The sequence below is a fragment of the Melanotaenia boesemani genome, chromosome 21 (assembly GCF_017639745.1).
Source record: "Melanotaenia boesemani isolate fMelBoe1 chromosome 21, fMelBoe1.pri, whole genome shotgun sequence".
Lineage (NCBI taxonomy): Eukaryota > Metazoa > Chordata > Actinopteri > Atheriniformes > Melanotaeniidae > Melanotaenia > Melanotaenia boesemani.
The window spans coordinates 29226961-29371139 of NC_055702.1; the positions used below are offsets into that span (position 1 = coordinate 29226961).

A 144179-nucleotide genomic window follows, 5' to 3' on the forward strand; every position below is an offset into this window, starting at 1 on the left:
TTAGTGGTTAGCAGAACATTGTTAGTAGTATATTACATTTTTAGTAGTATATTACATTGTTAGTAGTTAGTAGAACATTGTTAGTAGTACATTACATTGTTAGTAGTTAGTAGAACATTGTCAGTAGTATGTTACATTGTTAGGAGTTAGTATAACATTGTTAGTAGTATATTACATTGCTAGTAGTTAGTAGAACATTGTTAGTAGTATATTACATTGCTAGTAGTTAGTAGAACATTGTTAGTAATATATTACATTGCTAGTAGTTAGTAGTACATTGTTAGTAGTATAGTACATTGTTAGTAGTTAGTAGAACATTGTTAGTAGTTAGTATAACATTGTTAGTAGTATATTACATTGTTAGCAGTTAGTAAAAATTGTTAGTAGTATATTACATAGTTAGTAGTTAGTAGAACATTGTTAGTAGTATATTATATTGCTAGCAGTTAGTATAACATTGTTAGTAGTATATTACATTTTTAGTAGTATATTACATTGCTAGTAGTTAGTAGAACATTGTTAGTAATATATTACATTGCTAGTAGTTAGTAGAACATTGGTAGTAGTATAGTACATTGTTAGTAGTAAGTAGAACATTGTTAGTAGTTAGTATAACATTGTTAGTAGTATTTTACATTGTTAGTGGTTAGTAGTACATTGTTAGTAGTATATTACATTGCTAGCAGTTAGTAGAACATTGTTAGTCGTATATTACATTGCTAGCAGTTAGTATAACATTGATAGTAGTATATTACATTGTTAGTCGTTAGTAGAACACTGTTAGTAGTATATTACATTGTTAGTGGTATATTACATTGCTAGTAGTTAGTAGGACATTGTTAGTAGTATATTACATTTTTAGTAGTATATGACATTGATAGTAGTTAGTAGAACATTGTTAGTAGTATATTACATTGTAAGTAGTTAGTAGAACATTGTTCGTAGTATATTACATTGTTAGCAGTTAGTACAACATTGTTAGTAGTATATGACATTGTTAGTAGTTAGTAGAACATTGTTAGTAGTATATTATATTGCTAGCAGTTAGTATAACATTGTTAGTAGTATATTACATTTTTAGTAGTATATTACATTGCTAGTAGTTAGTAGAACATTGTTAGTAATATATTACATTGCTAGTAGTTAGTAGAACATTGGTAGTAGTATAGTACATTGTTAGTAGTAAGTAGAACATTGTTAGTAGTTAGTATAACATTGTTAGTAGTATATTACATTGTTAGTAGTTAGTAGTACATTGTTAGTAGTATATTACATTGTTAGCAGTTAGTAGAACATTGTTAGTAGTATATTACATAGTTAGTAGTTAGTAAAACATTTTAAGTAGTATATTACAAAGTTAGTAGTTAGCAGAACATTGTTAGTAGTATATTACATTTTTAGTAGTATATTACATTGTTAGTAGTTAGTAGAACATTGCTAGTAGTATATTACATTGTTAGTAGTTAGTAGAACATTGTTAGTAGTATGTTACATTGTTAGGAGTTAGTATAACATTGTTAGTAGTATATTACATTGTTAGTAGTTAGTAGAACATTGTTAGTAGTATATTACATTGCTAGTAGTTAGTAGAACATTGTTAGTAATATATTACATTGCTAGTAGTTAGTAGTACATTATTAGTAGTATAGTACATTGTTAGTAGTTAGTAGAACATTGTTAGTAGTTAGTATAACATTGTTAGTAGTATATTACATTGTTAGCAGTTAGTAGAAAATTGTTAGTAGTATATTACATAGTAGTTAGTAGAACATTTTAAGTAGTATATTACATAGGTAGTAGTTAGTAGAACATTGTTAGTAGTATATTACATTTTTAGTAGTATATTACATTGTTAGGAGTTAGTAGAACATTGTTAGTAGTATATTACATTGCTAGCAGTTAGTATAACATTGTTAGTAGTATATTACATTGTTAGTAGTTAGTAGTACATTGTTAGTTGTATATTACATTGCTAGCAATTAGTATAACATTGTTAGTAGTATATTACATTTTTAGTAGCATATTACATTGTTAGTAGTTAGTAGAACATTGTTAGTAGTATTTTACATTATTAGTAGTTAGTAGAACATTGTTAGTAGTATATTACATTGCTAGTAGTTGGTAGAACATTGTTAGTAGTATATTACATTGCTAGTAGTTGGTAGAACATTGTTAGTAGTATATTACATTGCTAGTCGTTAGTAGAACACTGTTAGTAGTATATTACATTGTTAGTGGTATATTACATTGCTAGTAGTTAGTAGGACATTGTTAGTAGTATATTACATTTTTAGTAGTATATGACATTGATAGTAGTTAGTAGAACATTGTTAGTAGTATATTACATTGTAAGTAGTTAGTAGAACATTGTTCGTAGTATATTACATTGTTAGCAGTTAGTACAACATTGTTAGTAGTATATGACATTGTTAGTAGTTAGTAGAACATTGTTAGTAGTATATTATATTGCTAGCAGTTAGTATAACATTGTTAGTAGTATATTACATTGCTAGTAGTTAGTAGAATATTGTTAGTAATATATTACATTGTTAGGAGTTAGTATAACATTGTTAGTAGTATTTTACATTGTTAGCAGTTAGTAGTACATTGTTAGTAGTATATTACATTGCTAGTAGTTAGTATAACATTGTTAGTAGTATATTACATTTTTAGTAGCATATTACATTGTTAGTAGTTAGTAGAACATTGTTAGTAGTATATTACATTGTTAGTAGTTAGTAGAACATTGTTAGTAGTATATTACAATGCTAGTAGTTAGTAGGACATTGTTAGTAGTATATTACATTGCTAGTAGTTAGTAGAACATTGTTAGTAATATGTTACATTGCTAGTAGTTAGTAGAACATTGTTAGTAGTATATGACATTGCTAGTAGTTAGTAGAACATTGTTAGTAGTATATTACATTGTTAGTAGTTAGTAGAACATTGTTAGTAGTTAGTAGAACATTGTTAGTAGTATATTACATTGTTAGTTGTTAGTAGAACATTGTTAGTAGTATATTACATTGTTAGTAGTTAGTAGAACATTTTTAGTAGTATCTTACATTGTTAGTAGTTAGTAGAACATTGTTAGTAGTTAGTAGAACATTGTTAGTAGTATATTACATTGTTAGTTGTTAGTAGAACATTGTTAGTAGTATATTACATTGTTAGTTGTTAGTAGAACATTGTTAGTAGTATATTACATTGTTAGTAGTTAGTAGAACATTGTTAGTAGTTAGTAGAACATTGTTAGTAGTATATTACATTGTTAGTTGTTAGTAGAACACTGTTAGTAGTATATTACATTGTTAGTAGTTAGTAGAACATTGTTAGTAGTTAGTAGAACATTGTTAGTAGTTAGTAGAACATTATTAGTAGTATATTACATTGTTAGTAGTTAGTATAACATTGTTAGTAGTATATTACATTGTTAGTGGTATATTACATTGCTAGTAGTTAGTATAACATTGTTAGTCGTTAGTATAACATTGTTAGTAGTATATTACATTGCTAGTAGTTAGTAGAACATTGTTAGTAGTATATTACAAAGTTAGTAGTTAGCAGAACATTGATAGTAGTATATTACATTTTTAGTAGTTAGTAGTACATTGTTAGTAGTAAAGTACATTGTTAGTAGTTAGTAGAACATTGTTAGTAGCTCGTATAACATTGTTAGTAGTATATTACATTGTTAGTAGTTAGTAGAAAATTGTTAGTAGTATATTAAATAGTTAGTAGTTAGTAGAACATTTTAAGTAGTATATTACATAGGTAGTAGTTAGTAGAACATTGTTAGTAGTATATTACATTTTTAGTAGTATATTACATTGTTAGTAGTTAGTAGAACATTGCTAGTAGTATATTACATTGTTAGTAGTTAGTAGAACATTGTTAGTAGTATGTTACATTGTTAGGAGTTAGTATAACATTGTTAGTAGTATATTACATTGTTAGTAGTTAGTAGAACATTGTTAGTAGTATATTACATTGCTAGTAGTTAGTAGAACATTGTTAGTAATATATTACATTGCTAGTAGTTAGTAGTACATTGTTAGTAGTATAGTACATTGTTAGTAGTTAGTAGAACATTGTTAGTAGTTAGTATAACATTGTTAGTAGTATATTACATTGTTAGCAGTTAGTAGAAAATTGTTAGTAGTATATTACATAGTTAGTAGTTAGTAGAACATTTTAAGTAGTATATTTCATAGGTAGTAGTTAGTAGAACATTGTTAGTAGTATATTACATTTTTAGTAGTATATTACATTGTTAGTAGTTAGTAGAGCATTGTTAGTAGTATATTACATTGCTAGCAGTTAGTATAACATTGTTAGTAGTATATTACATTGTTAGTAGTTAGTAGTACATTGTTAGTAGTATATTACATTGCTAGCAGTTAGTATAACATTGTTAGTAGTATATTACATTTTTAGTGGCATATTACATTGTTAGTAGTTAGTAGAACATTGTTAGTAGTATATTACATTATTAGTAGTTAGTAGAACATTGTTAGTAGTATATTACATTGCTAGTAGTTGGTAGAACATTGTTAGTAGTATATTACATTGCTAGTAGTTAGTAGAACATTGTTAGTAATATATTACATTGCTAGTAGTTAGTAGAACATTGGTAGTAGTATAGTACATTGTTAGTAGTTAGTAGAACATTGTTAGTAGTTAGTAGAACATTGTTAGTGGTATATTACATTGTTAGTAGTTAGTAGTACATTGTTAGTAGTATATTACATTGTTAGCAGTTAGTAGAACATTGTTAGTAGTATATTACATAGTTAGTAGTTAGTAGAACATTTTAAGTAGTATATTACAAAGTTAGTAGTTAGCAGACCATTGTTAGTAGTATATTACATTTTTAGTAGTTAGTAGAACATTGTTAGTAGTATATTACATTGCTAGTAGTTAGTAGAACATTGTTAGTAATGTATTACATTGCTAGTAGTTAGTAGTACATTGTTAGTAGTATAGTACATTGTTAGTAGTTAGTAGAACATTGTTAGTAGTTAGTATAACATTGTTAGTAGTATAGTACATTGTTAGTAGTTAGTAGAACACTGTTAGTAGTATATTACATTGTTAGTGATATATTACATTGCTAGTAGTTAGTGGGACATTGTTAGTAGTATATTACATTGCTAGTAGTTAGTAGAACATTGTTAGTAATATATTACATTGCTAGTAGTTAGTAGAACATTGTTAGTAGTATATGACATTGCTAGTAGTTAGGAGAACATTATTAGTAGTATATTACATTGTTAGTAGTTAGTATAACATTGTTAGTAGTATATTACATTGTTAGTGGTATATTACATTGCTAGTAGTTAGTATAACATTGTTAGTAGTTAGTATAACATTGTTAGTAGTATATTACATTGCTAGTAGTTAGTAGAACATTGTTAGTAGTATATTACAAAGTTAGTAGTTAGCAGAACATTGATAGTAGTATATTACATTTTTAGTAGTTAGTAGTACATTGTTAGTAGTATAGTACATTGTTAGTAGTTAGTAGAACATTGTTAGTAGTTAGTATAACATTGTTAGTAGTATATTACATTGTTAGTAGTTAGTAGTACATTGTTAGTAGTATATTACATTGTTAGCAGTTAGTAGAAAATTGTTAGTAGTATATTAAATAGTTAGTAGTTAGTAGAACATTTTAAGTAGTATATTACATAGGTAGTAGTTAGTAGAACATTGTTAGTAGTATATTACATTTTTAGTAGTATATTACATTGTTAGTAGTTAGTAGAACATTGTTAGTAGTATATTACATTGTTAGTAGTTAGTAGAACATTGTTAGTAGTATATTACATTGTTAGCAGTTAGTACAACATTGTTAGTAGTATATTACATGGTTAGTAGTTAGTAGAACATTGTTAGTCGTATATTACATTGCTAGCAGTTAGTATAACATTGTTAGTAGTATATTACATTGTTAGTAGTTAGTAGTACATTGTTAGTAGTTAGTAGAACATTGTTAGTAGTATTTTACTTTGTTAGTAGTTAGTAGTACATTGTTAGTAGTATATTACATTGTTAGTAGTTAGTAGAACATTGTTAGTAGTATATTACATTGTTAGCAGTTAGTTGAAAATTGTGAGTAGTATATTACATTGTTAGCAGTTAGTACAACATTGTTAGTAGTATATTACATTGCCAGCAGTTAGTATAACATTGTTAGTAGTATATTACATTTTTAGTAGTATATTACATTGTTAGTAGTTAGTAGAACACTGTTAGTAGTATATTACATTGTTAGTGGTATATTACATTGCTAGTAGTTAGTAGGACATTGTTAGTAGTATATTACATTGCTAGTACTTAGTAGAACATTGTTAGTAATATATTACATTGCTAGTAGTTAGTAGAACATTGTTAGTAGTATATTACATTGCTAGTAGTTAGTAGAACATTATTAGTAGTATATTACATTGTTAGTAGTATATTACATTGCTAGTAGTTAGTACAACATTGTTAGTAGTATATTACATTGCTAGTAGTTAGTGTAACATTGTTAGCAGTATATTGCATTGCTAGTAGTTAGTAGAACATTGTTAGTAGTATATTACAAAGTTAGTAGTTAGCAGAACATTGTTAGTAGTATATTACATTTTTAGTAGTAAATTACATTGTTAGTAGTTAGTAGAACATTGTTAGTCGTATATTACATTGTTAGTAGTTAGTAGAATATTGTTAGTAGTATGTTACATTGTTAGGAGTTAGTATAACATTGTTAGTAGTATATTACATTGTTAGTAGTTAGTAGAACATTGTTAGTAGTATATTACATTGCTAGTAGTTAGTGAACATTGTTAGTAATATATTACATTGCTAGTAGTTAGTAGTACATTGTTAGTAGTATAGTACATTGTTAGTAGTTAGTAGAACATTGTTAGTAGTTAGTATAACATTGTTAGTAGTATATGACATTGTTAGTAGTTAGTAGTACATTGTTAGTAGTATATTACATAGTTAGTAGTTAGTAGAACATTGTTAGTAGTATATTACATAGGTAGTAGTTAGTATAACATTGTTAGTAGTATATTACATTTTTAGTAGTATATGACATTGTTAGTAGTTAGTAGAACATTGTTAGTAGTATATTACATTGTTAGTAGTTAGTAGAACATTGTTAGTAGTATGTTACATTGTTAGCAGTTAGTAGAACATAGTTTGTAGTTAGTAGACCATTGTTAGTAGTATATTACATTATTAGTAGTTAGTAGTACATTGTTAGTAGTATATTACATTGTTAGTAGTTAGTAGTACAAAGTTAGTAGTTAGTAGAACATAGTTAGTAGTTAGTAGAACATTGTTAGTAGTTAGTAGAACATTGTTAGTAGTATATTACATTGTTAGTAGTTAGTAGAACATTGTTAGTAGTATATTACATTGTTAGTAGTTAGTAGAACATTGTTAGTAGTATATTACATTGCTAGTAGTCAGTAGAACATTGTTAGTAGTATATCACATTGTTAGTAGTTAGTAGAACATTGTTTGTAGTTAGTAGACCATTGTTAGTAGTATATTACATCATTAGTAGTTAGTAAAACATTGTTAGTAGTTAGTAGACCATTGTTAGTAGTATATTACATTGTTAGTAGTTAGTAGAAGATAGTTAGCAGTTAGTAAAGCAGTGTTAGTAGTTAGTAGAACATTGTTAAAGGTAGTTTAACATTGTGAAAACATAACTTTCCTATTTTATGCAGAAATAATTGCAGGCATTTTTATGTTTTCATGCATTTATTTAAGTTAATATTGATGCCAATTCAAATCAAATGTCCTTGTGATGGTAACCTGAAGACAAACTGAACAGCATTTTATGTCGCCAAATAAATACATTGGGATACAAACTGCTGGAGCCGTGGTTCTCAACCTTTTTTTAGCTTGGAACTCCATTTTGATATCACAAAACTCTGGTGACCCCAGACATTCAAAACACAATTTTACTTAGTTTTATCCCACATTTAGGCTACTTCATGTATGAAAATGTTGGTTAAAGTTGTTTTGAATTAAGTGTGGCGTATTATTTTATTTTATCTAGATGATTTGTTTTAGTACGTTTTAGTTCTTAGTTTGCATCCATGTGTAGCTGTCCAGGTGTTTTGTGTTAACTATAGTGCGCTTGCAGCTCCTAGATTAGCTCATACTTCTGTCTGCTTTAATTAAACTTGCAATCCAACTGAAAACCTAGTTGTCTGATCAGTAAAACGTATCTAAGCATAAATTCAACTTCACACACAATTCTACCAACAAGTGGCTACGGTGGCTGCTAAGAAGCTAGTAAGTTAGCCAGCGGTCGGTTTAACGTTGTTGGAACATTGCAGCCGGTGGTTTAAAGTCATGTTATAAACAGCCACCAAACTTTTAGTTATCTTACCACGATGTCTTTGTGGTGAATTGTGACGTGTCTCTTCAGGTTTGTTGTGTTTTTCCAGCTACATTTCCAGACCACGTTCCTTCCCTTTGACTAAAATCAAGCATAAGGTTTTTTCTCCACTTCAGTGTAGTGAAAATGGGTCCATATATCATGTATTCTCTTTCTCCTGGGCCCCATGCAAAGCATGGCCATTAATTTTGTCTGGTGAAAAATGTGTATTTTCATTAACGAAATTAAGACTACTGCCAGTCCAGGGGAACTGTCCCTGATGTCCACGCGATGCTGCAGAGGCGTGTCAGCCAAGACAGCCGTACAGCATCCAGAGCCATAAAGGCTGAATAATTAGGACTTTTTCCTTAAAAATAATTTAAAATGTTCTCATTTGCTGCGAGGGATAAAAGGAAGCTTCCCTATAAACAATCTGGCTCCTACATCAACAACATCTTTGTCACGTTTTTCTCCTTCAAATAAGAGTTCCGTGCCAGAATAACTTGGGTTCACCGTGTTGCTCTCTCCAACTTCCTGGTTCCTTAACCAATCATATGCTACTCCCCACGGTTGCCAAACAACAACAAGGCAGTGTTTGGTATTTTATGCCGGCAAAAGAGCAGCAGCGTGCAGGTATGGAAGCTAGCAAAAGAAACAGATCAGAAATAGTTTCAGAAAAACCTAAAAAGTCTCGGCATCCTGCTAAAAAAGCAAACAACCAAAAACGGAATAAAACGAGGATCAGTATTGGAGAATCTTTTGAAAGGTGGAGAAGTCTGAGCTGGCAAAGTTTCTCCTCCACAGGTAAACACCGGAATTTAGCTTAAATTAACCGAAAAGTTTATCTTGATTTACAAAGATTTTTGTCTAATTTATTTCACGGCATTCATTAAAGGAATGTGTGTGACTGTATGGATGTATTTGTGGAGTAAACTGGTGGCCTGTTTGTTTACAACAACAAATGTAATGATGTTTGGGCCAAATGAATACTGTTTGTCCTTATAAACTCATGAAATTACTATCAAATTAATTTATTAAGTGAGACTACGGGAAAACATTTGTTGATTAATGTAGCTTTTGTTTACACTCTATTTTATGCTAATGTAAATTAGTGTGTGAAATTAGCGCTAGCATTGAAAAGCATAGGAACTTACAGTGTGTGTGAATCATCTTCGCTCCTCATCATGATGTTTGCTGGCGCTATGTTCTCCGTCCTTCATAGACTGTATAAAAGAACCGTCACCTATTGTCATTTATGATTCGGAGGTAGAAATGGTTGAGAAATGTAAGTTTTTGGGTGTGACTCTCACAGCCTCCCATTCTCACTGTGCACAGTGTTGATGGAGCACTGCTTCCCCCTCCTGAGCCGCCGGATGGTGGACTAGAATCTCCTCGAAGCCGTCCGGAAGTCATTCTCCATGGCCTCTCCAAACTCCTCCCATGCCGAGTTTTTGCCTTAGTGACCGCCGAAGCTGCGTTCCTCTTAGTCTGCCAATACCCATCAGCTGCCTTTGGAGTCCCACAGGCCAAAAAGGCCCAATAGGACTCCTTCCTCAGCTTGGTAGAATCCTTTACTGCTGGTGTCTATCAACAATTTCAGGGGTTACCGCCATGACAGGCTCCAACGACCTTACGGCCACAGCTGCGGCTCGCCGCCTTGACAATAGAGGCACGGATCACAGCCCACTCGGACTCAATGTCCCCCACCTCACCATGACATGATTGAAGCTCTGCGGGAGATGGGAGTTGAAACTCTTTCTGACAGGGGACTGCACCAGACGTTCCCAGCAGACCTTCACAACACGCTTGGGTCTGCCAGGCCTGACCGGAATCCTCCCCCACCATCTGAGCCAACTCACCACCATGTGGTGATCAGTTGACAGCTCCGCCCCTCTCTTCACCCAAGTGTCCAGGACATGCGGCCGCAAGTCCGACGACACGACTACAAAGTCGATCATCGAACTGTGGCCTAGAGTGTCCTGGTGCCAAGTGCACATGTGGATACTCTTATGTCTGAACAAGGTGTTTGTTATGGACAGTCCATGACGAGCACAGAAGTCCAACAACAAAGCACCACTCAGATTTAGATTAGGGGGGCCGTTCCTCCCAATCACACCCCTCCAGGTCTCGCTGTCATTGCCCACGTGAGCATTGAAGTCCCCCAGCACACGACCCCTATGGCCCCCTCCTCCTTACGGGAGGTGGCCCATGTCACCCTTTCGGGCCTTTGCCCAACCGGGCCCCATGGACAAAGGCCCGGCCACCAAGCGCTCGCTTCCGTGCCCCACCTCCAGGCCTGGCTTAAGAGGGGGGCCCCAGTGAGGGCAACCTAGGTCCATGGTTTGTTGTCATCATAGAAGTGTTTTGAGCTGCGCTTCGTCTGGTCCCTCCCCTAGACACCTATTTGCCATGAATGATTCTACCAGGGGCATAAAGCCCCTGACAACATAGCCACTAGGATTGTCAGGACACGCAAACTCCTCCACCAAAATAAGGTGGCTGCTCAGGAAGGATCTTGTCAATTTTAAGTAAACAAAATAGTTTGATGGAGTTAAACCATCAATATTTATTTTTTATATCTTATTATATCTTTCTTTTCTGACATCATTGCTAAGAAAAAACATGAGATCTTACAAAGTGTATTTGTCTAATTTCTAGTCAAAATATCTCATCACACTTATCCATGCCATATAAGACAGAATCACCTGACCTGTAAAATTTCAGTAAGTTATAGGAACTTGTTTTGACAGTGTATCTTGAAGATCTTATGAAGTGAAATGGACTTGAAAACCTCGTTTTGAGTCATATCTCAGATGAAACAAACTTTTTTTGACACTTCTTTTAAGCCACTGTGTTATTTGGAAAAGATGAATAATCTTGTTTCAGGAAAAAGACTTAACTTGAATTAAGACATGAAATCTGCTTATTGAAAACAGCGAAACATGCCCAACTTACACATTGCACTTAAATGACTCTTACTTAAGTAGACTGTGATTTTATTACTCACATTTCCATCAAATTGTCCATAAAATCTGGAAAAAGAGGCAAAAGCAGGATTTACATTTCCTTCTCTGTTGGAAACTGTACTGTACAGAAACTATATTCAACTTTCTCTGTTCCTCAGAAGTCTCTAATGTTTATGGATAAAACCAGCACTCAATCTTAGATGGAAGATGAAGCAAGTCATGCTGTTTAGGTATAATATTTTTATCTGGAAACAGTTGCCTCCAGATGAGAAGAATTTTGATTACCCATGATTGAATAGTTTGATTTATAACAGAATTTTGATTATCTCTAACATCTTACTTATTTATGTGTAATCGTTTTCTCCAATCAAGTGTCAATGAGAAATGGCAGGATCGATAACAAAACCAGTGTAGCTGCCACATTTTCATTTCAATACATTTTCTGTGTATTTAATTTTTATTATGGTTGAGCGCCACCAGAAGGCGCTTTTCAAGCTGAGTAGAGGCTGAATATCTTTAGAAGAGTAAAGAAAGCATGATTAAAAGCAGGACATTAGGCCAAAAGTTTAAGGAATGGATAAAGAAGAAGAAGAAGAAAACCAAGGCTAATTTCTCTCTCGGTACTCAGCCAACGAGGTATTTTTGTCTGTTTATTTTGTAGGAGTTTCATTTGTTAATTGTGTATTTTCTTTTGAGCTAATTATTGTATTATCTGTTTTCACGGTGTGTTTATGAGACTAAATGAGGATGGACTCAATAAATTCATCAGTTGAGAAAGCCATTTGTGCTACCCTCTTGCCGCGGATATTGGATACCTATCAATCAAAAGGACACGCCCCTAATTATGCCGAATTTCAAGATTAAATAACATCCAAACAGATGAGTTAGAAAAAAATTCACCCCCCTCACAGTTGTCATGAAGGTAAACTTGACCTATTAGGACCATTCTACTGAATTGGGTCAAATTCCGAATCCGAATTTCATTAAAATTTGTATTCTATTTTATGAAAACTTCTACCAAATATCTGATCCACTATATCTAAGGGATACATATTTAGTAAAAGAACACTCAATTTTAATTTAATATTTTCAAACTGCCCCAAATTTTCTTGCTACCAAAATTAAATTTTTTATTCAGAATAAAAGTCTTATTTTTACTTTTGCATTTTTTGTTTAATCTTCCCCTGTACACTATTTTTTTAAAAACTTTATTTACAAGGTTTTTATATCCAAATTAATGTGAGTCAATATTTAAAAAATAAATAAATATTTTAGGATTTAATAAAATCTGCATATCATCTTTCTTTGTAAAATTTCTAAATTTGATTATATTGTGTTCAGAATTTTTTATAGATTAAATTAGACATACACCTAAACAATCATAATCATGAAATGTTTGCTGGTATTAAAATATATTTTATTTTTTACAAAATTACCTGTGTTTTCTGTAATAACACAATTCACGTTTTCACCATTAAAAGTTGTAATAGTATGGAGACAGGTCTCCCTGTTGTTATTGTTAATTGACTAAGCGAATGAATGAATGAATGAATGAATGAATGTTGTCAACCTTAACTTCAACCTCTGACACTTTTTTGTATACCTTTCCTCCCTCTTCTTTAATCTTTTGATCTTCAGCTTGCTCTTTCAGAGCCTTCACCTTGGTGTAGGTCCTGGTGTAGGTCCTGGTGTTTGCTCTGGTGTTGTCTCAGACATCGGCCTGTTGTTTGATCACTCTCTCTGGAGGTGCTGGGTGGTGTGGAAGCCCATAGAGAGCTCTGCCCATAGATGCTTCACATGAATGGAGCGATTTGGACATCAGACTTCTATGATGTAAAAAATGTGATGAAAGTAACGTGGAAAATTTGTGTAGAAAAAAAATGGCTCACAGCTGTGACTCGGTTACCATCGTGCATTTAAAAGAGCCGTTCAAAAGAATCAATTCTTTCATGAACGTCGCATCTCTAGAAGCCAGGCAAATTTTCTAAATCTCTCCCATATTTCCACAAATCTCCGGTGATCATGTTGTCTTTTCCTCCCTTGTGCCCTGAACCTTGTTTTCTCTCTATCTGATGGGTTTCAGCTTTCCTTCTTTTCGTTTCTGGTTTCTTTCTTTTTCCTTTTTAAAATATTCTTGGTATTTCATTGGGTCATTTCTTACTTGTTCACTGCACACTCTTAATCTATCTGCTCCCCGTTTCCTTTTTTGGTAGGGATTTTCATGTTTCATTTCTCCCTAGGAAAATACTAGATAAAACAGAAATAAAAATGCTCTATGTTTGAAAACTTAAAAGTATTCTTTGGGTAAAAATAATTGACAATAATTAATTTTGTCATTACCGAAACAATCTGGTCACAGCTGTAACTTTACTAAATTGTTATGGTAGTGACTGTTTTGGTAGCGACAATTTCAGCCAATTCTTAACAAAACTCAGCAATGCTAAGCTAAAAAACGGCTAGCAGTCACAGATTTGAAAAGATGCTCATAAACAAAAATTTAACATTTATTAATAAATACAAAAAAGTTAATGAGCAGCAGAAACGACATGTTCGGTAGTGACAGTCTTAAAAAAAACGCTTCAATTTTCAGGCTTTGAAACACAACTACTTAAAAATGGTCATACAAATCCTTAAAAACTGGTGTGCTCACCATGTGGCCATCAAAGAGAGGACGTATGTCTTTATTGTTGGTGGAAATTTGCTGTGTGTAGAACAACAACAGCTCCCCCTATGGGCCATAACTCAAATTGTTTCAATGGCGACGTGAAAACATGGGACAATATTTTTTATATATAATTCTTGAATGCACTGAAAAAACAAAAAATCAATTTGAATATATCAAGTTCCCTTTAAAATAAAACAAGAAGATCCATTTTTGACAAAAAAAACAAAAAAAACAAAACAAAAAAAACATTTAAATTAAATTTTCATAGTTGGACATTTGGGTGTTAGAGGTTGGGACAGCCACGTCCCAATACAAAGTCACATAAAGAGGAGGATATTTTATATATTTAATGCAATGCTATCTGAATTCATGCTTTAGTGTCACGGTTTTTGCCTGTATCCTGGATTTCCAAGCCGTCCCTGAAGGCATCCTTCCTTCAGTGCGCCTCTGATTGCTGATGCGCTCCACCTGTGCGGTGCGCTTTATATACCAGTGCTTGACAACAGTTCTCTGCCAGATCGTCTCGGTTTACCCTGCACGTTTCCAGCCATTATTGCCTGCCTGTCTGCCTGTGTTCTGACCTCCGACCCGTTTTCTGACCTGGAATACCTGATTCTGCCTGCCCCCTGTCTGGTAACTCTGCTGTCTGTTGTTTGGATCCTGCCCGTGTATTGACCCTTGGACTGTCTTATTGGATTTGATTATTGGATTTGGATTACTGGATTGTATGATTGGATACTGGATTTGGATACAGGATTTCGGATGTGGATGTGGATGTGGATTCGGATATATCCCTAACGCTACCTGTCCTCCTCTTTCTCTTCCCCAGAGGATTCAGTGGACCTCAGTAGGGATCTTAGGCCTGACTAACTGTTTTTCCCCTCAGCCTTTTGCCACCAACCTTGTCTCAACCCGTCACACAACACCACAGCCTCAGTGGACCTCTTACCACCCTCCCGGTACAGCGATCTCCCTGCGTCCTCCATCTCCTCGGCCGGCTAGTGGGCGACGTGACCAGACCCGGATTTCCTGAGCATTATTCAGTCCCTTACAATAAATCTATTTTCTTACCAACCCTCTGTCCTGATCTCTTTTGTGGTCCAGTTTGCTGAAACCGTTACACTTTAGAATTAAATAAATCATAATATGACATTATTAAACATCAATGGTCTGAATACATAATTGTTTTTAATGTGTATTATTTAGTATGGGACTGCAATTTTAACTAATTCGGTAGAATGGCTCATTAATCCTAAAATGGATTTTTGTACCAGGCTGTAAACATGTTTATTTCTGCTGTGAAGTTGGTCTTTTTAACATGGGAGTCTATGGGATTTGCTCTGTTTTGGAGCCAGCTTCACATTTCACCGCCGAACGTTGCAGCTTGTTTAAAACACATTTGATTTCACATGGGGCAACAACTAAAAGAAGTGCATGCATGACTGCTTGCAGGGTTCGATTGATTATATTAAAGTGGGGACATTGTGTTAATTTGCTTCTCCTGTTAATACCATATCTTATTTTTAGATAGTCTTACAGAAAGTCATTACTTGCCTTTTCAGTGTCATTACATTGCCTGTTATGACTTGCCACGGGGTCCTTTTAACAAACAAGTCTTCATTAAATTGTTCTTGCATGTCTTTAAACTGGCATTCACAGTGCCTGCATTTACTTTCCAGTCACAACCTGGACACCATCACACAGCTCAGTTAAGTCACGGTTAATCCTCTCAAATATCTCATCAATACCACAATACCTTTTGATTTTACCATGGCAAGTAACCGAATCGCAGCAAGTCTTAATCAGTATTTAGGGTTGTTGTTACCCAGGCACGGCGCCAGGATTTTTTTTCTCCTGGTGCTAATGAGGGACTTGACCAATACGTGGGGGTGCTAAGAAAATAACAGATTTCCATGACTTAGGTAACTTTATACATAGGTTATCGATTTTTTCAATAAAAGTGGCTAGGATACACAGCAATTTAACTGAATTAGCCAAAGAACATTCAGCAAAATAACCAGGCCTACAACGAGCCACAAAGCAACGGCAAAAATGTTTTCACGTGGAAAGGTGCAAGATTCAGCACCAGACAGCGACCATGTGATAAACAAGCAACACATACAGAATGCAACAAACGCATTTATTCTACATGCATAATTAATGAAATCAACTATGCATTGCTTTTATTGCCTCGGATCACAACATAACTTAAGAAATTAAACTGATTGCGAGATAAATTTAACATACTACACAGTGCAGGCGCAACGAGAAGTGCAAACAATTTGTATCTAATGATTCGGACCACCTCAGCCTAGCGTGAGTTTCAACAAAAAGTTTCCGCCCGCCCTCTGTCCCCTCTTAATCAGTGCACAGAAGAAACATGCAAGCGGAGAATCTCCGCAAACTGTTTTTAAACTAATACATTCCTTTATTATAATATTATATATAAATTCATAATTATATTTTTTATAATCTAATTTCTTGGGGGGGCTTAATGGGGCTACACAGATTTATCACGGGGCTGTAGCACCCCCTAGCCCCGGTGTGGCGCCGTGGATGTTGTTACCTAAGGTGTAATAAATCAAACCCAATTTGCTTTTGTTTGTTGCCAACATAAAGTCAGTGTGCAGGTACAGGCTGTTGGAACAGACTTCTATCAGCTGTTGAGGAGTCTGATGGCCGAGGGAAAGAAAGAGTTTCTGAGTCTAGTTGTCCTGGATCTCCTGCCTGAGGGGAGGAGAGTGGACAGTCCATGTTGGGAGTGGGTGGGGTCTCTGATGATGGACTCTGTGCTGGTAGATGCTCTGCAGAGAGGGCAGCAGTGTCCTGGTGACTGGGGCGCTGAAAAGAGGGGGTAAAGGGGAAGGATTCTTGGGGCCCAGAAGGACCCTCAATGCAATTGTAATACTAACAAAATTATCTAATACTCAATGATAAACTTACAAACATGGAAACATTTTAGTTACAATGCATTGGTATCACTAAGTTTCTTTGTTTTGGAAACATTTATAAACACCCCCTCTATATTTCCCTTAAATGGTTCAGTCCACCTGCTCCACCAGCTGCTCCACCAGCTGCTCCATCAGCACTACAGACAGCGAGTGGATGGTAAGACGGCAGGATGACTCAAAAATCTGTAAGAATAAAAAGAAAAACGCTGAGACTGGAGAGAGAACAGAGGGGTGGACAGTACGTCACCCAGTTCTTTCAGAGGCGAGGTGGTCGGTTAGTTCGTCTGATGGAAAGTTGTGGAACATCAGCTTGTTGTCTCTTCTAAACTTTGTCCATATAAGCTAGCTCACTTTACTTCATATTAGCTCAAATTCCTGAAGAAAACTCTGGATTTTATTCATTTAACTGTTTTAGTCAAATAATCAACGCAGGTAAACGATTAACAAGCTGCTAAGAGCAGCCGAAGCAGATGCTGCCAGAACCCCCTCCCCCCTCGAACACGCCCCCCTCCCCCCTCGAACACGCCCCCCTCCCTGCCCCACCTGAACCTGTCCAGGTGACCGTGAGGAAGGAGGTGAGCAGCTGAGTGTTGAATTAATAGATTGTTGTGGAGAAAAAACATTATATAATAGAAAAAATGGTTCTGAATTATTAATAGTAAATAAAAATAGTTTGTATTTATTTTAGACTGATGTGAATGGTTCTCAGCTGTCTCTGTAACGTAGGTCAGGTCAGTAGTTTGGACTCATCCTCCTGCTTTGCAGTAGGAACATTTCTAGTGCAGCAGACTGGGTGACGGCTTTCAATCCAACCAGAGAAATATTTACATTTTCTAGATATCAGAAGATTAACTAGCAACAAGCATATAGCATCATATATGTTTCCCCACTAATCTAAAGCTTCACCTGTGAGTCTACAGATCTGGAGATAAATTAGACTTCATGTGTTGCTACATGAGGGAGACGATGACGTGGAGGATTGGTAGTCAGATCAGTTTCCCTTCACATTGTGGGTGAAATCACTGAAAACACCTTTAAGTAAAACAAATAGTGGGAGGCCACCAGAAATAATGATGGTGATGCTGTTACACATGACATTACATAACTGGAGACACTATATAATAGAACAGCTGATAGAATAGAAAGCTGGACTTCAGGACTTGATAAGTGGTTTTCCAGGGAGAAAACTCCACGTTGGGCTCTTGGTGAAAAACGCTGAGCAAGGACAGTGATGGTGAATGAGACTGCAAGCATGACTCAGCAATAGTGCACCTTTACCTCTCCTTAATATCTTATTACACAAAGTTGTACCTTTTTAAAATGTGATTATTTAATTTTAAAGACGCTCCCAGCCGTTGTTTGGTTGTAAATCTCCACTGTGGTTTGCTTGTGACTGTTTTACATTCAGTTCATATAAAACAATAAACCATGTGAGGTCCTAGTTTCTGTTTCTGAGCCTCATTTATTTTACCATTTGCTTCTGATTTAGTGATAATAATGCTCACAATACAATAACTCCTAAAAACCAAGCGGCCATTTTGTTTTTGATGGTGTTTTAGCTGAGATTTGATTTGTTTCTCCACAGATTATAAATGCATTTCATTTTCATGGAAGAGGTTATTTTGTATTTAAATTTTGTATTTGTAATTTGTTTTGTAATTATCATGAGATAATTAATTGTTTAAGTATTTAAAAAAAAGATAGATAGGTTTTTAAATATAAAGTATCCGTCTTGCAGCAAATAACTAAATCTAAATAAATTTAATTTTATTTTCAGTGCTTCTCTACCAAGTTGCCTCACTGTCACGTTTTTCTTTTCCTTTCATTTCTTTTAATTTCTTTTCATGCTATTTTGATGGTCAAAATAGCATGAAAATTGATAATTGGATGCATTACACTATCAAAATTTTCAGGGCAGGGGGCAAAATCTCTAGCAGTGCCCCTGCCTGGGGATCCTGGACCAGTCTTCACCGCTCTCTGCAGGCGTTTGCGGTCCCTGGCGGTAGAGCTGCCGTACCACACGGTGAAGCAGCTGGTCAGGATGGACTCCTACCACAGCGGTGTCGTCCACAAACTTCAGGATGGTGTTGTCCTTTTGGGAGGCATGGGTGATCAGGGTGTGGAGGATGGGACTGAGGACACACCCTGTGGTGTGCCAGTGTTCGTGATGATGCTGGTTGAAGTCCTGTTCTCGATCCTGACAGACTGAGGCCTGCCAGTCAGTCCCAGGGAAAACAGTTTGTGGGTGAGCTGGTGGGGGATGACCGTATTGAAAGCTGAGCTGTAGTCAATAAAGAGCATCCTGATGTAGGAGTCTTCATCCTCCAGGTGTGAGAGGGAGATGTGCAGGGCTGCAGCAGTAGCGTCTGAGGTGGACCAGTTGGACCGGTAGCATACTGCAGGGGGTCCAGTGTGTGGTAGGCAGCTCAGAATGTGGGTCAGCACCACCCTCTCCGAGTACTTCATAATGATTCGAGTGAATTCTACTGGCCTGTAGTCATTCAGGCTGGGGGGCTCTTTTTGGAGAAGGGGGGCAATGGTAGTGGTCTTAAAGCAGGATGGCCTAGTTCTGGTTGAGGGAGCAGTTGAATATGGAGGTGAGCATGTCTGTCAGCTCGTTGGCACATGCTCTGAGGGCTTGTCCAGGGATGCTGTCTGGCCCTGCCACCTTGTGGGAGCTGATCCTCCTCAGAGCTTTGTTTACCTGGCCTGGTGAGACAACTGGTGAGGAGGAGGGGGTGTTGCTGTTCAGGAGTCTCATTTCTAAAGCTGGCGTATAGGAACAAAAACCGGCGTATGCTAATCATAGTCAACTTTTGGAATTCATAAAAACTAAACTTGACGGGAAAATGTTCCTACTTCCACGGCTACTCTGATCCAGGCGTACTTACAAAATCTGGGAAAACGGGAAACGGTGATGCCAACGGTCCAGAATAAAACCAAGGAAATGATGTGAAATGTGAGACATTTGTACACAATCCACTCTTACCTTCCACACCACATGTTAGATATTAAAGCTGTTTGCAGACATGAATAAAGACACATTCCATATTAATCCTCCTAAGAGCCACGCTCGGGAAAACCAGGATTTCCAGGAAAAAGGGAGATGATGTTAATAAGAAGTCATTGTGAAACAAAACTTCATGTTATAAAACCCATCCAGATAAATAAGGAGCCAGTCTGCTGCCAGCATGTAGCCGTCAGTGTGGAAAGTAGCTTTGGTCCTTCAGTCCAGCAGAGCGGGACCAGACTGGAGGCTGGAGGTCTAGAAGTGGTGTGGATTGGTATTCGGCCAAACTGCCAACAATCAGTAACATAGATTCTTACGACCCCACAGATAAGAAATGGAGCTCCGATGCTACATTACTACCTCCAACCTCATCGCTGGAAATAAGCTACCTCGTTTATGGTATCAGTGTTTACACCTATGAACAGTTCAGAAACTACAAATCTCTGGAAGCTCACCAACATTTCAGGAATGTCTGGGTGCAGATCTGTTCACACTTCCACCGCAGGACTGTACAACACAGTCTCACTGCAAAGGTAAGCTCACCTGCTGTTAGTGAAGTTATTAGTTCATTTCAATGTTTACTATCAGTAAACATTGAATAAACTGAAGTCAATGGTATTGGTTTCTATTTCTGTAAATGGATGGAGCAATTCCAGCAAAATAAAATACCAAAGGCGGGGGAGGTAATATCAGCAGTGTCTCAGTGAGGATGGACGTGGTGTCTTAATTCTGTGTGTTGGAAACCTAACGGTGACAATACACACTGAAAAGAATTAATTGGCTTTGGTGCTCGGGTGTTATGCCGTACAAACCAGCAGGCTGCTGAGGGGAGACTGGAAAACTGTGGGGGTTAACTAAAAATAGTAAATTAAAAGAGGTTTTGGAGGTTAAAAAATCTCCCCAGATTTCTCTGGTAATAAATAACGTAAGCAAGTAAGATAAAGGCATAAAAGGTTTGGGTGTTAGAAAACACTCGGTCTGGGTTTGGCAACCCCACTCGCTCTCAACGGGGCGCTAGGCACGCTGGGTTTGAGTCCCGGGGAATTGAGACACCCGCATTCTGTTAAAATTAAAAAATGGCTGAATCAACAGGTGAAGAGGGAAAGCCTGATTACTCAAAATGTTCACTGGATAAACGGTGGAAACCTATCAAAGGTCAGTCAAATAAGTTGAGATTGGCATGCGCAGGGTAAGCGGAGAGAGAGGGAAGAGAGAAAAAGAAAAAATAAAAGAGACAATAAGCACATCAATAAATAATGCTAATAATAATAATATAAAATAAGTGCAGTATAAAAATAATATAAAACGCAGAAAATAAGTAAATAAACAGAGAAGTGTGAGAGTGTGTGTGTGTGACTGGAGACTCTCATATTCCAAAGACGTGGACACTTCGAGGTGATAATGAAGCTCCGTTGAACAGCTGAAGTACATTGTTAGAAATCTTATAATTAAAATAGGTACCTTTATCAGTGTGAACTAAATTAGAAGGAGATGCTACGTTTATGCATGAAAAAGATCCAGATAAGGTAAAGAAGAAGAAATGAGAAAAAACTAAAGAAAAGAAAAATAAAACCAAGTTTCTCTAAAAAACTGAAACTTTGCTTGCAGTGAAGACACACACATAACTAAAAAATGACTTTTACGCTGTCGAACCTTCGAGAGAAAACACCTGCAACTTTTTTCAGAGACACATAGCTACACACATTCAGTGTGTAGTTTTAAAATATTATTTGTTGGCTTTAAAAGATTTGTTCACCACCTGTAAATAAATCATCAGAAGGAAGAGTGTTCAAAAATCCACATTTTTAAAAGAAGGCAAAAACACCAGAGATTGAGTAGAATTGACAATTTTTTGTTAAGCCAGTAATAAAAAGAGCAATACATATCTCTGTCAGAGGAGGCCTGTTAGCTTAGCTTCTGGTCCACGAAGTGTCGGGACCCTTTGGTTCAGCCAAAAGACCCGCCTACCTAAGTTATCCTCCTCATTTATACTGATACAAAGCATTGTGGCTATGTGCGTGCATGTGGTGTGCATTCATGTGAATGTGTATTTTGCAAGGTGGTCCCTCCTTCTTCCGGGAATTTTGATTCCTCCAGGTCCTTCGTCTGAGGTGCGTCAGAGCTGAAAGGAAAAAGATACTATGCTCTGCTTCACTATCTTTTTCTGCCTTTCTACTGACTCCCTTATACTTTTTCTCACAGTTTCACACAAAGGCTGCTTTTTAATAATTTCTGTGAGTTACTGTGAATTCCGTTCTGCTTGGAGTGAATAGATAAGTAAGGAGATACAACAATATTTACAACCACTCCCTACTGGCCATCCAGAACATTTTCAAGGTCCCTGTTATTTCCTCAGTATTGAACTCAGTAACCCTGTATGAGTTTGTGTCCTGTTTGTGAATGCATTATCTGTAAGCTGTGAAGGAATAATAACCACAATATAATAATGTAGCTCTATTAATTAAAAGCAGAACCTAATGAATGTTACTAAACTCTAAGGATAAAATGTAAATGAGTAAATGAATAATAATGTTTAAAAATATTTGCAACAAGTGGGATAACTACTAACCTACTAACTACTAACCCTATTTTTTACCTTTTTTCTTTCTCCCCCCTCTTTCCTGTCTCTGTTAGAAAACTCGCTCCAGAGCGAGAACATTCCAAATGGTGATGATTTCCTGCAGCGAACCAGAGACTTGTGTGCCTCGTGTGTGTAACTGATCAAAGAGTAAGCTATACTGTTCAACCGTTGAATATTCACCTTATTTCAGTTAATAATAGGTAGTTAGTGCTGTTCAAACCATAGTTGGTGTTCAAACTTTACGTGTAGTTTTAATATGGTCTAGTACATGTATATTTGCGTTTGGTGCGTTGTTGCACGTGAAAGAGACGTAGGACTTTATTTTTCCTGTACAGACGGGAGATTGCAGTGCGGCGTTATTCGCCTCAACCACTAGATGGCAGTGTTGTACTAAGTGAAGCTAGTCTAAGAAGCAGTTTAATGCCACCTGAAAACATGTTAACTGGTATTTAGCCACATGATCAAAGTTCAGCATGTAAATTTCTATTGTAATTAAGGTAATTACTCTTTTTTTTATTTGTATTACAGAACCACACACACAGACACACAAGAACAAAGTGGCTGTAATTATTATTTGTACCCATTGTGTTGCTGTGCTAAGCCTGAGTAAACACTGGACTGGATGAACCTGTTTAATCACCTTTCCTTGTGTTCTGACCGACACTCCAGGGACACCCCCACAACATCCCCCTTTACCATATAGTCCACTCTACGTCTTAACTATTTAACACTCTGTCTGAGCTGAGACACCTTGACCTGTAACTCTTCCAGGCTGCTGATTTGACTCAGCTCTTCAATTAGGAGAGTCAGCAGATAAAATTAAAAAAAAAAAAGAGAATGAAGATTACTACCATCTCCTCCGAACTAAGACTGAGACCCACCCCTACGTGCTCCACCTGATACTCGATTAGAGAGAAGAAACAAAGACAGTTGATCTCCTGCAAATATCACCAGACTTCCTCTGCTCCGAGTTTCAAAGAGACTGGAACCAGATGTTTGAAGGATGTGTGAACATCTGCTTTGGATGGTAGAACACCATCCTGCGTTTTATTCAGAGGACAAGACCAAAGCTCAAGGACAATCGGGACAAGAAACTGTGTGAGCTCTGCAGCCTAGCTCCATGGTGGCGTGGTCGCTGGACTCTGCAGGGGCGAACAGAGAGGTGGGTGCTGGGGGCCTGAGGTTGTAAGACCATCCAGTTCTACTGACCAAAGACAGAACACCCATGTGGTTGTCATGAATGCAGGAAAATTGACCTGCTCAGCTTTTCTGTGCAGAACAAGTGACGTGACTTTGACAAAGTTTCTGACCTGAAGACAGACGACGGATGTTGAATGAACTTTTCTTCCAGCAGGTTCTTCTCCAGGATGCTTCCACAAAGGCTGGTTGCTGTTTTATAACACTGCTAACGCTGATGCCATTAACAGCTACACACATTTATTTTCCTGGAAAGCAGGACTGATGACGGGGATCTGTCTACAGGAGGAGACGTCCACACTAAATCTCTTTTGTAAAATATGTGTGTGTGCAGTTTAAAATCAAACATGATTTCACCCTTATGACATTTGGGATAAACTTTTACAGGTGGAAAAAATTATCACCATGTACACATGTGCTTGTGCTATTCAATTAATGTTATCACACTACTGATGATGAATGTTTTCACAGAGGGGTGCAAAGCAGTCAACTTCAGGGTTCACTCATACAAGAATTTGAATGTTTTATGAATAATTTTATTCTTACCTGGGATAATGTAAAATATTTAAATAAAAAGAAAAACATAAATTTGTTGGTAAATTAAGTGAGTATGGGACCAGTTTTATCTGAGGAGATGATTGTTGGATCACAAAATGGGCCTCCCCACAGGAAGTAACACAGTGGCAACAAAGGGGAGCCCTCAAGGCAGGTGATGTGGAGAGGACCGGATGGGAGATCAGTCCTCCCTCCAGGAATCAGACAGAGGGTCTTAGCAGAAGCCCATGGAATAGGACACGTGGGGCAAAAACAGATAGAAATCTGCGTCATTGGTGGCATCCTTTCCTGTGTGATATGACAAAATACTTTGTAAAGAGCTGTCAGATATGCACACACTATGATCCCAAACCAACCATTAAACCAGAGAGATGTTTCCCCTGCATCCAGTACCAGGCTCAAAAGTAGTACTGGACTTCACAGACATGGGAGAATGGGTAAAAGGTTTCAGGTATTTGTTGGTATGTACAGATACCTATACTGGAAGGCCAGAGGCCTGGCCAGCCAAAGCAGAAGACAGCAAAAGTGTTTGGTGAACCATTATATTCCAAGGCATGGGTTCCTGAGAAAACCTGACAACGGTACACACTTCAAAAATAAAGATTTACAAGCTCTGGAGAAAATATGAGGGTTAAAACATGCCTTTGGGACAGTGTATCATCCGCAATCCCAGGGAAAAGTGGAAAGAATGAACCTTAACTTGAAACAGAAGCTGGCTAAAGTGTGTACCCAGACTGGCACCAACTGGGTGGATGCTCTGCCCATAGCCCTGATGAGTGTAAGAGCATTTGTGTACTCAGGCACAGGTTTTACCCCCTATGAGCTCCTCACAGGGCGGCAATTTCCAGGACCAAGTGCTGGGCTGAAACTGAAGCCCCAGCCACAGCTTCGGACCTTGCCTTTCCTGTTGTCTCAGCCCTGCTCAATCTCTGGATCAATTTGAATCACGTCTGGAAGGACAAGCTATCGCAGTGAGTCTCGCCTGCTTAAAACAGTTTTACATCATTCTGTTTTCTCCTGGACTTCCGTTTACTCACCAGTCCTGTCTTTTCACAGTCAGTCCTGTTGGGCCACAGGAAAACCTGTTTACCTGGCAAGAGGGTGACTGGGATTCGATACCAACCCTTACCCACAGTGGTTGCAGACCGAGCCACCGGACCTTACTTGGAGAAAATAATAAAAGCTTGTTCTTCCTGTATTCCCGACTCATTGTGTTGCATTTGGGTCCACAGTCTCCCCTTTACAGTTTTGTCTCATTTTCTTAATATATTTAAACTCTGAGCAGAAAGGATTCATGTACATTACAATGTTGTAAAAGAAACAACTTCATATTAATATTACATAACTCAGAAAAAGTTTTAAAAGCTCTAATAATCCGACCACATGTTCAAACAACATAATTACTGAAGCTAACATGTCAGTCTGGCATCAGCCCGTAAACCAGAACCTGTAATAATATAAACGTCCTTATAAATGAAGCTAAATAAAGCAAACGGGTGTAAACGGTTGTTGTTTGTCTGCCAGTGTGTCTACAGGTCCTCCCAGCACCTGACCGACTCTCCACTGAAGCTCTGGTCATCATGGAGGTCTACAGCCTGCAACATATAAAGAAAACCTCTGGATCTGCTTCATGGAGGTCTACGGCCTGCAGCAGATAAAGAAGACTTCTGGATCTGCTTCATGGAGGTCTACGGCCTGCAGCAGATAAAGAAGACTTCTGGATCTGCTTCATGGAGGTCTACGGCCTGCAGCAGATAAAGAAAACTTCTGGATCTGCTTCATGGAGGTCTACGGCCTGCAGCAGATAAAGAAAACTTCTGGATCTGCTTCATGGAGGTCTACGGCCTGCAGCAGATAAAGAAAACTTCTGGATCTGCTTCATGGAGGTCTACGGCCTGCAGCAGATAAAGAAACCTTCTGGATCTGCTCTCATTGGTCCTCTTGGTGACTAATTTACATAGTTTGCAGTTTTTAGCGCAATTGCTCGCTATTTTGTTTCAGTGTAGAAATTTCCATCAAAGATGTAAAATTCTCTCTCTACATGACTTGAAGATATTTCTCCACAGCTTCAGTGTTTTATTATATCACGTGTTCATATTCTGTATTTTATGTTATAAAATTTGATCTGTTTACTGTTGTGCTGCTACTGTTTATTCTGACTGAGAATTTCAATAAAAACTTAAATGAATAATAAAATGGTCAAGCTTCTCATCTGGTTAACAATCATGTTTCTATTCAGTGTTTACAAGTGAAGTTAGCCAGAGTGAATATAGCGACTTTAAAAAGCCAAATAAAGTTTATTCATTAACAAAAACTCTCCTGCTTGCCGTTATGAAAATGCCGACAGCAAACAGCATGAAGGGAGATGGTGGTGGAAGTGATGTCCTTACCTCACCGCCGCGACCGGCCGTCCGACACCTCAGTTACAACCTCAACCTGCTGTCCACAACCTCGTTTACAACGAGGAAACTTCTTTTCTACCTTTTATGTTGTGTGACTTAGTGTGGCGGTCTTTCACACAACACAAGACTCCCATTTTATCAAAGATTATAACGCAGCAAAGACCATAAACAGCTGTTTACAACAATGCAACACTAACTTTCTCATATAAGTTCTCTACAACTTTTTGTACTTTAGCCTAGTTAAACAACCTAATAATGTTGCAGACTGCTAAGGTTAAGTTATATACAAAAACTTGGCAATCTTATGAATGTATGTATAACTTTGTGACTTTACTGAATGTGATCCACATGTAATATGCTCGCTTTATTGATCAGTGTGCAAATATGTTAAGATAAAATACAAAAACCACCTAGCATGCTGTATTGTAGATGTAGATGTGTTAGGTTTTGGGGTTAGGAAAAGCCAAATGTCCCACCAGGAGGATGGGACATGTTATTTTAATTGTGTTATTCATTTACCTTTTTAACTGCATATTTTACCAGTTTGAGACCTTGGTTTTATGTTTTTATTGACACCCTCTGAAGCCAATCAACCCTTTTATTTAGCCCAATAATTTCTGGTGATATGTCTCCGGTACCAGCTCATACGCTTTTAATACCGTGGCTTTAACAGTACTATAATTTCCACAAGAGGGAGCACCGCTACAACCTCTTGGGCCTTTCCTGACAAACGACTCTGTACAAGGAGGCAAGTGTCCTGGTTTTAGTTCTGCTGGTGATAACTTTAAAAATGATAAATTTATGACTTACAGACTAACCAAAGAGAGAGCTGGTGCTTGTGCTTTGGTTATCCTCAAAGCTGCCACGCAGCAGTGTTTCTTGTTCCATGCCGTCCTAGAGCTGAGAGACGTCCATATTCAGATAAAAAATGTTCTATTTGTAAGCACTTCATTGTGGGAATGTAATATGTAATGTATGAGGATAGATCAGTATCAGAGACATTAAAGAAATGGGATCAGGTTGTTTTATACGATATATTATAAGAATATCCAAAGGCCCACTACCATAACTTTTCATCCTGATACCTGCATGACCGGGATTGTGGACCTCTGCTCTAAATGACCATCCCAAATTTCTTTCAGGATCTATAATTTGTAGGTGTAAATCTATCTCATAAAATCTGCTTTAAACAGAGCTGAACGATATGTTGAATGAGCCAAAGCAATTCATTTCTCTTCACCTGTCTACAGTAAATTTTAATCTAAATAATTTAATACATAAGCAATCTTCAGCTATATTTACCAAACAGATAGTGTTTGCAGGTATTTCGTTCAGCCTGGGTGTTTTAAAGTGTTTGAGGTTTAGAAAAGAGCTGCCAAATTTATTAAACTTGAAGTGTTGATGGATAATTTTGCTTTCAGAGTGCGAGGCGTTCAGGGGTGGAACACGTTAGGCATATATACATTTAGTATTTTAACAAATTTCCCATGGCATTTAAAACCCACCTTTTCTATTATTTTTAAGCTATACTGTCATATTTTTTCAGTTATTAAACATTTTAAGTTGCCACCACCTTTGTTAATCCGGTCAAAAGAGCACCCACCACAAACTGGTTGAAAATACTGAAATACAAAAGTTTATTTATTACAAATGTCCAATTTAAGACATCTGGGCCAAAAGGTCAGAAAGGTATCTTCAGCGGGCTGGGCAGCTTCTTCGCCGTCCCGTACACCAACACTGCAAACAAAAGAAGAAGGTCACACACCCTAAAAGAAGCACAGCACACAGGACTTTCTGCCCAGCACTGCACACTGGGGGATTCACTCTCACACCACCCCTGAAAGAGCCACTACAACCATAGGCACAGCAGAAAAACCACCATCTGGTCACCAGGGGGAAGCAATGCGCTGCCCAACCCATTTAGCTGCCTCTCTAAATGACTGCTGTCACAGACGTGGTCAATTAATTAATCTTAAAAAATAATCAAAGGACATTTGTCCAACATGTCCAACAAACAAAAAATAGGAGTATAAATAAAATAATTAGACTTATCCTCCACCAGTGATGACGAGACTGCCCTGTGGGGTCTAGATATTGGAATCCCCCACAGGACAGAAAGACGTCACAAACTCGTCACGTTGAACCACAGGAAGCAGAACCCATCAGCTGTGCAGGCTGGGTGTCACCTTACAGCTGCAGTCACCAGGATACTGGAGGGAGCTTAGCAACCCACCAGCAAGGCACTCACTAATCCCCAGTCCCTATAGCTGCCTACAGGCTCCCCTCTGTGGCAGTACTGAGGGACACTATTAACGTTACAAGACCATCTCAGTCACAGGGCTGAAAGATTTATTCGGATGTACTGAACTTCAAAATAAATCATATTTCCTTTATGGAATCAATATGCTTTTGATTTTTCAACACAGAAAAGGTTCATGAAGTTTTAATTTGTGTGTTGAACATTTTCTTTCCTCTGAAGTAAATCTGACTTTTAAACTGTAAATTGTTCGTACCACTCACTTAACCTACAACTTAGAAAAGTGCTTATTTAACTTGGTCATGAAATGGATGAAAACAGCAGTTTGGTTTGAGTTAAATATCAAAACCAGGAGAAGACAATGACAACACTTTCAACATTAAACTCCTGACCAAGATGACAAGCCTCCATTAGAATCAGTTTAAACTGATAGGACTTCATAAGTTTTACAGGCAGAAGAATAGATTGACAACAGGCAGGACAGCAGATGCTAAAGTTGTGGTTAAACTTGAGCACCACAGCAAAGTCTTTCTTTCTGATGGAGGGAGTGGAGTAAGACTCTGACCAGCGATCCACTGCTGAAACTTGGCAGGTGTAACAGATCTTGGAGGAAAAAAAAAATTACCATATTTTACTATATTTTCAATGAGTTCATGAATAATAATGAGTTTAAATTGGTTTTAAAGTAGGACTTCCTGTTTCGGGGCCATTGCGTTGACAACATCTGGACATGTAGATGTGGTCAGCATGGAACTGTAGAGAAACACCTGCAGCTTGGTGCAGATTGGATGTGTGTCAGAGATAATGGATTTAGTGCTTGACGGCACCTGGTCAATGTTTGACTAGCCGGGTTAATTATTATTATCATTATTATTATTATTATTATCATTATTATAATAATAATAATTGTTATTATTATTATTATTATTGCTTTCATTTTTAACGGTTTTTCTAAAATGATATTTTTAATCACCTACATATGTCCAGGTTCTGCTACGTATTGTATAGAATAATGGGACAGGTGTTGGTTTAAAGTTTATGAGACAAGTCCATATAAATCAACAAGGCCGTGTAAGCAGTCTCATAAGAAAGATATTGTTCTTCATTAATAGGAGTGGTCGTCTTTTCCATCTATACCTGGTGGGCCAGCCTCGCCTCAAAATGCCCAGTTCAGTTTTTTGTCCCAGTCCAGCCCTGCTGTGCACGTTTCTTCCAAACAAAGCAGTTTTTCTAGCTAATTGTAGCCTCTGTCCCACTAAGTCGCTGCTGGTTGTTACCTGGTGTTCTTACATGAACTCAGCCGGGCTAATGATCACTCGTCCTCAACATTTATTTTCCACAACAGTCCTTTAGTTTCAAACGAAGTCCCTTTATCTGAAACTGTTTTGGTTCTTCAAATTAACAACACCGGAGTCACAGAATGATTGAGCTTACATAAGCCCAGGCTACCATACTCCACAGGCAGAACACCACCCCTAAAGGTTGGGGGGAAACTTCAACGAAAACATGGCTCCTACAGCTTTTTCTTTCTTTCTTTTTTAGAGTTTGTACAGGGTCCTGACTAAGTCGGAAGTTGTAAATGTTCATTGTACATGATGCTTCAATAATTCAAATGAATTTCGGAATATTTCATGTCCATCAAACTGAAATATGAATGAAATAAAAACAACACATGACGTTCTTTTGAAATCATTTATTCCTTTACAATAACTCTGCAACAGAATGTTGTACTTTACTACAGTATACACACATCCCTCATCACAGAGCTGAGATCTGAGCACACACACACACACACACACACACACACACACACACACACACACACACACACACACACACACACTGTTGATCATGATCATGGAATATTATTGTAGATTCTGTACATTAAAATAATAGTTAACATGGTGCTGATGTGATGGAAATAATTTACTTCTGCATTTACAAAGTGGGTGTAGCCACATTTCTGTTACTTTCAGTCAGACCTGCTCATCTTCACCGACAGGTCTCCTCACCGCCCCGTCACATGAACACAGAGTGAAAAAGATGGGAAGCTGATTGTTACACAGCCTAACATGTCAGGTTCTCATGGACATGCTGCTACACCGCTGTGTGCCACTTTGACTTGGCTTAAAAATACAGAATTATGGACATTCATTGTTTATAAAAACAAGATCATCTGCACTTGTTTGCCTAGTAAAATAAACAAACAAACAAACAAAAAAAGAAAAACCACTGAGCTTCCAACAGTGCCGTAGCCACACATAAAGATTATCGGGCTGTTTCCCCTTAACTTGGTTAAGAAAACCTTCAGGGCTGCAGGGAAGTCTCCCTCCCTGACCCCCACATGAACCACTAAAATGAATTCTTTTCTTTTCTTCTTTTTATCCATGATTATTAAAAGAAATCTGTGTGCATTTTTGGACTTTAATAAAATGTTATTGTAGATCTGGTTCAGGTTTGTCATTGCAGGCTTCCAGCTTCCTGAATTCCTTCCTGATTTGTGCAGCACATTTAAAACTGTTCAGGTTCTGTCTTCACCCTGATGTATGTTTCAGGGTTCAGATGTGGAAGCTCTGAATCTGAGCTTGGTGGGAATCTGTCAGCGTGTTAAGCCAGGACTAATGTCCAGGTGGTGGGGGAAGAGAAGGCGTGTCCTGCTCTGAGAACCTACCGGTAAACATGACACGCTGGTCTGAATTATGATGTGATACAGAATATACACAGCAGGTCTGATTTCTTCCCTCACCCTGGTCTACCTACATGTCTCCTTCAGCCCTGACTTACAGGCCGGCTTGTCCATTTGCAAGCATGCAGTAATATGTTGATCTTACAAATTGAACCACATCTCTCCTGACATTAATGTAGAGATCTTCCATCCAGATGAAATGTCTGCAATGAAGTGAGCTGTCTGCTCCCACTCACCACCACCTTCCCTCATTTTCAGCCATGGGAGGATTTTTTCCAGCAACAACTGAAATGGTCAAATCTGGACCAAACTGTCTCCTAAATATCTGCACTTACATCTGCAATCCATGTAGCTTTCATGCACATGATGGTGGAACAAGCCTTCAACACTCTTCTGAAGGCTCATCTCTTCTTCTAACAACCCAACACTTCTGCCCTGGACTGTGCTGGAGCTTGAAAGCTGCCCCCTGTTGTAAGTCACTTTGGAGTGTAAGCTAAAGGACTGAATGTAAATATGATGCCCAGGAAAGAGAAAACCTTCATTGTTGAGGAATTACTTCTACAGCAACAGAAAATGTGCAAAACCTGAAGCAGTTGTGCTACTGAATGTCCCAGAAAATCCACTTTCATTTCAGCTGTTTAACAGCTTTATTGCTCCTCACGCTGCACACGTCCTTTTCCATGTTTCATTAGACTGTATCATGATAATATTAATCCCGGCAGAGCCGACGTCCAGGCTGGCTGGATGTGGATATCAGAAGTGTTACTGTGCTGAGCAGGACCATGACTGTATTAGATTCAAACATTGTGTAAGGCAACAGTTGAATGTGATCAAAGCAAACCAAGAAAAGAATGATGTAGCGTCCAGAGTGGCTCAGCCTCACATTCAGGTCCTTCTCAGGTTGGTGGTCCTTGACCTCTGACCTTTCCCGTCTTCGGATCATTGCTGGTGACCAGATTTAGGCAAACAAACTTGCCGAGTCCACTGAGTTACATCTTCATGCCGAGCTTGGCTTTCTGTAGAAAACACAGAGATGGATCACACACCTTCCACAACGCATCCATTCACATACACCGTTAATATTTTTATACACACTTCAAAACAAAGATGTCACCACCACCAAAATGCTGATTATATCTATGAAACATTTTAAAACTCATAGAGAACATTATATATATTTATATTTATATATTGTGGACACAGATCTCTGACGGTCTTCCTGGGATCTGTTAGAGCCTCTCTCCCAGTCAGGAGGTCGCAGCTTCCAGTACTCTGATTACACCTGACACGCCATTGTCTTGACTCCCGACATCTTCTCATCTTTCTCCTTCATTTCGTGGAATTTTCCAGCTTCTTATCATCCTTCTTCTAGATATCAAGGTCTCTAAAGCCATCACTGCTGCCTCCATCTATAGTTTATCCACCACCATGATGTCTGATTGGTTAGCCATCACCAGTTTCCCATTCTGGATCTGGAAGGTCCAGGATCCTTTTTTCTTTCTTGAATCTGGTGAGTCCACACTCACTACCGATGCTCGTGTCCATTCGTTTCCATCCACCTGATTGTGGTGCTCCATGTTTACCTCACCTCCTCCATCTTCCTTTGACCTGTCTACCAAACCAGCTGGTATCTGATGACTGACAGGACACATATGTTGGACTTTGTTCTTCTCATTCAGCTGACTTTTTTTTCTATGACAACATTGGGTTTGTAGGAATTCCACTCCATCGTGGGCTGATAGTGTTTGCAGAGCGTGACGTCAGAAATATCCGACTTTAAGTGAAGTCGTGTGAAGCAAGACATCTTGTTGATCTTAATTATGAAATATATTTGTGTCACATAGTTTTTCAGTCCACAGAGGTGTGTTTGGGCTCATTCTGCTGCAGTATATGTTTCCTCTTTGATTGGTGGTTAATCATACCATCAACCTAAACCTTCAGTCTCACCATGATTTGATGCTGAGGCTTAAACGCTGGTCATCAGCTATATTCTGTGTCTATGTGAGCCGTGGGAAGAGTTCTCAGAGCTTTAGCTCTTTCAGTTTCTTAAAGCAGCAGAAGACAGAGTAAACTTACGATGCCAGAAGCGTGTTTGGGTTTGACACTGTAGGAAGCTTTCTCTTTGGCCTGACGGAAAGACTCCTCTGCTGCCTTCAACCTGCAGAAAACATGTTCATGTGAATAAACCAAGGGATCTGCCTAATGGATGCTTGAGCTGCAATAGTCAAACATATTGAAGAATACTGTAGTTAAAAGAAGAAATGTAAAATAAAGAACGAAGGAAAGACAGGTGGTACATCTTTCTATACCTCTCCTTAAGAATAGCTTTGTTCTCTTTTTTCCACTGATCCTTGAAATCAGAGGAGAACTCGTGCCATATAGAAAAGAAGGTGTTTAGTGAAACCTCCTTCTCTCCGGCTTTGGGCTTCACTGAAAAGAACAGCGTGAGCTCGGAGAACCTGACAGGACAGAAGGACAGAGTCACATTTTCCTCCAGACAAGGTTTTAGGAAGAAAAACTGTAAATGTGTCCTCAGAGTTCAGTCACACAGATGCAGGAGGAGGTCTTACAGTTTGTGAGTGCTGCTGAGGTCGGCATCCAGGGTCTCCAGCTCACTCTTGGCTAAGAAAGGAGAAATAAATGAAAGTGTGAAAAGTACATATGAAATATATCACAGTACTTGTTTCCTGACAATCATTCCAATTAAAAAAAAAAACAAAAACAAATGTTGTGATATGAAGTCAAATTCTGGGTTTGACTAACACAGTGAACCGACTTCCTGGCTCCAAGACACCAGAATGACCTTTTAGACTCAAAAGAAATTTTGTATTAACTCTAACAATGTGAGCAGAAATAAACTGTCAACGTGATGTAAACTATTCTGCTCTGTATCAGTTACCATGCGCAAGGAAGTCCTCCATCTTGTCTTTGAAAGGCTGCAAGTTGTCCTCATCTGAGACTTTGCACACCTTTTCCACTTCTGATGTGCACGCTGATGAAATAAATCAAGGAATCAGAAAAAGATGCAGAGAGTTTTAAATGAAGGTTTGGATTACGGAAGATCTCCGGGTGACGAGTTACCTCTCAGATCCTTCCGGAGTCGAGTCAGATCCTTCTGAAAATCTTCAAACTTCATCTGTGAAGCCTGGAACAGGTCATGAGGCTCAGGGAGAGGATATACACTCGTCTCTTTACCAGCATCCTGATAATAGACACACACACACACACACACACACACATTATTTAACAATTAGTTTATATATATATAAATGAATCAACATCAAACATACATGCAGAGATTATACATGTACATATACTGTTTACAAAGTTTTCACTTCACAAAAATATATAAAAACTGTGGATGACAGACACAGTGAAACAGTGAACAGTGAAAGATATAAAACATATAAAAGAAGGATGATGGTGAAAGAAGAGGCAGAATAGGAGGAAATTTACCTCATCAAAGTTTTTGAGGTAGTAGGCAACGATGTAAGACAGAAGGCTTTTTACACTGTCCTACATGAGGAGATAAGAAAGACATGCAGATTTACGGAGAGGGGAAAGGCTCAGAGAAATATACATACAGGCACTTCCTTAGTGGGTTTATAGATGATCACATTTCAGCTGAATCAACACTCAGCAGGTTGGAGGTAAAGTTAGAGCCCCTCTGACCCCAAAGCGAACATGGTTAAAGACTTTTTATCGTCCCTGCTGCTAACTGGAGCACCTTCTGCTGTCTACAAGCACAACCTGGTGAGGACACTGCACCCAACAGGTGAACCATCATTTACTGTTCAGTGGTTCCCACCCTGGGGTCCCTGACCCCCTGAGGGGGTCCAAACAAAGCACTGAGTGTTGAAATGAACCCTTTCATGTATAGTTTCCACAACAATAGACACCTATTTAAAAGCTGTCTTTTAGTATATAATTAGGTCAGGATGGTGCATGTACATTAACAACTTCATTAGACATTAGGACATCCAATACGATACTCACTGTAGAACAAATAAATTTATCACAAATGTACATACATACATTGTAATTATCAAGTTTACAGGTAAACAGGTAAAAAAAATGAATTATTAACATATAATTTCATGAACATCCTTGTTGAAATGGAAAAATTAATCAAAGATAAAATATGATTAAGAAACAAAAACTCATTACTATCCAGGTCCGTAGAAGTAAAATTCTGCATGTGAAAACATTTTAAAAATTCATGCATATAAGTCCATGTCCACTCAAAGACAAGCTGAGGAGTATCTGCTTATGCTCTTATTATCTGGACGTCTCCTCCTGGCATTTTGGAGCCTAAAAACTTTAGGAACCATTTTCCAAAAGGAATAAACAGAAGTCATCAAACTCTGCTATATAACAATATTTTAGACCATATGTTCTTAGAAAAAAAAAACCTGCTGATCAAGACCACAGCTTGACCAGTTCTGGTCCAGGTCCTGTAGTTTAGTGAGGTCGGTTCTGGTCCATGTACTGTGGTTTAGTGAGGTAGGTTCTGGTCCAGGTCCTGTGGTTTAGTGAGGTCGGTTCTGGTCCATGTACTGTGGTTGAGTGAGGTCGGTTCTGGTCCATGTACTGTGGTTTAGTGAGGTAGGTTCTGGTCTAGGTCCTGTGGTTTAGTGAGGTCGGTTCTGGTCCATGTACTGTGGTTGAGTGAGGTAGGTTCTGGTCCAGGTCCTGTGGTTTAGTGAGGTCAGTTCTGGTCCATGTACTGTGGTTGAGTGAGGTCGGTTCTGGTCCAGGTCCTGTGGTTTAGTGAGGTCGGTTCTGGTCCATGTACCGTAGTTTAGTGAGGTAGGTTCTGGTCCATGTACTGTGGTTGAGTGAGGTCGGTTCTGGTCCAGGTCCTGTAGTTTAGTGAGGTCGGTTCTGGTCCAGGTCCTGTGGTTGAGTGAGGTCGGTTCTGGTCCAGGTCCTGTGGTTTAGTGAGGTCGGTTCTGGTCCATGTACCGTAGTTTAGTGAGGTAGGTTCTGGTCCATGTACTGTGGTTGAGTGAGGTCGGTTCTGGTCCATGTACCGTAGTTTAGTGAGGTAGGTTCTGGTTCATGTACTGTGGTTGAGTGAGGTCGGTTCTGGTCCAGGTCCTGTAGTTTAGTGAGGTAGGTTCTGGTCCAGGTCCTGTGGTTTAGTGAGGGTGGTTCTGGTCCATGTACCGTAGTTTAGTGAGGTAGGTTCTTGTCCATGTACTGTGGTTTAGTGAAGACAGTTCTGGTCCATGTACTGTGGTTGAGTGAGGTCGGTTCTGGTCCAGGTCCTGTGGTTTAGTGAGGTAGGTTCTGGTCCATGTACTGTGGTTGAGTGAGGTCGGTTCTGGTCCAGGTCCTGTGGTAGGTTCTGGTCCAGGTACTGTAGTTTAGTGAGGTAGGTTCTGGTCCAGGTCCTGTGGTTGAGTGAGGTCGGTTCTGGTCCAGGTCCTGTGGTTGAGTGAGGTAGGTTCTGGTCCAGGTCCTGTGGTTGAGTGAGGTTCAGGTCTAGACTCAGTCAGGATGTAGCAGAAGCAGATGATTAAAGTATAAAGTATTGCGGCTCCACAGTTTTTTGTAGTTGTGTAGTGTTCTCGCACAGTGTGTTGAAACGTTGACTAAACACCAAGTTAAACCGTGTTGAATGAAGACAGTCGTTTTAAGATTTATCATTTACTTCCACACTTCTCCATTACTGTTCAGTGAAAGCTGAAACAAACACAACACAAAGTACATTCAGTCTGTACTTTAACAAAGTATTTATCTGAATATTGGTATTAACATAAATTAACATTAATGTATGTTCTCACATCAGCAAAATGAAGCTGGTATCATGCAGTCAGGATTGGTCAAAAGAGAACTATGTAAACAGAAAATAAACAAATGCCTTAAAGGCATCACAAGTTGGAGATCTTCAAGAAAAATATGTACTGCTCTAGTTTATAACTTATGTCACGGTCTGGCCAACACAACAACCTCATGAAATCTGTTCTCCTTATAAAACTTGTCTCTGTCGTACATAAACACGTCCGACCTGCTGCAGGCTCCAGTCTGAACCTTTTCTGATCTCTAACCAGGATCCTTCCTTAATTTATTTATTTTTAACCAGTTCTGTCCACCATCATGACAGCAGAATGATGGTCTGGCTGCTGTATTGAGTTGAACAAATTTACTCTGCCAAGAGGAGCCTTTAGGACATGGGGTTCCCCTTGAATCTTAAATGTTTTTCTCCATCCATCCATTCTCTTACGCTTATCCGGTGTCGGGTTGTGGGGGCAGCTGCCTCAACGAATTTATGCTCACGTCAGTCAGTTACGACATAGGGGACGCTGGTGAGTTTGCTTTCACACTCGAGTGTAGAGGGAACGCGTTGTTTTGGTGTTGTGTTGCAGTTTCTCCTCCTAACCTGAAGGTGGCAGCAGGGGTGGTATCTGCCGGTAAATTCACCAGGTCAGAGTTCGCTTCAGTTCAGTAAGTATTTTCTGTTTTAAAACAACAATGGCGTCCAGTATGGTTCAGTGTCTCTTTTAGTTTGTGGAAGAAAACAAAGAAATACTTTGATCAGCCTCTCATCGACTTGATCCACTGGTTATTTTTTTTAAAAACGGTGGTTATCACACAAATTCAGTGAGAAGGTCCAGATATCCGGCAACACGTGATCCCAAACTGACCAATCACAAGGGAGAACCTCTGTGTAACCGTCTGCGAAGCAGGGGTGCACGTCAGGTCTGGGAAAGGTGTGTGTCGAGCCTCTGAGCAACACTGAGATCGTATCTCAGGTTATATCTTATCAGGCAGATGCGTGAGATATGTGAATTACTCCACTTGCGGCAGTGTCTCCTTCCCGACCTGGAGAGAGCACTCCACCCTTTTCCAGCTGAGGACCATGGTCTCGGATTTGGAGGTGCTGATTCTCATCCCAGCTGCTTCACGCTCGGCTGCAAATCGATCCAGTGAGAGCTGAAGATCATGGCTTGATGAAGCCAACAGAACCACATCATCCTCAAAGAGCAGAGACCCAATCCTGAGGCCACCGAACCGGATCCCCTCGACACCTCGGCTGTGCCTAGAAATTCTGTCCATAAAAGTTATGAACAGAATCTGAGACAAAGGACAGCCTTGGCAGAGTCCAACCCTCACTGAAAACGATTCTGATTTACTGCCAGCGATGTGGACCAAGCTCTGACACAGGGACTGGACAGCTTGTACAAGGGGGTCCTGGGGACAATATCGAATGCCTTCTCCAAGTCCACAAAGCACATGTAGACTGGTTGAGCGAACTCCCATGCCCCCTCCAAGACCCTGAAGAGGGTGTAGAACTGGTCCACTGTTCCACAACTGGGACGAAAACCACACTGCTCCTCCTCAATCTGAGGTTCGACTATCCGACGGACCCTCCTCTCCAGCACCCCTGAATAGACTTTACCGTGGAGGCTGAGGAGTGTGATCCCCCTGTACTTGGAGCACACCCTCCGGTCCCCCTTTCTGAAGAGGGGGACCACCACCCCATGTCTGCCAGTCCAGGGGAACTCTTCCTGATGTCGACAGGACGCCTATGGAACCGTTCAGTTCAGTTATACCCACCAGTTAAACTTTGTAATGCAACAAGTAATATCCCACATCTCACAGATCAGTCACTTGTTTCTGAAGTCGGGGAATTTTCTTTCTTTTTCCAAGTCAAGCTATAGAACTGCAGTGCTTGATGAGGTGGTGGCACATCGCCTTTCAAGTGCATCGGCAACACATTGGAACTTTACCAGTTGCACTGTTAACACGGTGCATGAACACAGTGAGTGAACACAAAGCTGATCTGGTGAAGTGAGTTCAGACTATCTGGGCTAAATTTGACGGCCCTACGAAGAGACTCTAGCGGCTGTATGAGAATGCTGGAAGATGATCCTTTCTGTTTTTCCCTGGCCCTCTTTGGACTTGCTGTTTCACCAGTTGCAGCTATGCATCTGTGCACTGTTACCCAAATGGTGATTTTCTTTCAATAGACTATATAGCCCTTAATGTTTAATGTTTATTTTATTAAAACAATTTATTTATCTGTAACATTTAAATAAATATGAAATTCTCAAATACAGTGACTGATAATTCAATACAGTCTTGTGCTTATATATCCTTTTAACCAATTTTCAGAAATTACTTTTGAAACTTGTGTAATTTTTCTTCATACTGTTGTTTTTGTAGTTGATGGGTAGGAACACATGGGACCTATACAGGAGCCACCCAAAAGAAATGGAAGACATTGGGAGAAGACAGGCAACACCCTTTGACTTTGGAGGTAAGCACTTGCAGCTGCCTCCTAGTGGATAGAAGAAATAACAACTTATCACCACACCTGCTATTTGAAATAGTGCTACTGACTGCAATGTACATTGTGATATGAATATACAGAGAAAGCCATATTGGCCCATTACACTATTATAGCTGTTCAGGAAAGGAAAGGAGAATTATAGCATGTTGTTTAAAATAAAATTTCAAAACATAATTACCTATTTTTAAATTACATGCCATGTCATTGGTATATGACGTCATTATGGGCCATGCCAGGGAGAGGTTTTTGTTCACCAAGCACCTGGTCAGTGCCACTCTGCTGCAAGGAGGCTTGTTCCCACAACACAACAAGAAGTTCCCAGATTCAGCTCTGAATACCACAGTGGAGGCCTATCCTTCACTGGACACGGCCAGACCTAAAACACAGCTGTCCCTGATCTACAGTGAGTCCCAGACTTGCAGTGGTGCACTGGCTCTCTTTCAGGTGTTGATGGAGAATAACCTTCAAGACACATTTACAGAAACTGTGAGTCTTCTCAACATCCTCATCATCGCACCAATGACAATGTCACAATCCGAGAGGTGCATCTCAACTTAAAAGAGGATAAAAAATTCATCTGTGAAACTGAAGATTAAGTATTTACTGTTAAATTGTAGTTGTTGTCTGACTGCTGATTTGAATTCTTATACTGGACTAGGCAGAGAACTGTATTGTCACATCAGACCCACCAATAAATATGTGTTAAGACTACATGTCTTAATGGTACTGCCTGTATAAATATAGGTTGAGCAAATCAATAAATATATCTAGACCATTAACAGCCAGACTGTCCACATGGAGCCATGCTGGTGACATGTGAGCAGAATGTGTCACTGAAATAAGTAGAGCCTTCTCCTAAAACACCCATTCAGCAGTTAATTAATCTCATATCTGAAAAAAGACTTCCTCAGACCTCACAGGTCTTTCACTCATGATTTAACGAGTAGTGGAAGGTCCAGAAGATGTATTCCTGGATCATTCCTAAACCTGTGTGGTGATTTTTACTACAGAATATTTTCTTTTATCCCCCTGAATCTTAAAGAAGATGATGGTCACTAAATATGCTACATTTACATGAACAATTCTTCCTCTATGTTTACATGGGCGATGGATAAAGTAAACCGATCAGTTGTGCGTTTTCACAGTTCACTACATTCGGTCGGAAGGATTCTGGCATGAATAATGTGGACTGAGAAGATGAAGATTTTATCAAATCTGATTTTAATGTTTGTGTGAACAACTAGTTTCGAGCCTTTCAATTGTCGAAATGGTCAATAATCCTAAAATCTTTCAGAGTTTCCATCTAAATCGTTGTACCAACCACAGTTCAGTTTTGTTTTAAATCTTTCTCCGGAAACTGCTCAGGTCCTTTAACCCCTATCTGGTTCATCCCCTACAGAAACCACCAGGATGACTATAGACATAATTATCTTCTCCTGTTGCTTGTAGATTCAGAATGGACACTGGATTGGATGAAAACTTCTCCATGTAATGGCGATATCTAATTATGGTCTTTGAGCTGGACCCTGAAGAAATGTACAACTCACCCACTTGAAACAAGATGTCAGCCACATGGAGCGTTACTAATTTATCGTGAAGTTTGAAGCTCGGCATGACCTACCCTGAATAAAAAAAAAACCTTTGTATTTATTGCTGCTTTGCTTTATTGTGAATCAAATCTGACCACCTCCACATAAAAAATGTGAATGTGGGGAGGGGTGGGGTGGCTTGGTTATTGAGTCTGTCAGATTAACTTAAAGCCCTGATTATGTTAGAGTGGTAGATAACATTTAAAAGGCGAACACATTCATCAGTCTTCTTACACTGCTCTTGACATCTTTGAGTTTGGGTAGAATGTCAAGGGTGAAGCCATCCGCTTGACCTCTGGTTCGATTTCCACCATTCATGAAATTCCCAAATGCGAGGACCAGACCTAGAATCTCCTTCACTGTCACAGAGTCCTGCAAGGCCTGAGGAGAAGAAGAGATGAAAGGTTTTCTTTAAACAAACCAAAGAGAGACAAAGAACAATCTAATGTTATCGGACTCCTTGCATATTTAAATAATAATAATAAAATAATACATGTTGTGCAGCTTTCCATAAACTCAAAGAATCTGTACAACAAGAAATCTTTCATAGAAAGTATTGTCACGTTTCAGCAGACTGGACCCAGTGAAAGTCAGAGACCCAAGGATTGGTGTAAAGAAAGTTTTATTGGCACAAGGGAATGTAGTCAAGATGAAAGGGTCTGGTTCCTTTCTGGCGGCTCGTCTGTGGACATATGAGAGCAGTGGCGAGCAGACAGAATTATCAGGGACAAGAATATGCTGAATGTGACCACGTACCAGAGGAGGTGAAGGAGTCCACACAACAGATTTCTCCGGGAGTGTGGACAGGAGCAGCCAGAGGAATTCCCACCGAGAAAGTGTCAAAGCAACTGAACCAGAGAAAGTTAGCATGGGGCAAGGTTGTCGGTTGATTGGTAAAAGCTCTAGGTTGAGCCTTCCAAAAGGTGATCCAGAGAGATCCTTTCATTGACAGTGGTTAGGTCCATAGTCCAATATCCAAATCCTGAAGACAATCCAAAGGTCAGAGTTCCAGAAAAATCCAAACGACAGAACAACAGAGTTACCAAACTAGGGGCAGGCAGAATCAGGAAATCCAGGCCAAATATGTCAGAGGTCAAAACAGGTCGGCAGGCAGAAGATCAGGGCTGGAAGCGTGCAGGGATAAACCAAGACAATCTGGCAGAGAGAGGCTGTCACACACAGGTACATAAAGAACACAGTGCAGGTGGAGCGCATCAGTAATCAGAGCAGACAATCAGAGTTGGAGGGAGAATGCCTTCAGGGACGGCTGGGAAATCTCAACCCCAGCCAAACCCCGTGACAGTACCCCCGGCCAAGGGTTGACTCAAGATGACCCACCAGGCTGAGCCGGATGACGACGGTGGAAACAGGACAAAAGAGCAGGATCCCCCACAAAACGAGTAGGAATCCAGGAGCACTCCTCAGGACCGTACCCCGCCCAATCCACAAGGTACTGGAGGGAATGACAGGCGGGGTTAACAAAGGATGCAGCGCACCGTATAGACAGGCCCACCACCAACGAGCAGGGTGGGCAGAGGGGGTCTGGAGGTGGGACCCAGCGGACAGGAGAAGACTGGCTTGACCCTGTACACGTGGAACATGGGATGGACACACAGAGTCCTAGGGAGACGGAGACGCACAGCCACCGGATTCACTACTTTGGTAATGGGAAACGGGCCCACGAACCGAGGGGCCAGTTTCCGATTCTCTATATGGAAAGGCAGATCTTTAGTGGCCAGCCAAACGCGCTGATCCACCTGGTAGGAAGGAGCCGCTGATCGCCAACGATTGGCAGCTGTCTGGTACCGCAGAGAAGTCCGCAGCAGCGCAACCAGAGTGCGTCTCCACATGCGATAACAGCAGCTGACTGCCACATGTGCAGAGGGAACCCAGACCTCCTCCTCCTGAGGCTCGAACAAAGGGGGTTGAAACCCATTCACAACTTGGAAGGGTGTGAGACCTGTGGCAGAAGAAGGCAGGGAATAATGTGCGTACTCCACCCAAGACAGGCTCTGGACCCAGGAAGACGGATTCTCAGAGCACAGACAACGGAGACCGGTCTCCAGCACCTGGTTGGCTCTGACTGACCATCCGACTGAGGGTGGAAACCAGACGAAAGACTGACATGAGACGACAGAATTCGGCCCAAAATCTAGAGGTGAACTGGGGTCCACAGTCGGAGACGATGTCCAGGGGAAGACTATGCAGCCTGAACACATAGATACATAACAGATCCGCCATCTCCTTGGCCGTGGGCAACTTAGGGAGAGCCACAAAGTGAGCCATCTTGGAGAACCTGTCTGCGATGGTCATGATTACAGTCTTGCCTTCAGAGGGAGGAAGCCCTGACACAAAGTCCATGGAAATGTGGGACCAGGGTCATCAAGGTATGGACAACAGATGCAGCAGACCAGCAGGACGCTGGTGTGAAGTCTTGGCTCGAGCACAGACTGGATAGGCTGCGACGAAGCTACAGACATCCCGGCGACAGGAAGGCCACCAGAACCTTTGGGACAGGAGGTGAAACGTGCGCGCAACTCCAGGGTGACAGGCCAGACGGGAGGAGTGACAGACAACCAGAGCCCTGGACCGCAGGTGAAGGGGCACAAATAATCCCCCGACGGGACAACCAGTGGGCACGATGGAACCAGACTGGGCCTGCCTGATCTCCGCCTCCAGCTGAATCCGGTTTACCCCCAGCCAGACTCGAGCGGGGAGGATGAAGTCCCAGTTGTCTCCTGTATCCTCCTCCGGATGAGTCACCTGTAGGGAGAAAGCATCAGGTTTAGTGTTCTTTGAACCAGGGCGATAAGCTAGAGTGAAGTTGAATCGATTGAAAAACAACCCCAAGCAGGCCTGTCGCAATGTTAGCCTCTTGGCAGACTTCAGGTATTCCAAGTTCTTATGGTCCGTCCAGACAGTGAAAGGTAAAGTGGCGCCCTCCAGCCAGTGGCACCATTCTTGAATAACTAATTTTACAGCCAGGAATTCTCAGTTGCCTATATCATAATTACGTTCAGCGGAGGACAAGGTTTTGGAAAAATAAGCACAGGGGTGTAACTTAGAGTCATCTGGGCTCCGCTGAGAGAGCACTGTGCCTACCCCGTAGTCAGAGGCATCCACTTCCACCAAGAACTGTCTGGTTGGATCAGGCATATGCAGGATAGGAGCAGAGGTGAACCGTTGTTTAAGCTGGTTAAAGGTGGACTCAGCGTCACTTGTCCAGATGTAAGGCTTCTTCACAGAGGTCAGCTGATGGAGTGGGGCGGCTAGAACACTAATCCTTTATGAACTTCCGGTAAAAATTGGCAAAACCCAGAAATCTTTGAAGCTGCTTATGGTTTTCGAGTGTGGGCCACTCCCGGTCTGCAGAAACTTTGGAGGGATCCATTTCAAAACCACCGGCTGAGATCACATAACCCAAGAAGGAGACAGAAGAGCTGTGAAAGTCACAATTCTCTGCTTTGACGTAGAGCTGATTCTACAAAAGACGCTGCAAAACAGTACGGACATGAAAAACGTGCTCATCCAGGTTTTGAGAAAAGATGAGGATGTCATCCAGATAAACAAAAACAAATGTATTCAGCATTTCCCGTAACACATCATTAACCAATGCCTGGAACAGAGCGGGAGTATTTGTCAATCCGAAAGGCATTACCAGATACTCATAGGGTCCGGTTGGAATGTTAAAAGCCGTCTTCCACTCGTCCCCCTCTCTGATGCGGACTAGGTGGTAGGCATTCCGTAGATCCAATTTCGTGAAAATGGTGGCTTTCTGTAAAAGATCTAGAGCAGTGGACATTAGACTTAATGGTGATATCATTTAAGCCCCGGTAGTCTATGCATGGCCGGAGCGTGCCGGTCTTTTTCTCCACAAAAAAGAAACCTGCCCCAGCTGGAGAGGAGGAAGGCCGGATGAGTTTAGCTGAGAGGGATTCTGAAATGTATTGTTCCATGGCTTTCTTTTCGGGAGCGGATAGTTAGTAAAGGCGGCCCCTGGGTGGCATCGTGCCAGGAAGGAGATTAATTGCACAATCGTAGGAGGTGGCTCGTGTCTTGTTGAAAACCTCCTTAAGGTCGTGGTACTGGGACGGAACTTGCGACAGACAGGGGTAACTTGCTTCCGTGACCTCCGCCGTCATGTTGCCTGTCAAGCGGAAAGAGCGAAGACATGTAGTCAGGCAGTTGACGCCCCAATTAATAATTTTGCCCTCCTGCCAATCGATATGAGGGTTATGAAGTCGGAGCCAGGTGATGCCAAAAATGAAGGGGGTCTGGGGTGAATCGATTACAAGGAAACTGATGGTCTCATGGTGACAGTTAACAAAAACAACCAGTACAGGTTATGTTCTCAAAGTAACTTTGTGCAACAGGTGGTCATCAATTGCTCGGACCTGCACAGGTTTCGACAGGAGGAGGAAAGGTAGTCCCAGTTGTTCAGCCACATGTCTGTCTATGAATTCTGTGTCAGACCCGAAATCAATGAAAATTGCTAGTGTGTGTTCCTGCGCTGCAGCTGTGACTTGAATGTGAAAAACAGGACGAGAGACAGATGAATCCAAAAGAGTTTGGCTCAGCAGTAAAAGGACCTTACTTTTACTGGACAGGACCGTATTACATGACCTGGTTGACCACAATATAAACAGAGCCCATTGGAAATCCTCCAGTCTCTTTCTGCCATGGTCAATTTAGAGCGACCGATCTGCATGGGTTCTGGGTGACTTGGAGATGCCGTAGCTACATAGGGTTTATTGGAGGCAGACTGTGTTGTGAGTTTGTTGGTGGATCTATATCTGCTCACCCCAACTTCTTTACCTGTCTCTCTGTCTTTCTCTGAGTCATTGGTCGATTCAAGCTGCGACATCAATGAGGGAATTGAGGTCTTTAGGAGGATCCCTCACAGCGAGCTCGTCTTTGATCTGGTCAGATAAACCTTGGTAGAATGCATCAAATAGAGCGGAAGCATTCCAGGTGCTGTCAGCAGCAATGGTACGGAATTCAATTACATAATCGGTCACTGACCTGCCAGCCTGGGAGAGGGAAAACAGATTCCTTGATGCTTCACGTTCAGGTCTTATAGTGTCGAAAACCCGATGTAGTTCCTCCGAGAAGCTTTTGAAGTTGGAAATCGCAGGAGAACCCCTCTCCCACTCTGCCGTACCCCATAGCTTTGCTTTCCCCGAAAGCAGGGAGACCACGTAGGCAACTTTAGCCCTTTCTGTGGGAAATGAGGAGGGTTGTAGTTCAAAATGTAACGAACGTGTCAGAAATGCCCAGCACTGACCTGGTTCTCCAGCGTATCTTTCCGGGGGTGCCATCCGTGGTTCATGACCCGGAGTTACTGCCGGAGGAGATATTGGCAAGCCGGTTTCTGTGGAGTCAGAACCGATTAATATGGCCAACTGCTTAGACACTTCCTTAACATCGGAGGCTAGCTCGTTTAAACCTGCCTCCTGCTGCAAAATGGCGTTTTCGACCCTAGCCTGCCAATCCTTAGGTTCTGATGGGTCCATAGTGCTGGCCAGAACGTACGGTCACGTTTCAGCAGACTGGACCCAGTGAAAGTCAGAGACCCAAGGATTGGTGTAAAGAAAGTTTTATTGGCACAAGGGAATGTAGTCAAGATGAAAGGGTCTGGTTCCTTTCTGGCGGCTCGTCTGTGGACGTATGAGAGCAGTGGTGAGCAGACAGAATTATCAGGGACAAAAATCTGCTGAATGTCACGTACCAGAGGAGGTGAAGGAGTCCACACAACAGATTTCTCCGGGAGTGTGGACAGGAGCAGCCAGAGGAATTCCCACCGAGAAAGTGTCAAAGCAACTGAACCAGAGAGAGTTAGCATGGGGCAAGGTTGTCGGTTGATTGGTAAAAGCTCTAGGTTGAGTTCCAGAAAAATCCAAACGACAGAACAACAGAGTTACCAAACTGGGGGCAGGCAGAATCAGGAAATCCAGGGACGGCTGGGAAATCTCAACCCCAGCCAAACCCCGTGACAAAATACACCTTCTTTGTGTTTTATGTATCAGAACATAATGATAACAAAACAAATCCTCTGGTCCTCAGCAACTAAGATGAGGTCAATCCAACCGCCGATAAACAGCAAAACATCATACATAACTCGTCCTTTACTGAAATCAAACCAAGAAGCAGTAATTTACTAAATTTTACTAAAAAGTTAATTCTCGTAACTGGTACCTCCTCCTCATACTGGTTTTCAGCTTGGTACCTCCTCCTCATGCCGGTCACCAGTCTGGTACCTCCTCCTCATGCCGGCCACCAGTCTGGTACTTCCTCCTCATACTGGTCTCCAGTCTGGTCCCACGCTACTGTGGATGGCATCCCATTGTTCACCCCGTATCCTTCATCAGTGTGGTTGTGTTGGTCTCTATTTTACCAACAGATGACCCAATACCAATAGATAGTGTTCAAGGAGGTTGAGGACCTTCCATCCTCTGGAAGTAGTCTTTGATAGACCTGCTCTGTGGGGACCAGCGTTGTTAATAATAATAATAATAATAATAATAATAATAATAATAATAATAATAATAATAAATAAATAAATAAATAAATAAATAAATAAATAATTTTATTGTTATTACATTAAATATTACAACAAAATCTTTAAAAGCTCTTCACTACACACTCTCCACACACAACCACAAATGTGCACAGGTAGACATCTTTATAATGGCGTTGGTCAGGTGCATGGGTGAGCAGTCCCAGGTGTAGAGGGAGTACAGGGCAGGGCTGAGCACAAGTGTCAGGACAGGGGAGGTATGGTGACTAAGTCTCACTGTTTGTGAGTGATTTTTCAGAATGTTCTTGATCTACAGACTCAGACGTTCATGAAGGCCCAGGTCCCAACAGTATTAAAAGCAGAGCCAAAATCCATGAATACAAGCCTTACATATACTCCCTTCTCCTCCACATGGGACATCGCAATGTGGAGAGCAGAGTTTAAGGCATCCTCTGTGGATCTATTTGTCCTGTAGGCATACTGATGCTGGTCCAAGATGGGAGTCTACAGATGCCCCAAGAAGCATGCACCAGGGAGAGATTAAAAATGTCCTAAAATCTCTGTGAGCTGGTGAGAAATTGCCTGAGAAGCCTGCCTGGAATCTTATCAGGACCTGCTGCTTTTTTAACATGAACTGATTTCTGGACACGTTCAACCTCGTATGTCTGTAGGGTGAATGTGTCATCAGCCTTGTTTGGTTTGTATGGTACAACATCATCTGATGGTCTCTCAGACATGGCAAAGATGTTATTTATCTCCTCTAGCAGGGATGTGTTGTTCCCTGCAGGCGGCTCTCTGCTGCTCCCAGAGTTTGTTTTGTGCTGGATGCCCTGCCATACACGTGCAGTGTCCCCAGTCGAGAAGTAGCCCTCGATCCTCTGTCTGTAGGCCCCCATGGCCATTTTAATGCTTTTCCAGAGGTTGAGTCTGGCCAAGCTGTACTGCTTCCAGTCCAGAGCTGGACCTCTTTTGTCATCCATGGTTTTCTATTTGGAAAGACATGGACCTGCATGTCAATGGTAATGATGTTGACTCAGCTCCTGGCTATCTCCATTGGAATCTGGTGATTATGTAGCAGCGTGTCCTTAACAGGCAGTTGTACTGCAATTTGTATGATCTGCACAAGTGAAGTTCCTGAAGTACAATCAAGACCACAATCAAACATATTGTGGTCTTGATTGTGGTCTTGAATGATACCCAAAGCGCTTTACATTATACACCACATTCACACACACATTCACGGAGGCTGCCATGCAAGGCTCATCTCAGGGACACCTCGACATGAGCTCGACAAGGATCGAACTGGCAACCCTCAGGCTACAAGATGACCACTCTACCCACTGAGCCACGCTGCCCCTGAAGAATTCGGTCTCACTTCTGAACATAATGTTCCTTCTCATGTTCAGGTTCCAGTACACATGTTGCAGATAACAGTGCAGGTACTAGTCCTGAAGGTGAAGGCTTCACACAACAGTCCCAGCTAAAGATTAAACACCCAGATGCTTTTCTGTGCATCACTGGAGATTTCAATCGAGTCACACTGGACTGAACTTTCCACCAGTATGTTGATTGCACCACAAGGGACAGTTAAGGCCCATTTATGCTAGACACAGAGGGCGTTGGTTATGCACATAATTTGGTCCATTTTTAGGGAGCTCAGCTATCCATCGCTTGACGCAGAAGATGGAGCAATACCACCGGAAATCATGGGGGCAGTGTTAAGTTAACACTAACCGATAAAAGGAACAAGCCAGAGAAGAATACACAGGAAGATGATGCAGAACCACCAAATATAAAGCACCCGAAGAAGTAGAAGTCAGACGAAGAAGAAGAAGTTGAGAGAAACTGCATCTTCTTTGTGGTTTTCTTCTTTTGTTGTTTTTGGATGGTTGTAAACTATTTTAAACATTACATGCATCTACATGCAGTTGGTGCATTAATGCCACCAACCAGGGTCAAAATGCAGAAGTGAACTCTGAACTCAGCACTGCCGACTTGTGGATGAACTAACGTAGTACCCATGGAAACGTAAAAGATGCATGGAAGTATTAGGGCGGCGACGTATGACGAAACTGTCTTCTGCATCAAGCATAAATAGGCCTTAACACTGCAGCAGCCTACACAGCTTCCCCCTCCCCCCCTGCTGGGAAGATCAGACCACAACCTGGTGTGGTTGGTTCCTGTGGTACAAAGGATGCCTGGCTCCACTAAAGCTATGTCCACACGGCACCAAAGCCAGTTCAGGTGTGAAAATAGTGTGAAAACTAGGAGGAAGGCTCCACCAATCACATAAAACCGCCGCTGTAGTACATACTACAAGGCTGTGGGGGCGCTACAATGATTGGAGAGCTAGAACAAGACGTAGCCCATGCGCAGATAATGACATATCTGCTTGCTCCCGTTGTTGATGGTACAGCAGCACTGTGTTGTAAAAGCAACAAGCCCAGGATCTTCAGCAACCTGAAGCATCTTCTCAATGAGACGAAGTGAGCCTTCAGGTCAGGAGATCGGGAAGAGTTAAAGAGGATTCAGAGGGAACTCAAGGTGGGGCTGAGGAGGTGTAATTAGGCCTACAGGAAGAAGCTGGAAGACTCCCTCCTGCAGAACACTACCAGAGACCTGTGGGCCGGGATGAAGAACAGCGGCTTTAACACCAAAGGCCCGCAGCAGCAGGATACCAGCCTGGACAGAGTCAATGAGCTGAATGTGTTTTTCAGTAGATTCAGCTCTGGATCCCCTGCTGCCCCCCACACTGCCTTCACACCTCCTCAGCTATCTCATCACATTAAACTTTAACCACCACCCCCCAGCACACCACAGCCCCCAGAAAGCCTCCTCCACTCCCCCATCCACAGCTCTACAAGTTCCCACCTTCCCCCCAGCACTGCCACCACCCCTTCCCCCCAGCACCAACACTGGCAGTACCTCCACCCAACATTCACCCAAACCCATGACTATGACACCTGTTACCATGTCCACCATCTCCTGGGTCACCAACTGTCTGACAGACAGGCCTCAGCTTGTTCGGCTGGGGAACTTCCTGTCTGATGTGGCGGTCGGTGACATGGGAGTACCTCAGGGGACGGTCCTGTCACCACTCTTCTTCACCCTGTACACGTCTGACTTTAAATACATCTCTGACTCGTTCCATCTACAGAAATACTCTGACAAATCTGCGGTGGTTGGATGGATCAGAAGTGGGCAGGAGGAGGAATAGAGGGAGCTGCTGAACAACTTTGTGGACTGGAGGATCAACACAGATGCTGTGTACAGGAAGGGGAGGACTCTCCTTCCTGAGGAAGCTCAGATCCTTTAATGTCTGCAGCAAACTGCTGGAGATGTTCTTCCAGTCTATGGTGGCCAGCGCCATCATGTATGCTACTGATGCTGGGGGAGCAGCATCAGCACCAGGATCAATAAACTAATACATAAGGCTGTTAAGATCATTGGACACAACCTGGAGACAAAGACAAGAGGTCCCTGAACCAACTGATCTCCATCATGGATAATTCCTCACATCCACTACACAGTAAACACGATGCAGTGGAGGGGAGGACCCAGATGCAGGCTTAAGAAGGCAGGAGGCCAGGCAGGAAGCAGAAAATAACACAGAACTAACATAACCCTAAATAAAAGAAACCAAGAACCTAAACCATGAACTTTACAAAAACCAAGAACACAAACCAAAACCCTGACAGTATCTATCTATCTATCTATCTATCTATCTATCTATCTATCTATCTATCTATCTATCTATCTATCTATCTATCTATCTATCTATCTATCTATCTATCTATCTATCTATCTATCTATAACATGTTACAGAAGAGAGGGATAAAGGAGGCTAAAAAAAAAAAACTAAGCAGACAGCTGCATCCTCATCAGAGTCTCTGCTCCAACATCCAGGTTTCATCGTCCATTTGGTTTCTCAAGTTGTTTCCTTCTGGGATCTGATGTGCTGAATATGTAGCTGCTGCTTCTTCTAAATCAGCTTAAATCCTGACCCACAAACTGTGTTGAAGGACAGAAAAACCAGCATCCTGTGCTGTGTTGTCTCGCTTACCTTGGACACCCTCTGCAGTGTGTCTAGTTTCCTGGTGATAGATGACACACACTCAGAGAAGCTGGACTGAAACAGGGCGCAGAAGACTCTTCCAGAAAAGTTTGGGATCAGGGAGAGCTGGTAGAGAAACCTGCAACACCAGACATGAAGACTTGTTTCAGTCGTCGCATGAATCAGTATAAATTCTGAAATCAGTGAGTCCAACCAGGTAAAGATGTTCAGCTGTAATCTGATAAGGTGGATTATAACTGGACATCAGTGCAGTATGAACCTCCATAACAGCTCAGATTTCACATGATTTCACTTCACAATAAAACTTTCTTTTTTTTTTTTTTTTTTTTAGCTTGATGAAAACTAAGGACCGACTCAATTTTAGATGGACCTCACTTGGATCCTTCTCTCCTCAACTGGACTCTACTCTCCTCACCCAGGCCTGATAACTTCCAGAAACACCTAAGACAAAAAGGTAAAGCCTTGCACATCCATCTGAGACAGACAGGCGCGATCTTCCAGAACCATCTGAGGCAAAAAGGTGAGAACTTCCAGAACTAGCTAAGACAGTCAGGTAAGAACTTTATGAACCACCTTAGACAAATGTGAGAACTACCCAAACCACTTTAGACAGACAGGTCAAAACTTCCAGAACCATTTGAGACAGACAGGTGAGAATTTCCAGCATGATGCTGGGAATGACGCTGGGAATGATGCTGGGGATGATGCTGGGAATGACACTGGGAATGACGGTGGGAATGATGCTGGGAATGACGCTGGGAATGATGCTGGGAATGATGCTGGGGATGATGCTGGGAATGACACTGGGAATGACGCTGGGAATGATGCTGGGAATGATGCTGGGGATGATGCTGGGAATGACACTGGGAATGACACTGGGAATGATGCTGGGAATGATGCTGGGAATGACGCTGAGGATGATGCTGGGAATGACACTGGGAATGAAGCTGGGAATGAAGCTGGGAATGATGCTGGAAATGACGCTGGGAATGATGCTCGGAATGATGCTGGGAATGAAGCTGGGAATGAAGCTGGGAATGAAGCTGGGAATGACACTGGGAATGACGCTGGGAATGACGCTGGGAATGATGCTGGGAATGATGCTGGGAATGACGCTAGGAATGACACTGGGAATAATGCTGGGAATGACGCTGGGAATGACGCTGGGGATGATGCTGGGAATGATGCTGGGAATGACGCTGGGAATGACGCTGGGAATGATGCTGGGAATGATGCTGGGAATGACGCTGGGAATCTGTGTGTCTGCTTTATTTCACCAGACCATTTCAAATCAGAGGTGGAAGTTTGTTGGGTTCTGTCAGGCTCTTTGCTCCTCCAGCTGCTCACACATTTATTTTCTTTCTACCAGAGATCTCTCTGATCCAGATCATCTCTCTTTTCTCTCTGCAGTTTATTTATTTATTTATTGTGTTGCAGCTGCCAAGAACAAACATTTTGGTTGCTGAGAGTATACGGTTGGGCCCTCGGGTTGCAGCTCTGTCATTATAGCCAGGAGGCTATAGTAACAGATCCGCTAAGATCCAACACTGCATTTTGGTGCATTTATTAATAACAGCACAGAGCTATCACAGCGCGGTAAGGATGGATGGAAAAACAAAAATTAGCAACTGAAACAGATAAAGAATAATTATGAATGAATGAGTGAGTACCGTTCAACAAAATTATGGCTACTACCCAACCCTGACTCTCATCTGTGTCACAGGTGGGTGCACACCTCTACACACTTCCTTACATGCACACACGCACTTCCACATGAATCACCACTTCTGCAACACACACACAAAAACACACTTAAGCGCACTGTGCATCTAATCTCCTACACACCAGTCCCTATTTATTAGTTCTCACATTATAATTCATATTTTAAAATACAGTAGGAGACATAATAAATCATCAGACCAATTCCAACTGCAAAATGACAAAGTCCATGAACAAACATATTCTCCAAATATTCCTTCTTCTGATCATCTCTTTAACTGACTGGTTAAAAATCCAACGTAGAGGTCAGCAACGTCCTCATGCTCCCTCCGCTGCCTCCAGCAACAAACAGACCGTGGATATGGGTCTGTCCAAACAACTGGTTTTAGTCTTAATCCGAATTTGACGAACAAATCCCTTGTGGTCTGGAAAGGTTTGCAATACACTTCCCATAATCCAGGAATTACGAGGTGCGGTACTGCCCATAAGCAGAACTGGACCTCCTACAACAAGATTTCTCTGGACCCCAGTTCATCTCTGTCGTTCCTGTAACAGAGGCACACTTTTCTAAAAAAGATCAGATATATACTGAACTTGTCTCCAACTTCTCTGTGCGTACAGGTCTGCTGCTTGGAACCCTCCAGGTTGTAATGAAAGCTGATTTTTAAGCAGTAGCAGATGGTTCCAGGTCATTAGGATCTGTAGAGGCCTTAGTGATGGGCGGTGGAGGTGGAGTTCAGGACTTTCCTCACAGATCTAATCTGCCTCTCCCACACTCCTCCATGATGTGACCCTGCAGGGGGGTTGAATGTCCACTTTATACCCTTTTGGAGTAACACGTCATGCACCTGTGCCTGGCTCCACTGCTCAGTTGCTGTTTTTAACTCTCGTTCTGCTCCCCCAAAATTCGCCCCGTTGTCAGAGCGCAGCTCGCGGACCTGTCCTCTTCTGGATATAAAACACCTCAGAGCATTTACGAAGGAGTCAGTATCCAAAGAAGGTGCCACCGCAATGCGAATAGCTCTCAATGCTAGACAGATAAATATGACACCATATCTTTTCACTAAACTCCTCCTCACATTGAAGAACTCCTACACAAATGAATGGAGGTTCATCAGGCTTGAGTTGTTCTGTTGGCAAGTCTGCCATCTGCTGAGAAACTGGAGTAACATTAAGTCTTTTGCAGATGGTGCACTTGGACAAGATTCTCCTAATAGCAATGCTTACTCCTGTCATTTAGTATTATTCCCTGAACTTGGACAACATGTGGTTGCAGCCACTGTGTCCTACGTCTTGATGGATATTTCTCAGCAGCAGGGTAGAAATACGAAGATCATGTGACAGATTGATAGGATACTTAGAATTTAAGGGAATGCTGCTTTACTGAGCAAACCTCCCACACGCATAACTCCATCCTCCAGTCTTGGACATAACTTGTAGAGATGACTGCCTTTCTTGTCCCTTTTTCAGACGCAAAAGCTCCTTCTTCCTCTGGCAAAATTGAGTTATAGCCAACTCAGCCTTGTCAATGTCCTCCACTATAGGACATCCCGGGACAGATGCACTTTTAAATATGTACATTTCCTACTGGATAATTCTCTGCTGTTGCATGCTCCCTTTGCTATGACTGGCTGTTAAGTTTTTCCTCTTCCTGCTGCAGGACCATAACCATTCCTTGCATTTCAGCCACCTTGCCACAGCTTTCTTTAATTTGATCCAAAAGGAATAATTTTGGGTTAGGTGAGTAGTGGTGGTGGGTGAGTAGTAGGTGAGTTTGTACTTCATTTACAACAGCAGTTTTCTTCACCTCTGGATCTTCCTGGGAGAGATAGCTCAAGGTTCACAGGCCATCCTATTTCAGGTTGGCGAAGAAACGGAGGTCCCATTAACCAGAGTCAGGCCTTCAGAAATGCCTCCACTTTGACCCCTCTGGATGCTGCGTCTCCTGAATTTGAAACTGTATCCATGTACCTCCACTGAGCAGGGTGAGATGATTTCAGTACCTCCGAAATATGATTGGCAACAAACACCTTAAATCTGGAGCTTTGGTTAATGATGTATTTCAGCACAGAAGCACTACCAGTCCAAAACACAGATTCCTGAAGACTCATGTGTAGCTCTTTCTTCCACAGGAAGTCAATATGACTGGCCATTGTTGCAACAATCAGTTCTTGGAATTGTAACTGTCTTTAGTGGTGCAACACAAGCTTTTCCCATAAAGAAAGCACTGTGAATTTGGAGGCGCTCATTCTGTAACAACAGGTAAGTGACTGTACCATAGCCTTCCTCACAAGCATCGTAGAAATGGTGTAATTCTGCGGTAACGACGTCTCCAAATTCCAGAAGTTTTAAACATCTGTGTAACTCAAAGTTGTCCAGCAGGTGGAGCGCTTGCATCCACTCGAGCCACTCTTTGGAAACAGTCTTTGGTATGGGGTCATCACAACCAACTCCTCATGCTCAATTCCCTCAAGATCCTTTTGCTGTCAGAACCAGGGAACTGAGCACACCCAGAAGGTCATAAATAGAGCTGACAGTAGAAAGGATGCTTCTATGGGTGAGTGGTTTATTCTTCCATACAATTTTAAATTTAAAGGCATCTGACTTGATACACCACTCCACACCCAGCACTCTTTCCATGGGTACAAAATCCCGCTCCAGAGCTAACCACCTCGTGCCCTCAGCTCTGTGGGGCTCTGGGATGGTCTTAAGCACCGGAGATATATTACTGTGCCACTTAGTCAAATAGAACCCTCCTTTAGCACACAGAGACATGAGCTCATGACAGAGGTTCAGTGCTTCCTCCTCTGTTGCAGCTGACACCGAACAGTCATCTACATAGAAAGCATTTCCTGAAGGCGACGTTGGCACAGCTTGGAGAGGATGTTGCCCCAAAAAGGCACCTTCATCCTATATTCACGTCCACATCCAGTCCACATCATATGTGGACTGGCATTGACAACTGAGTATACGCTTTTGGTAACTCCATGAAGGAGTCATCTTCAAGTGCTGCCACCTCCAGCTCTGGCCCAATGTAGCTACTGACCAGCTTCTTCTGCCCCATGGTCAAAGAATGTTGGCTCTCTAACCAGACAAATTAAGCTTCTGCTTCAGACTCTCAGTACAGAACACTGCCGTACTTCCCTGGTCCCAGAAGGCATACATGAGAATGATTTTATTGCCCTTCTTTGCCTTCACTTGAACTGGCACAATAGGAAGCTCCTGCCCATGTAAACCCAATGAAACCAAGGTGTTGTCCACTGTCATCTGGATGCTTCTCTCAGCTGGTTCTGCCATTGCCACACTGTCCTTATGGAGCACAGTGTGATGTTTTTGGCCACACTTTGAGCAGGAACTTTTCCTTTTGCAATTTTTGCTAATGTGTCTATGCACAGGCACCGAAAACAAACACCATTTTCCTTCAGGAAGTCAATTTTTTCCTTGTGTGCCATTTTTTCCAACCGCGCACACATAATGTGTGTCCTCTACTGCAGATCTTCTTGGCTGTAATTTCCTGTCCTTGGTCTTGTTCACAGGTCGAGCTATTATCTCCACACAATTCAGTGTGGTAGCGAAGCTGGTTCCTCTCACACTGGAGCGAGGGTAAGGTTTCACTTGCTTGGTTGAGCAGAGTCATGGATGTTTCCAAACATAGGGTCTGTCAACATTTTCACCTGTTTTTCAACAAAGTTAGCAATTTCCATAAACCTTGCTCTTCCGTTTTTCTCTTTCCTGCAGGTCACATGCGTGGCACCTCCAGCGGTTCTAGAGTTTGTAGGGCAGTTTTTCGATGATCTCCAACATAATTATGGGTGTATCCAGATAATTTAAACACTGCACATCTTCCACAGCATTACAGCATCTGCACAGAAAGAGGCTGTACTCCTGAAGGGCATTCACATCCTCTGTTTTAATAGTGGGCCATAACAGAGCTCTTTCCATGTATGCTGCTGTCACCTTTCGCTCATCACCATAGTGCTCTCTCAATAGAGCCTTCGCCTTCACATATCGTCTGACTCAATATGCTGGCAGCTCCTCACCAGCTCCTTTGCATGCCCTCAAGCTCCTGACGTTTCCGGACAACACCACCCTCATTGGACTCATCTCTGGTAGGGATGAGTCCACTTCCAGGTGGGAGATTGACCATCAGGTGTCTTGATGCAGTCACAATAACCTGGAGCTCTAAGTTCTTAAGACAGTAGAGTTGGTTGTAGACTTTAGAAAGAACACAGCTTCCTGGGTAGGGCTGCACGATTATGACCAAAATAATAATCACGATTATTTTGATCAATATTGTAGTCACGATTATTAATCACGATTATATTTATTGGAAAAACATGTATTTTTATTGCACCAATTATAAACAAACAATGTGGCAATACTTTTTAAATTAAAAATTAAACTTTAAATTAGAATAGATGATAAACAATGCAACAAATACATCAACCATTCATTTTGGAGAAGTTAATGTAAATTATGGGGCTACAACAGATGCTAAATCAAGAGCCGTTTGGGAGACAAAAGAGCCGGTTCTCTGAAAAGAGCCAAACATCCCATCACTAGTAATGGATGCTACCGTGGAGAGGGATGTTGTGAGAAAAGACAACCTAAAAATGTTTAGAACAGCAAAAACACTTTTAACTTTTTTAATGTTTATGTCCTCACTCTTCATTGATAAACATTAATATCTGACAGTAAGCCAGCGCGGGATCATCCAGCAGCAGTTTCATTCATTACGTTTCATTTTCAGCCTGGTCATGAAACGGAGGCGATCATTTCCTGCTCTGAATGCAGCTCTGCTGCTGAGGAACAAGCCTCTTCTGAGTGCTTTGGATGGGGAGGGGTCGGCACAGCACCCCCTCCTCATTGAAAAGTAAACTGTACGCTCTTTCACGTCAGTCTCTAAAAGTCTAGAATGTCACCAGAAAGAGTCGCTAGATTTGTCGCTTTTCTTTTTTTGAAAAAAATAAAAATAAAAAAATTGCTAGAGGTGAGTGAAAACTCGCTAAATATAGCGACGAAGACGCTACATTGGCAACACTGAGTACAACTAGCTGCTGACTGTAAAAAGGGTGCGCCACTGCGCCCTTGTTCTTTAGGCAGCTTCATGAAGTCTTGGCCTTGCGTTCGCCCCCTGGTGTTGGCAGACTACAGGTTGAGAATGTGTGTGATCAGAGAAGCAGCAGAGCCGCGTTTTTAATATAAATATCGTTGACGATCAGGTTCATTTAATTGTGGCCTCCAAAACCGTGATCACGATCAAAATTCGATTAATTGTGCAGCCCAATTCCTGGGCACCATCATCAGCCATGACCTCAAGTAGAAGCTGAACATCAGCTCCCTCACCAAGAAAGCCCAGCAGATAATGTACTTCAAACTGCCAAAGACAATGATGGTGTACTTCTACACCTCCATCCCTGAGTCCATCCTCACCTCCTCCATTACCATCTGGTACGCTGCTGCCAAGGGCAAGTGCAGACTGCAGCGTATCATTCGCTTGGCAGAGAAGCTGATTGGCTGCAACCTGCCTTCCCTCGAGGACTTCATCACTGCCAGGTCCCTGAGGCGTGCCAAAAAGATTGTGGCTGACCCCTCCCACCCCAGTCACCCCAGTCACAATTCAAACATTTCCACAAGCAGTAGACTTTAGACCAGGGCTACTCAATTCGGTCCTACGAGGGCCGCAATCCAGCAGGTTTTCCATGTATTCCTGCACCAACACACCTGAGTCAAATTAATGAGTTATTGTGTAGAACCTGATTGGCTGTTAGAGCCACCTAATTTGACTCAGGTGTGTTGGTGCAGGGATACATGGAAAACCTGCTGGATTGCGGCCCTCGTAGGACCGAATTGAGTAGCCCTGCTTTAGACAAACCAGCCGCCATGTATTTATGCCAGAAAGTCCCAACATCACAATCAAATAAAGCACGAAGAACTTGGGCCACCATCAGTGCGCCAACACAACCAGCGTCCATTGTCCTCATTTTATAAAATACATTGCAGTCCAAGTGGATTCCTTTATCCACAAACATATGTTCAGGCCTACCTGTTCCCAGGTGAATGGATATTTATTAATAACAGCACAGAGCTATCACAGCGCAGCAAGGATGGATGGAAAAAGGAAAACTAGCGATTTAAACAGATATAAAAATTATGAATGAATGAGTTAGTAGCGGTCAACAAAACCCAAACCTGCCTCTCTCATCTGTGTCACAGGTGGGTGCACACCTTTACACACCTTTACACACCTTTACACACCTTTACACACCTTTACACACGGCCACTCCCCCGTGAACCACCGCTTCTGCAGCGCACACACACACACACACTCAAGTGCACTGTGCTCCTCGTGTTCACCTGTACGTGTCTCCTACACATTATTTATCAAAAGATTATTATTTAGAGGAATACAAAATAAGTTTTTTCCTGTTTTGTTCCCATCTGTGTAAAACCAGTTGTGTCTCCTCATGATAAATAAATGTTAACTGAAAATTAGTGAGTGAATTGAAATGATAAATACATTGTTTTTATTGTAAGTTGGAGTTTAGGACGGTTTCAATGAAAAGGGCTATAAATGAAGGTACTGGGTCAAAGTACAGTACTGTTTACCTGTGTTTGTTTCTCTGTTTGGGTTGGTCATGTCTCTTTTGAGGAGAATAAACCTGTTCATAAGGGCTGACATGGAGGATGAATCACTCACTGTTCAGGTTTGTCCAGAGGTTTGGCATTCTCTTTGTCCTTAGAAGTCTTCATGTGCTTTTCAATCTTGTCCAGCTCCTCCTGTTGGGCCCTCTGTAGGACAGACACAAGAGATTCATCCCACGTCTTCCATAATCCAAACAAACCATCAGAACAACAGAAAATGTATGGTGTTGTTAGCTGTGTTTAACTGCGGTAGTATCTGAGAGAGAAATGGCTGTAATGGTCCTCAGTCATGAAGGTCATGAGGAGGACGATGTCCTGGAGGACAAACATCAGGTAAATGTTGGTGAACGAGTGTGAGTGAATGACAAAGACTTTGTAAAGTTCTTTATAGAACCTGGCTAAAACATATCAGAGAGCCACTTCAAATGTACCATATGAATGTCGAGCTCAGGTATGTACTTCAACATGTGCCTGCTTTTCACACGTGTTGCTATTGTGACAAGTCATAACCAAAAACAAAGAAAAAAAACTGTCCTCCACAAGACTCCACCAAGCAAGGATTTAGGTTTTCTTTTCATGGTGACAAACACAGTTCTGCTCTGAAACCTGAGCAGCATTCCAAGCTGACTGAGGAGAGTCTGCAGCTCACATTTTCATACAGCGCCTGAAGGGTCTCCAGGTCCACCACAGTGTTGTCCAGGTTCAAGACGGCTAGAAAACAGAGACAGAGACAAAGCAGTAAACGCTTATAGCTGTCGTCTCTGTCACTCAGGGTTAGGCTTGGATCAGTTTAATTCAGTTTACCACCCTTTCAGGTCATTAGAGGATACAAAAATAAAGTCCCGAAACATTACAGATTCATATCTTTCCACTTTCTTTTCCCTTTAATTGTTCTTTCAGCTTCCGTCCTAATCAAATCTAACAAATATTCAATTATTCAAATAATAATTCAATATATATATATATATATATGAGAGAGAGAGAGAGAGAGAGAGAGAGAGAGAATAATTACATAGTGATTAAGGCTATTTTCTGATGCTGAATTATGTTTGTGAACCTGAAGAGGGGGTTCTACATTTCCTCAAACCTGCACATAAAACTGAATAAAAATTCTAAAAGCCCATATTCATTACATCACTGTAACCCCAGTCTGTGTCAAAACGTTCAACAGGATGTTTTAAGTGAGTCTAAATGAAGCATTTTTGGAAACAATATTCCAGCTCATCGTGTTTAACTCCAGATTCTTTAACCCTGCAGATCCTGCAGTTCAGCTCACTTGGCTTTACATACCTGTTTGGTTACTAGTTACTTAACTTCTCCTCGTGTATAAAGCTCTTAGTGACCATGCTCCACGGGATCTTAAAGAGCTCAGAGTTCCAGTTTTTTTCCATCACTCTCGGATCGCAGGGTTGCTGGGGGTTCCTAAGGGTTCTAAAGTAGAACGTGAGGCAGAAACTTCAGTTACTGGACCCCTCTCTGTGGAACCAGCTCCCAGTTTAACTTTCTTTCCTGATAAATCTTATAGCAGGTCTGGCTTGGTGACCCTGATCCATCCCTCTTGTCCTGCTGCTAGAGGCCGAGGCTGCTGGGGGACGTCCCATGATGCACTGGGCTCCTGTCTGCTCTCTTTACTCTCCATGCCTCTCAAGATGTTGTGGCATCATCCAGACACCGTACGACTGCTCCACTTTTATTTTTTTATTAAACACTGAGTGCCTTTACTTGACAATCAAACTCAGCTATCAGGGAGTAATCAGATATCTGTAGTAATCTGATCTGACACATCTACATGCAGTTCTGAAACACCAGAACAATCCAGTTTTTCCCAGAAAAGCTGTGATGGAAACACTCAGGACTTTTTAAATGTCTTGATAGAATAGAATAGAAATACTTCATTAATCCCTTCAGAGAGCCCTCAGGGAAATTTGGGTGATGAAGCGTTTCGTTCAGCGGAGTCACTCTAAACATGCTGAAAGTTCGAACCTCAGATACGTGCTGATGGTAATAAAACCTACAAAGAATACTGGATCCATTTAAAGCTGTAATACGACTCAAATTCCTGCTGCCTGCAATGATGTAGATTCAGCTTGTTTAGCCATGCATGTTGCCATGCTATCGGATTAACACTGGAGCAGGAGAAATCCTCCATCTGCTCCTCCCTGGAGCAAGATGCTTCCATCTCCACCTGCTGAGAGAATCTAGGAAACTCATCTTTCTGTCTGATTTTCAGATCTCCATGTTTTAGGAATTGATATTGGATTTATTTCATTAAAAATAAATCAATATTTTAAACCCAGCCCTAATGTCGTTCCCATGACGACTGTCCAGGTTTTCCCGAACCAGAAGCCATGGTGGACAAATCTATCCACAAAGCACTGAGGAAGCTCAGGACTTCTCATCAGCAAGATGGAGGACTACAAAGTGAGGTCACACAGGAGGTAGAGAGACTGAGTGGAGTCACAGTTTTCCCACCATCACGACTCCAGGAGCCTGAGGCAGGGACTGCAAACTATAACAGACTACAGGAGGAAACTGCTGCTCTGGCTGAAGACCTGAGTAGTTTTTATGCTCGGATGGAGGCTGGCGCTAGCTCTGCTGGTGTTGGCATGCTAACTTCTGCAGCTGTCAGGACTCCTGCCAGAGCGGTACATGCGCTCACCCTTACAGAACACGACGTGAGGACACTGAGGAGAGGGAGCTGCAGGAAGGCAACAGGACCTGATGGCATTCCAGGGTGGGTACTTTAGTCCACTGCTGACTTGCTAGCTCCTGTCGTCACCACGGTGTGCCCCCTGCCTCTGAGTCCTGCATTTGGGTCCACTTCCTCACCTCCTCCGCACCATGACACGTTCATTTCTGTTTCTCTTCTTTCTGAGCAGGAATCCCTAGATTAGAGTTCTGCTGCTGCATGACCCTCTTTCCTGTCCTGTCCACCCCCAACCGGTCCAGGAAGAGTGGCATCCTTCCTGGTCTTGGTTCTGACGGAGGTTTTCTTTCCTGGTCTTGGTTCTGATGGAGGTTTTCTTTCCTGGTCTTGGTTCTGATGGAGGTTTTCATTCCTGGTCTTGGTTCTGATGGAGGTTTTCATTCCTGGTCTTGGTTCCGATGGAAGTTTTCTTTCCTGGTCTTGGTTCTGATGGAGGTTTTCTTTCCTGGTCTTGGTTTTGATGGAGGTTTTCATTCCTGGTCTTGGTTCCGATGGAGGTTTTCTTTCCTGGTCTTGGTTCTGATGGAGGTTGTTGTGGAAATTTCATATATTCCCTTTAGTATTGTGCTATACTGATCACTCTCAAGGTAAACAGATTGTTTAAGTTCTTGGTAACAGAGATTAATACTGAGTAGCCTGTTGCTATCGTAAGTGGATGCATTCCTTAGAGCAGTTCACTCTGACCTGTGTGACTTATCTGGATACTAGCCAGATATCTTCAGGATGACCCAGCAGGGCATCCTGCCTTAATGTCACTGGGGTTGTTTATGTGCTCAATAAGTGTCTAATCCTGTGTGAGGAACAGACAGTCTCTTTGTTTTTATCTTACAAGATATATGATGTGCTGTGAAGTGATCATTCTGCTTAAAAGATGCTGCCTGTGTGTTTCTTATCAGATTCTCTTCAGATCTCTGTGCTGTCAGACCTCTGAACAGTCTCTCAGATTGCAATCCTATTCTTTCTATTCTTTCTATTCTAATTCTGTGTTCAATAAACTTGTAATCATTCTTCACTTCAGAACCAGACTCCTCATCCTTGACAGAGTAACTTTTTGCCTCTACAAGGTTTTCTTTCCTGGCCTTGGTTCTGATGGAGGTTTTCTTTCCTGGCCTTGGTTCTGATGGAAGTTTTCTTTCCTGGTCTTGGTTCTGATGGAAATTTTCTTTCCTGGTCTTGGTTCTGATGGAGGTTTTCTTTCCTGGTCTTGCTTATGATGGAGGTTTTCTTTCCTGGCCTTGGTTCTGATGGAAGTTTTCTTTCCTGGTCTTGGTTCTGATGGAGGTTTTCTTTCCTGGTCTTGGTTCTGATGGAGGTTTTCTTTCCTGGTCTTGCTTACGATGGAGGTTTTCTTTCCTGGCCTTGGTTCTGATGGAGGTTTTCTTTCCTGGTCTTGCTTACGATGGAGGTTTTCTTTCCTGGCCTTGGTTCTGATGGAAGTTTTCTTTCCTGGTCTTGGTTCTGATGGAAGTTTTCTTTCCTGGTCTTGGTTCTGATGGAGGTTTTCTTTCCTGGTCTTGGTTCTGATGGAGGTTTTCTTTCCTGGTCTTGCTTACGATGGAGGTTTTCTTTCCTGGTCTTGGTTCTGATGACAGTTTTCTTTCCTGGTCTTGGTTCTGATGGAGGTTTTCTTTCCTGGTCTTGGTTCTGATGGAGGTTTTCTTTCCTGGTCTTGGTTCTGATGGAGGTTTTCTTTCCTGGTCTTGCTTATGATGGAGGTTTTCTTTCCTGGCCTTGGTTCTGATGACAGTTTTCTTTCCTGGTCTTGGTTCTGATGGAAGTTTTCTTTCCTGGTCTTGCTTATGATGGAGGTTTTCTTTCCTGGCCTTGGTTCTGATGACAGTTTTCTTTCCTGGTCTTGGTTCTGATGGAAGTTTTCTTTCCTGGTCTTGGTTCTGATGGAGGTTTTCTTTCCTGGTCTTGGTTCTGATGGAGGTTTTCTTTCCTGGTCTTGCTTACGATGGAGGTTTTCTTTCCTGGTCTTGGTTCTGATGACAGTTTTCTTTCCTGGTCTTGGTTCTGATGGAGGTTTTCTTTCCTGGTCTTGGTTCTGATGGAAGTTTTCTTTCCTGGTCTTGGTTCTGATGGAGGTTTTCTTTCCTGGTCTTGCTTATGATGGAGGTTTTCTTTCCTGGCCTTGGTTCTGATGACAGTTTTCTTTCCTGGTCTTGGTTCTGATGGAAGTTTTCTTTCCTGGTCTTGCTTATGATGGAGGTTTTCTTTCCTGGTCTTGGTTCTGATGACAGTTTTCTTTCCTGGTCTTGGTTCTGATGGAAGTTTTCTTTCCTGGTCTTGGTTATGATGGAAGTTTTCTTTTCTGGTCTTGCTTATGATGGAGGTTTTCTTTCCTGGTCTTGGTTCTGATGGAGGTTTTCTTTCCTGGTCTTGGTTCTGATGGAAGTTTTCTTTCCTGGTCTTGGTTCTGATGGAGGTTTTCTTTCTTGGCCTTGGTTCTGATGGAGGTTTTCTTTCCTGGTCTTGGTTACGATGGAGGTTTTCTTTCCTGGTCTTGGTTCTGATGGTGGTTTCTTCTCCACTGTCTCCTCATGCAGCTCAGGATGGAGGATTAAATCAAAGAGAAGATCTAATTCAATCCGTTGGTTTCCTTAGCAAGGTCATTATTTTATAAACTGGTTTACATGAGCAGTTATTATAAATTGAACTAATGTGGATGGATTTGTTTTAATTGGACTACACTGAATTGGACTGAATTGGACTTTTGAATTTAAGCTGTATAAATAAAGCTGGATTGACTTTTATCAAACTCCACTAACAGGCAGCATAATGTGATAAACGGCAGCTGGATATGATTTCAGCTGTAGAATGACTGAGTGACTCACCATGCTGGATGTCTTTCATGTCGAGGTGCAGCGAGGACATGAGGATTCCTACAGCCTGAGAACGCTTGTTGTTCAGGAGCTTTGCAACCTGACGAAGAGATCTGATTCAAGTGAGAGAGCAGAGCATGCCCTGTTTCACAGTCAGGGTGAATTACTGGTTTCTTTAACTGGTTTTTCACAGGTTTATCTTACAGAGTTTAGTTGCTGATATCAATCTAAACATGTATTTTCACCATCTGATCCAAACACATTTTAAACTCTCCAGATATTTTTTTTAAATAAGAAACACACCTGTTTAGCCTTGGACTTGGTTATGGTGTCAGAGAGTGGTTGCTTCTTCTCCTTCACAGCTGTTTTAGAGAATAACTCCACAAACTCATTAAAGTCCACGTCGGGCTCCTCAATAGTCTCCCACACCAGCGATGAGGACTCCCTGACAAACACAGCAATACTTTATATGAGTAGTTAGAAACGAAACTTTTACTAAAACCTATGTTATGATGACAGCTGCAGTCACAGGAGGGTGATAAACACAAACGTTTTACCGTCTGTTTACATGTTAGAAGACATTCAGAATATCAACCATATCATTTAGGTTTAATGTATGAAGCAACAACCTTCACTGTAAAATGTAACATGATGGCACACCACTAACTGTCATGGGAGACATGAGCATTCACATTGACAAACCACAGCGACTGACTTTCTGGCTCTCATCTGCTCTTTCAATCTCAAACTGGTTCAGACTCCTCCAACACACAAAGCTGGTAAAACTCTTGACTTGGTGCTGACCAGAAACTACTCCACAGCTGACCTGTCCGTCACCCCGCTGCACCTTTCAGACCACTTCCTGGTTAAAATGGCGTCCTACCGCAGAAACCTGAGATCCCTCAGACCTACACAGCTGTCTGATGAGGTTTACTCTACCCTCCCTTCCCACTCAGACTTCTCCTTACTGTCTGTTAATGAGGCTACAGAAACACTCTGCTCCTCTCTCGCCTCCTCTCTGGACAAACTCTGTCCTCTGGTGTCAAAACCAGCCAGACAAAACCCTCCCAGTCCATGGCTCACAGAGGTTCTAAGGGAGCACAGCGCCGGACTCAGGGCTGCAGAAAGAAAGTGCCGCAAATCAAAAGAACACACTGACTTGTCTGAGTAGCAGCAAAAACTTGAAACTTTCACATCCAGCCTAAAGGCGGCCAAGATAGCCTTTTATCAGAACAAGATCCGCAATGCTCCCTACGCACGACATGTTCATGGTGTTTAACTCTCTTCTATCTCCACCACCTGCTCAGCCTCCCACTGTGCTGACTGCAGAAATGTTTGCTTCCTACTTCACTGAAAAGGTTGCTACCATCAGTAACCAATTCACTGACCCTGACCAACTCAGCCTTACCAAACCAGCTACTGGTGCCTCACTCTGCTCCTTCTGTTCTCTAAATGAGGACCAAGTCTCTAAACTTCTAGTCAACTCAAAACCCACAACCTGTCCTCTTGATCCTGTTCCCTCTGACATTCTGCAGAGCATTTTACCTACAATCAAACTTGCAGTAACCCATATTATCACCTCCTCTCTTAAATCCGGTGTCTTTCCCTCTGCCTTCAAGCAAGCTCGGGTTACCTGCTGCTGAAGAAACCCACACTCAACCCAGCCCAGGTTGGAAACTACCGGCCGGTCTCACTGCTTCCATTCATGTCTAAACTACTAGAGCATGCCGTCTTCAGTCAGGTCTCACAGTTCCTCCAAGACAACAGCCTGTTAGATCCATATCAGTCTGACTATAGGCAAGGTCGCTCTACTGAAACTGCTCTCCTGTCAGTTACTGATTCCCTACGGGTTGTCAGATCCGCTGGTCAATCCTCAGTCCTTATACTGCTGGACCTGTCTGCTGCCTTTGACACGGTCAACCATCATATACTGTTCTCCACACTCTCAGAGCTTGGCATCTCAGGATCTGTCCTCTCGTGGTTTATGTCCTACCTCACAGGGAGATCATTCAAAGTATCTTGGCGAGGGGGCGTGTCCAGATCACATGGGCTGACAACAGGGGTGCCTCAGGGCTCGGTGCTTGGCCCTCTTCTCTTTTCACTATACACCTCCTCACTCGGTGCATCATTAGGTCTCATGGTTTCTCCTACCACTGCTATGCAGATGACACTCAGCTTTTTCTTTCTTTCCCACCTGACGACACAACTATCTCAATGTGAGTATCAGCATGTTGCTGATATGTCTGCATGGATGAAGGATTGCCACCTTCAGCTAAATCTGTCCAAGACCGAACTTATTGTCTTTCCAGTCAATCCTTCTTTACCGCCACAGATAAGTGTGCAGCTTGACTCCATCACGCTTGTGCCTACGTCTTCTACCAGGAATCTTGGTGTCATGGTAGACAACCAGCTGACCTTTAAGGACCATGTTGCCTCGGTTGCTTGATCTTGCTCTCTACAGCATCAGGCGGATCAGACCCTACCTGATTGAACACATGGCCCAGCTCCTGGTCCAGGCTCTGGTCATTTCACGCATTGACTACTGCAACTCCTTACTGGCTGGCCTGCCTGCATGCTCAGTTAAACCTCTGCAGATGATCCAGAACGCAGCAGCACGTCTGGTCTTCAACCAGCCCAAAAGAGCTCATGTCACTCCGCTGCTAATCGCTCTCCACTGGCTTCCAGTTGCAGCACGCATCAAATCTGTGCTATTTGAGGCCAGCTCAGAAGGGACGGGTCATGAGTGGTTCAAAACTGACAAGAACTTATCATGTTTTTTTTTTTTTAAACTTCCACTGCCGCAACCAGGCATCAGAAAATAAAAGTAATTATCAAAATTCGTCCAGTTGCCAGACGAGGGTGCTGCTGCTCCAGGTTTGAACTTCAGCATCCTAGGTCCTTTAGCTGTCAGAGCTGAGGAATGGCGCGCATGTACATTCCTCTGGCGTTTACTACTGTTCATCACCATATCCGACATATCTGACCGGCTGTCACTCACCCTGAAGGTCTTCATCAAGTGTGTCGAAACAGCCCTGAATCCCTCTCGTGTGGTGGGCCTCAGAGTTCTGGCATATTTGGAGGATTTTCTTGCGTGTGTGCCCATACTTTGAACTTGTTACACAGTTTATTGGGCCTGGGTTTCAGTCAATCACGGCAAGAAATAAAACTCAGAAATAAGAGTATTTGGACCTAAAAATAAACTGTCTCTTTATTAGCTTTTCTGTTGAAAGCGAGTGAAAAAACCTCTTATAGTTTTGCAGGGAAAACACATGGCCTCTGTAATATCAATTGTTCCTCAGGGACTGCGGATGATGTGGGATTTTCAGTGCTGGGTGTCCCCCTTGCACCTGGATGCCAGATGCCATCACAGATGGAGCGTGAGAATATCCCCCAAGTGTCTGCAGGCTCTGCGTTATTGCAGAGATCCAAAAGTGTTTACCGCTGAGGTCATGTTGGGAAAGGTGGTTATGAGGAGGACCCTAATGCATCTCTGACATGGAGGGGGGCTGTGTTTGAGAGGAAAGCCATGAATGGCATCTGGCCCCTGAAGCTCAGTCTTGCCCATATAAATTACTAGAGGTATTAACAGTTTTCCGAGCTCTGAAGCATTTTCTACCACCCCTAAAGAACTGTCATGTGTTGCTCAGGATTGACAACACAATGGGAGTGGTTTAAACTGGCAGTGGGGCACTCACTCTGTGACTCTCTGAGGGTGGGCTGATTGTAATAGCACCATATTGGCCAGGCAGGCCATAGATGGCAAAACTGGTGAAGCTGCGCAGCAAATCAAATTAAATCAATCATTACTTATATAGTGCTTTCACATACCAAGAGGTACCCAAAGCGCTGCACAGGTAAAAATACTAAATAAAACAAAATAATAGCATCAAATGACAATAAAATAAACAATAAAAGAGAAAAGATTGTACAAAGCCTGACCTGATGATGGCTTTCTCTGAAGTTAACTGCCAATGTGAGAAGATGAGTTTTTAAAAGAGATTTAAATTCATTTAAGGTTCTGGCAGACCTCACAGGAAGGAGACCATTCCAAAATTTAGGGGGCTGCTGAGGAAAGAGCTCTGTCTCTCCAAGTCAGGAGTTGGGTCCTGGGAGCTACTAACCGCCTTTGTTGTTCAGATCTCAGAGCTCTACAAGGACAGTGATAGTGCAGGGACTCAGACAGATAGGGAGGAGCCAGAACCTTTAAATGTTTAAAAGTCAAAAGTAAAATTTTAAAAGACATTAGAAATGTGCTCCCACAGTCTGGTCCCCATTAATGGGCGGCAGCTGAGTTCTGGATCAGCTGTAGACGGTGGAGGAGAGACTGGTCAATCCCAGAATAAAGGGAGTTGCAGTGGTCCAGTGTAGAAAAGATAAAAGTGTGATGTTATTGTGTATTTCAATTTTACCTCTTCTTCAATTAATTCCTGCCAAGTACAACACATGGCCTGTTCATTGAGAGACTTCTTAAAGGAACGAGTTAAGCTTTCTGTTTTGTATAGCAGCCTCTCAGCAGTCAGCCTCATCAGTGAAGCAATCACCCAATAAAGAAAACAAACGGAGATAGCTGACTTCTCAGGAGTCACATGTCTAGTCTACACACTCATCACTTTCATGCCAGTCATCTGTCAACATGGCAGCTGCTAAAGCTTGTGCAGAGGCAGAAGCAGAAGCAGAAGCAGCGAAGGCCAGGGCAACCTTCAGTAGGAAAGAAATGCAGATTAAGATTGAAAAGGCTCATCTTAGTCAGATGCACTTCAGCATGAACAAAGAAGCTGAGACTGCAGTTGCCAAAGCAGTCATCATGGAAGCTGCTGCCACAGACTAAGTTCTAAGGGAAGCTTATCGGACTTTAAGTCTCTACATAACATGTAAAGTTCATGTGACAAGGTGAAAGATTACATCAAGAAGCTTTAACAAGAGTTTAGCAGTCATTCGGAAGAACGACAGGAACCTGATACACGTATATCAGACAACAGTTACAATCAGGACTTCAGAACAACAACATCATACTCTAGACCAGGGAATCAATGATTCCCCAAGTCCACCTCAGGCACTTTCTCACCACTACGGGCTGGACCAGGCTGGAAATCAGAAGCACACCTATCAACCAGTCAACTCTCATTATCAGTGACAGTCAATAGAAAGTGGAATGAAGATGAAACCCAAGCGGCAAGTTGATATGCCCGAACATGCATTAACCCCTCCATTAAGTCCAGATATACAAGACCATACTGCAGAACTGACCGAATTTATGACAAGAAGTCAGCTGGTTTCACGTGGCTTGATCAAACTTGATGACCAACAAGAGTTGGTCTGAACCTAATCTGGACCAGACTGGATGAATGCTGTGGTGCTCCTGAGGCCAGAGACATTCTTCAAGTACATAAGGTACGTCAGCAGTGTAATGGTCAAAATGATTCTCCATGTTCCCAGAAACGTGACTTGGATGGATCATTGTTGGGGATATGTATTTGAATGGAGCTCACTCTTTAAGGTAAGTGTACACGTTTAAGACATGGTACATGGATAATGATCATCCTAACTTTCTGTCCTCAAGATGAAAGAGGATCTTGGTCAAGGTTTCAAGCAAAACTGTTTTTCCAAAGATCAGAAAAGGATAAACAGCTTGCACCTTCCACTGATGATCTGTCTTTTCCACAGCTGATGGACAAGGGCAGTGGTGTGCACAGACATTTTAAGGGGCAGGTGTTTAGTTTTAAAAAAAGGACACTTTGCAGAGCGTGTGGAACCGCCACCTATGCTCATTTATAGTGTGAAAAAAACCTTTCAACAGGGACAAATAGTTTGGTGTCAGGCTTAGTTTAGGAGCAAACGAAGCCCTCGTTGGCGCCCGCTTTGCGTGATCACATCGCCAAAGAAACGAAACGGGCATACGTGCGCGTGCATGTGTGTATAAGGGGTGTTTGATCGTGTCAACATAGTGAGGCACATACAGTACACAGTATATATAAAAGAATATATAAAAGAAAACTTCTGACAAAAAGGGCATCTTTTCAGCCCTGCAAGGGCAAGTGGACAAGGTGGCTAGACTTGCTGCGACTTCTTAACAAGCTAAATGTTCCTCACACTTACACTTCCTTCTCACTGACAAAGACCAAGGACAGAGTTGTGCATCTTTTCTGATGCCTCAGTAAATGCAATTGCAGCAGTAAAAAGGGTCTTGTCAAAGTCAGTTTCTTATTTGACAAAGCCAAACTGGCACCTCTGGCAGGACTCACCATTTACAGATTAGAACTCTAGCTGTTGAAACTGCAGACCAAATCCAAGAGGAAATTAGACAGAAAACAGACAATATCACATTCTTTGCAGATAGCAAGTTTGTACTGGGTTGCATAAACAATGAATCACAAAGAGGACCAGCAGACCAGTGAAGCAGTTGTGGTCAAATGAAGAAATAAATTTTGTAGGTGGCAAAGCACATTTGAAGATGTAGAAAAGGACCGTGTTGAGGCTTACCTTCTCTCTAAAAAATATACATGGGTTTTTAACCTGCCACATGCATCTAACATGGGAGGCATTTGGGAGTAAAATTAATGCCAGTTTACCACATACGCAGAAGAACCACTAAAGGTCCATTTATGCTTTACACAGAAGACGGATATGCAGATGGACAGACAGTTTGGTCTATCTTCTGCTTCGGTTACATACATAATTTGGTCCATTTTCAGGGAAATTAGCTATTCGTCTCTTGACGCAGAAGACAGAGCAACACCACCAGAAATCACCCGGGCAGTGCTGAGCAGAGTCGCTGACATGCAAACAGTGAAAGAAACAAACCAGATAAGAAGAGGAACAGTAAGGAAACAAAAAAGCAGAAGAAGAATGAAGATGAGGAAAAGAACTATAGAAATTGCACAAGCTTTTGAAGAAAAGATATGCAAGTGTTTTAGGGCTGGTTGGGTGGTTGGAAACAACTTTATACTGGTGCATTATCGCTGCCAAACAGTGTCTGAAACTGACATCAGCTAACAGTTCATATTAGAATGAACTCTGAAATTAGCACTGCCCACTAGTGAAAAAACTGACTTAATAACCTTGGCGACGCAAAAGAGATATGGAAGTATGAGGACAACAAACGAATGTCAACGTTTGAAATGGAGCTCGCTGTTTATGTATGTAAGGGAGCATAAATGGGCCTTAATTCGCAGTCCTGCAGCACTGCGCACACAAAAAAATGGGATATCATGTATTCCTCCCCAAAGTTCATCAGATGTGTGTCTGGTACAGAATAAATGCAAAAGAGTGCAGGCAGACACCTTCTGGGCAAGATGGAGACAAGAGTATTTGAGTATACTTCAGAGCAGACAGACGTGATTACATGGCCACTGGAGCATCATCTGACCACTGTGACATGTCATTAATCAGCTTTTATTTCTAGGAGTGGCCAATATGATGGACCTGATAGATCCGTCAGGTTGGCCTCACCCCCTGCCGGTTTTTGGCCCTCTTTCAGATTCTATCGCCTCCTTGGTACATCTTTTGTGTTTGCCTGTCTGTGCTTCAGTGATTTTAATGTTGGCCCACCCCATTAAGTGGACAGGGACAACGGCTGGCCTTATAGGCTGACGTGGCGGATCTATCAGGCACATCAGGTTGACCACATCTATGAATGAGAGCTGATAAACAATACATCACAGCAGTCAGATGGTAACATGCCTGATACTGTGTCTGATTACCTCTATGTTACAACAACATACTTCCTCTGTTAACGTGGACACAATGTCTGTGTGTGTGTTATGTTGACTAGATGCTGAGTGGGTTGACAGTCTACTTTTTGCAAGATAACACAAAATTATTACAAGGTAATGCAAAAGCTAAAATAATCTCAGTGTGTTCCCTTGACGCATAGCAACAATGTGTCCAGAGGACCCGCCAACTTGTTGCTATGGCAACAATGTGTCCATGGCAACAAGTTGGTTTTTGGTTTTTTTTAGTGCAGCCAACTGGTTAGATTTTAGAGTCCCTGTCCTTCCCTGTCTAAACCAGAGGTGATCTTTACTTTTTGCTGTGCAGCTGGATCCTGGTCCAGTAGAGGGGCTTCATGGGTCTGGGAGGCTCCACCACAGCTTTCCTGGGGGGTTTCTCATGACTTAGACTCAGAGCATAGAGACCCAGTGGAAGAGGAGGAGGCAGACAACCCAGTGCTCCTGGAAGAGGAGGAGAAACACAAAATGCTCCTTGTGGAGGAGGAGGCCCACAGCCTGGAGGAGGAGGAGGAGGAGGAGGAGGAGGAGGTGGAGCCAAACCACCAGGTAGTGGAGGAGGAGGAGGAGGAGGGGGTGGAGGAGCAATGCCATCGGGAAGAGGAGATGGTGGTGGAGGTGGAGCCAAACCACCAGGTAGTGGAGGAGGAGGAGGTGGAGGAGGTGGAGGTGGAGGAGCAATGCCATCGGGAAGAAAAGACGGTGGTGGCGGTGGCACCAAACAACCAGGTAGTGGAGGAGGAGCTGTTGAACCAGGTGGTGGAAGAGGTGGTGGAGGAGGTAGTGGTGGTGGAGAAGTCGGCACTGAGGCACCAGGTAAAGGAAGAGGAGGAGGGAGAGGAGGAGGAGGAGGTACTGTAGTATGCCCTAAATGACGAGATGCAGCTCCTCCTGGAAGCGGTGGAGGAGGAGGAGGCTGCAGCTTACAGGAACATTGGAAGCCCTCCTGCCTTGGTAGGGGCTGCAGAACCCCTCCCGGGTCACTGCAAGGCACTTTGAACTTAAAGCTGCTCTCCATGGGGGATGTCTGCACCGACTTGGCCTCCCAGCAACCTAGAGAGGATGCTGCTTCAGTCTGCAAATGAGCATCACACAGCGCCCTCAGCAGCTCCTCATCTCCTCCACACTCCCGGTCTATAGTGCAGGTGGTGGGCTTCAGACCATCCAGCAGGGGGGAATGTCGCTCCAGCTCGGCGATCTTAGTCCTGAGGTCTTCTATGGTTTGTTCCAGCTGCTGGATGACATTAACATGTTTCTCCTTCAGTTTTGTGGAGGAGACAACACATTCCTTCTGCTGAAAAGAGGAAACCATAAAGTCAGAAAAGGATGAGCTGAGGATGATTTTGTCTCAGGTCTAAATCACTTTAGGTTTTGGTTTTCTTACAGGGACATGTCAAAGTATGGAAGATGAGAAAAGGAAAGTGACTGACCTCTGACCTCTCCTCCTTCTCTTCCCTTAAATCCAGGATGACTGCCTGTTGTTCTGGACAGAAGATGTGACAGCATAACAGAAACAAAGTCAGATATAGGCTGATTTTAAAGATTTAACGTATTAACTAAGATGATAAACAGGTGGATTACAGCTTACATACCAACACACAAGCTACCCAGTACACCAACTAATGGTTGACTGAACAGCAGGTCTCACAGAAATGTACAAAATTAACATATTCTCCTCACACGTCAATGTCACAATTACACCACTATCCACTTTATCACCTCCACCTGTTCTACTTATTGTTAACACAAATATCTAATCAGCCAATTACATGGCAGCAACTCAATGCATTCTGAGCATCAGAATGAGGAAGAAAGGGGCTTTAAGAGACTTTGAACGTGGCATGGTTGTTGGTCTGAGTATTTACTGGGATTTGCACCCACAACCATCTCCAGGATTTCCAGAGGATGGTCTGAAGAAGAGAAAATATCCAGAGCAGCAGTTGTCTGAACCAGGATGCAGCAGAAGACACACCGGGTGCCTCCTGCCAGCTAAGAACAGGAAACTGAGGCTACAATTCACACACACTCACCAACACTGGACAATAGAAGATGGAGAAACATTGCTGGTCTGACGAGTCTCCATTTCAGCTCCACATTCAGATGCTAGGCTCAGAATTTGCTGGAAACATCATGAAAACATGGATCCATCCATCTTCTTCTCCCACTTTGGGCCCCTTAGCACCAACATGGCCTGGTTTAACCACCAAAGCCTACCTGAGTATTGTTGCTGACCATTAAAGTTTACATATTGGAAAGCACAACCCAAACAAAACACGTCATGGTTTATCTGCTGCATACATTAACCACATGTTGGGACCTCACAACATGGTGATCACAGAAGAGATGGCTTTGACTGGTCATGGACCATAAAGGTCCTACCATGCAGCATAGAACTACTTCCAGCTCATTGCATTTTGATGACAGGCTAGACATCAAACACCTAACTGGTGTGTTCATGCAGGCATAGAATCCATCTTCCCAGCCTATTTTTCCTTTGTTCCTCACATTTATTATTACTTTTTTAAATGAAAGAGTACATTTTCTCACATATAGTACAGCATTAGAAAACATCTGGGGCTTGTTCAAATGTAATCTGATTGGATTTCAGTTGTTGGATTGGATTAAATTTTGAAAATGGGTTCAAAAGAGAAAGAAGGATTCCAAAATCGGATTGGATCATGTAATCCAATGCCAGGATTGGACTATGTGAAGAAGAACCTGTCAAGAATAATGTCTAACAATTGCATCCCTACACGTCCAGTCAGTCCCTCATCCTGACAGAAAGCTGGAGGTTGGTCTGGTTCCTCACCATGGGGCTCCGGTGCATCGTTAATATCGTCACAGAGAGGGACGTTGCACCTCCGTGAAGACGTTTCCAGAAAATCCACAATGTAGTTGTTAACGGATTAGTTTCATATTTGTTGTGGCTCCAATGGGAGCTTATACAATAATACATAGAAGTGGATGTTCATAATTGCTGTGTGTTTTCGCCAAGTGAAATTTACCTAAAGTTACTCCATTCAAGCTCTTCTACCTGTTGTTCTTTACATAGCCGGAAGCCCATGTTGTTTTAAATGCTGGTTATATGGTTTTGGTGATCCTGAAAAACGGGATTCTGGATCAGGGTAATCAAATCCAATATTGCTTTGAACAACCGGGATAAAAGTAAGCTTGATCCTTCATCCTGAAAAACTGGATTCCCAAATCCGGATAGCTTTTATCCAGATTAAATATTTTGAACAACCGGTCCCTGGATATCACCAGATTTTTAGCATCTGGCAGACCTCCCCCTCCCCTAGAATGATGTTTACTTTGGTCTTAAACATGATTTATGTGGGAATGTGTTGTCTTTGGTTCTTACCTGTCTCTGTGGATTTAAGTCCAGTTTGATTTTCTCCACCAGGCCTGGTTGTAGACCACTGTCCTTTCAAGTGACTGAGTAGTTTCCCCTCCAGAGGATCCAGGGAGTGTGGTGGCTGGTTGACAGCTGCCCAGGTATACAGCTGGTCATGCTGCAAAACAAAACTCTTTAAACTCTTTCCATGTCAGCATCATTGATTCTCATCCCTCGGTATGATGGTTTAATGCCGCAAAGCAACTGTGAAAATGAAGTTTATAGAGCATATCTACAATTGTGTACCAGTAAAATTGAAGTCAGAAAAAAAATAAAAGTAAATGCAACAACAAAACAACTATAACAACCACTCAAACCTGTAAAAAGATCTAACATGTATATGTATATCCATCCATCCATCCATAATCTACTGTTAATCCGGAGTCGGGTCGCGGTGGCAGCTGTCTAACCAGGGAAGCCCGGACTTCCTCCTCCCCGGCCACATTCACCAACTCGTCCAGAGGGATCCAGAGTGTTCCCAGGCTAGCTGAGAGATGTAGTCCCTCCGGGGTGTCCTGGGAAAACTCATTTTAGCTGCTTGTATTCGTGATCTAGTTCTTTTGGTCACTACCCACAGCTCATGACCATAGGTGAGGGTAGGAACGTAGATCGACCGGTAAATCAAGAGCTTTACTTTTGGCTCAGCTCCTTCTTAACCACAACAGACCGATGCAGAGTCCGCATCACTGCAGACGCCGCACCGATCCGCCTGTCCATCTCCCGCTCCATCCTTCTCTCACTTGTGAACAAGACCCCGAGATACGTGAACTCCTCCACTTGGGGCAGGACCTCATTCCCAACCCAGAGAGAGCCACCCTTTTCTGGCTAAAGACCATGGTCTCGGACTTGGAGTTGCTGATTCTCATCCCAGCCGCTTCACACTCGGCTGCAAATCGCTCCAGTGAGAGCTGAAGATCGCGGCCCAATGAAGCCAACAGAACCACATCATCCGCAAAGAGCAGAGACCCAATCCTGAGGCCACCAAACCGGATCTCCTCAACACGTCGGCTGTGCCTATAAATTCTGTCTATGAAAGTAATAAACAGAATCGGTGACAAAGGACAGCCTTGGCGGAGTCCAACCCGCACTGGAAACAAATCTGGTTTACTGCTGGCAATGTGAACCAAGCTCCGACACCGATCGTACAGGGACCGGACAGCTCTTACAAGGGGTCTGGCACTCCATACTCCTGGAACACACCCACAGGAGTCCCCGGGGGACATGGTTGAATGTCCTCTCCAAGTCCACAAAGCACATGTAGACTGGTTGAGCAAACTCCCATGCCCCCTCCAAGACCCTGAAGAGGGTCTAGAGCTGGTCCACTGTTCTACGACTGGGAGGAAAACCAAACTGCTCTTCCTAAATCCGAGGTTTGACTATCCGAAGGACCTTCTATCCAGCACCCCTGAATAGACCTTACCAGGGAAGGTAAGGAGTGTGATCCCCCTGTAGTTAGAGTCTGCCCTCCGGTCCCCTTTTTGAGTAGGGGGACCACCACCCCAGTCTGCCAGTCCAGGAGAACTCCCCGATGTCGACACGATGCTGTCAGCCAAGACAGCCCTACAGCATCCAGAGCCTTAAGGAACTGCAGATGCGGACCTCATTCACCCCTGGGGCCTGCCACTGAGGAGCTTTTTAACCACCTCAGCGACCTCAGCTGAGAGTCAGTAGGAGAGCCCAGGACACAGTCCCCTGACTCTGCTTCTTTGCTGTAAGACATGTCGTGGGATTGAGGACGTATTCACTCCACTGACCCACAACGTTGGATGTTGTACCAGAGTCTCTTCAAAGCTGTCCAGAAGTCATTCTTCATGGCCTCTGCAAATTCCTCCCATCCCCAAGATTTTGCTTCAGTGACTGCTTAAGCTTCGTTCTGCTTAGTCACTTAGTGCGCCGATGGGTGTCCACTGCTGCGACAGGCACCGACCACCTTACGGCCACAGCTCCAGTTAGCTGCCTCAACAATAGAGGCATGGAACACAGCCCACTAGGACTCAGTGTCCCCCGCCTCACCCGGGACATGGTTGAAGCTCGGCCAGAGATGAAAACTCTTTCTGCCAGATGTTCCCAGCAGGCCTTCACAACACGTTTGGGTATGCCAGGCCTGACCGGCATCCTCCCCCACCATCTGAGCCAACTCACCACCAGGTAGTGATCAGTTCTCTCTTCACCCGAGTGTCCAGAACATGCAGGCCACAAGTCCGACGATACGACTACAAAGTCGATCATCGAACTGCGACCAAGAGTGTCCCGGTGCCAAGTGCACATGTGGACACTCTTCTGCCTGAACAAGGTGTTCGTTATGGACAATCCATGATGAGCACAGAAGTCCAACAACAAAACACCACTTGGATTCAGATCAGGGGGCCATTCCTACCAAACGCGCCCCTCCCGGTTTCACTGTCACTCTGCCCATGTGGGCATTGAAGTCCCCAAGTAGAACGAGGGAGTCCCTGAAAGGAGTGCCTCTCCAACACCCCCTCCAAGGACTACAAAAAGGGTGGGTACTCTGAACTCTTGCTTGGTGCATAAGCACAAAACAGTCAGGACCCGTCCCCCCACCTGAAGGCTTAGGGAGGCTACCCTTTCATCCACCGGGGTAAACCCCAACGTACAGAAACAGAAACTTGGTTCTGATTTGAGAACTGATGCCTAACCCTGCAGCAATCAATCTGCAACACATGACTAATAAGTAGACATTTTAAGATAGAAGACACTAAGTATGAAAAGCTCAAATAAACATGCCTCTTAACAGTTAACAAGATTGGAGAAAATAAAAAGAGGTCACACCAAACATAAGGGGAAACGTGTAAAGTGCAGCTACATACATCAAATTTGGTTGCTGTAGTGGAGGTAATTTGAGCTGTGCTGCCTCCTAACTGCTCCCTGAAACAGTCTGTAAAAGGCAGCAGGAGGCCCATGGCCAAGATCCTGGAGCAGAGCCTCTCCGCCTCTTCTGGCTCCTCCTGCTCCTTCTGCTGCAGGAACAGCTTCTCTAGAAGAGTTCGACCTGGAGAAACCAAGATGGAACAGACAAGGTTTTAATAATCCAGTCAGCAATTCTTTCAGCTGTGAAATTCTCAGCAACTATTTTCTGGCATGTAAGGTTGTTTTCTGCAGATCGACAATAGAACAGCGGAGGATCATGATTTGAACTCACAGAGGTCATGTGACCTAAAATGATTTGTATTCACTCACGTTTTTGTTTCTATTGATGATATTCTATTCTATTCTATTCTACAGTCATTTAACAGACGCTTTTATCCAAAGCAACTTACATTTGAGAGTAAGAACAACACAAGCATGAATTCAAACAAGATGGGACGTCATAATTAAGTGATAGTCAGACCGCTTTTGAGTCCAGTTGGACCCAGGTGCTGTCATGTAGTGCTAGAGGCAGTGCATATAATTTTTTTTTTAATTTATTTTTTTTAGTCATTTTATTAATAATAATGTAATAACATAAATATGCAAGTTCATTCTTTCAAAGAATAATGAACTTTACATTCTTAAGAATATTCAGACATTTCAGGATGCTAAATCAGAAAGTTTGGTTTACATCATGCTTTTCATTCACTCAGGTTGCAAATCTTGCTGCCATGCCACAATAAACTAGTTGAGCCATCCCTAACTGCCAATCAGACTTTGAGACCTTGTGAAAAAATTGTTTATCAGAAATCCTTTTACATCAAACCTGATGAGCTCATTCTGAGTGAGGAAAAAGAATTTGTAAGTAATTGTTTAGATAATTTCATGACATTTTTGACAATTTAAAGACAGACAATGTGGTGATACTAGTGGATGTTTTTGAGCACATACTGTTACTTGTTGTAGTCTTGACATAAGTTTCTTAGGTTGTTTTGTGTGTTCTAGTTTATTGCACAGGATTCCTTATTGTTTGTTATATTTCTTTCTTTTAATTAACAGTCATCTGCTGATGGCGAGTGCAGCCATTCAGACAGGCAGGTTTTGGATACAACCAGAATGGGTAAATATATTTATCTTCGTGCACTATAAAGAAACTTGGAATGATGTTGATTGTGCGTTTGTTATATGTTGCACATATTTCACCCAAAAATATTGGGTGAAATATGTGCAACATATATCACCCATATCCCAATTGGGATTTTAACTGGTAATATGACCCGCATGTCTGCGAAGGAGGTCCTGCATTCTTTCTGTAAGTTCAATGAAATACAACACAGTTCTTCTGACACCTGGACTAACTTGTGTTATTCAGACTGCGTCATTAGCTATACTTACTATAAATATAAATATAAAGTATAAATAATTTTGTTCATATTAATTGGTACACATAAAACATACATTGTTCAAGCCCAAATCGGATCTCATGCTTACTGTCATATAAATTAGTTTTTATGTAAAACTACAATGTTTTTATTTTCTTACAGTCCCTGGTAGTGTGCTTGCCTTTTCCAAAGAAGCTGTCGAGGCCCAGTCCTTCACCAGCAATGCCCCTTCCATCTCAAGTGGTGATCAAGTTTTCTTTTGTGCTGCCATTGAAGACATCTGCACCAAAGAAGCTTCTATCTCAGCTGACACCGTTACCATGACCACTAGTGATGCTGTCGTCACTATTGCTGAGCCTCTCACCTTGTCCACTGGAAGCCATGCCATTGCCAGTGGAACTACAGGTTCTTTCTCGATTAGTCCCATTGTGATGTCACCTCTACACACACACACACACACACACACACACACACACACACACACACACACACACACACACACACACACACACACACACACATATATATACACAAATGTGTGTGTGTGTCGGACGGTTCACGCCTCATCGTTATCCATTAATTTATGATAATGGCCACCTCGGAGGGCATTATCCTGCTTATACCATGGTCCATTAAGAAAGAAAAAAATATAAAATAAATTATTAATGTGTTAATGTTGTTTTTTACCGGTAAAATCGTAAGTTTTTCACAAGAAGCGGCTGAGTGGATTATTTCGTTGCGACGCATTGCCAAGGTAACCGGCTCTGGCACAGAACCTGCAGCTCAGTTGGCCGCAGTTTTGTTACGTACACAAACATTTCAGAGGGCGGGTGCAGCTTTTACAGCTGGTGTCCAGAGGATGATGCTACATTTTGTTTCAAACAGTCAAAGTCCACAGATAGTTTCCTACATGTTCAATAAGCCTGCAGGCTGCTCTGATCTGGCGGCGTCTGAGTTTCTGTTGCCATGGTTACCAACTACGGTTTAGTCAGCGCAATAATTTACAGCAATAACACTATTTGGCTGGAACTTCTTTCATAGGTGTCCATTATCCCTTTTTAATGGACACCCTCCAGCCAATCAGAATCGAGTATTCACCCAAATATATATATCGCAAAATTCGGACACTGTCGGCGGTCACTGGCAAGCTGCCGGATTTCTGTGCTGGTGTGTGCCGAGCTATGAACAATCAGACTTTGGCGTTGCAGGAGCTAAATCGTAAACTGGAGGCTATTCCAGTTCTGGATGGCAAACTGGTTGCGATTTCTGAGCTTGTACGTAAGGTGGTCACCAACTTGGAGAAGTTGTCGGCTCAGCTGGATGGAAATTGACCCACAATTTGGATGATTGGAGTCGCCAGTGGGACCACTGAGAGACTCAAGGCAGACGAAACAGCTCTGGCCTGAACCAAAACAAATGCTGTTATCAAATTCGGCTCCCTGTACTGGCCTTGGATGGCTGGTTAAAAGCTCCCTGGAATGTTTTGTTGACGGATGCTCAGTCCCCCCACCCTCCTCATGGGCGGGGGACTTTAACCTGGATCAGCTCCCAAGGATGCCCACTATCATCAGGTGGCAGAGACTGGAGATGGAGAACTGGGACAAAGTTCACATGCTCACTTCTACGCACACACACGCACCACACTCAAGTACACCACTACAGATACACCTCCCCGTGATTCACTGCCTGGGTTGTCCCCTTCCCCCCCTCCCTCCACTCCCGGGCGGCGGGTTGACTGGACGGGACCCCTGTTTGTGTTATATGTTGTTATTGTCTAGTCTTGGACGGGTTGTACTGGAAACACAAATTTCCCTGAGGAATTTCCAAAGGGATTAATAAAGCATTCTGATTCTGATTCTGAGATCATGGTATATATATATATATATATATATCTATACTGCTCAAAAACAATAAAGGAAACACTTAAACAACACAATTTAACTCCAAGTCAGTCACACTTGTGTGAAATCAAACTGTCCACTTAGGAAGCAACACTGACTGACCATCAGTTCCACATGTTGTTGTGTAAATGGAACAGACAACAGGTGGAAATTATAGGCAGTTATAAAGACACCCCCAATAAAGGAGGTTCTGCAGGTGGGGACCACAGACCACTTCTCAGTTCTGCTTTCTGGTGATGTTTTGGTGACTTTTGAATGCTGGTGGTGCTTTCACTCTAGTGGTAGCATGAGACGGAGTCTACACCCACACAAGTGGCTCAGGTAGTGCAGCTCATCCAGGATGGCTCATCAATGTGAGCTGTGGCCAGAAGGTTTGCTGTGTCTGTCAGCGTTGTGTCCAGAGCATGGAGGTGCTACCAGGAGACAGGCCAGTACATCAGGAGACATGGAGGAGGCCGTAGGAGGCAACAAGCCAGCAGCAGGACGCTACCTCCACCTTTGTACAAGGAGGACCAGGAGGAGCACTGCCAGAGCCCTGCAACATGACCTCCAGCCGGCCACAGATGTGCATGTGTAGCTCAAACGGTCAGAAACAGACTCCATGAGGGAGGTATGAGGGCCCGACGTCCACAGGTGGGGGTTGTGTTTACAGCCCAACACCATGCAGGACGTTTGGCGTTTACCAGAGAAAACACCAAGATGGGTAACTTCACCACTGGCGCCCTGTGTTCTTCACAGATGGAAGCAGGTTCACACTGAGCACATGAGACAGACGTGACAGAGTCTGGAGACGCCGTGGAGAACGTTCTGCTGCCTGAACGTCCTCCAGCATGACCGGTTTGGCAGTGGGTCAGTAATGGTGGGGGGTGGCATTTCTTTGGGGGGCCGCACAGCCCTCCATGTGCTCGCCAGAGGTAGTCTGACTGCCATTAGGTACCGAGATGAGATCCTCAGACCCCTTGTGAGACCACATGCTGGTGCGGTTGGTCCTGGGTTCCTCCTGATGCAAGACAATGCTGGACCTCATGTGGCTGGAGTGTGTCAGCAGTTCCTGCAAGACGAAGCATTGATTCAGCCGCTCGTTCCACCAGACCGGAATCCAAATGAGCACATCTGGGACATCATGTCTCCATCCACCAACACCACGTTGACCACAGACTGTCCAGGAGTTGCCGGATGCTTTAGTCCAGGTCTGGGAGGAGATCCCTCAGGAGACCATCTGCCACCTCATCAGGAGCATGGCCAGACATTGTAGGGAGGTCCTACAGGCACGTGGAGGCCACACACACCACTGAGCCTCATTCTGACTTGTTTTAAGGACATTACATCAAAGTTGCCTGTAGTTGTTTTTCCACTTTAATTTGGAGTGTGACTCCAAAGCCAGACCTCCATGGGTTAATAAATCTGATTTCTATTGATCATTTTTGTGTGATTTTGTTGTCAGCACATTCAACTTTGTAAAGAACAAAGTTTTTTAATAAGAATATATCATTCATTCAGATCTACGACGTGTTATTTTTATTCCCTTTATTATGTTGAGTAGTCTACACACACACACACCAGGGCTGGGCCATTAATCGAATTTTGATCGCAATTACGATCTGGGTTTTCAACGATCATAAAAATTAAAGGATCCGATTATTTTTGTCCTTCGCAGTTTCCTCTTGTGCTGTTTTCAGTTGCAAATCGAGTGCAGCAGGCATTGCAGCGCTCTGCTGCAGACTCCTTCCACTGCTGCAGACTCCTCCCACAGCCCTCACCGCTTTAGTTTTATTCACCTGTGGTCAAGCCGCATCATAGAGTCGGATATAAATGTCACACTACATTTTATTGACGTGGATTTCAACATGAAAACAAAATGTCTCCAGATTCATTTTTTCCAGATCACACCGGGCAGAACATAGCTGCTGGTCTGACACAAACAATAGCTATGGGGACCTGGTGGAAAGAAACTACTCTGTATTACCAAAGACAAGCTTCAAATGTCACACTGTCCCCCCCACACACACCCCACCCCGCGCACTTTCTCTCTTTCTCTAATTGTGTTAAATAATCGAGATCTCAATTTCAATCAAAATAATTGTGATTATCATTTTTCCCATAATCGAGCAGCCCTAACACACACACACACACACACACACACACACACACACACACACACACACACACACACACACACAAATATATAAATAAATATATTATTATAAGTTGGAACAGGAGCAACAAAAGGCTGGAAAAGTACCTGGTACAAACCAGAAACACCTGGAGGAGCATTTGATAACTAACCAGGTTACCTGGCAACAGGTCAGTAACGTGACTGGGTATAAAAGGAGCATTTCAGAGAGGCAGAGTCTCTCAGATGGAAAGATGGACAGGGCTTCACCAATCTGAGACAAACTGGATCTAAAACTGTGGAACAATTTCAGAAAATGTTCCTCAGACTTTGAAGATCCACCATCTACAGTGTAGAATATCATCAACAGATTCAGAGAATCAGGAGGAATCCCTGTATACCTGGGACAAGGCTGGATGCTGGTGATCTTCTGCATTAAAAGCAGACATGATTCTCTACTGGAAACCACTGCATGGACTCAGGAAGACTTCCAGAAACCACTGTCTGTGAACACAGTTCACCCTGAAACCTACAAATGCAGGTTAAAGCTCCATCATGCAGAGAAGAAGCCAGATGTGAACAGGATCCAGAATCAGTGCCGTCTTCTCTGGACCAAAGCTCATTTAAAATGGTCTGAGGCAAAGTGGAAACCTGGATGAAGATGTGAACTAGTTTGTGGAAAGCATGGACGGCGTGTCCTGCAGACTAAAGAGGAGAGGGAGCATCCAGCTTGTTATCAGTGGACAGGTGAAAAGCTGCATCTCTGATGGGATGGGGCTGCATTAGTGCCTATGGCGTGGGCAGCTTCCACATCTGTGAAGCTCCATCAATGCTGAAAAGTACATGGAGGTTTTAGAGCAACATCTGCTCCCATCCAGACAACGTCTCTTTCAGGGAAGGCCTTGCAGATTTCAGCAAGACGATGCTGAACCACATCCTGCATCCATCACAGCAGCATGGCTTCACAGGAGAAGAGTCCGGCTGCTGAACTGGCCTGCCTGCAGTCCAGACCTTTCACCAGTACACAACATCTGGAGCTTCATGGAAGCAGAAATCCAGCAACCAAGGTCCAGGACTGTAGAGCAGCTAGAATCCTGCATCAGACCAGAATGGAACAACATTCCTCTCCTAAAACTCCAGCAACTGGTCTCCTCACTTCCCAGACGTTTCCAGACATGTTAGAAGAAGAGATGCTACAACATGCTGAACATCACCCTGGAACTACTTTTTCCACCATGCTGAACACCACCCTGGAACTACTTTTTACACTATGCTGAACATCACCCTGGAACTACTTTTTACATCATGCTGAACATCACCCTGGAACTACTTTTTACACCATGCTGAACATCACCCTGGAACTACTTTTTACACCATGCTGAACACCACCCTGGAACTACTTTTTACACCATGCTGAACACCACCCTGGAACTACTTTTTACAGAGATGTTGCTGCATCAGATTCACTATCAGCTCATATTTTCCATCACATGGTGAAATGAGATGTTGCTGATTTTCTACTGGGAATAAAATATGAGATTTTGATTTTATTTAAAGTTTACACAGAGTTGACTTTTTTGGAATTTAGGTTGTGTGAAGAAATTCTCTGACTGCTCAGCAACATGAAGCCTGAAGCAGTAAATTTACTGGAACATTCACCTCCAAAAAAGGTCCTCTGCAGCTGAGGGAAACGAAGCTTCAGCCTGAACATGGCTGTGTCCCACATCCAACCAAGAGCTGTATTTCTATATGTTTTTTCTGTTGATCGGGTTTAACAATATAATAATAAAACATATTGTCACCAGTTTTTCACCCCAGCAACTGTTACTGGGAAAGAAATACACAGTAGTTATGACTGGAAATGACTTGATTACATGAAGGTGAAGCTAAAGATCAGGAAAGAAAGATGAGACCAAGATCAGTCAAGTCCCAGCTTCAGTCCTCCTCTTAAACAGGGATGTAGCAGATCCATGGACAAAAAAATTATAATGGAGAGAGAAACTCCAGGGTGTTGAGAAACTGATCAACACATACAGTATGGTGTTTGGCTCAAATTTCACACATTTTGGCATTTGACAGCAGTAAAAATACCCTAAATCTCCCCAAAAAATATTCCATCCTTTTTAACTGATAATTAATGACGTGATTACCCAAAATGCATTAAAAACTAAATATTTTAAATTGTTATACTTTTGTGTAGCTGCTTCACATGTTTACACACAGATTTGACTCCTGTCAATTGGATGGATTTTAGTGTGACCAGTGGGGGTCAAATGAAAGAAGATGCTAGTTTTAGGTAATCTAGAAACTGTGAAGCAATATGGGACATGTTTTTTGTGCATTATTTATGTTTCTATCACATTTATCCAGGTTCCCCTGCAGAGGCACACACCTTCTGGTCTTTAAAATGTCCAAATATGATAAAAAATAATGATAATAAAACAGCATGAGAGGGAGTATATGACGGCCAAAGGCATGGTTGAGTAAAGTCACCCCTACAAGGGCTGCTGTCCTGCAGGTTTTCAGTGTGTCCCTGCTCCAACTCACTTGACTCAGATGGATCCAACAGCCTATGAAGTTCTGCACAATGACTCATTCCTTTGAGTCAGGTGTGCTGGAGCAGGGAAACATTGAAAACCCACAAGATTGCAGTCCCTGAGGACTGGAGCTGGACCATCTGTGCCCAAATGGAACAGAAGGTGCACGAGCTGCCATCATCTTTCAGGATCCATTCCTCCAAGATGAGGAGGAGGATTCAGACTTCAAAGAGGATGTAAAAATATGTAAAGGTCTCAAAAACAGGGACAACCTGCAGTAATGTTGGAATCAGTTACCAGCAAAATAAAGCCTGCGATAGGCGGGCCACCTGTCCAGGTGTACCTCTGCTATCTGGGACAGGCTCCAGCTTCCCTGTGACCATGAACTGGAATGCGTGGGATAGTAAATGGATTTCAGCTATTTCCTGTTTGTATTTGACCACTCAAAGCTCTTTTACATTGAATGCAACATTCAGACATTATACAGCCCTTTTATACTGAGGTTTATCTGTTGCACACGTACATTCCCTGGTGGACATGTTGGAGACAATGTGGGGTTCAGCATCTTGCTCAAAGACACTGTGGCATAAAGTCTTTGGGAGCCAGAAATCAATCTCCAGATCTTTGGGTTGGTCAGAGGCTGCTAACTGAGCTACAGACGCCTGAACACACCACTGCTCCGAATGCAGAGAGTATCTTAGAATTATTATTATTGTCTTATTTTGTGTTTTAGGTGGTAAATATTGAATTAATATTGATAATTACGATATCAACATTATATATAATATGTTATAGCACTGATATACTGTATATGATGTAGCAGTGAGGGCGTTTGATAGTTTCCATGGTTAAACATTTTGGCAGTTCCAGAAGATTCAGGCTGTTTCTGACTTCAGAGAAAACATTTGTGTTTTGTGTCCCTTATACTGGACACAATACTGTGGAACTGTAGATGTTTTTCTCCAAACATGAGTGTTGTAAGAACTCTCTGAAACAGATTTTAATTCTACATTTATTAAAGTGGCATAGACTATCCAGACATTCAAAACAGATCTGTAGTTAGAATGACGTACAGACACTTACTATGGGGGACTTCTTGGTCCAGGTCTAAACTGACCTGGACCATACAGTGAAGGCATAAAATCAGAACTGAAAGTCAAAGCTAAGAGTTCCTCATCTCCACAACAGTTACTGTTCTTACCTGAAAAGACATCCTGAAACCCACAAAGAGAGGCCTGTCCACAGGAGGATCTTCTGGTAGCACAGATGGGCTGACTACCTCCTCCTCTGGAGTCCAGCAGGTATTCTCCCGAACCTCCTCCATCCTCCTCTCTGCTCCTCAGCCTCCTCTCCAGCTCCTCCGTCCAGTCAGCTGAGCGACTCAGAGAGTCAGCGAGGCTCCGAGAGCGCTGCCTGTGGGCCTGAGGACCCTCAGCCGGAGTCCTGTCAGCATTTACATTCGCCTTAGTTTAACCTTAAAATAACTCTCCAAGCTCATTCTGGTCATTTAGATAAACATGCTGAATATTTTCTCATCGTTCTACAGGTGGACAATAATTGAAGTAAAAATTTACTTTGGAAAGTCTAAAACTAGAAACCAGCTGCATCCTCCACAGATTCTTCTCCAGTCTCACTCCCAATATACGTCAGCATCTCACCGTTTTTCAGTGTAGTTCTGGCTACGTGTAAATAGTCAGACAGCAGATGAAACAGACATCGCTGCAGGGAGTCACAGAAGTTTTCAGATGGTTTTAACCCAAAATACAACTTCATCATTACTTGAGGGGACATAACTGGAACAATAACCAAACAAGCAGAAACACTGTGTTTGTACTGATGGAGAAAAATATGTTAGTTTTCTAGTAAATTTGGGCTGAGTTTTTGTCTCCACGCCTCTCAGCATCTTAGCGCTGCGGTAAACCCACAGAGGACATCCTGAATGGGGAGGAAGAACATGCTGAAGTTAAGCTTAATCTGTGCTGAGAGCTTATTAAAACAAACATGGTGGTCATGGTTGAGAGAAGCTGCTGTGGTCCAATCACATGCTTTCCAGTAAAGACGCTGTCTGCTGGTACTCAGAGGCAAGCTTCAGTCAGCTGCATGCTGGTTGTAATAGAATACATTTAGTGGATATAACTTAAGTTAAAAATATTAAAATAAATCAAAGTGTTGAATCAGTGTAAATAAAACCAAAGATGGTGATGTGTGTTTACTTCCATTAACAACACATTGGAGTTAATTCATTGTATTCAACGTTGTAATTTTAATTTGGGAACTTAATTAGTTGAAATTACTCAGTGCTTTTTGAAAGTACTTTATTTTATTCTATTATTTCGGTTGATCAATATTTCAGAGGTTTCTAATTATTTCAGTAAGAAGCAAAACAATAGAAATAAACTCCAACGTGACGTCATTTTTAACTAAAATGTCATAAAAACATCATCTTATGTCTCCTCGATGATCTCCAGCTCCAGACTCAGGAAAACATGCTCTGGTCTCCATATTGGTCTCTTATCTGCCACCTTCCACCTTTTCAGTATCTAGTCGACATGTTCTAGACATGAAATCCGGTTTCGTTGTTAGAATGGTGATGATGATGAAGGATTTAGAATTAATGCTGGCAGTATTACTTGTGCTCATAAAATAATATTTGAAATCTAAACAGAGTGACGTCAGGCATGCAGTCGGGTACCTGTGCAGGTGATGGTGGGCTCTGCGTGGAGACAGGGGGCTATGGGATGGAGACAGGGCTGGGGAGTGTCCCGGGGAGCTCAGCTGTCTGGTAGTGGTCTTGATGTAGGAGGGGAGGATGGGTGGATAAGGTTTCACCACATGGCTGGAGGAGTGTGTAGACCTGAGGAGTTGTTTGGCCAGATTAGGGCTCTCGTGGGGGGGCAGCGTGGTGGAGCAGATGCTGTTCACCCTGCAAATCTGGTCTGGGGGGGAAGCACTGGTGCAGACAGCAGAGCTGGGTTCAGGTCCAGCACTCAGACAGTCCTCTCGGGACTCGGCATTGATCCCAGGCCCTAACTGTCCCTTATCATCCTCACACACCGTCCCTGAGCTCAGCCAGTCTGTAGGTTCAGGACTTTTACTGGTACTGTCTGGGGGGGGTAGATCAGCACCATCCACAGGATTCAGATCTTCTTTCTGCAGGGTTTCAACCCCACACAGACTTTCTCCCGGACTTTTAGATTTAACTTCGGGGGAGCTGTTACCACAGGTTGCCATGGTGATGGGGCTTACAGCTAGCCCCCCTGTAGTTGCCATGGAGATGTCTGTGAGCTGGTGCAGCTGCAGCAAAGCATGCTGGTCTTTTGTGCCTGTGGCAAAACAAAGAGAGGTTTCTCTGTCCAGAAGCCCCACCTCCTCCTGCCCTTCTTTATAGAAGGGGAGATGTGGCTCTGGGGGCGGTTCCCGGCCTGTGACGGATTCACATGGTGTTCCCGTCTCCAGGAACGACAGGGCGTCAGATCCCAGCTCTAATTCCGGGGTTAGCTCAAGCTTCTCAGGGGTAGTTGCTTGCATGAACCCGTTACTCTGCTTTTTCCTCCCCTCTTCGGCCCCCCAGCTCAGATTCCCTCCTCCTGCTGCTGGTGCCTCCACCACTGGGTTAACCCCCCCATTCTGCTGCTGATGCTGGAGCCTGATAGCGAGCTGGATATCAGCAAGCAGATCCTCATGGTCAGCAGCAGAATGGAAACTGTAGATGTCTGTGTCCGACCCAGAGCTGCCTCCCTTTGGCCCTCCGTCTTCCGTGGGGGAAGTCGCTGCTGTCGAGGCTTTCCGCTGCACCACCTGCATCTGTCCTTCTCCACCTCCATCCCCGTCACCTTGTGTCTTCCTCCTGTTGGGAAAAGCTGCCTCCGTGTCCGACAGTCCCAACTCATCTGCAGACAGGTTCTGGGTTTTTGTGTCTGTGTCTTCAAGCTGAGATGATAAAACGTCTTCCTTGGAGCCCGTCACTGATGAGCAGGTGTCTCCTTTCCCTTTCAAATTGCTCTTTCTCTTCCGGATGGAAAAAACAGAGGACTTGGACTCATGCTTGTTTTTCTTTCTGCATGGTCCTGTGCTATGCACACCTACCCCTCCTCCACTGCCTGCTCCTTTACCTCCATGCTTACCGTGGACTTTCTTACCCTCTTTTTTGGACACATCCCCGCCTCCCTCTCTCCAACCTTCAGTCAGTGAAGGGTAGCTCCCGTTACCTGATGCTGCAGCAGCTTTCTTCTGCTTTGCCTCCTGATTCCCCATGATGAAGGAGATGGAGCAATGGCCGCCTCCTTTCCTCTCAGATCATGCCTGGGAGAGCTCTTCTTTTCCGGGGGAGATTTTTGTTCCTAGTGGTGGAGGCAGAGCTTACTGATGATGGTTTATTTCTTCCTTTTTTCCCAGGCTGTGCTGTGCGACAGTCGGACTTGTTTTCCGGTGACGAAGGCAGTGATGTTGACACTGATGCTGGAGAGACATCCAGAACCCTCCTACTCTCTCTCTCTTACCCTCCCCCATACTCCTCCTTCAGTCTGCTGAAAGGGTGATGCAAGCACTGTGTGCAGATTGGGAGAGCTGGAGAGCAACCGGGATGGAGACAAATCCACATCCTGTGAGGAATAATGATCGTGCTGGTTTATGGAGTGTAACACCCTCCTCCAATGGCTTATTACTGCAGCTAATCACATATTCTGACTGCATTTCCCATGATTCTCAGCTTGCTGCCTACATCACCCACAATGCTCATTCCTCATGCAGCATTGCAGTTCTGAATATTTCATACTCAGTCCAAAATGGAGCTCATCTTTGCTTTTCAAAAACACACAGCTTTTACAAAGTTCATTCCAATATTAAGGCTGTTCTAAGTCTAAATTACATTCGTCTTCAGGAAGCAGCTGTAGCTCAGCAGGAAAAGCAGCGTCTGCCAACCTGAAAGTCGGTGGGTCGATTCCAGGTGTCCCCTGACTGCATGAATACAGTGAACCCCACATTGTGTCTCTTGGGGATGAATGTGTGTGATAGAGCCAATGGTAAATAAATAAATGGTCACAAATATGTTTAAACACCTTTAAAATTACTAAGAATTCAAATATACAACTAATACAATTCAAAATTCTGCATAGAACTCATTATACAGGACAAAGGATGTTCAGGATGGGTCTGTCACAATCAAACATCTGCACACACTGCAATGAAAACACACCAGACAACTACCTCCATGCCTTGTGGTCCTGCACACCTGTCCGCAGGTTCTGGCTTCAGGTATGTGTGGACATGTCAACATGGTTTAAATGTAATATTCCTACAATCCCCGCACTATGTCTACTAGGTGACTTGGGTGACATTAATATGGTAATTAACTCTGCACACGTGATACACACAGCATTATGCATCGCAAAGAAAACTATCCTTGTGAACTGGAAAAACAAAAATAATCTGTGTATTCAGCAGTTTAGGAATCTCTTAGTTGACCACATCAGTAGTGAGACAATGTCTACCTCCTCAAAAAACTATATTACCTGAATCTCATTCCCTCTGGTCCCCTGTGCTTAGTTCCATCACTTAGTGTAGGTGGAGGACTGTGACCTCGTCGTTTTGGGGGTGGGATATTGGTGGCGGGTGCCTTCTGGTTTCTGTGGTGGGGATCTGGACTGCTCAGCTGTGGGGACGGCTCTGTGTCTGGCCCTGTGGGGTTGTGGGGGGCATCTGCGGATGGGGTCGCCTCATGGTGGTTGGGCCTGGGTCGGTAGGCTTTGGCCCTGGGCTGGGTTGCTAGACTGTTCTGGGGTGGGCTGAGTGGGCTCTGGTGCCTAGGGGTGGAGGGGTCGGTTAATGCCGGGGGGTTCTGGGCCTGCCAGGTGTGCTGCCACGGGGTGGGTTGGTGCATGCCCTGGTGTCTGGTTGCCACGCTGGGACTCAGAGAATGGCACAGGGAAGGGTGTTTGGGTGTGGCTGGGGTCTTCCTCTGCAACACTCTGGGTGAGTCCAGGGTGGTCTCGTGGTGGGGGGGCTGGAGTTGGTGCTCCAGGATTGCTGCTGGATTGCAGGTTTCTGGGCTGCCCTAGTCTGCCTCTAGCCTCCGTAGAGGTGTCACATTTGCAGGATCACACTCTTCATCTCTGATCCTCCTCCTTCCTCATCCTCTGCATGCTGACTCAGCACTGAGGTGTCCAGTGTGTTTATACATGAAGAGTTGCTTTGGTTCAGGTGTGTGTGTTTCTGGTTTTTTGGTTGTTGTTGTGATACATGTTGTTGTTGCTGTCTTGGTTATTTTTTAGGAACTCCTGATGATTATCTGCTTAGTTTACCTGTAAAAGCTGTAGGAAATTCTCTGTTGTGTTTCTGTACAGGTGTGAGTCATTTAAGATTACCCCGTCAGGACAGCTCTTTGAGTGCCGTGTAATTCTTGAGGCATGAGGTACGCAGCTGCTGTAGCCTGTAAATTTGGACTTAACAGACATTTTGTGCAGTAAGTATCCTGAAGTGCACTGCTGCTGCATTAGTGGTGTATGTTGAATTGAGACTGATATGCAGTTTTGTTAAGAATTATAGTTCTTAACAGTTTTCAGTTGTTTATGCATCAGCTGATGGACATATCATTTTATTTCTGGAAAGGTGAATGTATTGTTGCTCAGTTTTCTGTGGGGAAATGTTGATATCCAGAAGTGAACCTGGTAACCTGGTAAAACAGAGTGGAAAGTGGAAGACCCATTATCACTAAAAACATTTTGTAAACCTTAAATGCATTTAAATCTGCCCTTTTATTTTTATATTTTCATTGTTTTTGGTTTGGACAGTCAAGAAATAAAGACACCAGATTATGACCTTGTGTCCAGTGAATGGTAATTTGACCTGCCGCCACACATAACTTAACACTTTCTAAAACACTTCCATACAATACAGTACACACAGAATCAACATCTCTAAAGTTGTTTACTAAATCTGAAAGGATTTTTCTTTATTAATCAGCTGTTCTCAGCATATCATAGCTGAAAATAAGCATTCACATTTTTTTATTTATTGGCATGCCTTTGGATGTAATGAGAGAAATTTGATTCAATTAAATTATTTTAATTGAGTGTTGGTGTTTACAATTCTTCACATAACTAAGACCCAAATATATGAAGTGTAACCCTCAACCTGCACTTCTCATTAAAGATAAATACATGAATAAATACACTGATAAAATGATTAATAAATACCTGTTTTGTTCTTTTTTCGGTTTTATTTTTTACTGATAAAAAATGAAATAATGGGAAACCTTCACTCTACGAGGGGTCTTTCCTCCGGTATGCAACGGCCTGCCTGTGATGGAAATGAGGATTGTTCTTTCTCTGGTTCCACTGACACATTAAAATCTCCCTGAAAGTTGTTCTGAAGGTCTTGTTGCACAGAGCGTAGCACATGGGGTTTACGGTGCTGTTCACATAACACAGCCAGTAGCCCAGAGCCCAGAGCGTCTCCGGGATGCAGTCCTGACAGAACGTGTTGACCAGCACCATGATGTTGTACGGTAGCCATGTAGTGATGAATGCAAACAGGATGGCACTCAGGGTTTGGGCTGCCTTTTTCTCATTGGCCTTTTTTTCATTCTTGCGTTTGCTGAGCTCCATTTTAGCCTTTGAGGCAAAGCGTTTGGTCAGTGCAGCGTCTTTCATGGCCACGGCTGCAGCTGGAGAGGAGGGAACGCCATCGGATGCTGCCGTAATTCTGACGGATGATCGGTTCTGCTTCTTCTCCTTCACCTTCCCAGACTTCTTATCAACTAGATAGATAGATAGATAGATAGATAGATAGATAGATAGATAGATAGATAGATAGATAGATAGATAGATAGATAGATAGATAGATAGAGACAGACAGACAGACAGAATTAAAACTTTATCAGTTGTTGAAATTCTTGCCAATGAAGACCCCTCCATGGGGTCGTGTTTCACCTGTTGGGGGCTGTGACAGCTCTGCTCCTTCAGCTTCCACTTCTGAACCTGTCTGGTCTCCAGCATCACCCTGATGATTGCTCAAGCTGTCGCAGCTGCTGTGCTTGGACTTGCCCGCTGTAGTTGTGTTGTTGAAGGACATCTTGGATGCAGGACAGGTTGTCAGAAATGTTGAAAACAGGAAACAGAAATCCTGGCAACGTCCTCTGTTTTCCGTCCTTCCTGGTGGGATGGCATCATCTTTGCTGTTCCTATCTGAAGACAGATGATAAAGGTCACAGCTGCTGCAGCTTTGGACCCTCATCTGACGCAGCATGGCTGTTGAATTCTTCTGTCTGCTGGCTGCACCTGCTCCTCCAGCTCTTAGAATGCCACTCTCTGGACTCAGAGCTTGTCTTGGATTGGTGTCTGACCCAAATCCCTTCAGGCCTTGTATGTCTTTAGCTCGTTTTTCTGTCTCCTGGTAGATCTTCCAAAACAGAATTGCCATGATTGTCACGGGCAGGTAGAATGCAGCAATAGCAGTGCAGAATGTGATGATGGGCTCAGACAAGAACTGGATGTAGCACTCGTTGGGCTGAACTGTCCGCTCACCCACAATGTACTGCCAGAATAATATGGCTGGGGCCCAGAGAATGAAAGAGATGGACCAGGCTAATCCAATCATGAGCATAGCCCGCTTGGTAGTACGTTTGGCCCGGTAGGTCAATGGTCTGGTCACTGAGAAATATCTAAGAGGAAACAACAGGAAAATAAGCAACATTCAAAAGGACAGTAAACATAACTGACAAGAGCACCAGCTCCTACCTGTCGAAGCTGATGACGAGCAGGTTCATCACTGAGGCGTTGCTGGCCACATAATCTATAGTAAGCCACAAGTCACACACCAGGGGCCCCAGGGCCCACTGGTCCATGATGATGTAGGTGGTATACAGGTTCATGGACAATGTGCCAATGGTCAGGTCAGCGAAGGCCAGGCTGAGCAGGTAGTAGTTGTTCACCGTCTTCAGGGCCTTGTTTATCTTGAACGACACTAACACGAGAATGTTTCCAACAACGGTGACAAGGGAAAGCGAACCGGTGAGGAAGACAATTATAATAACCTGAGGATGAAAAAGGAGGAGAAATACGCAAAGACAGAAATGAAGTATGTTTTAGTGACATTTTGATGGACTAACTCAACATCCCAGAATATATAGAACAACCATGTAAGCTATGAAAAAGCCAGCATTTTAGGAAAATGCCTGTAGTTTCAGGTCCTAAAATGATGCTGTGTGATATCAAATGATAAACTAGATAAATACAGATAAATGATCTGGTTTCTAAAGTCTAACTCCACCCAAAGCTCCACCCACTGCCAAATTTAGAAAAATGCCAGAATCTGCGAGGTGTGGGGACAATCGGGGGACGGAGTGGGTGGGTCGGGAATACACAGGCAGAAAAAACTGAATGACAGTCATCAGCTCAGCAGCCAATAGCAAGATAGAAAGATACACAAAGCACCTGTGCCACAGAGCAATCTCTGAGGTGAAGACTTTTCCCCTTCAGAATCCACTCAGCTAGACACCACAGTGGTGGAAGAAGGTGGCCCTGAATCCGACAGGCTCTGGCAATCTTTGGCGACCATAAGCATATATATGTAGAGCCACATTCAGTGCAGCTGTTTGCTAGAGCGACGTGCTGACTGGGGGGCTGTGCAACTCGTCTATTTATTACATAAAGAACAAGGCACATCGACTGTTTAAATTATTACAGATTATTCATCTGTCAACTTATGCTCTAAACATTAATAAATTGAAGGATAATGTAGTGTTTATAAAACCCTGCGGATAAGATCAATTGCAGAGAAATAACGATTTACTTGTGAAATTATCAGGAGTAGGTCATGATCCACACGTTTCACCTTTACCATCCCTCCAAGCCTAAATTAACTATTCAGATTTAGTTTTAATCATATGTAAGACAGGTCAAAGTGAAAAAATATATACAAACTAAAACTATAACCATATATATAAAACTCTTCCCTCACCCACCCCCCCATCTCCTCTGGGTAGGCTGTGTGGCTGTTCTTCTCCAGCTCGGGTCCTCTACCGGAGTCCTGGGATCTTGAGGGTCCTCCAGTATCTTAACTGTTCCTTCTGGTCTGCTCTCTTCTGGATGGAGATGTCTGATGGTTCTCCAGGTATCTGGTGGAGCTACTGCTCCAGTGTAGGGGACACGGCCCCCAGTGCTCCGATGACCACTGGTACTACTGTTGCCTTTACCTTCTAGGCTTTCTCCAGCTCTTCCTTGAGACCTTGGGAGGTGTTTCCGATTGTGATATAGGGGTCTCCAGTCCATATTCTGCACAGATGTTTCTTTACACTACGCCGGCTACTTGGTTATGGTGTTCCACGTATTCTTTGCCAGCCAGTATCTTGCACCCTGCTGTCAGATGTAGGGGCCTCTTTGCTGCACCTGGGGTTCGGCCTGGTGTGGTAGATCTGGGCCTCCATTGCCCTGGTACTCAAGGCTTGCTACTGTGGTGCCATGGTTAGCGCCTCTGTGCAGTCCTTCAGTTTAGCCCTCTCTAACCATTGGTAGGACTTGCAGCTTGTCCTCCCATTATGGTTCCTCCTTTTTATTCTCCTCCAGGTTCCATTGCCCGAGGCATTTACTCAGTGCTTCATCCCTTGGGGTCATCTTCCTGATGTATTCATGGAGCTTAGATGGTTCATCCTGGATAGTGGCCCTGATGCTCACTAGTCCTCGACCTCCCTCTTTGTGTTTAGCGTATAGCCTCTGAACTCTGGATCTGGGGTGGAACCCTCCATGCATGGTGAACAGCTTCCGTGTTTTCAAGTTTTCACATCTGTGATATACATTTATACTGTGAACTGGCCTTCTCTTGGGTAAACGTCAGATGTCTAAGGGTCAGTAAATGCAGCATGTAATGTGCTTCTTCAACACTGATGAAGAAACTCTGATAAAACTGATGATCTGGATAAAAACAGCTTTTTCCTTTTACCATTGAAGTGTGAGTGTTTGTGCAGCAGTGATAAAAGTCCTACAGCAGCATCACCCAAAACACCTGCTGATAAAATACATCATTGGCTGCTAGTTTTAGTAGTTTTTATTCACTTTTTTACATCAGATGATTAATTTAGTTGTAATAATCAGTTCAATATTTCATAAAATCTAGACCTAAAAAAGTTCTAATTTGTGCACCCAGCCCCCCCCCCCCCCCCCCCCCCCCCCCCCGGTCAGGGCTCCTGCCTGGTCACCTGTCATAACTTTCCTAGATCTACCCCTGAATAGTGCATAGCTGAAGTACAAACCCTGTCTACCACCAGCCAGCTACTGCGTTAGAGAAGGTCCTGCCAACAAGACTTTGGGGTAAATATATAACGGTGTGAACCATAAACCGCTAGTTTCCTCCTTCTCAGCTGATCCATAAACACAACAAGAGAGAAAAGCCGATCAGCTGATCACCGACAGCTGCCATGATTCACAGAACATCATGACAGGAGAGGGAGGAAGCAGCTGCTGCACAAACAGAGACGACAGAGATCGTCTACAACAGCCATGTTGGTGCAGAACGCAGGACGAGTTCAAATAATAAATACAGGAAAAGTGCAGATGTGGAACCTTCTCACCGGGAAAAGAGTGAGTATAAAAACACACCCATTCTCCTCAGAGAAGACCTTCATGTGTTGTTCGATTAATGTTGAGTTTATTCTCAAGTCCATCCATAGAGTAAGCCGGCTCATCTTTTCCATCATGCCTCTCCACGTCCTGCCGTCATAACGAAGAAATGACGGATGTCTGGGGCTCGTCATGGCATTAATTGCTTTAATGTCAGCATGTCTCTTCCCTGATGAAGCAGCGTCTGTATATGTCTGTGGTAGCAGCTGCCCGAAGCGCGCTTCTGTCTGTCGTCAGAAGAGGATCAGCAGTAAGAATAAAAGTCCTGTCTTACTTTTACAGCCCTCAAAAGCACAAAGTTCACAGCCTGCACATGTGTCGGTGGGCATGGTTTGTATATCTGCAAGGCAAGGTATATCTGGAGGGAGAGGGCTGTAAGTTTTTTTACTGTTTGTTTTTTTATTGTGATGTAGAGGAGCACAAATTATGGCTTTAAATCATGTTTGAATATGAAAAACAAAAACTGGTTTTGCCCTATAGTGGGCTTTTTGAGTAATTTTTTACCCACTAAAGAATAAATACACTGCTCAAAAAAAATAAAGGGAACACTTAAACAACAGAATATAACTCCAAGTCAGTCACACTTGTGTGAAATCAAACTGTCCACTTAGGAAGCAACACTGACTGACCATCAGTTCCACATGTTGTTGTGTAAATGGAACAGACAACAGGTGGAAATTATAGGCAGTTATAAAGACACCCCCAATAAAGGAGGTTCTGCAGGTGGTGACCACAGACCACGTCTCAGTTCTGCTTTCTGGTGATGTTTTGGTGACTTTTGAATGCTGGTGGTGCTTTCACTCTAGTGGTAGCATGAGACGGAGTCTACACCCACACAAGTGGCTCAGGTAGTGCAGCTCATCCAGGATGGCTCATCAATGTGAGCTGTGGCCAGAAGGTTTGCTGTGTCTGTCAGCGTCGTGTCCAGAGCATGGAGGCACCACCAGGAGACAGGCCAGTCAATCAGGAGCCGTGGAGGAGGCCGTAGGAGACAACAACCCAGCAGCAGGACGCTACCTCCACCTTTGTACAAGGAGGACCAGGAGGAGCACTGCCAGAGCCCTGCAACATGACCTCCAGCAGGCCACAGATGTGCATGTGTAGCTCAAACGGTCAGAAACAGACTCCATGAGGGAGGTATGAGGGCCGACGTCCACAGGTGGGGGTTGTGTTTACAGCCCAACACCATGCAGGACGTTTGGCGTTTACCAGAGAAAACACCACGATTGGTAACTTCACCACTGGCGCCCTGTGTTCTTCACAGATGAAAGCAGGTTCACACTGAGCACATGTGGCAGACGTGACAGAGTCTGGAGACGCCGTGGAGAACGTTCTGCTGCCTGAACGTCCTCCAGCATGACCGGTTTGGAAGTGGGTCAGTAATGGTGGGGGGTGGTATTTCTTTGGGGGGCCGCACAGCCCTCCATGTGCTCGCCAGAGGTAGTCTGACTGCCATTAGGTACCGAGATGAGATCCTCAGACCCCTTGTGAGACCACATGCTGGTGCGGTTGGTCCTGGTTGCTCCTAATGCAAGACAATGCTGGACCTCATGTGGCTGGAGTGTGTCAGCAGTTCCTGCCAGATGAAGCATTGATGCTATGGACTGGCCGCCCGTTCCCCAGACCTGAATCCAGCTGAGAACATCTGGGACATCATGTCTCCATCCACCAACACCACGTTGACCACAGACTGTCCAGGAGTTGGCGGATGCTTTAGTCCAGGTCTGGGAGGAGATCCCTCAGGAGACCATCCACCACCTCATCAGGAGCATGGCCAGACATTGTAGGGAGGTCCTACAGGCACGTGGAGGCCACACACACTACTGAGCCTCATTCTGACTTGTTTTAAAGTTGGATCAGCCTGTAGTGTGTTTTTCCACTTTAATTTGGAGTGTGAGTCCAAATCCAGACCTCCATGAATAAATAAGTTTTATTTCCATTGATAATATTTGTGAGATTTTGTTGTCAGCACATTCAACTATGTAAAGTGTTTAATAACAATATTTCATACATTCAGATCTAGGACATGTTATTTTAGTGTTCCCTTTATTTTGTTGAGCAGTGTATAAAAACAAAAAATTTTAACAATACAGATGGTTGTCATCATTATAAAGTAATACTATGTTGTTTACAGCTCAAACAACACATTTTAGAATGCACTAACCCTTTAAAACATCTTTAAATTAAGTGATGTTAATTTTACTTTAGGGTTCCCACAAAACTCAAACGCAACACACAAAGTCGGCAGCGTCTAAAACTCAAAAGGAAAATCCATTTTTGAGCATTATCCTGTACTATCTTCTTTATGTGATTAGAGGTAATTTAAAGAAAGCTACTGATTTTATTAAAAATTTATTTGTGTGATTTTAATTAAAATGAATAAAAGAGGACTAAAATTTTATCAGTAATAATACAAAGCATAAATTTCAAAATAGTTGGGACACTAAAATGTAAATAAAAACATAATGAAATGGCTTTCATAATAGATGCATATTTTATTCCCAATTAAAAATATGCCAATCAGTAAATATAATAGTATAACAGCATAAAAGGAGCATTTCAAAGAGGCAGAGTCTCTCATAGGAAAGATGGACAGAGGTTCACCAGTCTGAGACAAACTGGCTCTAAAAATGTGGAACAATATCTGAAAAATGTTTGTCATGTTCCATGGGCGGCATGTCCTGCAGACTAAACAGGAGAGGGAGCACACAACATCTGGCACTTCATGGTAGCAGAAATCCAACAACCAAGGTCCAGGAGTATAGAGCAGCTAGAATCCTGCATCAGACCAGAATGGGACAACATTCCTCTCCTAAAACTCCAGCAAATGGTCTCCTCACTTCCCAGACGTTTCCAGAAATGTTAGAAGAAGAGGGTGCTACACCATGCTGAAGATCACCCTGGAACTACTTTTTACACTGTGCCGAACATCACTCTGGAACTACATTTTCCACCGTGCCGAACATCACTCTGGAACTACATTTTCCACCGTGCCGAACATCACCCTGGAGCTACTTTTTACACAGTGCCAAACGTCAACCTGGAACTACTTTTCCCACCGAGCCAAACATCACCCTGGAACTACGTTTTACACCATGCCGAATATCACCCACGAACTACTTTTTACACAGTGCCGAATATCACACAGTGTTAACTCCCGACTTACAGCTCCTAACCGTGGTACAGAGCGCCGGCTTTAATGCAGTTAGGCTCGTGTGCTAGTACCTCCAGTCCGCCCGGCTCTGGCTTTCCCGGCAGACAGACAACAAAGACGTAGCCGTTCTTCCGTCTCAACAGGTTTATTATTTCAACAGTCCCGAACACAGTAAAGGTACAACCTGGGGGTGGTCTGAAAACAAAGTCTCTTATTTCCAACGTAGCCGTCTTATGGCTCTAGTGCAATGTAGCTTCTTGTTTTCCTCTCTTCTTTCGCTCGAGTCTGACGGTTTCTTCATCGCTTCTGTTCTTCTACTTGTCCCCTCCCGGCCGATGTGTTTACATCCACGGCACGCTGGCTCCACCTACAGCCTCTTCGCGGAAAAGCCAGGCCGGTAACAACAGGAACTACTTTTTGCACCGTGCTAAACATCACCCTGGAACTACTTTTTCCACCATACTAAACATCACCCTAGAGGTACTTTTTCCACCGTGCCAAATATCACCCTGGAACTACTTTTTCCGCCGCGCCAAATATCACCCTGTAACTACTTTTTCCACCGTGCTGAATATCACCCTGGAACTACTTTTTACACTGTGCTGAATATCACCCTGTAACTACTTTTTCCACAGTGCCGAATATCACACAGGAACTACTTTTTCCACCGTGCCGAACATCACCCTAGAATGACTTTTTCCACCGTGCCGAACATCACCCTGGAACTACTTTTTCCACCGTGCCAAACGTCACCCTGGAACTACTTTTTCCACCGTGCTGAATATCACCCTGGAATTACTTTTTACACTGTGCTGAATATCACCCTGTAACTGCTTCTTCCACCGTGCTGAACATCACCCTGGAACTACTTTTTCCACCGTGCTGAACATCACCCTGGAACTACTTTTTACACTGTGCCGAATATCACACAGGAACTGCTTTTTCCACCGTGCCGAACATCACCCTAGAATGACTTTTTCCACCGTGCCGAACATCACCCTGGAACTACTTTTTCCACCGTGCCAAACGTCACCCTGGAACTACTTTTTCCACCGTGCTGAATATCACCCTGGAATTACTTTTTACACTGTGCTGAATATCACCCTGTAAAAGGCTTCTTCCACCGTGCTGAATATCACCCTGGAATTACTTTTTACACTGTGCTGAATATCACCCTGTAACTGCTTCTTCCACCGTGCTGAACATCACCCTGGAACTACTTTTTCCACCGTGCTGAACATCACCCTGTAACTACTTTTTCCACAGTGCCGAATATCACACAGGAACTGCTTTTTCCACCGTGCCGAACATCACCCTAGAATGACTTTTTCCACCGTGCCGAACATCACCCTGGAACTACTTTTTCCACCGTGCCAAACGTCACCCTGGAACTACTTTTTCCACCGTGCTGAATATCACCCTGGAATTACTTTTTACACTGTGCTGAATATCACCCTGTAACTGCTTCTTCCACCGTGCTGAACATCACCCTGGAACTACTTTTTCCACCGTGCTGAATATCACCCTGGAACTACTTTTTACACTGTGCTGAATATCACCCTGTAACTACTTTTTCCACAGTGCCGAATATCACACAGGAACTGCTTTTTCCACCGTGCCGAACATCACCCTAGAATGACTTTTTCCACCGTGCCGAACATCACCCTGGAACTACTTTTTACACAGTGCCGAACATCACCTTGGAACTACTTTTTACACATTGCCGAACATCACCCTGGAACTACTTTTTCCACCGTGCCGAACGTCACCCTGGAACTACTTTTTACACCATGCCGAACGTCACCCTGGAACTACTTTTTACCACAGTGCCGAACATCACCCTGGAACTACTTTTTACAGCCTGCCGAATATCACCCTGGAACTACTTTTTCCACCGTGACAAACATCACCCTGGAACTACTTTTTCCACCGTGCCGAATATCACCCTGGAACTACTTTTTACAGCCTGCCGAATATCACCCTGGAACTACTTTTTCCACAGTGCCGAACATCACCCTGGAACTACTTTTTGCACCGTGCTGAACATCACCCTGGACCTACTGTTGCCACCGTGCCAAATATCACCCTGGAACTACTTTTTCCGCCGCGCCGAATATCACCCTGGAACTACATTTTCATCCGTGCCAAACATCACCCTGGAACTACTTTTTCCACCGTGCTGAATATCACCCTGGAACTACTTTTTACACTGTGCTGAATATCACCCTGTAACTACTTTTTCCACAGTGCCGAATATCTCACAGGAACTGCTTTTTCCAATGTGCCGAACATCACCCTAGAATGACTTTTTCCACCGTGCCGAACATCACCCTGGAACTACTTTTTCCACCGTGCCAAACGTCACCCTGGAACTACTTTTTCCACCGTGCTAAATATCACCCTGGAATTACTTTTTACACTGTGCTGAATATCACCCTGTAACTGCTTCTTCCACCGTGCTGAACATCACCCTGGAACTACTTTTTCCACCGTGCTGAATATCACCCTGGAACTACTTTTTACACTGTGCTGAATATCACCCTGTAACTACTTTTTCCACAGTGCCGAATATCACACAGGAACTGCTTTTTCCACCGTGCCGAACATCACCCTAGAATGACTTTTTCCACCGTGCCGAACATCACCCTGGAACTACTTTTTCCACCGTGCCAAACGTCAACCTGGAACTACTTTTTCCACCGTGCTGAATATCACCCTGGAATTACTTTTTACATTGTGCTGAATATCACCCTGTAACTACTTGTTCCACCGTGCTGAACATCACCCTAGAATTACTTTTTCCACCGTGCGGAATATCACCCTGGAACTACTTTTTGACACAGTGCCGAACATCACCCTGGAACTACTTTTTACACAGTGCCGAACATCACCCTGGAACTACTTCTTACGCAGTGCCGAACGTCACCCTGGAACTACTTTTTCCACAGTGCCAAACATCACCCTGGAACTACTTTTTCCACAGTGCCGAATATCACCCTTGAACTACTTTTTCCACCGTGCCGAACATCACCCTTGAACTACTTTTTCCACCGTGCCAAACGTCACCCTGGAATAACTTTTTAGACAGTGCCGAAAATCACCCTGGAACTACTTTTTACACCATGCCCAACGTCACCCTGGAACTACTTTTTACACAGTGCAGAACATCACCCTGGAACTACTTTTTACACAGTGCCGAACATCACCCTGGAACTACTTTTTCCACAGTGCCAAACGTCACCCTGGAACTACTTTTTACACAGTGCCGAACATCACCCTGGAACTACTTTTTACACGGTGCCGAACATCACCCTTGAACTACTCTTTCCACCGTGCCGAATATCACCCTGGAACTACTTTTTACACGGTGCCGAACATCACCCTTGAACTACTTTTTCCACCGTGCCAAACGTCACCCTGGAACTACTTTTTACGACAGTGCCGAACATCACCCTGGAACTACTTTTTACACCATGCCGAACGTCACCCTGGAACTACTTTTTCCACAGTGCCGAACATCACCCTGGAACTACTTTTTACACAGTGCCGAACATCACCCTGGAATTACTTTTTCCACCGTGCCGAATATCACCCTGGAACTACTTTTTACACAGTGCCGAACATCACCTTGGAACTACTTTTTACACAGTGCCGAACATCACCCTGGAACTACTTTTTCCGCTGCGCCAAATATCACCCTGTAACTACTTTTTCCACCGTGCTGAATATCACCCTGGAACTACTTTTTACACTGTGCTGAATATCACCCTGTAACTACTTTTTCCACAGTGCCGAATATCACACAGGAACTACTTTTTCCACCGTGCCGAACATCACCCTAGAATGACTTTTTCCACCGTGCCGAACATCACCCTGGAACTACTTTTTCCACCGTGCCAAACGTCACCCTGGAACTACTTTTTCCACCGTGCTGAATATCACCCTGGAATTACTTTTTACACTGTGCTGAATATCACCCTGTAACTGCTTCTTCCACCGTGCTGAACATCACCCTGGAACTACTTTTTCCACCGTGCTGAACATCACCCTGGAACTACTTTTTACACTGTGCTGAATATCACCCTGTAACTACTTTTTCCACAGTGCCGAATATCACACAGGAACTGCTTTTTCCACCGTGCCGAACATCACCCTAGAATGACTTTTTCCACCGTGCCGAACATCACCCTGGAACTACTTTTTCCACCGCGCCGAACGTCACCCTGGAACTACTTTTTACCACAGTGCCGAACATCACCCTGGAACTACTTTTTACAGCCTGCCGAATATCACCCTGGAACCACTTTTTCCACCGTGACAAACATCACCCTGGAACTACTTTTTCCACCGTGCCGAATATCACCCTGGAACTACTTTTTCCACCGTGCCGAACATCACCCTAGAATGACTTTTTCCACCGTGCCGAACATCACCCTGGAACTACTTTTTCCACCGTGCCAAACGTCACCCTGGAACTACTTTTTACCACAGTGCCGAACATCACCCTGGAACTACTTTTTACAGCCTGCCGAATATCACCCTGGAACCACTTTTTCCACCGTGACAAACATCACCCTGGAACTACTTTTTCCACCGTGCCGAATATCACCCTGGAACTACTTTTTCCACCGTGCCGAACATCACCCTAGAATGACTTTTTCCACCGTGCCGAACATCACCCTGGAACTACTTTTTCCACCGTGCCAAACGTCACCCTGGAACTACTTTTTCCACCGTACTGAATATCACCCTGGAATTACTTTTTACACTGTGCTGAATATCACCCTGTAACTGCTTCTTCCACCGTGCTGAACATCACCCTGGAACTACTTTTTCCACCGTGCTGAACATCACCCTGGAACTACTTTTTACACTGTGCTGAATATCACCCTGTAACTACTTTTTCCACAGTGCCGAATATCACACAGGAACTGCTTTTTCCACCGTGCCGAACATCACCCTAGAATGACTTTTTCCACCGTGCCGAACATCACCCTGGAACTACTTTTTCCACCGTGCCAAACGTCACCCTGGAACTACTTTTTCCACCGCGCCGAACGTCACCCTGGAACTACTTTTTACCACAGTGCCGAACATCACCCTGGAACTACTTTTTACAGCCTGCCGAATATCACCCTGGAACCACTTTTTCCACCGTGACAAACATCACCCTGGAACTACTTTTTCCACCGTGCCGAATATCACCCTGGAACTACTTTTTACAGCCTGCCGAATATCACCCTGGAACTACTTTTTCCACAGTGCCGAACATCACCCTGGAACTACTTTTTCCACCGTGTTGAACATCACCCTGGAGCTACTGTTGCCACCGTGCCAAATGTCACCCTGGAACTACTTTTTCCGCCGCGCCGAATATCACCCTGGAACTACATTTTCATCCGTGCCAAACATCACCCTGGAACTACTTTTTCCACCGTGCTGAATATCACTCTGGAACTACTTTTTACACTGTGCTGAATATCACCCTGTAACTACTTTTTCCACAGTGCTGAATATCACAGAGGAACTACTTTTTCCACCGTGCCGAACATCACCCTAGAATGACTTTTTCCACCGTGCCGAACATCACCCTGGAACTACTTTTCCCACCGTGCCAAACATCACCCTGGAACTACTTCTTACACAGTGCCGAACATCACCCTGGAACTACTTCTTACGCAGTGCCGAACGTCACCCTGGAACTACTTTTTCCACAGTGCCAAACATCACCCTGGAACTACTTTTTCCACAGTGCCGAATATCACCCTTGAACTACTTTTTCCACCGTGCCGAACATCACCCTTGAACTACTTTTTCCACCGTGCCAAACGTCACCCTGGAACAACTTTTTAGACAGTGCCGAAAATCACCCTGGAACTACTTTTTACACCATGCCCAACGTCACCCTGGAACTACTTTTTACACAGTGCAGAACATCACCCTGGAACTACTTCTTACACAGTGCCGAACATCACCCTGGAACTACTTTTTCCACAGTGCCAAACGTCACCCTGGAACTACTTTTTACACAGTGCCGAACATCACCCTGGAACTACTTTTTACACGGTGCCGAACATCACCCTTGAACTACTCTTTCCACCGTGCCGAATATCACCCTGGAACTACTTTTTACACGGTGCCGAACATCACCCTTGAACTACTTTTTCCACCGTGCCGAATATCACCCTGGAACTACTTTTTCCACCGTGCCAAACGTCACCCTGGAACTACTTTTTACGACAGTGCCGAACATTACCCTGGAACTACTTTTTACACCATGCCGAACGTCACCCTGGAACTACTTTTTCCACAGTGCCGAACATCACCCTGGAACTACTTTTTACACAGTGCCGAACATCACCCTGGAATTACTTTTTCCACCGTGCCGAATATCACCCTGGAACTACTTTTTACACAGTGCCGAACATCACCTTGGAACTACTTTTTACACAGTGCCGAACATCACCCTGGAACTACTTTTTCCGCCGCGCCAAATATCACCCTGTAACTACTTTTTCCACCGTGCTGAATATCACCCTGGAACTACTTTTTACACTGTGCTGAATATCACCCTGTAACTACTTTTTCCACAGTGCCGAATATCACACAGGAACTACTTTTTCCACCGTGCCGAACATCACCCTAGAATGACTTTTTCCACCGTGCCGAACATCACCCTGGAACTACTTTTTCCACCGTGCCAAACGTCACCCTGGAACTACTTTTTCCACCGTGCTGAATATCACCCTGGAATTACTTTTTACACTGTGCTGAATATCACCCTGTAACTGCTTCTTCCACCGTGCTGAACATCACCCTGGAACTACTTTTTCCACCGTGCTGAATATCACCCTGGAACTACTTTTTACACTGTGCTGAATATCACCCTGTAACTACTTTTTCCACCGTGCCGAATATCACCCTGGAACTACTTTTTACAGCCTGCCGAATATCACCCTGGAACTACTTTTTCCACAGTGCCGAACATCACCCTGGAACTACTTTTTCCACCGTGCTGAACATCACCCTGGAGCTACTGTTGCCACCGTGCCAAATATCACCCTGGAACTACTTTTTCCGCCGCGCCGAATATCACCCTGGAACTACATTTTCATCCGTGCCAAACATCACCCTGGAACTACTTTTTCCACCGTGCTGAATATCACTCTGGAACTACTTTTTACACTGTGCTGAATATCACCCTGTAACTACTTTTTCCACAGTGCCGAATATCACAGAGGAACTACTTTTTCCACCTTGCCGAACATCACCCTAGAATGACTTTTTCCACCGTGCCGAACATCACCCTGGAACTACTTTTCCCACCGTGCCAAACATCACCCTGGAACTACTTCTTACACAGTGCCGAACATCACCCTGGAACTACTTCTTACGCAGTGCCGAACGTCACCCTGGAACTACTTTTTCCACAGTGCCAAACGTCACCCTGGAACTACTTTTTCCACAGTGCCGAATATCACCCTTGAACTACTTTTTCCACCGTGCCGAACATCACCCTTGAACTACTTTTTCCACCGTGCCAAACGTCACCCTGGAACAACTTTTTAGACAGTGCCGAAAATCACCCTGGAACTACTTTTTACACCATGCCCAACGTCACCCTGGAACTACTTTTTACACAGTGCAGAACATCACCCTGGAACTACTTCTTACACAGTGCCGAACATCACCCTGGAACTACTTTTTCCACAGTGCCAAACGTCACCCTGGAACTACTTTTTACACAGTGCCGAACATCACCCTGGAACTACTTTTTACAGCCTGCCGAATATCACCCTGGAACCACTTTTTCCACCGTGACAAACATCACCCTGGAACTACTTCTTACGCAGTGCCGAACGTCACCCTGGAACTACTTTTTCCACAGTGCCAAACGTCACCCTGGAACTACTTTTTCCACAGTGCCGAATATCACCCTTGAACTACTTTTTCCACCGTGCCGAACATCACCCTTGAACTACTTTTTCCACCGTGCCAAACGTCACCCTGGAACAACTTTTTAGACAGTGCCGAAAATCACCCTGGAACTACTTTTTACACCATGCCCAACGTCACCCTGGAACTACTTTTTACACAGTGCAGAACATCACCCTGGAACTACTTCTTACACAGTGCCGAACATCACCCTGGAACTACTTTTTCCACAGTGCCAAACTTCACCCTGGAACTACTTTTTACACAGTGCCGAACATCACCCTGGAACTACTTTTTACAGCCTGCCGAATATCACCCTGGAACCACTTTTTCCACCGTGACAAACATCACCCTGGAACTACTTTTTCCACCGTGCCGAATATCACCCTGGAACTACTTTTTCCACCGTGCCGAATATCACACTGGAACTACTTTTTACACGATGCTGAATATCACCCTGTAAATACTTTTTACACCGTGCCGAATATCACACAGGAACTACTTTTTCCACCGTGCCGAACATCACCCTGGAACTACTTTTTCCACCGTGCCAAACGTCACCCTGGAACTACTTTTTAGACAGTGCCGAACATCACCCTGGAACTTCTTTTTCCACAGTGCCAAACGTCACCCTGGAACTACTTTTTCCACAGTGCCGAACATCACCCTGGAACTACTTTTTACACGGTGCCGAACATCACCCTTGAACTACTCTTTCCACCGTCCCGAATATCACCCTGGAACTACTTTTTACACGGTGCCGAACATCACCCTTGAACTACTTTTTCCACCGTGCCGAATATCACCCTGGAACTACTTTTTCCACCGTGCCAAACGTCACCCTGGAACTACTTTTTACGACAGTGCCGAACATCACCCTGGAACTACTTTTTACACCATGCCGAACGTCACCCTGGAACTACTTTTTCCACAGTGCCGAACATCACCCTGGAACTACTTTTTAGACAGTGCCGAACATCACCCTGGAATTACTTTTTCCACCGTGCCGAATATCACCCTGGAACTACTTTTTACACAGTGCCGAACATCACCTTGGAACTACTTTTTACACAGTGCCGAACATCACCCTGGAACTACTTTTTCCGCCGCGCCAAATATCACCCTGTAACTACTTTTTCCACCGTGCTGAATATCACCCTGGAACTACTTTTTACACTGTGCTGAATATCACCCTGTAACTACTTTTTCCACAGTGCCGAATATCACACAGGAACTACTTTTTCCACCGTGCCGAACATCACCCTGGAACTACTTTTTCCACAGTGCCAAACGTCACCCTGGAACTACTTTTTACACAGTGCCGAACATCACCCTGGAACTACTTTTTACAGCCTGCCAAACATCACCCTGGAACTTCTTCTTACACAGTGCCGAACATCACCCTGGAACTACTTCTTACGCAGTGCCGAACGTCACCCTGGAACTACTTTTTCCACAGTGCCAAACGTCACCCTGGAACTACTTTTTCCACAGTGCCGAATATCACCCTTGAACTACTTTTTCCACCGTGCCAAACGTCACCCTGGAACAACTTTTTAGACAGTGCCGAAAATCACCCTGGAACTACTTTTTACACCATGCCCAACGTCACCCTGGAACTACTTTTTACACAGTGCAGAACATCACCCTGGAACTACTTCTTACACAGTGCCGAACATCACCCTGGAACTACTTTTTCCACAGTGCCAAACGTCACCCTGGAACTACTTTTTACACAGTGCCGAACATCACCCTGGAACTACTTTTTACAGCCTGCCGAATATCACCCTGGAACCACTTTTTCCACCGTGACAAACATCACCCTGGAACTACTTTTTCCACCGTGCCGAATATCACCCTGGAACTACTTTTTACAGCCTGCCGAATATCACCCTGGAACTACTTTTTCCACAGTGCCGAACATCACCCTGGAACTACTTTTTCCACCGTGCTGAACATCACCCTGGAGCTACTGTTGCCACCGTGCCAAATATCACCCTGGAACTACTTTTCCCGCCGCGCCGAATATCACCCTGGAACTACATTTTCATCCGTGCCAAACATCACCCTGGAACTACTTTTTCCACCGTGCTGAATATCACTCTGGAACTACTTTTTACACTGTGCTGAATATCACCCTGTAACTACTTTTTCCACAGTGCCGAATATCACAGAGGAACTACTTTTTCCACCGTGCCGAACATCACCCTAGAATGACTTTTTCCACCGTGCCGAACATCACCCTGGAACTACTTTTCCCACCGTGCCAAACATCACCCTGGAACTACTTCTTACACAGTGCCGAACATCACCCTGGAACTACTTCTTACGCAGTGCCGAACGTCACCCTGGAACTACTTTTTCCACAGTGCCAAACGTCACCCTGGAACTACTTTTTCCACAGTGCCGAATATCACCCTTGAACTACTTTTTCCACCGTGCCGAACATCACCCTTGAACTACTTTTTCCACCGTGCCAAACGTCACCCTGGAACAACTTTTTAGACAGTGCCGAAAATCACCCTGGAAGTACTTTTTACACCATGCCCAACGTCACCCTGGAACTACTTTTTACACAGTGCAGAACATCACCCTGGAACTACTTCTTACACAGTGCCGAACATCACCCTGGAACTACTTTTTCCACAGTGCCAAACGTCACCCTGGAACTACTTTTTACACAGTGCCGAACATCACCCTGGAACTACTTTTTACACGGTGCCGAACATCACCCTTGAACTACTCTTTCCACCGTGCCGAATATCACCCTGGAACTACTTTTTACACGGTGCCGAACATCACCCTTGAACTACTTTTTCCACCGTGCCGAATATCACCCTGGAACTACTTTTTCCACCGTGCCAAACGTCACCCTGGAACTACTTTTTACGACAGTGCCGAACATCACCCTGGAACTACTTTTTACACCATGCCGAACGTCACCCTGGAACTACTTTTTCCACAGTGCCGAACATCACCCTGGAACTACTTTTTACACAGTGCCGAACATCACCCTGGGATTACTTTTTCCACCGTGCCGAATATCACCCTGGAACTACTTTTTACACAGTGCCGAACATCACCTTGGAACTACTTTTTACACAGTGCCGAACATCACCCTGGAACTACTTTTTACACAGTGCCGAACATCACCTTGGAACTACTTTTTACACAGTGCCGAACGTCACCCTGGAACTACTATTTCCAGAGTGCCTACCGTCACCCTGGAACTACTTTTTACACAGTGCCGAACATCACCCTGGAATTACTTTTTCCACCGTGCCGAATATCACCCTGGAACTACTTTTTACACAGTGCCGAACATCACCTTGGAACTACTTTTTACACAGTGCCGAACATCACCCTGGAACTACTTTTTACACAGTGCCGAACATCACCTTGGAACTACTTCTTAGACAGTGCCGAACATCACCCTGGAACTACTTTTTACACAGTGCCGAACGTCACCCTGGAACTACTATTTCCACAGTGCCAACCGTCACCCTGGAACTACTTTTTACACAGTGCCGAACATCACCTTGGAACTACTTCTTAGACAGTGCCGAACATCACCCTGGAACTACTTTTTACACAGTGCCGAACGTCACCCTGGAACTACTATTTCCACAGTGCCAACCTTCACCCTGGAACTACTTTTTACACAGTGACGAACATCACCCTGGAATTACTTTTTCCACCGTGCTAAACGTCACCCTGGAACTACTTTTTCCACAGTGCCGATTATCACACAGGAACTACTTTTTCCACTGTGCTGAATATCACCCTGTAACTACTTGTTCCACCGTGCTGGACATCACCCTAGAAGTACTTTTTCAACCGTGCCGAATATCACCCTGGAACTACTTTTTTACACAGTGCCGAACATCACCCTTGAACTACTTTTTCCACCGTGCCGAATATCACCCTGGAACTACTTTTTCCACCGTGCCAAACATCACCCTGGAACTACTTTTTACGACAGTGCCGAACATCACCCTTGAACTACTTTTTCCACCGTGCCGAATATCACCCTGGAACTACTTTTTACACAGTGCCGAACATCACCTTGGAACTACTTTTTACACAGTGCCGAACATCACCCTGGAACTACTTTTTACACAGTGCCGAACATCACCTTGGAACTACTTCTTAGACAGTGCCGAACATCACCCTGGAACTACTTTTTACACAGTGCCGAACGTCACCCTGGAACTACTATTTCCACAGTGCCAACCGTCACCCTGGAACTACTTTTTACACAGTGCCGAACATCACCTTGGAACTACTTCTTAGACAGTGCCGAACATCACCCTGGAACTACTTTTTACACAGTGTCGAACGTCACCCTGGAACTACTATTTCCACAGTGCCAACCTTCACCCTGGAACTACTTTTTACACAGTGACGAACATCACCCTGGAATTACTTTTTCCACCGTACTAAACGTCACCCTGGAACTACTTTTTCCACAGTGCCGATTATCACACAGGAACTACTTTTTCCACTGTGCTGAATATCACCCTGTAACTACTTGTTCCACCGTGCTGAACATCACCCTAGAATTACTTTTTCAACCGTGCCGAATATCACCCTGGAACTACTTTTTTACACAGTGCCGAACATCACCCTTGAACTACTTTTTCCACCGTGCCGAATATCACCCTGGAACTACTTTTTCCACCGTGCCAAACATCACCCTGGAACTACTTTTTACGACAGTGCCGAACATCACCCTTGAACTACTTTTTCCACCGTGCCGAATATCACCCTGGAACTACTTTTTCCACCGTGCCAAACATCACCCTGGAACTACTTTTTACGACAGTGCCGAACATCACCCTTGAACTACTTTTTCCACCGTGCCGAATATCACCCTGGAACTACTTTTTCCACCGTGCCAAACGTCACCCTGGAACTACTTTTTACGACAGTGCCGAACATCACCCTGGAACTACTTTTTACACCGTGCCGAACGTCACCCTGGAACTACTTTTTCCACAGTGCCGAACATCACCCTGGAACTACTTTTTACACAGTGCCGAATATCACCCTGGAACTACTATTTCCAGAGTGCCAACCGTCAACCTGGAACTACTTTTTACACAGTGCCGAACATCACCCTGGAATTACTTTTTCCACCGTGCCGAATATCACCCTGGAACTACTTTTTACACAGTGCCGAACATCACCTTGGAACTACTTTTTACACAGTGCCGAACATCACCCTGGAACTACTTTTTACACAGTGCCGAACATCACCTTGGAACTACTTTTTACACAGTGCCGAACGTCACCCTGGAACTACTATTTCCAGAGTGCCTACCGTCACCCTGGAACTACTTTTTCCACCGTGCCGAATATCACCCTGGAACTACTTTTTCCACCGTGCCAAACGTCACCCTGGAACTACTTTTTACGACAGTGCCGAACATCACCCTGGAACTACTTTTTACACCATACCGAACGTCACCCTGGAACTACTTTTTCCACAGTGCCGAACATCACCCTGGAACTACTTTTTACACAGTGCCGAACATCACCCTGGAATTACTTTTTCCACCGTGCCGAATATCACCCTGGAACTACTTTTTACACAGTGCCGAACATCACCTTGGAACTACTTTTTACACAGTGCCTAACATCACCCAGGAACTACTTTTTACACAGTGCCGAACATCAACCTTGGAACTACTTTTTACACAGTGCCGAACGTCACCCTGGAACTACTATTTCCAGAGTGCCTACCGTCACCCTGGAACTACTTTTTACACAGTGCCGAACATCACCCTGGAATTACTTTTTCCACCGTGCCGAATATCACCCTGGAACTACTTTTTACACAGTGCCGAACATCACCTTGGAACTACTTTTTACACAGTGCCGAACATCACCCTGGAACTACTTTTTACACAGTGCCGAACATCACCCTGGAACTACTTTTTCCACCGTGCTGAATATCACTCTGGAACTACTTTTTACACTGTGCTGAATATCACCCTGTAACTACTTTTTCCACAGTGCCGAATATCACAGAGGAACTACTTTTTCCACCGTGCCGAACATCTCCCTAGAATGACTTTTTCCACCGTGCCGAACATCACCCTGGAACTACTTTTCCCACCGTGCCAAACATCACCCTTGAACTACTTCTTACACAGTGCCGAACATCACCCTGGAACTACTTCTTACGCAGTGCCGAACGTCACCCTGGAACTACTTTTTCCACAGTGCCAAACGTCACCCTGGAACTACTTTTTCCACAGTGCCGAATATCACCCTTGAACTACTTTTTCCACCGTGCCGAACATCACCCTTGAACTACTTTTTCCACCGTGCCAAACGTCACCCTGGAACAACTTTTTAGACAGTGCCGAAAATCACCCTGGAACTACTTTTTACACCATGCCCAACGTCACCCTGGAACTACTTTTTACACAGTGCAGAACATCACCCTGGAACTACTTCTTACACAGTGCCGAACATCACCCTGGAACTACTTTTTCCACAGTGCCAAACGTCACCCTGGAACTACTTTTTACACAGTGCCGAACATCACCCTGGAACTACTTTTTACACGGTGCCGAACATCACCCTTGAACTACTCTTTCCACCGTGCCGAATATCACCCTGGAACTACTTTTTACACGGTGCCGAACATCACCCTTGAACTACTTTTTCCACCGTGCCGAATATCACCCTGGAACTACTTTTTCCACCGTGCCAAACGTCACCCTGGAACTACTTTTTACGACAGTGCCGAACATCACCCTGGAACTACTTTTTACACCATGCCGAACGTCACCCTGGAACTACTTTTTCCACAGTGCCGAACATCACCCTGGAACTACTTTTTACACAGTGCCGAACATCACCCTGGAATTACTTTTTCCACCGTGCCGAATATCACCCTGGAACTACTTTTTACACAGTGCCGAACATCACCTTGGAACTACTTTTTACACAGTGCCGAACATCACCCTGGAACTACTTTTTACACAGTGCCGAACATCACCTTGGAACTACTTTTTACACAGTGCCGAACGTCACCCTGGAACTACTATTTCAAGAGTGCCTACCGTCACCCTGGAACTACTTTTTACACAGTGCCGAACATCACCCTGGAATTACTTTTTCCACCGTGCCGAATATCACCCTGGAACTACTTTTTACACAGTGCTGAACATCACCTTGGAACTACTTTTTACACAGTGCCGAACATCACCCTGGAACTACTTTTTACACAGTGCCGAACATCACCTTGGAACTACTTCTTAGACAGTGCCGAACATCACCCTGGAACTACTTTTTACACAGTGCCGAACGTCACCCTGGAACTACTATTTCCACAGTGCCAACCGTCACCCTGGAACTACTTTTTACACAGTGCCGAACATCACCTTGGAACTACTTCTTAGACAGTGCCGAACATCACCCTGGAACTACTTTTTACACAGTGCCGAACGTCACCCTGGAACTACTATTTCCACAGTGCCAACCTTCACCCTGGAACTACTTTGTACACAGTGACGAACATCACCCTGGAATTACTTTTTCCACCGTACTAAACGTCACCCTGGAACTACTTTTTCCACCGTGCCGAATATCACCCTGGAACTACTTTTTACAGCCTGCCGAATATCACCCTGGAACTACTTTTTCCACAGTGCCGAACATCACCCTGGAACTACTTTTTCCACCGTGCTGAACATCACCCTGGAGCTACTGTTGCCACCGTGCCAAATATCACCCTGGAACTACTTTTTCCGCCGCGCCGAATATCACCCTGGAACTACATTTTCATCCGTGCCAAACATCACCCTGGAACTACTTTTTCCACCGTGCTGAATATCACTCTGGAACTACTTTTTCCACCGTGCCGAACATCTCCCTAGAATGACTTTTTCCACCGTGCCGAACATCACCCTGGAACTACTTTTCCCACCGTGCCAAACATCACCCTGGAACTACTTCTTACACAGTGCCGAACATCACCCTGGAACTACTTCTTACGCAGTGCCGAACGTCACCCTGGAACTACTTTTTCCACAGTGCCAAACGTCACCCTGGAACTACTTTTTCCACAGTGCCGAATATCACCCTTGAACTACTTTTTCCACCGTGCCGAACATCACCCTTGATCTACTTTTTCCACCGTGCCAAACGTCACCCTGGAACAACTTTTTAGACAGTGCCGAAAATCACCCTGGAACTACTTTTTACACCATGCCCAACGTCACCCTGGAACTACTTTTTACACAGTGCAGAACATCACCCTGGAACTACTTCTTACACAGTGCCGAACATCACCCTGGAACTACTTTTTCCACAGTGCCAAACGTCACCCTGGAACTACTTTTTACACAGTGCCGAACATCACCCTGGAACTACTTTTTACACGGTGCCGAACATCACCCTTGAACTACTCTTTCCACCGTGCCGAATATCACCCTGGAACTACTTTTTACACGGTGCCGAACATCACCCTTGAACTACTTTTTCCACCGTGCCGAATATCACCCTGGAACTACTTTTTCCACCGTGCCAAACGTCACCCTGGAACTACTTTTTACGACAGTGCCGAACATCACCCTGGAACTACTTTTTACACCATGCCGAACGTCACCCTGGAACTACTTTTTACACAGTGCCGAACATCACCCTGGAACTACTTTTTACACAGTGCCGAACATCACCCTGGAATTACTTTTTCCACCGTGCCGAATATCACCCTGGAACTACTTTTTACACAGTGCCGAACATCACCTTGGAACTACTTTTTACACAGTGCCGAACATCACCCTGGAACTACTTTTTACACAGTGCCGAACATCACCTTGGAACTACTTTTTACACAGTGCCGAACGTCACCCTGGAACTACTATTTCCAGAGTGCCTACCGTCACCCTGGAACTACTTTTTACACAGTGCCGAACATCACCCTGGAACTACTTTTTACACAGTGCTGAACATCACCTTGGAACTACTTTTTACACAGTGCCGAACATCACCCTGGAACTACTTTTTACACAGTGCCGAACGTCACCCTGGAACTACTATTTCCACAGTGCCAACCGTCACCCTGGAACTACTTTTTACACAGTGCCGAACATCACCTTGGAACTACTTCTTAGACAGTGCCGAACATCACCCTGGAACTACTTTTTACACCATGCCGAACGTCACCCTGGAACTACTTTTTCCACAGTGCCGAACATCACCCTGGAACTACTTTTTACACAGTGCCGAACATCACCTTGGAACTACTTCTTAGACAGTGCCGAACATCACCCTGGAACTACTTTTTACACAGTGCCGAACGTCACCCTGGAACTACTATTTCCACAGTGCCAACCGTCACCCTGGAACTACTTTTTACACAGTGCCGAACATCACCTTGGAACTACTTCTTAGACAGTGCCGAACATCACCCTGGAACTACTTTTTACACAGTGCCGAACGTCACCCTGGAACTACTATTTCCACAGTGCCAACCTTCACCCTGGAACTACTTTTTACACAGTGACGAACATCACCCTGGAATTACTTTTTCCACCGTACTAAACGTCACCCTGGAACTACTTTTTCCACAGTGCCGATTATCACACAGGAACTACTTTTTCCACTGTGCTGAATATCACCCTGTAACTACTTGTTCCACCGTGCTGAACATCACCCTAGAATTACTTTTTCAACCGTGCCGAATATCACCCTGGAACTACTTTTTTACACAGTGCCGAACATCACCCTTGAACTACTTTTTCCACCGTGCCGAATATCACCCTGGAACTACTTTTTCCACCGTGCCAAACATCACCCTGGAACTACTTTTTACGACAGTGCCGAACATCACCCTTGAACTACTTTTTCCACCGTGCCGAATATCACCCTGGAACTACTTTTTCCACCGTGCCAAACATCACCCTGGAACTACTTTTTACACAGTGCCGAACATCACCTTCGAACTACTTTTTACACAGTGCCGAACATCACCCTGGAACTACTTTTTACACAGTGCCGAACATCACCTTGGAACTACTTCTTAGACAGTGCCGAACATCACCCTGGAACTACTTTTTACACAGTGCCGAACGTCACCCTGGAACTACTATTTCCACAGTGCCAACCGTCACCCTGGAACTACTTTTTACACAGTGCCGAACATCACCTTGGAACTACTTCTTAGACAGTGCCGAACATCACCCTGGAACTACTTTTTACACAGTGCCGAACGTCACCCTGGAACTACTATTTCCACAGTGCCAACCTTCACCCTGGAACTACTTTTTACACAGTGACGAACATCACCCTGGAATTACTTTTTCCACCGTACTAAACGTCACCCTGGAACTACTTTTTCCACAGTGCCGATTATCACACAGGAACTACTTTTTCCACTGTGCTGAATATCACCCTGTAACTACTTGTTCCACCGTGCTGAACATCACCCTAGAATTACTTTTTCAACCGTGCCGAATATCACCCTGGAACTACTTTCTTACACAGTCCCGAACATCACCCTTGAACTACTTTTTCCACCGTGCCGAATATCACCCTGGAACTACTTTTTCCACCGTGCCAAACATCACCCTGGAACTACTTTTTACGACAGTGCCGAACATCACCCTTGAACTACTTTTTCCACCGTGCCGAATATCACCCTGGAACTACTTTTTCCACCGTGCCAAACATCACCCTGGAACTACTTTTTACGACAGTGCCGAACATCACCCTTGAACTACTTTTTCCACCGTGCCGAATATCACCCTGGAACTACTTTTTCCACCGTGCCAAACGTCACCCTGGAACTACTTTTTACGACAGTGCCGAACATCACCCTGGAACTACTTTTTACACCGTGCCGAACGTCACCCTGGAACTACTTTTTCCACAGTGCCGAACATCACCCTGGAACTACTTTTTACACAGTGCCGAATATCACCCTGGAACTACTATTTCCAGAGTGCCAACCGTCACCCTGGAACTACTTTTTACACAGTGCCGAACATCACCCTGGAATTACTTTTTCCACCGTGCCGAATATCACCCTGGAACTACTTTTTACACAGTGCCGAACATCACCTTGGAACTACTTTTTACACAGTGCCGAACATCACCCTGGAACTACTTTTTACACAGTGCCGAACATCACCTTGGAACTACTTTTTACACAGTGCCGAACATCACCCTGGAACTACTTTTTACACAGTGCCGAACATCACCTTGGAACTACTTTTTACACAGTGCCGAACGTCACCCTGGAACTACTATTTCCAGAGTGCCTACCGTCACCCTGGAACTACTTTTTCCACCGTGCCGAATATCACCCTGGAACTACTTTTTCCACCGTGCCAAACGTCACCCTGGAACTACTTTTTACGACAGTGCCGAACATCACCCTGGAACTACTTTTTACACCATGCCGAACGTCACCCTGGAACTACTTTTTCCACAGTGCCGAACATCACCCTGGAACTACTTTTTACACAGTGCCGAACATCACCCTGGAATTACTTTTTCCACCGTGCCGAATATCACCCTGGAACTACTTTTTACACAGTGCCGAACATCACCTTGGAACTACTTTTTACACAGTGCCGAACATCACCTTGGAACTACTTTTTACACAGTGCCGAACGTCACCCTGGAACTACTATTTCCAGAGTGCCTACCGTCACCCTGGAACTACTTTTTACACAGTGCCGAACATCACCCTGGAATTACTTTTTCCACCATGCCGAATATCACCCTGGAACTACTTTTTACACAGTGCCGAACATCACCTTGGAACTACTTTTTACACAGTGCCGAACATCACCCTGGAACTACTTTTTACACAGTGCCGAACATCACCTTGGAACTACTTTTTACACAGTGCCGAACATCACCCTGGAACTACTTTTTACACAGTGCCGAACATCACCTTGGAACTACTTTTTACACAGTGCCGAACGTCACCCTGGAACTACTTTTTACACCATGCCGAACGTCACCCTGGAACTACTTTTTCCACAGTGCCGAACATCACCCTGGAACTACTTTTTACACAGTGCCGAACATCACCCTGGAATTACTTTTTCCACCGTGCCGAATATCACCCTGGAACTACTTTTTACACAGTGCCGAACATCACCTTGGAACTACTTTTTACACAGTGCCGAACATCACCTTGGAACTACTTTTTACACAGTGCCGAACGTCACCCTTGAACTACTATTTCCAGAGTGCCTACCGTCACCCTGGAACTACTTTTTACACCATGCCGAACATCACCCTAGAATGACTTTTTCCACCGTGCCGAACATCACCCTGGAACTACTTTTTCCACCGTGCCAAACATCACCCTGGAACTACTTTTTCGACCGTGCCAAATATCACCCTGGAACTACTTTTTACACCCTGCCGAATATCACCCTGGAACTACTTTTTCCACCGTGCCGAACATCACCCTGGAACTACTTTTTCCACAGTGCCGAACATCACCCTGGAACTACTTTTTCCACCGTGCCGAACATTACCCTGGAACTATTTTTTCCACAGTGCCGAACATCACCCTGGAACTACTTTTTCCACCGTGCCGAACATTACCCTGGAACTATTTTTTCCACAGTGCCGAACATCACCCTGGAGCTACTTTTTACACAGTGCCGAACATCAATCTGGAACTACTTTTTCCACAGTGCCAAACGTCACCCTGGAACTACTTTTTCCACCGTGCCAAACGTCACCCTGGAACTACTTTTTCCACCGTGCCAAACGTCACTCTAGAACTACTTTTTACACAGTGCCGAATATCACCCTGGAACTACTTTTTCTAGACGTGTTGCGGCATCAGATTCACTATAAGCTCATATTTTCCGTCACATGGTAAATGTCTGTTTCATTATCTGATATAGTGCTGCACACTATTTTGAAACTTTACCTTCCTCGCAATATTAACCTATGTGAAATACATATCACAAAGACTTCCCAAACTGCAATGAACAGTAGTCCCCATATTTGCATATTTTAAGGAAATGATGTGCCGTAGTTCCAGTCACAGCTTTGTCTTCATGTGCTGTGTTTGTAAATGGCCAAGCAAATGGACTTTTACTGACCAGGGGGGTATTCCACGAAGCTGGATGAAGGGAAATCCAGGCTTATCCTGATTAATCTGGCTCATTTAAACCAGAGTTCCATTCCATCAACGTGGTTTATGTGAATGCCGCTGAGTAACTATGGTAACTTGTGCACCAGAACTAGCCTGCTCAGGGACATGTTCAAGCTTAGCTTAGCTGTGTCTCAAAGGTCTGATACAGATTCCCAAAAGGAAGTTCCTTCTGGTAGAACGCTGGGTAAAAAAAAATCAAAAACCAACACGTATCACATCACTACTTTGACTGTCTTGAATAATCAATAAATCTGTCAGTGCCAATGTAACTAAAAAAAACGCAGCTATACACGTACTGAACATGAAATTAAATGAAACAGAACTAATTAATACCTTATTAACCCCCCTCCCGAGTTATATGATAACAAGTGCTTTTTTAAAATTTTATTTCATTCCAGAATGAGGGCGGGAGCGCAGCATTCTACCAGGTGGAACTTTCTTTTGGGAGTCTGTATCAGACCTCTGACACACAGCTAAGCTAAATGTCAGGAGGCAAGACGACTTCGCTGCACGCTGTCGCCGCTGGCTCCACGCCTCACGTCTCCATAGTTTCTGCCACCTCCACACCTCAAGTCATGGGGGACTCCACCAGCTCCCAGGCCTATGTCTCCAGTGTTACTTCCAGCTCCAGCTCTTCAGCACCCCACACCGGCTCCCACGTCCATTTTGCTTCTGACTCTTGTCCCTGAGGGGGTCTGTGGTCGAGACGCTCCTCTCCCACTTTTGACCTCTGTTTCTTTGTCTTCCAGTGATTCAGTCTGTGCTCCTACTAAAGATCCAGTTCCAGTCTGCACTGCTTCTTGAGGTCCAGCTTCATTCCATACAGCACTCTGGCCATCCACCAGAGTTCCAGCCTGCACATCTTCCAAAGATCCCGCTTCAACCAGCGCACCTCCCAGAGGTTCAGCTTCTGTGCATGCAGCTTTCTGGCTGTCCACCAGAGATCCGGCCCATGTATGCTCATCCTCCAGGTCTTCCTCCAGACACCCGGCTCAAGTCTGTTCACCATCCGGGTCACCCTCCAGGGAGCCTATTCCAGTCCTCTCAGCCTCCATAGACCCTGCCCCCATCTTCTCGGCCTCTTGGTGGACCCCGTGAATCAAGTTTGCTGTCTGCACGGCCTCTGTCTGAACTCTGCTGCGATTTGTGTTGTGATTATTCTGCTTGGGCCTGGTCCCTCCTCGGGAGCCCTTTCCACCCGCCAGCACCAATTCTGCTTCCTGCCTGATCCGCCTGCGTTTGGGTCCTCACCCCCACCAACAAACAGCACTAACATTAAATGTTCCCCAACATATGAAGACATTGTATATTTTTCAGTATTATTAGATAGATAGATAGATAGATAGATAGATAGATAGATAGATAGATAGATAGATAGATAGATAGATAGATAGATAGATAGATAGATACTTTATTGATCCCGAGGGAAATTCAAGCATCCAGTAGCATATACATACATCAAAGGTTAGTACTTGACATTAGGGGTTAGTACTTAAGCATACCTAGACTAATTTAAAATTAAATAGAGGCAACGGTAGATAAAGAGGACCATTATTATGGTCTATGTACATATATACTGTACAGGTGATCAAGTATGTACATATATACTGTACAGGTGATCAAGTATGTACATATGTTGACAGTGGTAGCCAAACAAGGTGCATGAGTGAAAAAGTGCAGGATGTGCAAAAACTGCTGAGACAGTGTTTACAGAATGGGATAAGAGCAAGTGTGCTTCCAAATGAGAAAAAGGCACATGTCCATAAAAACTATTCAGACTATGGTTGTGGTTGTGACCCCTGCGCCCTCAGCGAGATGTTGTACAGCCGGATGGCCCAGGGTACGAACGAGTTTTTGAGTCTGTTGGTGGAGCAGGTCAGGGACAGTAGTCTGGGGCTGAACACACTCCTCTGCCTGCTCAGAGTTCTGTGCAGAGGGTGAGAGGAGGAGTCCAGGATGGTCAGGATCTTGTCCAAGGTCCTCTTTTCTGCCACTGAGACCAAAGAGTCCAGCTCTGTGCCCACCACAGATCCTGCCCTTCGGATCACTCTGTCCAGCCTTGCTGCATCCCTTTTCTTTATGCTGCCTCCCCAGCACACCACAGCATAGAAAAGGACACTGGCCACCACAGTCTGGTAGAACATCAGCAGCAGTTTCTTGCAGATGTTGAAGGACCTCAGCCTCCTTAGAAAGTACAGACGGCTCTGTCCTTTCTTGTGGATGGCGTTGATGGTCTCTGACCAGTCCAGTCTGTCATCCAGCTGCAGTCCCAGGTACTTATATGAACTGACCGACTCCACCTCCACACCCTCTATGGAGACGGGCCTCAGATCTGATCTGTTCCTCCTGAAGTCCACCACCATCTCCTTGGTTTTGGAAGTGTTCAGCTTCAGGTGGTTCGCCCTGCACCAGCCAACAAAGTCTTCCACCAAACTCCTGTACTCCTCCTCCTGTCCATCCTTAATACATCCAACTATGGCAGTGTCGTCCGAGTACTTCTGCATGTGGCAGAGCTCAGACTCATACTGGAAGTCTGATGTGTAGATTGTGAACAGGACAGGGGAGAGCACAGTGCCCTGTGGTGCTCCGGTGCTGCTGACCACAGTGTCAGATGTGCAGCCACCCAGCCTAACGTACTGTGGTCTCTCTGAGAGGTAGTCCACAATCCAGGAGACCAGATGTGAGTCCTCTCCCATGTTATGCAGCTTGTTTCTCAGAAGAGTGGGCTGGATGGTGTTGAAGGCGCTGGAGAAGTCGCCACTGCCATTGTCCAAGTGAGTGTGTGCCCGGTGAAGGAGGTACAGGATGGCGTCATCCACCCCCACCTTTGCCTGGTAGGCAAACTGCAGGGGGTCCTGGGCGTGTTGAACCTGGGGTCTGAGGTGGTGGAGCATCAGCCGTTCCAGGGTCTTCATCACATGTGATGTTAGAGCCACCGGCCTGAAGTCTTCTGATTGACTTGCGTGTGGCTTCTTGGGGACTGGGACGAGACAGGATGTCTTCCCCAGGGTTGGAACTTTCCCCAGACTGATGCTCATGTTGAAGACCCGCTGGAGGGGGTCCCCCAGTTCAGCAGCACAGGCCTTGAGTAATCTCGGGCACACCTTGTCCGGACCTGCTGCCTTACCAGGGCGAAGCCGCTTCATCTCTCTGCTGACTTGCTGACCCGTGATGGTGATGGGTGCTGTGGCGCTGCCTGTGTCCTCCTGCTTGCTGATGATGATGGGTGGTGGGCGGGTTGGGAGAGAAGGGGAGTTGTTGAAGAACTGGTTGAACTGGTTCGCTCTCTCTGTGTCCCCTTCTGCTGTGCTGCGGCTCTTCTTGCAGCCTGTGATGGTCTTCATCCCTTCCCAGACCTCCCTCATGTTGTTCTGCTGCAGCTTCTGCTCCACCTTCCTGCTGTACGACTCCTTGGCCTCCCGCAGGCGAATCTTGAGCTCCCTCTGTACCTGCTTCATCTCCTCCCTGTTTCCATCTTTGAACGCCCTCTTCTTTCTGTTGAGGACCTCCTTGATGTCGCTGGTAATCCAGGGCTTGTTGTTGGGGAAACAGCGCACAGTCTTAATAGGGAGAACAGTATCCCTGCAGAAGTTCACATAGTCTGTGAAACAGTGAGTAACCCCCTCAATGTCCTCACTGTGTGGCTCAATGAGTACATTCCAATCTGTGGAGTTGAAACAGTCCCTCAGAGCCTCCTCTGCCTCAGGGGTCCACTTCCTGAAGGAGCGGGTGGTTGTAGGCTGCCTCTGTACTTTTGGCTTGTACTGAGACTGGAGATAGACCAGGTTGTGGGGAACATCACCCCTCCCCCCACTCCCAGTGGGGGGAGGGGTATGGCGGTGTATGCATCCTTAGTGTTTGCATACAGGAGGTCTATTGTCCGGTTCTGCCTGGTGGGGCAGTTTACAAACTGATAAAAGATTAAAAACAAATGCCACCTTTGAAAAGAGAATTAAAAATAATTGAGTTGTCAAATAATTTGGTTTCTTGTTACAAATAACAGCAATAAGCAAACTACCCCACTTCACCAAAAACCTACACTGCTTCTTGGAGACAAACTCATCCTGTATGCTGGATAGATTCTTCAAAGTTCTGACTTATCTGCAGCAGTCTCCTGCATGTCGACATCAGTACTGTCAACGTAGTTAGCGAGCTGTTAGCAAGCTGTTACCTCGCCAAGTTGGAGATGCAAGACAGACACAAGTGTGGCATCTAACCAATGAGCAGCTGTGATTGACATAACTTGGTTTTTCACTTCTCAAGGCCCCACAGACTCACACAAAATCTAAATGGAGGGAAAACCATCGAGGAAATGCAACTACAAAAAGGATTTGAAAATGCAGAGGAGAAAAAACAGAGATGGAAAAGGAAATCACAAATGTTTTACAAATAATTTGCAAAATATTTATTTGCAAATGAATGTTTTTATTGTATGAATTATTAAATTTGAAATTAGATTTAGCAATCTATATTTTCATGTCACAATTTATTGCTTAAGAAAATGCTGTACTGCTTTTCCAAACACCCTCCTATTATTCCAGCTTGTACCTTTTAAGAAATATAAATAAAAGAAAACAAACAGCTGCTAAAGCAGTGGACATTACCGACCGGTTGCTGCTGCACGCTATATATTCATTGTGTGCTGTGAGAGTGTTGGACTGAGGTACCTGTAAACAAAGGCACATGTTGCAGACACCTGAACCTCATCACATTCATGACTGCAATCACCGGTTACTCCTCCCACTCCCTATAGCTAAGACGCCAGGTATATGCTGGCAGGGAACGGTGTGGACGGGTTACTGCTGTCTCCCCGGGTCACGATGCCCTGACTTGGTGGCGCTGATCTCCAGACTCCGTTGTATCAATGCTCACTATTCTTCATGGGAAGGAAGTGTGTGAGTGTGTGTGAGTCTCTCCGTATGAGCAGAGTGTGTGCTGATTCCATTTTTCCTGTATGTTGAGGGTATCCTGCCCTGGCGACGGCAGAATAGCTACAGTGGTGGCGTGATTGAACTGATGAGCTCCCACATTGTCATTTGAAGGGAAAGGACTAACCAGGAGACCAGGCTGGCTTTGAATTTGCCAGTAGCAGGACAGGCTGGCACTGGTTTTATACTCTTCCCTGGACAGTGGCAGGCGGCGGCGTGGAAGTCCTGGCACTGAATCTATGGCTCGAACTGCTGCCAGCCTGGCTGACAGTCAGTGTGCCAAGGAAAGCCCAGAGCTTCACACTGGACTGGACTCTCTGGTATCCCGAGCTGGGTTATTGAAGTGACAGCCTTCAGTGGGACTTGGACAGTATTTCATCTGACTGGTTTTAAAGTTCGTAGCAATAGACATTTTAAATGTGTATTTCTTTTAAGCAATAAAAAATATATACTTTTACTGTCCATCTGTGCTTCTCGTTGTGTTGGTGTGGCCGGGAACCGAAATCTTCAGAGTAACATTTTATGATGTGGATACATTTCTTCTAAATATTAGTAACGAATAACGTAATCTCTCCTTTACCAATTAACCAGTTGAGATTTTCATGCGTTTTAAATACATTTGTTCTGAAATCCCAACCAAGGACAATGCGAGCTGCTCCAGTTTGTACTCTTTGATGTTTATTGATCATTTCTGCTGAGGCGTTAGACCAGACCACTGGGTGGTAGTCGAGATGTGACAAGATTAAAGCTTGTATTTTTAATTTAACTGATTTTAGTGAGAAAGAAGCCACTTCCCATTTTATTAACAAATTTATTCATATGCATTTTCCATGAAAGTTTGTCATCTATGCCATTTCCCGGCAGCTCAGTGTCTTGCACTTTGTTGATAAAAACCTTCTCAATTTTTTTTTTCTTTTACTGATGTTGTGATGAGAATAAATTACAGCTGCTTTTAGATACATTCAAAACAACTTTGTTTGCTTTTAAATCTTCTGATGTATAGCATGTAATGGAAATGATGTATTTCTGTTTTTTCCTGTTATCTCCATTAGCTACAGCCCACCTGGTGTCTGCACAGAGTTCATAGCAGAAAGATACAGCATTCCTACTTTATCACAAATCACATTGTCATCAACACAACTGTCAACCTGTCACATTTTTTGCTAATGTTGTGCAGCCCTAATCTGATATGTTGTTGATCTTCTACTGAGAATAAAATATGGCTTGATGAGATTCTGTTTTAACATTTTACACAGAGACCCAACTTTTTTGGAACTGAGGTTGTGCTTAATGACTTGACTTAAGTTAATTAACTGATTTAGACAAGTCCCAAAGATTTGGATCAACAACAGTAAGCAGTTCCAAGTAAGTTGTCTCCTGGAACTTTATAGAAGTTATTTAAAGTGGATGAGACTGTGTGGCAGATGCACCTTCTCATGGGACAAGAGTCCAAAAAAATAACAAATTCAGAAAAAAGTTGTATTATTACCTGCCAGACTGTATGTCCTCCTAACAGATCTAACTCCTCTGCAGGCAGCATTAACGTCCCATTACCAGTTGGGTCAGTGAAGTTGCCCCTATTTCCTAAAAAAAAAAAAAAAATTACTTTATGTCTGACAACACAGAGAATTTCCACACATGCACACCGGAGATTTTCAGGAGAAAGTATGGATAATTGAGTCCAAATGTGGATTTACTCCCTTGCTGTTCATGCAAGCACATCACAGTACTTTCTGCTAGAGATACCCTCACCCGGTGGGACTGCCTCCTAGAAGGTGTCTAGGAAGCATTCGGGAGGCAGCATGTGATGCAGAAATTATACAGAAATCTCTGTTTTCTTGAGACGACTTAAAAAATTAGTTGAGGCTCCAAATTATGTTGATACTGGTAGTATCTGTCACAGTTGGCGAAGGTGAATGGGAAGCAGCATTCAGGTCATTAGTAAGGACAGTCATGTGGTTTGCTTAGCCGTGTCTAACACAATGATGAGCTGGAGGTTTACCTAGGGATCCGGGTGGAAAATCTCTGCAGACAGTCCAGAGCAAAATTTTGGCAAATGGGAGTAGATCTCCACTTAAGTTTTAAAAAATAAAAATTTAGAATATATGCAAAATACACAATCTGCACTGGTTGACAGTACCCATAGCAGATACTGCTATGATGGTGCCTGCTGGTTGGTCTCTCACACCAGGAGAGCTGTTGGAGAATAACTGGAAAAGATCAGGGCTGGGGGTCAGGTTCATGTTGATCAAAGGACATCTGGAAGGAAAAAAATTAAAATTTAAAAACATAGGTTAAAAAAAAGGGAACTTTCCATCATGAACTTAATGCAGTCGAGATAAGCACATCATCCTTATCAGGAGGACATTAGAGCAAAATTTAATCCAGTAATATTTTCCCTACTGTGACTTACCAGGTTCCAACTCTGTGATCATCATCCTGTTGTTTGGAAATAGTAACTGATTGGATATAAAATTAATCAAAAGTGTCACAACTTATCTGCTTTCCACAATAATATACACTGCTATTCATTCATCCATTTTCTTCCTTCTATCTGACGTTGTATTATGGAAGCAACAGGGTCAGAGAGGGGCACCAGTCACCCATCGCCACAGTGACACTGTCCAGCTCCTCTTAGGGCATCCCAAAGTATTCCCAAGCCAAAAGGGATATATATTAGGGCCGTGCAATTAATCGAATTTTAATCACAATTATGATCTGGGTTTTCAACCATCATTAAAATAAAATGATCTGATTATTTATGTCCTTCACAGGTTCCTACATTGTCAGTTGCAAATTGAGCGCAACTGGCATTGCAACGCTCTGCTGCAGACTCCTCCCACTGCTGCAGACTCCGCCCACTGCTGCAGACACTGCTTGGACTGCTTTAGTTTTATTCAGTGCAAGTTGCAAACACCTCGCCAGTTATGGGCTCTGTTTTTACATATTTTTCAAACTTTGTGTACCTGGTCTTTGAATTGTTAGTTAATTCTAACTGTGTGTGTTGGTGATAGAAATGGTTTTACTGAGCTGGTAGCTGAGATTCTGGACTTTCTGTGGATACCACACATGTTTATAGTTACATCTACAGACCTGACGCTACACCCGGAAACGAGATGTTAACCCTTAACTCCCGGTAGTGGAGGCTGCAGGTGCAGAGGTGAAGCTAAACAGTCAAGCTAAGAATGAAAGTTTAGAGAATTTATATCCAGAAATCTGGATAATGAAGCAGTGAAGGTGCATGGATGGAAGTTATTGTGCATATTGTGAATATTTCTCTCTCCTCACCATCTAGAAGCTGTGAGATTCTCATCCTGCTTTCTGTCCGTTCACCTGATGCTGATATTCATCACATATTGTTCCTTCTGTGTTTAGAAGGAAGCAGCTTCACAGCTTTAAATCCATCCTGCTGACTTTTTACCTTATAGTTAGTAAATCCTGAACATTTCATACTTCTTTGTCGAGTGTGTGTGTGTGTGTCAAGGTGTAAAACAGAACCGGACTAACTGATTAGGCTTGTCTCTTTTTTTCTGTTCTTTCTTTTTTTTTTGTATAGTTAATTATGGTTGTGTTTGGTTGTGTACTTTATTTCATTGTTCGGTTTGATTAGTTTGGACTGTGAAAATGGGCCAAACGGTGGATTGTAATGAGCCACACCTGGCAGCCGCCTTCGCCCCGATTCCAGCTTGAAATGGATTATATAAAAGCAAGACAGGCGTGGAAAGAAGCAGGGCACCCAGAAGCAAGACACGGAGAGCTGGCAGCAGAGACGAGTCTGACTGGAGCTGACGGCGACAGGTCGACTGCGGATCGGAGTGACAGAGGAGGGATCCCCGCCTGGAGTAAAGAGAGATGGAGCATCGCATTAACAGATGAGTGTACAGGTACGTTGATACACCGTAACTGTTGGGCGGGTCGGCTGCTGTCTTAGCGCCTTTCCTATTCTCTTTGGCAGCAACGGACCGGCTACAGCGGATCATCAAGCGACCAGAGACGTGGACACCTGGGCATCTCAGAGAGGACACACCCCCATCCTGACTACTGTGGACTGCCACCAGGAGGAGCATTATTCATCTATGGTCCCAGCCCACACACACACACACACACACACATATGTATATATATATACAGAGTGTGAACCATACCGTGGGCTTAGGGGGAGCCGCTTTTTTGCATTTCCTATCTTTTTTCGGCAAGTAAGAACATGATGCCAGCTGATATTACAGCTTGCCCCACAGAACATAGGCGTACCAATACATAATGGTTAACAACTCTTATGCAACAATAATACATAACAGGTGCAAATGTCCCTTGCAAAAAAAAATTTTACCACTCTTTTTGCGAAGATTAACTTACATAGTTAATATTCCCCACATATCACACACGTACACAGCGATGCTTGCCATACACAATATAATGAGCAATGATAGTTTCCCATATTGTAAATAGTTAAAGCAGGTCTTACCTTACCTTTTTCGCATTTACTTCTTTTATTTTGTATTTAACGTAGATCTACAGGAAGTTTAACTTGGAGAGCCGCCACGCTTCAGTGGTCACAATAATTATAGCATCCATAGTCATACTTTAGGCTACAGTGAATTTGTGAGCAATCAGCATACATTTTATTGTCAGTATTATATAGCTCCCCCAACATTTCATAAATCCTGTTTCTAGGGGAGCTCATGTTTCATTAAGGGGAGCTATAGCTCCCCCAGCTCCCCTGTGGTTCGCACCCTGTATATATATATATATATATATATATATATACTGGAATTGAAAGAAGACTGGAACTTCATTCTTCTTCAGAAATGTCATCCTCCTGTGTTGTGACGTGTCTTTATCGGCCTGGCCCCGCCTCCTGCCCAGCTGGTTCCACCTCCTGCCTGGCTGGTCAGAAGAGAATCTGTGTGTGGGATAGCATGAATGTCCCCTCATCACAGTTCACAAGGTCTCCTCCTGATTTCTGTCGCCTCCTTGAGCCAGTGTTTAAATTCGTTTCTCTCCAATCTGTTGATTTTTGTATTGTCCCAGTCCATGATCTGGTTTTATCTTCTGCTGGGGTCTGATTTAGGTTCACCTGCTTTTTCTTTCTGTGATCTTATGGGTCTTCCTGCTGTTTCTTTTTCATGTTCCTTTTTGTGTTTGTTTATTCTTGTGTTAAATCATCTCCCTGTCTCTCCTGTGTAAGTCCTTTCACATATTTTGCATGGGATTTCATATATTACTTTGCATTTTTGGTCTGAGGCAGTCTTGTCTTTATGTCCCTGGCAGGGTCATCCATGGCAAACAGGTCTCTAGGGGAGGGACCCCTCTGGAGCCCGGCCTGAAGGTGGGGCATGGAGGTGAGCGACTGGTGGCCAGGCCTTTGCCCATGAGACCCATTCATTTTCAGATTGAAATTGTGACATGGGCCTCCCAGTGGGCTCACCACCTGCAGGAGGGACCATAGGGGTTGGTGCAGTGTGAGCTGGGCGGCTGCCGAAAGCGGGGACAATGACGGTCTGATCCTCCGCTGCAGAAGCTAGCTCTAGGGACTTGGAACGTCACCTCCTTGGCGGGTAAGGAGCCTGAGATGGTGTGTGTGGTTGAACGGTTCTGGCTAGATATAGTTGGACTCACCTTGGGCTCTGGAACCACTGTTCCACAGAACGGCTGGATCCTCTTCGATCCAGGAGCTGCTGTCAGTGAGAGGCGCCGAGCAGGTGTGGTCATACTCATTGCCCCCCGACTTGTGCTTGTACATGGGGTTTACCCTGGTGGACGAGAGGGTAGCCTTCCTCTGCCTTCAGGTGGGGGGACAGGTCCTGACTGTTGCTTGTGCTTGCTAAGCACTGGAGTGCTAGAGTTCTCTGTCAGAAAGAGTTTCAACTCCCATCTCTGACAGAGCTTCAACCGTGTCCCGGCTAAGGTGGGGGACATTGAGTCCGAGTGGGCTGTGGTCTTTGCCTCTATTGTTTAGGTGGCAAACCGGAGCTGTGGTGGGGAAAGTAGTGCTCCGTCAACACTGTGGGGGGGGGGGGGGGGGGGGGGGGCTGCTGACCTTGACTCGGGATGTTGTGGGTTGGTGCCTCCACCAACCCACAAGGAAGCAGAGTTGGGTGACCCTGGCGTGGGCTCTACTATTTTTGGGGCTGAGGTAGCTTAGCTCCTCAGTGGCAGGGCCCTGGGGGGTGGATGAGATCCGCCCGGAGGTCTACTCAGGGTCCTGGAGAGGAGGGTCTGTCGCGTAGTCGAACCTCGGGTTGAGGAGACCAGTGTGGTTTTCGTCCCGGTTGTGGAACAGCGGACCAGCTCTACACCCTCTTCAGGGTGTTGGAGGGGGCATGGGAGTTTGCTCAACCAGTCAACAGTCAGCTTTGTGGATTTGGATAAGGTGTTAGACTGTGTCCCCCTCCTGTGGGGGGTTCCCAACTACTTGTACAAGCTATTCGGTCCAGAGCTTGGTCTGCATTACCAGCAGTAAATAAGATTTATTTCTAGTGAGGCTTGTACTCCGCCAAGGCTGCCCTTTGTCACTGATTCTGTTCATAACGTTAATGGACAGATTTTCTAGGTGCAGTCGAGGTGTTGAGGGGATCCAGTTTGGTGGCCTCAGGATTGGATCTCTGCTCTTTGTGGATGATATGGTTCTGTTGGCTTTATTGGGCCATGATCTTCAGCTCTCACTGGAGCGATTTGCAGCCGGACTATGCATTGGTCTGTTGTGGCGAAGAAAGTGCTGAGCCCAAAGTCAACGCTCTCGATTTGCCGGTTGATCTATGTTCATCACCTATTGTCATGAGCTGTGTGTAGTGACTGAAAGAATGAGATCACCCACGAACACTCACCCACAACCCCAGCAAACTTCCCTCAAGAAGATGAGCTGCTGGCGGCAGTAGGCACTCCCGTTACCCAGAAGCCCCGAGTAACGGGTTAGGAGCATCTAGGGGGCTAGGAACATCTGCGAACGTCTAAGGACATTTAAGAATAGCTAGTGACATCTGGGAGCAGCAGGGGGCATCTTGGAACATCTGGGGACATCTAAAGACATTGAAGGACATCTGGGAATATCTAGGAACATCTGGCAATATCCAGGGACATCTAGGAGCATCTAGGGACATTTGGGAAAATCTACATACATCTTGAGTAACATCCAGGGAAATCTAATAACAGCTAAGCACATCTAGGGATATCTGGCATCATGTGGAAACATCTGGGGGCATTTAGGAACTTTTAGGCACATCTAAGGGCATCTAGGGACATCTGGGGACATCTATGAAGATATAGGAACATCTAAGGAAATCTAGGAACATTTGGCAACATCTGCAGACATCTAGGAATATCTGGGGACATCTGGGAAAATGTAGCGACATCTAGGAACATCTGCCAATTTCTAAGGACATCTGGGAAATTTGAGGAACATCTGGGGACATCTAGGAACATCCTGGAACATCTGGGTACATATAGGAACATCTAAGGACATCTGGGAAAATCTACAGACATCTGGGTAACACCCAGGGATATGTAAGAACAGCTAAGAACATCTAGGGACATCTGGAGATATCTGGGAACATCCACAGACATATAGGAGCATCTAGGGACATCTAAGGACATCTGGGAACATTTAGGGAAATCTAGGAACATCTGTGAACATGTAGGACATTTGGGAACATCTGGGGAAATCTAGGAACATCTGGGTAACATCTGCAAACAGCAAGGGACATCTTGGAACATCTTGAGACATCTAGGGGCATCTGGGAATATCTAGGAACATCTAGCGACATCTTGGTACATCTGGGAACATCTAGGAACATCTGGGAACATCTAGGGACATCTGGAGACATTTAAAGACAGCTAGGGACATCTGGGGTTATCTAAGAACATCTGGCGACATTCAGGGACATCTGGGAACATTTAGGAATATCTGCGAACATCTAATGACATCTGGGAACATCCATGAACATCTGGGGACATCTACGAACATCTAGGGACATCTAGGAATATCTGCGAACATCTAAGGGCATCTAAGAATAACTAAGGACATCTAGGTACATCTGGGGTTATCTAGGAACATCTAGCGACATCCAGGGACATCTGGGGACATCTAGGAATATCTGCGAACATCTAATGACATCTGGGAACATCCATGAACATCTGTGAACATCTAGGGACATCTAGGAACATCTAGGAATATATGCGAAAATCTAAGGGCATCTAAGGGCATATAATTAAGGACATCTAGGGAGATATGGGGACATCTGGGAACAGCAGAGGACATATAGGAACATCTGGGGATATCTAGGAGCAACTAGCAACATCTATGGACATCTAGGAGCAAGTAAGGACATCTAGGGATATCTAGGAACATCTAGTGACACTTACAAATATCTAGGGGGCTCAGAATATTGATTCCCACTGTCAAATACATTGTGTAAATTACAATTAAAAAGAGGAAATATGTATTTTCTCTATGTGACATGGCAACAACATGCTAACTTCATACTAACACCATGCTACCATGATAACACCAGGCTAACAACAAAGAACCATGAACATTAATCACCTTCAGCAACTAAATCATTTCTAAACATTGTTTGACATAAAATCCACTTTTATCCTGGTTTTGTGGAAAGTGGAGCTGAACTTTGAGCTACAGCTGAAAATAAAGAACTTATTTTAAATAAAGGTGGTAATACGTCATTCTTTCAGCCCTTTTGAGGACTAATGTAACTGTCGTGCTTTAAGGTTTAATATTTTTTTATTTTATCCCAGCCATAGCTCAGGAGTTGTCAGCCAATTACAATCCATCCATTCACTTTCTACACTGCTTTGACCAGTGGTCTCCAACTCCAGTTCTCGTGAACTATTGTCCTGCAGGTTTTAGATGTCTTCTACTACAACACATCTCTGCACAATCCTGTTAATGACCCAGTGATTTGAGTCAGGTGTGTTGCAATAGGGTAGAATCCAAAACCTGCAGGACGGTAGCTCACGAGGACCAGAGTTGGAGATCCCTGGCTTAGACTAATTTTGGTTCACGGATCAAGGTCACCTATCCCAGCAGTTAGCAGGCGAGAGGTAAAGTCCACCCTGGACAGGTTCCCTGTCCGTTTTCCAGATTCTAAATGATCTTCACCCCCAAAATAATTTTTTTTATCAGATGCATAATTTAATTCCTAAGACAGCATTGCATACACATTGCGACACATAAGGTGCCAAACACGGTTGGCTTGTTCATCCTCAGCTTCCTCTGTATTGCTGATTCTGACATAGATTAGCACAGCCTGTAAAGACCAGATGGCATTACTAATACAGGCTGTACTAATTAAAGCCATAACCATCATGTCTTCTCAGAACTTTTCTTCTGTTGGAGCCTTTAGGTTGTTGGATGTTCAAGAAGGTAAAAAAAATGGGAAGGTTTGATCATTTAAATTTACATTTATACAAAAATCCATAAAAACATGTTATTCGTGTTAAAGTTTAACCAACAAATATATAAAATGTATGTTTAATTGATAACTTAAGCTCTAAAATAAGATTCATTTAACATTCACAAGGAAACAAGTCAAGTCTAGTTAAAAGTCCTTTTGTTTTTCATTTTAGGCCAACTGTGTAGGACAATAACAGTTAGTATTTTTTTAATTTGATGGAGAAAACAAATATTTAGAGTTACCTGCACATATCACAACGTCTTTTACCCAAAAATATGACAATCATCATATTTGCATCTTTAATGTTTTTCCTTATCATGTCTCTTCCTCTATCATGTTTCTATGTTTCTTTTAATAAAGTTACACTGTTTATCAAAGCAGTGTTTTAGTTTTAAACCTAATTTCAGAACATTCTTCAAACCTTATTAGCATGATATTAATATGAAAGTTAACATAGAGAAATGAACAAATTATTACTTTTCAAAGATCCTGACTGAACCAGTTCTACATGCATGAACGTGTGCTGTTACATTTAATTTACTCTAAGAATTTAAAATGCAGCAAGATAATAAAAATGAAAGTGAGAACTTACCAGCCTGCAGTGTTTCCAAGCATCCAGTTTGATAAGTGAATAACTTGGCTGCACTCGGGTCCAGCTGATGGATGGCACCAACCTCTAACTCCACCTTCCAGCTTTCTGTCCGTCAGAGGAGGAGCATCTCAAAGGCGACATTTACTGGTCTGTAGCAGCTGGTCAGATTCATGAAGACGCCCTGAGTAACCCACCAGATCATCAAGACAGTTTAGAAATATGAAATAAACTGACATGTAAGACATGTCAAATAAAAAGATTTGAGTGAACGAAGGATAGTTTGGGATAGCAGAGCTAAAGATCATGTAATCTCAAAAGGACTGACATTTTTCCATTTTTCCAGCAGAAAGAATCAATAACAGGTTTTAGTTGATAATAGTCGTTAAAATTTGTTGCTGGAATGAAATTTCCTCATTATGCTCACATTTTTTGACATTTTTAGTAAAGTGTGAAGGAGCAGATACTGTCACAGAATAAGTCACCAAATCCCTGAGAAGTTGAAAAGAAATAACAGACTGCGCAAGTTGTAGGACATTTAACAACAACAACAACAACAACAATAAATAAAGGAATAACTGTATCAGCTGAAGCTGTCAATGCCAGTATAAACCAGTCTGTAGCTGCCGGAGCTTTAAGTCCCAGTATAAACCAGTCTGTAGCAGCTTTTAATCCCAGTATAAACCAGTGTATAGAAGCTGAAAACTTTAATCCCAGTATAAACCAGTCTGTAGCAGCTTTTAATCCCAGTATAAACCAGTGTATAGAAGCTGAAAACTTTAATCCCAGTATAAACCAGTTTGTAGCAGCTTTTAATCCCAGTATAAACCAGTCTGTAGCAGCTTTTAATCCCAGTATAAACCAGTCTGTAGCAGCTTTTAATCCCAGTATAAACCAGTCTGTAGCAGCTTTTAATCCCAGTATAAACCAGTCTGTAGCAGCTTTTAATCCCAGTATAAACCAGTCTGTAGCAGCTTTTAATCCCAGTATAAACCAGTCTGTAGCAGCTTTTAATCCCAGTATAAACCAGTCTGTAGCAGCTTTTAATCCCAGTATAAACCAGTCTGTAGCAGCTTTTAATCCCAGTATAAACCAGTCTGTAGCAGCTTTTAATCCCAGTATAAACCAGTCTGTAACAGCTTTTAATCCCAGTATAAACCAGTCTGTAGCAGCTTTTAATCCCAGTATAAACCAGTCTGTAGCAGCTTTTAATCCCAGTATAAACCAGTCTGTAGCAGCTTTTAATCCCAGTATAAACCAGTCTGTAGCAGCTTTTAATCCCAGTATAAACCAGTCTGTAGCAGCTTTTAATCCCAGTATAAACCAGTCTGTAGCAGCTTTTAATCCCAGTATAAACCAGTCTGTAGCAGCTTTTAATCCCAGTATAAACCAGTCTGTAGCAGCTTTTAATCCCAGTATAAACCAGTCTGTAGCAGCTTTTAATCCCAGTATAAACCAGTCTGTAGCAGCTTTTAATCCCAGTATAAACCAGTCTGTAGCAGCTTTTAATCCCAGTATAAACCAGTCTGTAGCAGCTTTTAATCCCAGTATAAACCAGTCTGTAGCAGCTTTTAATCCCAGTATAAACCAGTCTGTAGCAGCTTTTAATCCCAGTATAAACCAGTCTGTAGCAGCTTTTAATCCCAGTATAAACCAGTCTGTAGCAGCTTTTAATCCCAGTATAAACCAGTCTGTAGCAGCTTTTAATCCCAGTATAAACCAGTCTGTAGTAGCTTTTAATCCCAGTATAAACCAGTCTGTAGCAGCTTTTAATCCCAGTATAAACCAGTCTGTAGCAGCTTTTAATCCCAGTATAAACCAGTCTGTAGCAGCTTTTAATCCCAGTATAAACCAGTCTGTAGCAGCTTTTAATCCCAGTATAAACCAGTCTGTAGCAGCTTTTAATCCCAGTATAAACCAGTCTGTAGTAGCTTTTAATCCCAGTATAAACCAGTCTGTAGCAGCTTTTAATCCCAGTATAAACCAGTCTGTAGCAGCTTTTAATCCCAGTATAAACCAGTCTGTAGCAGCTTTTAATCCAGTATAAACCAGTCTGTAGCAGCTTTTAATCCCAGTATAAACCAGTCTGTAGTAGCTTTTAATCCCAGTATAAACCAGTCTGTAACAGCTTTTAATCCCAGTATAAACCAGTCTGTAGCAGCTTTTAATCCCAGTATAAACCAGTCTGTAACAGCTTTTTAATCCCAGTACAAACCAGTCTGTAGCAGCTTTTAATTCCAGTATAAACCAGTCTGTAGCAGCTATTAATCCCAGTATAAACCAGTCTGTAGCAGCTTTTAATCCCAGTATAAACCAGTCTGTAGCAGCTTTTAATCCCAGTATAAACCAGTCTGTAACAGCTTTTAATCCCAGTATAAACCAGTCTGTAACAGCTTTTAATCCCAGTATAAACCAGTCTGTAGCAGCTTTTAAATTTCAGTATAAACCAGTCTGTAGCAGCTTTTAATCCCAGTATAAACCAGTCTGTAGTAGCTTTTAATCCCAGTATAAACCAGTCTGTAGCAGCTTTTAATCCCAGTATAAACCAGTCTGTAACAGCTTTTAATCCCAGTATAAACCAGTCTGTAGCAGTTTTTAATCCCAGTATAAACCAGTCTGTAGCAGCTTTTAATTCCAGTATAAACCAGTCTGTAGCAGCTATTAATCCCAGTATAAACCAGTCTGTAGCAGCTTTTAATCCCAGTATAAACCAGTGTATAGAAGCTGAAAACTTTAATCCCAGTATAAACCAGTTTGTAGCAGCTTTTAATCCCAGTATAAACCAGTCTGTAGCAGCTTTTAATACCAGTATAACCCAGTCTGTAGCAGCTTTTAATCCCAGTATAAACCAGTCTGTAGCAGCTTTTAATCCCAGTATAAACCAGTCTGTAGCAGTTTTTAATCACAGTATAAACAAGTCCGTAGCAGCTTTTAATCCCAGTATAAACCAGTCTGTAGCAGTTTTTAATCCCAGTATAAACAAGTCTGTAGTAGCTTTTAATCCCAGTATAAACCAGTGTGTAGCAGCTTTTAATCCCAGTATAAACCAGTCTGTAACAGCTTTTAATCCAGTGTAAACCAGTCTGTAGCAGCTTTCAATCCCAGTATAAACCAGTCTGTAGTAGCTTTTAATACCAGTATAAACCAGTCTGTAGCAGCTTTTAATCCTAGTATAAACCAGTCTGTAGTAGCTTTTAATACCAGTATAAACCAGTCTGTAGCATCTTTTAATCCCAGTATAAACCAGTCTGTAACAGCTTTTAATCCCAGTATAAACCAGTCTGTAGCAGCTTTTAATCCCAGTATAAACCAGTCTGTAGCCACTTTTAATCCAAGTATAAACCAGTCTGTAGTAGCTTTTAATACCAGTATAAACCAGTCTGTAGCAGCTTTTAATTCCAGTATAAACCAGTCTGTAGCAGCTTTTAATCCCAGTATAAACCAGTCTGTAGCAGTTTTTAATCCCAGTATAAACAAGTCCGTAGCAGCTTTTAATCCCAGTATAAACAAGTCTGTAGTAGGTTTTAATCCCAATATAAACCAGTGTGTAGCAGCTTTTAATCCCAGTATAAACCAGTCTGTAACAGCTTTTAATCCAGTGTAAACCAGTCTGTAGCAGCTTTTAATCCCAGTATAAACCAGTCTGTAGCAGCTTTTAATACCAGTATAAACCAGTCTGTAGCAGCTTTTAATCCTAGTATAAACCAGTCTGTAGTAGCTTTTAATACCAGTATAGACCAGTCTGTAGCATCTTTTAATCCCAGTATAAACCAGTCTGTAACAGCTTTTAATCCCAGTATAAACCAGTGTGTAGCAGCTTTTAATCCCAGTCTGTAGCAGCTCTTAATCCCAGTATAAACCAGTCTGTAGCTGCTTTTAATCCCAGTATAAACCAGTGTGTAGCAGCTTTTAATACCAGAATAAACCAGTCTGTAACAGTTTTTAATCCCAGTATAAACCAGTCTGTAGTAGCTTTTAATCCCAGTATAAACCAGTGTGTAGCGGCTTTTAATCCCAGTATAAACCAGTCTGTAGCAGCTTTTGATCCCAGTATAAACCAGTCTGTAACAGCTTTTAATCCCAGTATAAACCAGTGTGTAGCAGCTTTTAATACCAGTATAAACCAGTCTGTAGCAGCTTTTAATCCCAGTATAAACCAGTGTGTAGCAGCTTTTAATCCCAGTATAAACCAGTGTGTAGCAGCTTTTAATCCCAGTATAAACCAGTCTGTAGCAGTTTTTAATCCCAGTATAAACCAGTCTGTAGCAGCTTTTAATCCCAGTATAAACCAGTCTGTAGTAGGTTTTAATCCCAGTATAAACCAGTCTGTAGTAGCTTTTAATCCCAGTATAAACCAGTCTGTAGCAGCTTTTAATCCCAGTATAAACCAATCTGTAGGAGCTTTTAATCCCAGTATAAACCAGTCTGTAGCAGCTTTTAATCCCCGTATAAACCAGTCTGTAGCAGCTTTTAATCCCAGTATAAACCAGTCTGTAGTAGCTTTTTTCCCAGTATAAACCAGTCTGTAACAGTTTTTAATCCCAGTATAAACCAGTCTGTAGTAGCTTTTAATCCCAGTATAAACCAATCTGTAGTAGCTTTTAATCCCAGTATAAACCAGTCTGTAACAGTCTTTAATCCCAGTACAAACCAGTCTGTAGCAGCTTTTAAATTGCAGTATAAACCAGTCTGTAGCAGCTATTAATCCCAGTATAAACCAGTCTGTAGCAGCTTTTAATCCCAGTATAAACCAGTTTAAAAGCAGCTTTTAATCCCAGTATAAACCAGTCTGTAGCAGCTTTTAATCCCAGTATAAACCAGTCTGTAGCTAGCTTTTAATCCCAGTATAAACCAGTCTGTAGCAGCTTTTAATCCCAGTATAAACCAGTCTGTAGCAGCTTTTAATCCCAGTATAAACCAGTCTGTAGCAGCTTTTAATCCCAGTATAAACCAGTCTGTAGCAGCTTTTAATCCCAGTATAAACCAGTCTGTAGCAGTTTTTAATCCCAGTATAAACCAGTCTGTAGCAGCTTTTAATCCCAGTATAAACCAGTCTGTAGCTATTTTTAATCCCAGTATAAACCAGTCTGTAACAGCTTTTAATCCCAGTATAAACCAGTCTGTAGCAGCTTTTAATCCAGTATAAACCAGTCTGTAGCAGCTTTTAATCCCAGTATAAACCAGTCTGTAGCAGCTTTTAATCCCAGTATAAACCAGTCTGTAGAAGCTACTTTAATCCCAGTATAAACCAGTCTGTAGCAGCTTTTAATCCCAGTATAAACCAGTCTGTAACAGCTTTTAATCCCAGTATAAACCAGTCTGTAGCAGCTTTTAATCCCAGTATAAACCAAGTCTGTAGCAGCTTTTAATCCCAGTATAAACCAGTCTGTAGCAGCTTTTAATCCCAGTATAAACCAGTCTGTAGCAGCTTTTAATCCCAGTATAAACCA

The 144179-nt window shown here is 43.3% G+C and overlaps 2 protein-coding genes and 1 long non-coding RNA gene across 4 annotated transcripts; 1 reads left to right on the forward strand and 2 right to left on the reverse strand.

The window, feature by feature from the left end:
• The first annotated feature begins 14545 nt into the window (after positions 1 to 14545).
• Positions 14546 to 15091, forward strand: LOC121633067. The gene is made up of 2 exons (XR_006008996.1): positions 14546 to 14650; positions 14847 to 15091. It is a non-coding gene; the product is annotated as an uncharacterized LOC121633067 (long non-coding RNA).
• A 16799-nt stretch (positions 15092 to 31890) lies between these two features.
• fmn2b (formin 2b) lies at positions 31891 to 92620 on the reverse strand. Of its 2 annotated transcripts, none has more exons than XM_041973170.1 (19): positions 90647 to 92620; positions 89156 to 89397; positions 79982 to 80163; positions 77121 to 77271; positions 75190 to 75242; positions 74056 to 75050; positions 66336 to 66477; positions 66045 to 66132; positions 61150 to 61211; positions 60556 to 60647; positions 52125 to 52254; positions 41779 to 41925; positions 35113 to 35172; positions 34738 to 34858; positions 34556 to 34648; positions 34227 to 34278; positions 33966 to 34115; positions 33733 to 33814; positions 31891 to 32672 (listed from the first exon to the last, which is right to left on the reverse strand). In XM_041973170.1, the coding sequence occupies exons 1-19, from the start codon at positions 92206 to 92208 to the stop codon at positions 32646 to 32648; spliced, it is 4431 nt and encodes a 1476-aa protein (XP_041829104.1). In that variant the 5' UTR covers positions 92209 to 92620; the 3' UTR covers positions 31891 to 32645. The 2 variants fall into 2 exon arrangements, with proteins under 2 accessions (XP_041829104.1, XP_041829102.1); XM_041973168.1 differs by having other exon boundaries at positions 74056 to 75053.
• A 2593-nt stretch (positions 92621 to 95213) lies between these two features.
• Positions 95214 to 98699, reverse strand: LOC121632203 (muscarinic acetylcholine receptor M1-like). Its single transcript, XM_041973449.1, has 4 exons — positions 98625 to 98699; positions 96690 to 96985; positions 95883 to 96613; positions 95214 to 95710 (listed from the first exon to the last, which is right to left on the reverse strand). Exons 1-4 carry the CDS (start codon positions 98697 to 98699, stop codon positions 95214 to 95216), a joined length of 1599 nt encoding a protein of 532 aa, XP_041829383.1.
• Between the last annotated feature and the right edge of the window lie 45480 nt (positions 98700 to 144179).

Bases quoted from the DNA above. Each gene is read 5' to 3' on its own strand.
- LOC121632203 (XM_041973449.1), bottom strand. From the start codon at position 98,699: ATGCATGGAGGGTTCCACCCCAGATCCAGAGTTCAGAGGCTATACGCT. The intron at 96,986-98,624 runs GTGAGCATCAGG...TTTCATCCTCAG, and splicing joins AAGAGGGAGGTCGAGGACTA to GTTATTATAATTGTCTTCCT. The intron at 96,614-96,689 runs GTAGGAGCTGGT...GTTTCCTCTTAG, and splicing joins CTCGTCATCAGCTTCGACAG to ATATTTCTCAGTGACCAGAC.
- fmn2b (XM_041973168.1), bottom strand. From the start codon at position 92,208: ATGGGGAATCAGGAGGCAAAGCAGAAGAAAGCTGCTGCAGCATCAGGT. The intron at 34,116-34,226 runs GTAAGACCTCCT...CTGTCCTGTCAG, and splicing joins CTCAGCAGCACTCACAAACT to GTTCTCCGAGCTCACGCTGT. The intron at 32,673-33,732 runs GTAAGTTTACTC...TGTTTTCTACAG, and splicing joins CCAAACACGCTTCTGGCATC to AAAGCCAAGCTCGGCATGAA.